At 42.8% G+C, this 144,179-nt stretch overlaps 2 protein-coding genes, 2 long non-coding RNA genes and 1 pseudogene across 9 annotated transcripts; 1 reads left to right on the top strand and 4 right to left on the bottom strand.

Moving 5' to 3' along the window:
- Positions 1-4,763: 4,763 nt before the first annotated feature.
- Positions 4,764-12,120, bottom strand: LOC149313424 (zinc finger CCCH domain-containing protein 11A-like; annotated as a pseudogene). Its single transcript, XR_016280956.1, has 4 exons — positions 11,593-12,120; positions 10,407-10,483; positions 6,065-6,128; positions 4,764-5,009 (listed from the first exon to the last, which is right to left on the bottom strand). The product of XR_016280956.1 is annotated as a zinc finger CCCH domain-containing protein 11A-like (transcript).
- A 2,071-nt stretch (positions 12,121-14,191) lies between these two features.
- Positions 14,192-17,392, bottom strand: LOC149313423 (uncharacterized). Its single transcript, XR_016281070.1, has 3 exons — positions 17,293-17,392; positions 16,132-16,194; positions 14,192-14,278 (listed from the first exon to the last, which is right to left on the bottom strand). It is a non-coding gene; the product is annotated as an uncharacterized LOC149313423 (long non-coding RNA).
- A 21,277-nt stretch (positions 17,393-38,669) lies between these two features.
- On the top strand, positions 38,670-45,528 carry LOC149313422 (uncharacterized). Its single transcript, XR_016280824.1, has 3 exons — positions 38,670-38,965; positions 44,834-44,986; positions 45,188-45,528. It is a non-coding gene; the product is annotated as an uncharacterized LOC149313422 (long non-coding RNA).
- SPATS1 (spermatogenesis associated serine rich 1) lies at positions 44,576-77,126 on the bottom strand. 3 transcript variants are annotated; one of them, XM_089519083.1, is made up of 8 exons: positions 77,046-77,126; positions 65,055-65,394; positions 59,544-59,679; positions 59,321-59,454; positions 57,380-57,541; positions 55,941-56,067; positions 50,098-50,160; positions 44,576-44,861 (listed from the first exon to the last, which is right to left on the bottom strand). In XM_089519083.1, the coding sequence occupies exons 2-8, from the start codon at positions 65,101-65,103 to the stop codon at positions 44,717-44,719; spliced, it is 816 nt and encodes a 271-aa protein (XP_089375209.1). In that variant the 5' UTR covers positions 65,104-65,394; positions 77,046-77,126; the 3' UTR covers positions 44,576-44,716. The 3 variants fall into 3 exon arrangements, with proteins under 3 accessions (XP_089375209.1, XP_089375210.1, XP_089375211.1); XM_089519084.1 differs by having other exon boundaries at positions 57,380-57,538; XM_089519085.1 differs by lacking the exon at positions 65,055-65,394 and having other exon boundaries at positions 77,046-77,118.
- LOC149313420 (protein eva-1 homolog A-like) lies at positions 75,729-142,212 on the bottom strand. 3 transcript variants are annotated; one of them, XM_089519088.1, is made up of 3 exons: positions 141,757-142,212; positions 88,066-88,234; positions 75,729-77,256 (listed from the first exon to the last, which is right to left on the bottom strand). In XM_089519088.1, the coding sequence occupies exons 2-3, from the start codon at positions 88,136-88,138 to the stop codon at positions 76,892-76,894; spliced, it is 438 nt and encodes a 145-aa protein (XP_089375214.1). In that variant the 5' UTR covers positions 88,139-88,234; positions 141,757-142,212; the 3' UTR covers positions 75,729-76,891. The 3 variants fall into 3 exon arrangements, with proteins under 3 accessions (XP_089375214.1, XP_089375213.1, XP_089375215.1); XM_089519087.1 differs by lacking the exons at positions 88,066-88,234; positions 141,757-142,212 and adding an exon at positions 81,228-82,445; XM_089519089.1 differs by lacking the exons at positions 88,066-88,234; positions 141,757-142,212 and adding an exon at positions 81,282-82,445.
- Between the last annotated feature and the right edge of the window lie 1,967 nt (positions 142,213-144,179).

The raw sequence follows: 144,179 nt of genomic DNA, 5'->3' as shown, positions 1-144,179 counted from the left end.
GTCTTTAACTCAAGACTTTAGCAAATTCAGCACAGGAAACTCTCTTCACATGTAACCAACAAACCCACTATTAGGGTGTAAAAATAGATGCATCCATCATGTGTTCCAGATGCTTTCCTATTGAAGTTCCAGTGGCTTGGCATCAGACAAGTGGAAAACAAAACAAAAGCCACAAGCCTTATTCTCATTCATCAAATCTCTAGCCCTCTGCCTGTCCTCCCGAAAGTTTACAGGTTCTGTATCTAGGGATACCTCCATGACACATGCATCAGAAAATATGGAGGTGTAAGAGAGACTGAATTATTTAACTCCTCATCCTTTTAAAAGTTCCTTTCCAGAAAAAATGCTGCACTTTAACCTTCTGAAATCGGTTTTCTTTGCTAATGTTAAAAGCAAAATACCCTAAATGCATCAGATCTTGTGCCTCTGATCTTAGAATCTAAGCAGGCCTGATTATTCAAGCAGCTGTTAGTCATGAGATGCTCTCAGGTATCTGGTCCTCCTACTGCTGCCGCTTGAGGTGGATGAGCTCTGCAGAGATCATGCAGTGGTTATGGTGTCCCAACAACCCATCCACCCACCCCAGACTTGTGAAGGGAGTGACAGAGAAAGAAGTACCCTTTAAAGGAAAAGGTTTTACTCTAGATAAGGAATCTTCATAGCAACAGGATGTCCCTTTATGTGAAGAACCATCTTGTCCTTCAGGCACAGATTAGAAGATACAAGTTACAGACAAATTAGATCATTTCAACCATGCCAGGAAAAGCCATAAAAGCCTTGATGTGACTAGTTAATACATTCTCCTATTCCTATACTCACAGGATCAGAAGGGATTTGTAGTCCTTGGTGTTCATGAGGTAGTCTGGACTCTTTGTCCATTCTTGAACAGCTTTTCAGGTGGCACAAGACTATCCATCTCCCAAGCTCCCAAGAAATTACCTGTTTAAAGAGTCTTTTGAGTCTACTTCAAGGTGCTTTCTCAGGCTTTTTATAACCTCTGCTGAGAAGCATCTCAAAGTTTCCCACTCCAGCCTAACTGGCCATCTCTTTGGGCAGGTGCTCTTTCACCACCTCATCAATGTGCAACTTTACCTCCTCATACATTTAACCTTTTGTTACCTAGGAAGAAGGTTATCTGCTGCTCCAATAATAGAGGAATTCATATTATCACAGGGGAACTGCCAAGGAAGACCAGGTGCAATCTGGCTGTATTTCAGAGGGAAGCAATGACAAATCACTTTTTGATTTCTCATCTAAGAGAACTGTGAAATTCATGGAGTCACCATAAGTTGACAAGTGACTTGAATATGCACATGCATATGTACCTAAGGACCTACAGACATTCAAAAGACAGTAACCTAGACAATGAGGATACTAAAATAGTAAAAGAATTCCCATATCTTGGATCAAACATCAATCAGCAAAGAGTCTGCAGTCAAGAAATTGGAAGAAGGCTGGGAATGTGAAGAGTAGCCATAACAGAACTAGAAAAAATCCTAAACTATAAAGATATACAACTGAGCACTAAAATTAGACTTGTACAATCCATTGTATTCTGTATTACCATGTACAGATGCAATAGTTGAAAAATGAAGAAAGCAGATGAGAAGAAAATCAATTCATTTGAGATGTGGTACTGGAGAAGAGTGCTGAGGATACTGTGGTGAGCCAAAAGGACAAAGAAATGGGTCCTTGAAAAGATGAAGCCTGAAATCCTGGAGGATAGGGAGTCTTGGAGATGTTTCATCCACAGGTTTGCCATGAGTCAGAATCAACTCGAACGTGGTTAACAACAATGCTGTGTGTCATTTTCATAACAATTGCCCACCCAAAAAATCCCTAAGTGCATCTTTTATTGGAAACTTTAAATTATGTAAAGGCTACTCTTTCATAGAAATCAGAGAAGAGGTTTCTTCAGTAGAACTCTACTTAAGCACAACAACAGAATTAAGATTCAGCTGTTTATTAAAGGGATGGGATAAAGAGGGTTGTTTTTTTTCCAGAAGACTAATGACAATAAAACAAACAGAGCAAAGAGTTTGACTTGTGAGTCTCAGGAGAATCTCTCAAAGGGAGGCTTTTTCAGCCTCCTCAAGACGCTTTTCAATAAATGAAGACAGGAAAGTTTTAAAAGGATAAGGCAATGGGTCTTCCTGCCAATAGCCCTATTCCTTAAAGGTGACTTAGCTACCGCTACAAAAAAAAACCTGCAAAATCAATCCTGCATCAATGTCCATTTTGCAGTGGGTGACAGAAATCAATTGAGGGCCAATTCATTGTGTATGAGTGATGAAGTGGCTTTGGGGAAAACCTGGAGTAACAAAGGTGCCTGGAGAGCAAGTGCTGTGATCACTCATCTTCCCTCCAATGAAGCAGATTATATTGGGTGGTGTTTCCCAGTGGTGGCAAGGGCAGGAGTGACTGCACCAAATGTTATGCTGTGCAGACAGAAAGCACCTCTATTATTCTTTCCTGGCAAGCTGAGACACTTCATTACCTACACAAGGACAGAAGAGTACAGAGAAGTCAAACTTGCAGCCCAGTACTATGAATAGTCAACTAGAGGGCCATTCAGACTACACTTTACCCCAGATCAGAAATTGATTCTTACACATGAAGTTCATATTCGCCCTGAATCTCCCACAAGCAAATCAGAGGCTTGCACAAGCGTTTTGTGGCAAATGCCCCTTAGCGGGGTCATTTGAACTCTGGGCAGCCATGATCTCTGAGGCAAGTGGTCATGTTCACACTACCCCATAAGCACATTTGCATTGTTGGCTTTTATGGGGGAAAAGGGAATAAGGGAAGGAAGGAGGGAGGGAAACGGGGAAGGGGAGGATAGAGGAGAAGGAGGGAGGGGGAGAGGGGAGAGGGGAAGGAAGGAGGGGAAGGAGGGAAGGGAAGAGGGGAAGGGAAAAGGGGAAGGGAAGAGGAGAAGGAAGGAGGGAAACGGGGAAGGGGAGGATAGAGGGGAAGGAGGGAGGGGGAGAGGGGAGAGGGGAAAGAAGGAGGGGAAGGAGGGAAGGGAAGAGGGGAAGGGAAGAGGGGAAGAGAAGAGGAGAAGGAAGGAGGGGAAGGGAAGGAAGGAAGGAGAAGAAGGGAGGAGAGAAGAGAAGGAGAAGAACAGAGAAAGGAAAGAAGGAAAGAAAGAAAGAGGGAAGGAAGGAAGGAAGGAAAGAAGGAAGGAAGGAAGGAAGGAAGGAAGGAAGAAAGGAAGATTGAAGAAAGAAAGAAAGAAAGAAAGAAAGAAGAAAGGAAAGAATGAACAAAAGGAAGGAGGGAGGGAGGGAAAAAAGAACAAAAGAAAGAGGGAATGAACAAAAGGAAGAAAGGGAGGGAGGAAGAGACAAAGGCAGGAAAGAAAGTAGGAGGGAAGGAAGGATGGATGGGAAGAAATAAAGAACGAAAGAAAGATGGAAGGAAGAGAGAGAGATCTGGGGCAGCAAAGGCTGTAGGGAGCCCAGGAAGATGGTATGCCGGCTCCTGTGCTCCATCACGGCCCTTCCAGCCCCAGACTTGCCTCTCTCTCTTGAGATCTGGGGCAGGAAAGGCCGTGGAGGAGCCCAGGAAGGTGGTATGCCGGGTCCTGGGCTCCCTCACGGCCCTTCCTACCCCAGATCTCCCTCCTGAGACAGAAATCTGGGGCAGGAAAGGCCCGTTTACCAGCCTCTGGCAGCCCCAAAAGAAACCCTCAGAGGCCGGCAAACTGCGGAGGACAGCACGCCGACTTCCGTGGCCCGTTTGCCGGCCTCTGGCGGCCACAAAACAAACCCTCAGAGGCCGGTAAACTGCAGAGGACTGCGTGCCGTCCTCCGTGGCCCTTTGCTGGACTCTGGCGGCCCCAAAAGGGACCTTCAGAGGCCGGCAAACTGCGGAGGATAGCGCACCGTCCTCTGCAGCGCATTTTCCGGCCTCAGGCGGCCCCAAAAAGGACCCTCAGAGGCTGGCAAACTGTGGAGGACAGCATGCCGTCGTTCGTGGCCCGTTTTCCGGCCTCTGGCGTCCCCCAAAAGGGAACCTCAGAGGCTGGCAAACTGCAGAGGACAACGCACCCATTTGCCAGCCTCAGAGGCGGGCAAACTATCTGGCAGCCCCAAAAGAAACCCTCAGAGGCTGGCAAACTGTGGAGGACAACGCGCCGTTATCCGCGTCCCACTGGGGGCTGAGAGACCCCCAAAGTCATGGGGCAGAGGGAAGGAGCTAATGGAGGGGACCCTCTGCTCCTGCCTGCCTGCCTGCCTGCCTGATGGCCTTGGAGGACGCCTGGCTGAGAGACCCCCAAAGTCATGGGGCAGAGGGAAGGAGCTAATGGAGGGGACCCTCTGCTCCTGCCTGCCTGCCTCATGGCCTTGGAGGAGGCCTGGCTGAACTGAGGGAAGAGGGAGGAGGAGCTGAGTGTGTGACAGGGAAGAGGGAGGAGGAGCTGAGGGTGTGACAGGGAAGAGGGAGGTGGAGCTGAGAGAGTGACAGGGAAGGGGGAGGAGGAGCTGAGGGTGTGACAGGGAAGAGGGAGGAGGAGCTGAGTGTGTGACAGGGAAGAGGAAGGAGGAGCTAAGGGTGTGACAGGGAAGAGGGAGGAGGAGCTGAGGGTGAGACAGGGAAGAGGGAGGAGGAGCTGAGGGTGTGACAGGGAAGGGGGAGGAGGAGCTGAGGGTGTTACAGGGAAGAGGGAGGAGGAGCTGAGGGTGTGACAGGGAAGAGGGAGGAGAGGCTGAGAGTGTGGCAGACAGAGGGAGCAGATGAAAGAAGCAAGCAGGGGCGGTACCTGTGAAAATCTAAAGAAAAATCAACTGTCAATCAATTCCGAAAGTTCACACAAGAGGTCATCGTCATCTTTTCCAGGGTCTAAATCAATCTCAGCTTCTAATTGGCCTTCTGAGATTTCCCAAACCAGCTTTTCCAATTCATCTTCAATCCCAGATCATGTTGAGCTTGGCCTGCATGTTTTCTCTGCTACATGAGAAGAAGTTGGGCTTGCTGTTTCTGCTGTAGAGAGTTGGAGTTCAGACCTTCATAAGGAAAAAAACAACAACATTACACATCTCAAACTAAGAAGCAGAAACCCTGTCTAGATACTTGGAGAAATCTGTACTCTAAGCATAATGGTGTCATGTTATGAGCTGTCTGTTTCAAAGCTTCTTCTCTAGCAGCAGGAGTTTTCAAAATGCCCTGCATCACCATTAAAAATGGCTCAGAAACCTCATGAAAAAAAAAATGAGCTAAACTGCTACAAAGAAACAGCTGTTTTGGGTAGTTTGCTCCCAGCTATCCCCCCAAATAGTCAATTTTTAAAAATGGGAAGTAACACAATACTTCTCCATCAGCTCAAACGCATCCAATGGAGGTTCACAGGGAGAACACTAGGCTCTTACCCCCAGGGCATTTGTATTTGCCCACCTTGTATTAAAGCAAAGATAAATATCTGTTGCTTTGGGGATCTTGCCAAAACAACAGATTAAGCTGTGAACTAAAGTACCACAACTTGTGACCAGAAATTCTGGGGTGATTTTGTACACATTAGTAGCTCATTGAAAAGATATTTTTATGCAGAAGTTTGACATATCTATGATCTTCAGCCAGAATAAAGCTTTTTATTTTCTAGCTTGGTAAGAATGTACTTTCTCTTTTATCTGGCTAACTGAACAGAAGCTATTTTGAAAATAAGAGGAAAACTGTTTGCCTTTGGTTTGCTCTTGTGAGCAGACTTGGGTCCCTTTTTGGGAGAGAAGCAGCATAATATTAGGTTTCTCTTTCCATTGGTCTAATTATGACAGAGCTTTATCACTACTTTGATATTATATCTTCTGAATCTGTCAGTATAGAATTGGAATTTTCAGTAATGTATGACGTTTCTCAATTTTACTGGAATTAGGTTGTAATTCAATCTGTTCCTGAGGGCTGTATATTATTTGAAGCTCTGCTCTGTAACTTGGAGGAATAAATATATTTCATATAAATTATGTATCACCTCAGATCACTAATAACAAGCAAGCGCTCCAATTCAATTTGCCCTGCTGTTGTAAGAGATAATCCCAGTGATGTACAATGTAAGCGAAGTCATTACCTGTTTAAACACTCTCTCTCAGGACCAGTGGCTATAGTTTCCTTTGGAAGGATTGGAGCACTTGCTGAGAAAAAAGAAATGGAAAAGTAAATGCTTCTTTAGATTATCACACAGGGACACTATAGGGAGGGGCTTGCTCCCCCATCCTTATCCCGACCATGACCAGACACTGATGAGAACTCCTTTACATCTGTGCTTGGAATGAGGCTCAGAGGCTTCACTGCTGCAACAGAGGGATGACTCTCTGATGCTTTATATTTCAGTGCCTGTTTTGCTGGAGACATAGGTTTCGCTCCAGATGGTTTCACATTCACCTTGAGTTTGGCTGGAATATGAAAGCAACCCACCACCAATCAGTGAATGCTGACTGACAATGTTTGTTCCTCACCCATCCACTCCCACTCAGAAAAAACAAAATACCCTTGAAAAAGCATTTCTCCTCTTGAGGAGTCTTTTTTCAAAAACAAAAGAAAAGAAAAAACCACAATGTTAAAAATACTTAGAAAGTATGAAAATATTCTTAAGTTTCATTAACAAATTTTCAGCATCATTTCCCAAAGATACATATTGTTAGTTCACACCTATTAGATCTGTCTACATGTAGAATGATCAGGCTACAGCGTGTAGAGATAAGGTCAGAAAAGCTAAAGCACAGAATGAACTCAGGCTTGCTAGAGAGGTTAAGAACAACAAAAAGGGCTTTTTTGGCTATGTCCACAGCAAAAGGAAGAAGAAGGAAACGGTAGGGCCACTGCGTGGAGAAGATGGCAAAATGCTAACAGAAGACAGAGAAAAGGCAGAATTACTCAACACTTTCTTTGCCTCAGTCTTCTCAGAAAAGGCAAAGGGTGCTCAACCTGAGGATAATGGAGCAGAGGACAGAATAGGGGAATTTCAGCACAAAATAAGGAAAGAGATAGTACAGGAATACCTGTTTAACCTAAATGAATTTAAGTCTCCAGGACCAGATGAGCTACATCCAAGGGTATTAAAAGAAGCTTGTTTTCTGCTGCTCCAGAGACTAGGACCCGGAGCAATGGATGCAAGCTGCAGGAAAAGAGATTCTCCCTCGGAGTGTAGTGGAGTCTCCCTCCTTGGAGGTCTTCAAACGGAGCCTGGATGGCCATCTGTTGGGGATGCTTTGATCTGGATTTCCTGCATGGCAGGGAGTTGGACTGGATGGTCCTTGCGGTCTCTTCCAACTCTATGATTCTATGATTCTATAAGAAGGGACCCTTTAACCAGTGCAACCAAGACCTTTCCTCACTACAGGGACAAGTCCCCTGTTGAGATCAGCTGTTTGGCAATATTTAAAATGGAAGCAAGTCAGATTCTGTGCTAGCACACTAAAAAGAGCCAAATTATGCAGCGAAGCAGAGCAGTTCTGTCCTGGGGATTTCTGACCCAGAGCTTTAATAGTAAATGTATGGTCCCTGAGAGACAGGTCAAAATAAAGCTGCTTCGAATCACTTAGGAGGTATGCTGTTTAAATGATGCATGCATCCTAAGAGCCCGGAAGCAATGCCAAAGCCATGCTCGTCATTAGGACTGGAGCATGGCTTTGATGTTGCTTCTGGACTCTTAGGACGCATGCATTATTTAAACAGCATACCTCCAAAGTGACCCAAAGCAGCTTTATTTTGGCCTGTCTGTAAGGGCCCGCATAACTCTTTTTTTTAACCAGCATTAAAATATTTAGGGCACAAGTGTGCCTATCTCAATGAGATAACAGATAAATCTTCCAAGATCTTCACTGACTCCAGAATTTGCTTACTAACATAGCTTTCATGGATTGGTGCATGTGGGGATCAGTTCCAATTAACAAAATAATTTGCATCTGCTAGGAATCTCTTTTGTTTTTGCTCTTTTCATCTTTGTGCCCAAAACATGTAGAAGGGAGAAGTGCACATCTAAAAATCAACAATTTATCCAAGGGGCTACTATGTACTAAAGCATACCCTGTGGACCCTTCTGAAGATTGCTTCAGCATAACAAGATATGAGTTGTTCTGAAGTCAGAACTTTATCAGGTTCATTTCTACCTCTTCTTATCAAAACATCAACCATACCAGCCTCTCCATTATGGGAGAAACCATCAAGACATAATTTACCTTTAACTCTTTGTTCCACAGGTTGGGATAAAACGCTTGACTCTAATCGCAAACTCTTTGCTGGTATTTCCTCGGATCCCATCAGTTTTCTCTTTCTAAGTGGACGGGTTTTCCCTGTTTTCACAGGAGATGCAGGATTTGCTGTCACGAGGGCTTTTGCTTCTCCCATTTCTTCCCGAGCAGATGCTGCTGTTTCAAGCATTGCTTCTCCTTTCTTATCTCTTATCTCTTCTAAGCTTTTCACATAGACATTTGAATATGAATTGCTCACACTGTCACTCAAAGGCTGGGTAGTACACAGAGAAGTAAGAGGATGAGAAAACAAGATATTTTCCAAGGAAAATCTAGATAAGCTCTCCAGAGCACAACACGTTTGCTTCTCATGCAAACCAGCTACAGGTTATTGGAATTTAAATGAGATACAGACTCTCATTTTTACTGTGAAAGTCTGCCAAGTATTGTGGAAGTCATTCAAGATAGGATTGATTTCCCGTAATCAGAGCCAATGATAATTCACTTCTTAGTGAAATCGTAAAGCCACATGAAATGACAATGTAGCTTCAACTGGGAATATGCAGCAGAGCAGAGAGGTAGGCAATCTGCAGTGGCAAAGTAACATGGAGCTCTGTATCTGAACTCATGCAGCCTCTAGGTTAATTTCAAAATCCCCCTTCAAATGATCTGTCCAGCTATTTATTAACAGAGATGTCCTTCCGTCTGTAGTTTTCTTGTGGATTTGGGGGGGGGGGGGGGAGAAAGAGGTAAAGAATGGAGAGAGTGGCTTGTCTGCACATGGCGTTAGCCCAATCTACTGCTGGCCTCAGTCCTGCCCACAGTCAATGAGTACTTCATGACAGACTACATCCAAAGCAATGCAACTGTTGCCATAAAAAGGCTGCCTAGACTTGCAGTAGAGACTCAGTAAGAGAAAACAGGCCTAACAAACATCAAGAGCACAAAAAAAATCCAACTTGAAGCATTAAACATGGAGGGAGATCCTTTATACTCTCAAATGGAAAAGCAAATTTTACTGCTCTACTTCGACTTTCTTGGTCCCAAAAATCTTTTTCTTGCCTGCCTCTCATATTCCTAGCAATCTCAAGGTCACTGGGGATGTGGCCTGATAACACTAGTTTGATAGTCAGCAGTTCTTCTCAGGTGATCTTCAAACCATACAAATGTAGCATTTAGAGTAACACTATAATTCCTCCCACCTTCTCCCTTTGATTGCTTTTAAAAAAACTTTGTCTGATGAAGAAATATAGACTTTGAAACATGCTACCAAGAGAAGTGGCTATGCCTCTTGGTTAGCCCAAAACAGCTATAATCAGAACTTCTTGTTCTTCTTGTTTTTGTGTGAGTTGAAGTCATTTCCAACTTTAGGCAATCCTAAGGCAAACCTATAATGGAGTTTTCTTGGCAAGACTTGTTCAGAGGTGGTTTGCCATTGTTTTCCAATGTCTGGGAGCATGTGACTTGCCCAGGTTCATCCAATAGGTTTTACAGCTCATCGGGGAATCAAACCCTGGTCTCCAGAATCACAAGCCAATGTTCAAACCACTATGACACACTGGCTCATAATGACAAAAAAGACTTTGAAAATTGTCTTACAATCAACATGCTTACCCTTGCATTTTATCTATGTTAATAAAACACTGTAAGAGCCAGTGTGGTATAGTGGTTTGGGTGCTGGAACTAGGACTCTGTGAGTCTAAGGTCTGAATCCCTATTCAGCCACAGAAGACCAGTGGGAAATCTTGGTCAAGTCACACTCTCTTAGCATTAGAGGAAGTCAATGACAAACCCCCTTTAAACTATCTTGCCAAGAAAACACAGTGAGTTCCTAAGTGACTTGAAAGCACACCACCACAAAAGAAATGTAGCTGTCTAAATAGTTAAATAGTCCAAACAGGCTGCATATAGTCACAGACTCCAATAATAAACAGGGCTTAAATGTCCCTAGTACAGACATGGAAATCATCCATCAAATGTATGTGGGGGACCCTAAAACTCCCCGCGTTCCTTACCACTCCTTATTCTGCTGACACAATTGCTAGGAAAGGGAGTTTCATGATTCCTACCCTACCCTTGGCCTGCTAGGATAGTGAATAGGACTTTATCTTTATTTTATCAGTGACTCCTGACAAAGATACTGAATGGCAATTTCTAAAGATGCTAGAAAATAACTGTAGACAATGGTCCCCTTTCTTACACAACACAAAGAACACTCACCTTTACAGTAGCATCTGCTGTGCAATCTCTAGAAGAAGATGCCAACTCCATGCGAGGTTCCTCTTCATTTCCAGGGGCTGTTAAAACACCACATTAATTATTCTAAAATGAAAATTGCCACTCCTGACATCTGATGTGCTATGTAGGTCTTTCTCACCTTCTGAGGATAGGTTATGTAAGAGGACAACCACCATATCTAGTAGTCGACTATCATGTTTGGAATGAATGAAATAATAATAATAATAATAATAATAATAATAATAATAATAATGCTACTTTATGGCAACAACATCCATAAAACATTGCAAAGTGAGGGGTATGGAAAGGATTACTGTCCGGAGCTGCAGTTCATCAACTCATCAACTCTGGAATGCCAGATTCTTTACCCAGTACTAAAGGAAAGTGAGTAATTTCTTCTGCTGCTCAAAAGAAATTGGTAACTCTAGCATAAATGCACCATATGGCACATTCATTTTCTTTCAGAACTAGTCTGTCCTCACCATATACACATCTGATAATATGTTTCCATTCCAGTTTATGTAACATGTCATATTGCTCATAGGTTGCAGCAACTAATGTTCAAGTGATACAAAAGGCTACAAACAAGCCATTCTTCCAGATTCCAAAACAAATGAAAAGAAAGATTTAGAGAGACACATTTAGTACTCTTGTCACAAGCAATTCTGAAAGAGCTTGAAGATCAAAACCTTCTGAATGTAAAGCCAAGAAAGATTATACTTGGGAAATGGATGATTTCAATTGCCAAGGTATCAGGGAATGAACGTTTGGTTTTCTGAACTGAGGAAAAGGAGCCAGTGAAAAAAACTGCTAAGTGAAAAGGCCTTCACGCAAAGAATGTGGTCACAGGAAAAGGATGAAGCAATAGGGTTACAAAGAAACAAAGGGTCAAATACTCTGTACTTCTCCTGTTACCTCTAGTTTGATACAAGGAGGTAAGAAAAGACATGTTTAACCTTCCATATTTTTGGTATTCCCAAGAAACAAAAAAAAAAAACCATTATCACTGCTGTAGTCTAGGAGCCAAAAACTTTCAGAGGACCTCATCTCTCCTCTTCTGCCAACAAGTCTCTTTCAATACGGTTTTGGATGAAATGAGTACAGTACATTCTAAATACAAGTTATTTAGAAACAAAATAAAATATTATGAACAGAGAATATGTAGTACCTGTTGGCTTTGTAATGCAGAACAATCTCCTCTCAGCTGGAGCTCTCTCAGCCTGCAACTGTGTCTTTACAGTGCTGTCCAAAGTTTGCTGCATTCGGAGAGCTTTCTCCTTCTTGATTTCCTCCAATGTTTTGATGCACACTTCCTCCAAGTCCTTGGCTTTGCCAAAAGGCTCCTCCAGTTTTCTTTTTGCAGGTGCAATAACAATAGAGCCTGCTTCTGGGATTCAGAGTCATGCTTTGACTTGGAAAGTCTCTCTTTTTGAGTTTTAATCCGCTCCTCTTCCATTTGCCTCTGCTTTTTCTCAGCAAGGACTTCAGAAAAAGTTTTGATCCTGATGGCAGGAGACGGTTTTGCCCCTGAACTGGAATCATTTGCAGTACAAGATACTGTAACTTTGAGTTTAGGCCAAATGTCTCCCTTTCTTTGGCTAGCTTTCTCCAAGCGGATTTCTTCAAGCGTTTTCACACGGAATTCTACTGCTTTCTTGGTAGCATTCTCTATATCATTAGAACAAAAAAAGAACATGTTAGAAATAATTACGTATGTTTAATTTCAGATGGAAGCTCCTGTTTACACATCTATATAAATATCCCTCCCCACCAAGGTGCATATCAAATCAAATCTGTTTTTGATTTTCCAACATCACTCAAATTGCTGTTTCCGCTTCTCAGGAATGCACTTCTCACACTCCATTGGATAGTAGGCTCCCATATACTGAAAAGACCCTCAGTCCGAAAGTGAAATATATATAATGTGTGTAAAAACAACAACAACCAGGTAATGGCTACTGAAAATAAGAGTACTCATCCCAGCAAGCACAGGAAGCAGCTATAAAATCAAGACAAGTAACAGAATAGTGGTAGGTTGTTCTTATGCTGCATTCGTTTACACACTAGATTTAATGTGGTTTATTCCTAGGCTGATGGGCTTAGGAGTATAGACATACAAATAAAATCAAGTGATACCTGTTTCTATGTTGTTCTGATCAGATGGTAATCCTAATCTCTCTTTAACAGATTTGGGGACTTGTACTGCAAAAAGGAAGAAAGAAAGAAAGAAAGAAGAAATAAAGAAAGCTGCACAACACTTTTTTATTTTGCTCTCATCACTTCAGTTGAAATCCATTTTGTTGGAAATCAAACGATAGATATAAACTATAGATACACGGTGTATCCACACCATACGCGGGCACACTACATGTGGTTTTCAGCTTACGCTGAAGCCACGCTGCAATACAATGAATGGCGTGTGTGCCCATGCCACTCGCTTTATGCTGGTGCAGAACGGATCCCCCGCATAAGGCAAGGGTCCACTGTACTAGTCTGCTTAGATTTACAGGCTATTAAATTGTTTGAGGGTAGAATTTGTGATTTTTTTTTCTGGCACAAAATGGCTGTGCATGTAGACAAGTAGACTGCATACATGGTTTTGGGCCCAAAAAAACCTGGCAATGTGATCTGCTTATTCTGATTACTCATTCTTAGTAAAAATGTAGGTCCTAATGTGTATTTGTCAGCACAAACTCTTATACTACAAGCCAGGCTGGAAAGATACTTGTCATGTTTCATGCAATATACCATATCCTGGTTTCTCCAAAATGCAATAGATGGTTTTTTAAAAGTGTTATTTATTTATTTCACTTTTATGCTGCCTTCCTCCAAAAATGGGACGCAAGGCAGTTCACAAGATAAAAATATTTTGAAAACTTTACATCAAGAATATAAAAACAGTTACATTAATCTAATTAAAACAGTATAAAATGAACATAAAAACAAAAATAAAACGCACACCTCATATAAAATTACCCTGTCATGATTATTATGTTAAGAAGCCCACCTAAAAAAATGTTTTTGCCTGCCAGGAAAAGGCAAGCATGGAAGGGCATTCCAGAGGTTGGGAGCAGCCACCAAGAAAGTTCTCTCTTATAACCTCACCATGCAAACCTATGATGGTGGTGGGACCGAAATAAAGCCTTCCCCTGAAGATCTTAGGACTCTAGCAGCTTCATATGGGGAGATGCAGTCTCTCAATTAGTCTGTATGCTGGTCAAGACCAGCACTTTGAATTGTGCCCAGAAATCAATCAGTAGCCCGCAAAGCTGTTTCAAAAAGAGTTATATGCTCGCTGTAACTGGCCCCAGCCAGCATTCTAGCTGCAGTGTTTTGAACCTGCTGAAGTTTCCAAATAGTTTCCAAAGGCAGCCCCACATGGAGTGCATACATGGAGTGCATTGCAGTAGTCCAAACAGGATGTAACCAAGACATGTGTCACCATAGCCACATCTGATGTTTCAAGGTGCATTAGTTTTAACTGTGCAAATGAACTCCTTGCCACTGCTAAAACATGGGCATCCAGGCTCAGAGTTGAATCCAGAAGCATACCCAAGCAGCAAGCCTGAATGAAATTTCAGGGGGAGTATAACCTCATCCAGCATAGGCAAAATCGCTATTCATTGATCTGCCTTACAACTGACCAGGAGCACCCCTGTCTTGTCTAAAAACAGCAGGAACATCACATTTCTGTAACTGAAACATTCTCAGAAAATTCTCTGTTGAAGTTAGTGGAATCCATTTCAGTAATTCAGCAAACATACCTCTCTTTGGTGATGTGTCTGCATTCTCCAGGATATCTATTTTCTTTCCAAGTCTTTCAGCCAGGCTATGTTTTAAGGGAAGACCACTCTCTTCAATTTATGATAAAAAGAAAAAAAAGACGATTTTAAGATTTTGCTTTGTTTGAAATTCCAGCTTTATATGTCTCCTACTTTTTTAGTATGCATATATTACACATAAACCTCTACTTCTGGTAGCAATTTTAGTACCTATTTGTTCATATTACTTTGGGGTTGTTCTCACTAGGTGAAACCCCGCGTTCTGAATCGAATCCAAGGAGTGGCGTTCCTATTAGGATCTGATTTAAACCTAGAACGGTTCTAGAGCAACCCGCAATTGTCCCCACTACAAATCGAATTGTAGAGCGGAATAAAATTTTGATTCGAGTTTTCCTCATTTAACGCGTGTTAAAAAAACACTAGGATCTGACCTACGTTTTTCCATTGATTCGATTTAGGAACCGGAGCATTTAAATAGGAACGACAGCCTTTGAAATTGCATTAGATGAATGGGAGGAGCGGAGTGCGATGGGGCTGTCCTTGGGGGAGTTGCCCTTTCTGTCCCCATCCGTCTGGCTGTCGCCATTTTTGCTTCCCTCACCCCTTTGTCCGCTGTGGTCTTTCAATAAGAGATAAGGATTATTTTTATTTTTTATTTTAATGGTTTACAGGCGCTTAATCTCTTCAGCGCTTTAAACACCTGAAGTCCCGGCTGCTCAAGGCTTCCCCCGGTGGATTGCAACCTCCCCTCTGTGTGGGGAGAGCCCATTTCTAACGGAGGAGAGGCAGGGAAGGTATGGCTCCTCGCGAGGAGACATCTGATCTCGCCCAGGCAGGGAAGGGCTCTAATCAATGGGGGGGGGGGGGAATAGAGCCTTTCTCTCTCCCTTTCTCAAATGGAATCTGCCTTCTCCTCCAACCCTGGAAAGAGAATCTTTGGGAAGAGTGCTCCCTCCCTGCTTTTCCAGCAGCCTCCTTCATTGATCTCTGGGCTCTCTGAAGGGATTCTCCCATAGTTCCTCTGGAAAGAGCTTCGCTTTGCCAGAAGCCTCTCCCATTGATCTCTGTGCTCTCTGAAGGGATTCTCCCTGGCTGTCTTGGGAGACAGGATGCTGCCCTCCAAAACCTATCCCATAGTTCCTCTGGAAAGAGCTTCGCTTTGCCAGAAGCCTCCCCCATTGATCTCTGTGCTCTCTGAAGGGATTCTCCCTGGCTGTCTTGGGAGACAGGATGCTGCCCTCCAAAACCTATCCCATAGTTCCTCTGGAAAGAGCTTCGCTTTTTGCCAGAAGCCTCTCCCATTGATCTCTGTGCTCTCTGAAGGGATTCTCCCTGGCTGTCAATGAAATGGAAACGATGCCAAAAGATAAATCGCTTCCAAATATTCCGGATTAACGTTACGTCATTCTGACGTACTATTGATTGACAGCTCCAAATAAGGTATGGAGGAGAAGAATCGCTTTATTTAAACAACAATTTCATGCCAAGTAGGAACGCTTGCAGGTAAAAACTTCGATTTAAATAACCAGATGGGAACGATGAACAAAGCGATTCGGATAGCGGGATAAGAACAGTGTTATTTTGAATCGATTTTATTAAAAACGTTGTATTTTAAATCGTTTCAAATCTTAAGTGGGAACAACCCCTTTGTAATCCTTAATAAGAGGTGTGTGGGGGGGAGGGGGAGAGAGAATACATGGCAGAGAATGCAGACACTAAGGTTATGGTAGTTAAAACCCATCTTGACACACATTCTGAGTTCTACTTGGTGCCACAATAATATATACTTTCACTTAATAATTTACCTGAATTCCAGAAAAAAAGGATAAATTGAACACATTATCAGAACTTTGCTCATAAATGTGCCTATAACAGAAGTAGAGTAAAATAACAAACATTCCAGAAGTATTTTTATACCCGCATACCTATGGAAGGCTTCCTTTTTCCCAGGCGTTCTGCAAGAGTCAATCGAATCTGAGGCTCTTCACCTAAGACAATGAAGTGCAAACAACATTAATGTTTGCTTTTTCAAACAGGAACAACACAAAGACAGTAACATTGGTAGTTTGAATAAAGGCAAGTAACTGATCAAAGTACTCTATAAATAATCTATAGTGGAAGATTACTGGATTACAAAATGCACTGTTTTCAGACAGAAGATACAAATTAAATTATGTATCCGACTAGACAGATTAGTGGATTACAAAAGCCTTTGAAATACAAAGAACACTTATCAAATAGAAAAGAATGCAAGCAGACTTATAGGATGCATATGGCTGGATTAGAAGGGCTAATATGGAAGGATGTGTGTTAAAGGAAACACAACTGTGTCTACATTATTAAATTTGGAAAAAATATCCATTTTGATCAAGGTGGGCTATTTGCAAGAATAGGTTGCAAATACTTTGTAGTTGAAATTAATACATCATTTTATACTATAAGACACTCCAAGCTTCTGTACAGTTAAATAGTAAATAAAATATCAACATTAAGCATGGAGTGCAATGAAAGACCATCAGAAGGTACAACACCTAGCTCAATAAATTGACACAACCTGACAGCTATTTTAAGTTGCTCAATAACCAACAAATGTATGAGAATGTAAAGTTCATTTTATTGAAGCAAACAAAGTTATGCCATCATAGTGGCCCTTTGCAAATATGTAGAATATATGCAGATGTGTGGAATACACATACCTTTCGATTTTCTTCTGCAATCAAAAAACTAATTTAATCTAATACATGATACATTTAGCACCTACAAGTTAATGGTAATGATATTTTATTGTATTTACTATTTGTACAATTTACAATTTTTAAAATCTGAGACAACGAATTTAATTGAATGCAATTCTGTCCTTTAAATGTCTTTGCATTGGCTTTACTGATGCTCCTAGTTTAGTGCCATTCATTTTTATTAAGCAGAGAGGTAATCTCACATTATACCTGCTAGAAAGCATATGTGCTGCCATATATACTTTGTTCTTGTTTTGGAAATAGCAGTGACAGACTATCACTACTACTAATGAGCAGTACAGAAGGACATCTGCAGAAGCATGAGAGCTAAACTAAAGTCAGGAAAATTACCTTGTTTTGTAGATGAAGTTACAGTTCTGAGCACAGTCTGTACATTTTCTCTCTCTCGGTCTGGATGGGTCTGGGTTTGAGCAGCAACTTCAGAAGGACAGTCTGAGAAAAGTAAAAGAAAGCTACATCAAGCTGTACTACTGCCACTATTTAGGAACTATTGAGCACTTCAAGGATGGTATATTTAAAATCAGAACAGGTTGTACTGAAAGAAGTGAAGATTACTTCAAATTAAGCATGTCTAATACTGCCTAACTTGAGAGTTCAAAGTATTTATATGTATCAATAAACCTTACAACAATCCCAAAAAATATGGAGTACTGCAAATATTCAACTTGCACCTCAGACATGAATTGCCCATAGGAAGTCATTATCCTATGGGCAATTCATGTCTGAGGTGCACATTGAATATGAGGCTTTGAAGGGGAGGGAAACAACAAGGATGTTACGGTGGGAGTCTACTACAGACCCCCAAGTCAGACTGAGGAATTGGATGATATCTTTCTAGAACAGATGACCACACAGTCAGAAAAGAGAGATGTAGTAGTGATGGGAGACTTCAACTACCCTGATATTTGCTGGAAGTCAAACTCAGCCAAATCCACAAGGTCTAGCAAATTCCTCACTTGCCTGGAAGACTATTTCATGATCCAAAAGGTGGAAGAGGCAACAAGGGGGTCAGCTATTTTGGATCTGATCCTAACCAACAAGGATGACTTGGTTAATGGGGTGCAAGTGGTGGGAGTGTTAGGTGGAAGTGACCATGTTCTCCTGGAGTTTGTTATACAATGGAAAGGAGAAGCCAGGCATAGTCAAACATGCATTCTAGACTTCAGGAGAGTGGATTTCAGTAAAGTTATAGAAGTATTGAGGGTGATCCCGTGGTCAGAAATACTAAAAGATAAGGGAGTTCGGGACGGATGGGAGTTTCTCAAAAGAGAGATACTGAAGGCACAATTTCAAACAGTTCCAGTGAGAAAGAAAAATGGGAGGTGTCTCAAGAAACCAGGATGGATGACTAAGGAACTTTCAACCGAGCTGAGTTTGAAGCGGAACATGTATAAGAAATGGAAAAAGGGGGAAATCACAAAAAAGGAATTCAAAGAAATAGCAGGCATGTGTAGGGGTAAAGTCAGAAAAGCTAAAGCGCAGAATGAACTCAGGTTTCTAGAGAGGTTAAGAACAACAAAAAGGGCTTTTTTGGATATGTCCGCAGCAAAAGGAACAAGAAGGAAATGGTAGGGCCACTGCGGGAAGAAGATGGCAAAATGCTAAGAGAAGATAGAGAAAAGGCAGAATTACTCAACACCTTCTTTGCCTCAGTCTTCTCAGAAAAGGCAAAGGGTGCTCAACAATGGCTCTTTTTCAGCCTGGAGAGAAGTGACCAGTGGAACACACTCCCTCAGAGTGTAGTGGATTCTCCTTCCTTGGAGGTCTTAAAGCAGAGGCTGGATAGCCATCTGTTGGGGATGCTTTGATTTGGACTTCCTGCATGGCAGGGGGTTGGACTGGATGGCCCGTGCGGTCTCTTCCAACTCTATGATTCTATGATTCTATGATTCTAATCTGTCATTATACCAGTACACCAGCGGTTCATTACTGTGACACTAATAATAGCCTTCTTATGAACAAAGCAACATACTCTCATAACTACCAAAAGAATCAGGCTTTTCAAACAAGGCCTCATTAAGTATCCTCCAAACTACTAGAGACACAGTAAGGAAAAATGTGAACTTACCAGCTTGCTGCATTGATTTTTCTTTCCTTTTCTTTGATTTGATCTCCTCAAGGGTTTTGATCCCAAAATTCAAACCACCATCTGAAAAATATAGAAATTGAACTGATAAATGTGAGATCAGAGGTCACAAACATTATGGTTCATTTCAAACATTATATGGGTGGGGGAAACCCAAGCATAAAGCTAATTATGAGATACTGACCTCTCTTCACTTTAGCAGTGCAACCCAGAATAAACTAGTTTGCTCCCACTTTCCACAAAAAAACCCAGTGAATGCAGGAATTAGTGAGTGCCGGGGAGGGGACGCCCAACCTCAGGCAACAGTGCACCACTGCAAGCTACCTCCCTGCCCTTCCTCACTCTCTTGGGTCTAACTCCTGGCAAAAGGCTTCTTGGAAGGGAGGAAGGAAGACAAAAGCATGGCAGCCCTGCCCACCACCCTCAACACCCTCACCTACCTTGGTTACCCCCTCCTCTGCCTCTTGACAGTTTCTTCTGCCGAGTCTGGCCTCCTTGCTTTCTGGCCAAAGGTGCCACCCCCTTCAGGAGACCAGCAGGAGGCAGAGGAGGCGATCACCAAGGCGTGAGTGGTGAGGGCAACAACGGTGGCGGGCAGAGCAGTCATTATCTTTCCTTCCACGGAGCCCTCTGCTGGGAGTGGGATTCAAAAGGTCACCGCCAGTAGAGAGCAAGGAGGAGCAGGGATGTAGCTTCCAGGGCACACTGTCGCCCAGACAGGAGAACAGACATCGGGCCTCCCTCTCTCTGGACTCACTACTGCCCTCCCATCAACCACTGGAAGTCCTACATTGGCCGCTCTCCATATAGCCAATCCACCCATCCCTTTGTCTCCAATGGCGGCACACCCTCATGCAGACAATGAGAAGAGCTGGCTCCAAGACCTGTGGCTGGGGCATTGGCTGAATTCAAGGTGCAGGGGAGGGGAGGGATAACCATTTAATGAGATGGAGCACAGCATTTTCAAATCACAAGCTCAATTATATTGGCCCCATACAAACAAGCCAAAATAAAGCTGCTTCGGGTCACTTTGGAGGCAGGCTGTTTAAATTATGCTTGCGTCCTAAGAGGCCGGAAGCTGTGCCAAAGCTGCGCTCCAGTCCTTGACTTGAGAGCTTCATTCTCCTCCCAAATGTCCCTGGAAAGGCGAACCAGTTTTCACTGAATCAGTGAAAAGGCTGAAAGGCTTAACCTTTTTTTGACTAGGACTCCAAAGAGTGACATCTGCACTGAACAGTAAGATTCTCTCAAATTCATATTCCCACTTTTTACCATACCTCTCTTATTCTTTGTTACCAAACAAACTGTACTTGGTATACTGACTCATTCATTTTCCTTTTTGCTTTGTCTCACAACATGCGGGGAATAATACGCCGATCATCTCATCCTGTCAAAACGACAGTGATAACCTTGCCAGAGCTCATAGTTTTGACTTCAAGTGGCCCAACAACCGTATGATTATCAGCTAACATTTGAGAAAAATGCAAGGTCCCTCTAGCAATGTAAACACATAACAGTTTAAGACAAGCATGGGAATCATGTGGCTCTTCAGATGATGTGGAACTAAGGATAAAAGATACAACCATAGCACTTTCATCTATGCTTCCAACTATTCTGAAGAACAGGAATAACAGCCATTGGCAATAATATCATGCCTACTGGGGTCCTAAATGATACACAAATATAACTTACATTTAATATAAAATTTAAAATGCTCAGACTTGTTCAATGTTCTCCAAATCTGAACTGAGCTAATGTTTAGAGATCAAGAGATTTATTTTACTGACATCCACAGAACAAGTTACAAGAAGAGCAGCTACAGAAATCTATGACAACGCCAGCCAAAGTGCAGGCTTCCTGCATTGATCTGTGGAAGAGTTTCTGTTAAACAAGGTTCCCAAAGAATTGTTCTTTGAAATGCCATGACTATTTCTATAGCTATATGTTTTATGGTAAGCTCCATTTCTTTCAGCAGCACTCTTCTTTCAGTGTAGGATGCCAGACAGTCTTAACGGGAAAAGCAATGGAGCTTAACATGTAAAGGTGGTAGTAAAGTTGAGGGGGCCGGGGCTAGAAAGGTTACATTCTGCAGCGTCAAAGCCAGAACTGAAACATCTTCTTGAAAAGGGAAATCTGCTCCTGCTCCATTCATGTCCATGATCACTTCTGCTCAGTGAAAAAGATGTGTGCATTGCAGGGTGCTATCCATGTAAGGAAACCAAAGCAAGTCCGTCACTTATCTATACACTACTTATTCAAAAACAGACGCTTCAGCTCAATAGGTATATTGGGAGTCAAGGTGGAAAAGGTTCCATAGAACTGTCAGATTGCTTTGCTACAGCCACCTCCATAAGATACACAGTTTGGAAATGTGTTTCAAGCTGCTAGTGTCTTCTCTGAGACTCATTTGGCCTTCTCCCTCTCCAGATGTTGTTGGGATGCCACTTCCAGCTGCCTTAGCCAACATGACCAATGGCAAGGAACGCTTGGAATTGTCTAACAACATCTGGAAAGCTGTGTGTGGTTGTCCTCCAATTTTAGGCACAATACACTTGAGGCAGGTAATACACCTGAGTGCCCTCAGCAAAAGAAGTGCTACTGAACTGTGTGGTTGGTCTTACTCTTCTTCAGCCCCTCTTTTCCATCACTCACTGCTCTGCCAGGCCATAGAATACCATTTCCCTAACAACACTTGCAGAGATCTCAAAATGATTCCCCTCAACTCATCACATTTGAGGGCATTTCAAATGATTTCCCCTCGGCTCTTCACTAACACACCGGGGTCAGTTGGGGAGAGGATGGCAAGCCCCTAAAGCGAACCACCAACTGAACGCCGCCGCTAAAGACTGCCTTTGGTATGGTCAAAAAGGGCCAGATGATGTTGAAAGGTCCTTTGAAGCCCTGGTTTCTGACTGGTTGCCTCCATCCTGGGACTCCAGGCCCAAAAGAGAAGCAGGATCACTCCTGCTCCTGTTGTCTTCTGGGCGCTAGAGAGTCCAAAGAATGGCTGGAGAGCATGGTCTCTTCAGAGGAAGCCAGAGGGGGACATGGCCTCCTTTGGCATCTCCCTCGCCCCCAAGGGAGCCCCCCCCAATCTGCTTCAATCTGTTCCATTGATCTTTTAGGGGAGGTAGGGAACAAGCGGGATTCTTGTTTATTGTAAGCTGCCTTGATCCTGATGGAGAGGCGGGGTAAAAATCAAGTTTATTCTTGGATGATTGTTATTGTTGTTATTATGATTGATCCTATTTCTTGGACGGTGGCAAGGCTCTCAGGAGTGGAGGAAAGAGGAAGAACTGTGAGAAAACTTGAGGAGGAGGAGGAGGAGGAGGGAAAGGAGGCTCTGGGAGCGAAGGGGAGTCAAAGGAGAGGGGTGACAGCTATGTGTTGTCTTCCAATTTTGTGTGTGTTGTTGTTGTTGTTGTTGTTGTTGTTGTTGTTGTTGTGTGCCTTCAAGCAGTCCTCAACTTATGGGGACCCTAAAGGGTTTTCTTGGCAAGATTGGTCCAGAGGACCCCATCCAGAAGAGCCAGGATCCCCATCGCCTTGCTGTCGCCTCCATCCCCTCCATCGAAGGTGACTACTGTTGTTGTGACTGTTCTTTGGGAACTTTCAATGTGGCGCAGGAGGGAGGGAGGGAGAAGGGATTGGATTCTGCCTTGTACTTCTTTGGTCCTTTTATTCTTGAATGCTATTTGATTATTCTTCTTGCTAGTTGTCCATTTGAAATGTTGTGTGTGGGGGGGGGGGGGATGGAGATCAGCCTTCAAATCTGAGTATGATAGCCCTGTTGAAAGACTTGAAGGGGATGTCAGACTGAGGAGGGAGATGCAAGCTCCAGGAGAAGAGGGAAAGAGACTCCTTCTTCTTCCTGGGAGTGGAGTGGAGCCTCCTTCTTCCCTGGAGCTGGCCCTCCGACCCTGGGGCTGCCTTGACTGGGAGTCCCTGCAGGGCAGAAGGGGGCCTCCCAGCCCAACTGCTCCAACGGAGGCTTTCTTCCAGAGAAGCGGGGAAGGGGCTGGCTTTGGGGGCCTCCGACCCGAACCCTCCAGCCCTCCTCACCCGCCAGAAGGGCTGCTTCGGACCGATCCCCAGAGAAGAAGAAGGAGGAGGAGGAGGAGGAGGAGGAGCTGCTCAACCAGCCCAACCACCGCCTCTCCTCCTCCGGACTGGAAGGCGGTTGACAAAGCCCCCAAGAGTCGCTCTCAGAACCTCGGCCGCTTTCAAAAGAACATCCGCAGGCTGTGTTCGGAAAGGAACTCTTCTTTCCCCAGAGTCCTGAGACTCTGGTCTCCTTTTTCCATGGGGCTCTGAAAGAAAGCCTTTCCCTTCGAAGCCTTCCTTTGGGGCTCCATTGAGCTCTTCTCCTGGAAGAGAGTCTGGCTTTCAGCAGTTGAGTTTAGCAAGCTCTGCCACTGAGGGTTAGGTTGGAGGACTGGAGTTTTTGGCAAGGACAAAGATCTCCCCAAATCAGAGGTGATTGTTTTTTAATCCTGAATCTTCTGACTTTGAGGGCCGGCATCCATCGTTTTGGGTGGGACTGTTTTGGGCTCTGTGGCCATGTTCAAGCAGAGTGTCTTTTGGACCTTTCGCCAACATCTGTGGCTCCAGTTTCTCCAGGTCCTTTTGGGGAGCTAGATTCTAGTTGCTGTCGAGGGGAAAGAAGTCATGCCTCCATGCTCTTGAAGAGTCTCTGAAAACCAATATAACCAAGGAGAAGAATTTGCTGTAGACAAAGACATTGTGTGGTTCAAAGGCCTGTTACAGACTGCCAAAATAAAGCTGCTTCGGGTCTCTTTGGAGGTATGCTGTTTAAATGAAGCATGCATCCTAAGAATCCAGAAGCTGCACCAAAGCTGCACTCCAGTGCTTAGGAATGGAGTGTGGCTTTGGTGCGACTTTCGGACTCTTAGGACCCATGCATCATTTAAATAGCATACCTCCAAAGAGACCCGAAGCAACTTTATTTGGGCAGTCTGTAACAGGCCTTAGAGTTTCAACTGTCCTTCTCTGGTGGATTGTTTCCCATTCCCCTGGGTCTCCTTAGAGTAGAGCTGTCTCTACAAGAAAAGCAGGAACACAGTCAAGATTGGTTTTCTCCAGACAGCCTTTCCAGCAATGGCACCATAAACTCCCTGCCCTTTGAAGCCAAAGCCTATGGCCCCCAAGTGGGTCTGCGGTTGGAAGTGGGGTTGTGGGAGAATGCCAAAGAAAAGGCAAAGCTGGCCACTGTCATTTTCTCTGGCATACACTTATTTGGACAACAATTGGAAGTGGTACTTATACCAAGGAAAAAACCAAGGTGTGATGAGAAGACATCAGAGTTTATCACATAGGAGAGAAGTGCCCAAATTCCATACACAAGTGGGTTTCCAACCTGGGAAAATCCCACAAGAGTGGGATTGTTTTCAGATGAAGTCACTGAAATGAAGCATTAATGTGAGATTAACCCATGCAAAAAGCAGCAAAATCGCCCCGCTTTTTAACTTCAGGATTTTCTTGGAGTTAAAAAGTGGCACAGTTTTGCTGCTTTCTTATGGGTTAATGTCGTGTTAATGCTCAACTCCAGTTACATGTCTGAAAGCAATCTCGCTCTTGCTGGATTTTCCCAGGATGTAAACTTCATTCATCCACAGGATTTGGGCACTTTGCATCCCGTGTGATAAACTTCCTAGTGTTAGACTGTCAAACTCCTCATGTTTCTTCATTTTAATACTGGAAGCATGATCAAAGAAGTATTATGCATTAGAGCATTCCTACCCCACTCCTCAGCCACAAAGGCTCTCAGAGAGGCTTACAGGTTGCTAAAAGATTTGATAATGTTAGAGATGTGAAGGGTTTTCTTGGATGATTTCTTTTTGAATGAGAAGCATTCTCTCTCCTTCCCTAACAACTAAACCATTTGCTGGTGAAAGGAAGAAGAGAATAAAAACCATTAACCTCAGGAGCTTCTGAACTTTAGACCAAATGTAGATCTGACAGGGAAAAAAAAACCCTGTCATGCAGTTTCCAAAGCAAAACAGTTTCAAGTGAACTTCTGTGCATGTTTTCCTTCCAAGAATGGCTTGCTCTAAGAATCAGAAATAAAAGACGCTGAGAAGAAAAGTTTGTTAGGATGTTGAATTCAGAGGTCTATAAGAACCAATGAGAAAATGAGGCAGGCAACTGCATTGAGTCTGGAGAACCACTTCCTGCCTTTAGGACCCTGGGGGGAATGTATGGCCTGTCAGAAGAGGACAGAACTTCATTGCTTTTCTTCTTTCATTTTTTTAAAAAGATGTACTTTTAATATTAAAGGACACACTTTATTTGATAAGTGCCACCAGATCTTTGTGAAATTTCCCTTTGCACTTTTGCCATGTCAATCAACACTGCATACATGCTTCAAGACTGTTTAGCTCCTTGGTTTAAGTTGTATTTTTCAATGGCTTATTTTATACCCAGTGCCTTCCGCCCCTTGACTGAAGTAGACTCTGCACAAATACAGCTAATAAAAACATGACTTGCAAATTATTGCCTTGGATTCCTTGCAAATTATGATTGCCTTGGGTTGTTTGTTCACCTACTCTACCTTGCCTCAGCCTGATCATGGCTTGGGATGATGGGAATTGGATTCAGTCACATTTGGAGGGCATCAGTTTAGGGAAGACTGAGCTTCATGAAGAGAATACTATTTCAGAAGTCACGACTGCATGACAAGTCATACACACTTCTGAATTTTGCTCTGCTGCACCACTACTGAAGCTGCAGTAATACCATTCTCTTTTTTATCTAGCCACCCTAGTAATGTTTCTTTCTCTACAGTTTTACTGATGCCTTTCTGACTGCTCTTTTTTCTTCCTCATATTCTAAATCATCGTTGTTGAATTTGGTGGAAAGCCATTCAGCTGTTCTGGGCTTACCTGGAGTCAGTGGTTCTGGTGTATTTTCATTGGTGTTGGAGAGCTGCTTTGGGGCCAGGTGAGCACTTGGATAATCATCCTCTGGTGATCCAGAAAATTTATCCCATTTGTCCCATTCGTTGTTAAAGTGGGGACAAACTGAGGCTTTATGGTTAATTTCATCTTAGTACTGAGGGTGTGATGAAGAGTCTCATTCTGATTTTATCTACTGACCCATTTGTAGATACATATAGCTTCTGTATTACTGCTTTGCTATAGAGTTTCATTAGCTGGCCCTAAGTAACCTAAATGCACCAAATCATTTCTGATCTTGGAAGCTATAGGGTCCGTCCTGGTTACTATTGATATGGGAGATTGCCAATGAATACCAGATGCTGCAGGCTATATTTCAGAGGAAGGAACTGGCAAAACTACCTCTGAGTAATATTTGATTAAGAGAACCCTCTGAAATTCATGGAGCCACCATAAATCGACAGGCAACTTGAAGGCACATACACACACAGAGAGAGATTCATTTTGAGACCATGGATGAGTCACTTTCCATTTTTGCTTTCATGTGGTCATAGGCGACTGGTCACAATTTACACACAGTTGCCTATGAAACATATGAATACATGAGGATGTAATATACTGAATCATGGTACTTCTCCATCATATCTAGTATTGTTGACTAATTGGCAGTGGCCCTCTCCAGATGTCAACCAGAGGTCTTTCCCAACCTTACTAACTTGATCACCTTTAATAGGAGATGTTGGTTCAGATCCTCCATCTGCTCCCTTTTCCCTTCTGCCCTAGCACAACCAACCTTTTCCATACCAGAGAGTGCTCCTACTGCCTATTAATTAATGCCCAGGGAGAGAAGTGTCTGGCTGTGATTCAGAAGCTGGGAGAAGACTTAAAACTCCATCCTCCCAGATATCTAATGAAACAAAGCAAAATAAAACAAAAAAACGTGTGTACACTGAGATCCAAAAGGAGGATCCTAGAGCTTCTCTCAGCTACAGAACCATAGCTGGGCACTGCCTGAATATCCAAGGACTCCCCCAGCCATTAATAACCCATGGGAAGATGTCTCGGTATAGACAGAGTCAGTTGCAGGTGAGAGGGAGGGAATCATTATGCAAAGAGTCATGGGATACCTCCTGGCATAATGACCTATAAAGCTTATACATAGATGTAACAGGAGGTTGCTCCTGCTATATATCACCAACAGGATTCCAGCAGCTATGTCAAAAAAGTAAACGAATATCATCTCCAAGGAAATAGACTTGCATCTAAGCTAATATAAATTTATTCGGTCTTTGACCAGTATAAAACAAAATCACAGCAAGCAACATAACTGTTAAGGGTTAAAATACAAACTTATGATAAACTATACTTAAAAATATCCAAACAAAACGTCTACACAGTAATAGGATGTCCATTTGTCAGTTGAGGGCGCAATTTACAAACAATATACAGTAACAGAATTTAGCCACCTTATGGGATACTGTAGAATCACAATTATCCAATAGGAGGTGTAAATAAAAAGAATCAGTGTTACCTGGAAATTTACTCAGTAATGGAATAATCAATTGATGTCGAATATCTCTATAAAATTGGCAATAAAGGAGAACATGCTCACTGGTTTCTACAGCACCCGAGCCACATGGGCAGAAACCAAATTCAAAAGGTGTTTTTTTTAATCTACATTTCAAAACGGCCGTAGACAACACATTAAAATGTGCCAAAGTTAAGGCCCTTCTAAATTTAGGGAGGATAACATGGAATAAGTATGAAAGTATGGAGCTGGGGAGGAGACCAGAATTTGAACACTGAACATAACATATTTTGAGAGGGAAGCGGAGTCCGTATGTCTTTCTACATCGAGAACTTTTTGTTTAATAATAGATTTAGCTCTATTGGCATCAAGCTTTAGAATTTCATTTTTGTTGAGCCCTAACTCATTCAATTTCTTAAGAAGAGATGTTTCCCAAGGAGATTTACAAGAATCCAAAAAAATTAAATTTGTCAAGCCTCCAGGGGTTTTATGCAATTTTAGCCAATAGGTAAGTATACTGAGCCACAGACTAGATTCTATTTTAATAGTCCCAGCCTCCCTTCTAAGGACAGCATTCGGGACACAATTGGCGACCTGGAAAATTCTCCTAAGGAACTTAGTTTGCACACGTTCAGTTACATTGATGTTACTATACGGCCTCAATTGGGCTCCATATAAGAGTTGAGGGCGAACCTTGGCATTAAACAGTTTGATTGCGGCCGGAATAAAGTGAGCACCTTTAGTGAAAAAATTTTTTTAAGAATAGCCGTTATGGTTCTTTGGGCATTACTAATAACAAGTTCTGAATGGGCTGTTCTCCTTCCAGAGGAATGAAATACAATCCCTAAATATTTAAAAGTCTTAACCTGCTCAATGCGTTGTCTATCCAGTCTCCATTGTCTCCATTTGGGACGGTGACCAAAAGTAAGAATCTTGGTCTTGGAGGAGTTAATTATTAATTTCTCCTCTTTACAGTACAGAGCAAGAGAAGTTAGGGCTCTTTTAAGTCCAATAGGAGATAACAAAAGAATAACAACATCATCTGCATAAAGCAGTGAGTTAATGTGCTTCTTAGCCAGCTTTGGAGGATGAAAAGAAAGATTATTCAAGGCATAAATAAGGGAGTTAATGTAATAATTAAATAGAGTGGGGGCCAGGACACATCCCTGTCTTACACCCATCTTGACAGGAATTGCCTTGGAAACATGTCCTTGGAGGCTGCAGCTAACCTTAATATTAGAATTCTCATGGATCTTAATAAGAAGCAAAAGAAGTTGTTTATCTATATTAGTGCACGATAGTTTCCCCCACAATCTAGATCTATTAACTGAATCGAAGGCGGACTTAAAGTCTATAAATGCCGCGTGTAACGGTTGACCATAATGGAAGTCTTTTTCAACAAGATATTGTAGTATCATTGCATGGTCAATAGTGGATCGGCCGGGCCTATTGCATCTAAGCTAGGGTAGTCAAAATCTGAGCATTATATCAAAAGTTAGTTCTATGCTGTCTCAGCCATCTAGATCAGGGGTAGGCAACCTTTTTGAGCCGGGGGCCGGGTTGCTGTCCCTCAGACAACTGGAGGGCCGAGGCCAAAAAATAAATAATTAAATAGTTTTTTAAAAAAAATAATAATAATTAAATAAATAAACTGGGACAAATGGAGAACAAAATTTTCAAATGGAGGACACTTTTTTAAAAAAAGATGGAGGACACCCAAAAAAATTGCTGATTTTTTAAAAAATGTTAATATAAATGCATGTTTTGGAGGCTTCTATAGACAATTGCTGTCCTTGCCTGCCGCTTGCCCCCCCTTGCCCGTCTCCTCCTGATAGGCCAAAGGCCCCACACCCTCACGCGAGAGGCCAAAGGCTCCGGCGGCAATTGGCGGCAGGACCGCGCTGGGACCAGTCCCAAGGCCTTGCCGGGCCGCATCCAGCCCGTGGGCCACAGGTTGCCTACCCCTGATCTAGATAGTGGTCCTCCCCTGAAAGGTGTCAAACCTCCTCTTTGTGTACCCTTTGTTTAACTTTAAACTTAGTCAATAGATAGCCATCAAGACCTTTGTTCATCAGGTAGCTATAGCCTGAGGATATGTTTCGCAGTATAAATAGGACCTAGATTTCTGTTTTCTTTGAGCTTGTTGAGCTGAAGTTCCAACCCTCAAAACCTTGCTTGTCCGAACTGCTGCTCCAGGCTTAAGTTCTCTGAGCCTTGGGCTCTGCTGAAATCACTTGAGCTAAGCCAATGCTCACTGTCTCTTTCGGGCCTCTAAGTTAGCTTTGCCCACTGGAACTCAGCTCCTAGCCACCACGGTCGTCGCTTGCTTTCCCGTTCCCCACGGCCGTGTACACCATCCACCATTCCTCACATCCATCTCTTGGAGAAGACTCCTAAGGTAATTATTTCAATGGTGCCTCTATCCTTTCTCCTTTACTCCCAAACTCTCCCCCTCCCTTGCTTTAGCATTGAATGTGTGTGTGCGTGTGTGATCCCTTTTGTTGTGTAACTTTAATAAATGTTTATATTTTAATTGCAACTCATTGGCATTGGAGTCTCTGTTTCTTGAGGTTGGACTAGATGACCTCTGGTATACACATAGGGACACGATCTGCTGCGTGCGTTGTTAGGACATGCCTCTCGTAAATTTGAGCTAATTAAATTCCCCTAATTCGATCCTTCCTAACAATAGCTGCCCTCCTCATTCTTAATTTTCTTCTGCTTTTTTGACTGTAGCCCCCACTGTGATCAATGTTTGATTCCAGGTATGAGAATTCTTTTACTATTTCTATTTCCTTGTTGTCAAAGTTGAATTTGTGTAAATTCTCTGTAGTCATTATTTTTGTTTTCTTTATGTTCAACAATAAGCCTGTCTTTGCACTTTCCTCCTTGATCTTCCTTAGATCCATGTCTGTGATGTTTTAAGCTAGTAGTACGTTGTCATCTGTGTTATCTTAGATTGTTGCTATTCCTTCCTCCAGTTTTCACTCCTCCTCCTGTGTTCAGTCCTGCTTTTTGTTCTGCGTACAATTGAACAGAAAAGGTGAGAGGATGCAGCCTTGTCTGACCCCCTTGCCGATTCAGAACCACTCTGTTTCTCCATGTTCTATCCTGACAGTAGCCTCTTGTCTTTTGTGATCTATGCAGTCAAAGGCCTTGCTATAGTCTATAAAGTGCATGCTAATTTTCTTTTGGAATTCCTTGTTGCGCTTCATTAGCCACTGTATGTTTCTAATGTAGTCCTTAATTTGTAATGTGGTACAGGATTCCTTTCCAGAATCCTGCATGTACCTCTGGGATTTCTCTCTCCATGTATGGTTGGAGTCTATGTTACGGAATTTTGAACATGATTTTGCTTGCTTGAGAAATTAGATCTATGGTCCTATAGTTGCTGCAGTCTTTTGTATCTCCTTTTTTGTGGATTGGGATGTATATTGATTGTTTGCAATCTGTTGGCCATTATTTTGTTTTCCATAGCTATAGGCTGGCATCTTCAGAGAATATAAGGAACAGATTTGCACTACTAAGCACAACAGTCCAGAAACCGGAAGAACTATGGTCAGAAGAAGAATGCAGACAGATGCTAACAGTAGTCAAAAAGAAAGCGAAGAAACCATGAATGACAGATAAAACACTACAAGCTGTAAAAAAAAGAAGAGAAGCAAAACAAAAAGGAGACAGGAACAAACTCAGAACCACAAATGCTACAGTTCAACGAATGGTGTGAAAAGGTAAAGACAAATACTATAATGATCAATGCAGAGAGATAGTGGACAACAACAAAAAAGGGAAGAACAAGAGATCTGTTCCACAAGACCAGAGAAATCAAAGGGAAATTCAAACCAAAGACCGGGATACTCTATGACAATAAAAACAACATAATTCAAGACCAGGAATGAATAAAAAGATGCTGGATGCAATGCTTAGAAGAACTATATAAAAGGGATGACAAGGACACATGGATCAAAGAGTCATATGAAGACGAACCCCAAATTGTAAAAAGAGAAATGGAAGCTTCAATTAGAGGAATGAGGAAAAATAAATCACCAGGAACAAACGATATACTAGTTGAATTGCTTCAACCCACACTAACAGAATCAACACCAGTGCTAACCAACATATGTCAACAGATATGGAAAATTACAAGATCAGACTCAACAAATGCAAATGAGAAAACTCCCAGGGTCAGGGGTTTCCAAGCAGACAATGAGCACTAATCAAGCAGACACTTATCCTCTTTTGCATACCCTCCCACCCTGAGGCCTGCCATTAGCAACAGAACAATACACTCCTGCCTTCCCAGAGTCACACAATATATACATACCCAACTCCTTTCCAGGCAAGCATTCTCTGAAGATGCCAGCCACAGATGTTGGCGAAACGTCAGGAATAGTCTATTCTAGAACATGGCCACATAGCCTGAAAAACCCACAAAAAAACTATGGATGCCGACCATGAAAGCCTTCGACTTCACATTATTCCTTATATTGTAAATAAATTCTGTTGAAATATTGTTCAGATCAAATATTGGTATGATGACCAACTTTGTTCTTTTTTAAAGTTTTACTCTTGTTCTTGGAATAAGTAATTAATGGTCTGTGCCACAGTCAGCACCTGGTCTAGTCTTGGCCACCAAAATGGAGCTTCTCCATCTTTTGTTTCTGATCATATAATCTATTAGGTTTTTGTGTTGTCCATCTGGTGATGTCCATGTGTATAGCCATATGTATAGCCGCTTCTTTGGCTGTATGAAAAAGGTGTTTGCAAATGAATAGATTATTGGCTTCACAGAATGCTATCAGACGCTCACCTGCTTCATTTCTTTTGCCTAATCCAAATCTGTATACTGTTTTTGATTCCTCTTTGCTTCCAACTTAGGCATTCCAGTCGTCTATGATTAGCTTAACATCCTGTGCTGGTATATTGTCAATTTCTTCCTGGACTCCTTCATAAAATCTCTCTATTTCTTCTTCTTTTCCATCTGTGGTTGATGATATATTTGAATTATGGTAATAGCCATAGGTTCTCCAAGAAGCTTTACTGAGATGATTCAGTCTAATTGTGCATTACATCCCTTTACTGGTTTTGCCATATCGCTCCTTAGTATGAGTGCCTAATTTTTTGTTAGAATTTTCTTTTGCCAAAAAATAGCCAATCACACCCTCACCTGGCCTCCAAAAGTCAGAATTTTACCCCATTTTTACTACTTGGCCTTGTTTTGCTGTACCAAGCACCAGAATTTATCATCTAAGTTGAGGATAATTAACTTTGGCAGTGTCTCTGACAGTTTTGTTGAAATGAATAGACACACTATAAGAGAGATCCCATTTAGTTACTGAAGGCAGCTATAAGAAGAATTGAAACGTACAGTAGCCTAAGGAGATAGGCTGTGTGATGCTAGAGCCTGTCATCTCTGTCTCACTCACTCACTCCTGTAGAAAAAAAAATAGTAGTAAAAGATTTACAAGTCCCTATATTGGGAGAAAGGTGGGATATAAGAAAAGAAAATAATAATAATAATAATAATAATAATAATAATAATAATAATATCTAATTGCTGGGACCCCAAAGTAGGCAAGTTTAAACATTAGGAGGAACTTCCTGGTAGTAAGAGCTGTTTGACAGTGGAACCCACTCCCTCAGAGAATGGTGGAGTCTCCTTCTTTGGAGGTCTTTAAATAGAGGATAGATGGCCATCTGTTGGGGATGCTTTCATTGTGAGTTCCTGCATGGCAGGGAATTGGACTGGGTGGCCCTTGAGGTCTCTTCCAACTCTATGATTCTCTGATTCCCTGTACTTCTAATTCAGACATTTAGTGATGGTAAACAGCCTAATCAAAACTTGCTAAGATAATGCGTGTAAATGTAATTCCAACTCTATATTCACACACAGACCTTTTTTTAAATCACCTTTGTCACAATCTGAAGGTCAGGATTGTACAATCACTATTCCATATACACAGTTTCAACCATCCACAGCTTTAAAATATTATATGTATGTATATAAAGCAAACTTTGATTTTGCCATTTCAATAAGGGACACTATTTTACTACGCTGTTGTACTTAATGGGTCTTGAGCATCCACGGATTTTGGTATCCACGGTTGGTCCCGGAACCAAACCCCAGCAGATGCAAAGGGCCTACTGTCTGTTGTAATAATAATAATAATAATAATAATAATAATAATAATGTTTATTTATATACCGCTTTTCCAAATTAGATCAAAGCGGTGTACAACAGGAAGTACAATACAAAGTAAAAACAAACAAACAAACAAACATAACAGGCCTCTCTCCCCCTCAAGATGGTGGTTGGAAGAGAGCTCTTAGTCTTTCAGGCCAGGCCTCTCTCTCCCCAAGATGGTGGTCGGAAGGAGGGCTTTTCTTCTTACAGGCAGGCAGTTGGAGCTAGCCTGCCTCTCTCCCCCCAAGATGGTGGCTGATGGGAGGGCTTCCTCTCACAAAACATTCAAATAAGAGAGTAGACACTTAAAAAGTGCCTTGGGGAGTGGGGCTCAGAGGAACCCCATCCTTTCCCCTGCACTTTGCAAGCATGGGTTAGTTATAACTGTTAGAGGTTTTGGCACTGGGCTTGCTTCTCCCTTAAGAAAATCCACTTGATGGGGAAACAGCTTCCTGCAGTCCTGAGTATCAAAGGAGGATGTGCCTATCTGCTATATCGGAATCTTTCTCTGTGGCTGAGGGCCAGAAGATATGCGTCTACAGGCCTCCCAGGAGGTTCCTGTGAAGAAGGCTATTTCTATAAAACAGGGGTCAGCAACCTACGGCCCGCGGGCCGGATCCGGCCCGCCAAGGCCTTGGGACTGGCCCCAGCCCGGTCCTGCCGCCGATTGCTGCCCCCGCCGTGGCTTCCGTGCTGCTCCAGGCGCCTGCGGGGCCTCGCTGCCCTCCTCCTCCTCCTCCACCGCGCATAGCCGTGCGGATGAGGTGGAGGAAGAGGAGGGCAGTGAGGCCTGGGGCGGAGGAAGTGAAGGTGGAGGTGGCGCCTCCTGCGCGCAGCCGCGCCACCCTCCCCGCCTCCCTGCAGCCTCCTCCCTCCGTCTCAGCCTCTGTGGAGGTCAAAGCCTGCACAGAGGCCGAGAAGGAGCGCGGGGCTGTCGGCAATTGCCACGATCGCCGGCAGCCTGTTCCCTCCTTATTTAATTATTTATTTTTTGGCTTCGGCCCACTAGTTGTCTGAGGGACAGCAACCCAGCCCCTTGCTCAAAAACGTTGCCTACCCCTGGTATAAAACATGGAGCTGATTTAGCTCATTGCCCCCAAGCCCTGGCAGCTCTGTGCCATTTCTGACCTGCCAATCTTTCTCTTTGAGAAGTCTAATTAGACTATGGAATTAATACAGAGTGCTCTGAGAAGGATCTGCCAAGAACAGAAATAAAGCACGGACATTATATTCCATGGTGCTGAAATAAGCCATACATATACATGACAATGAGAACTGAGGCAAAGTAAATAGAGATCTTTTTAACTGAGCTATCACATATAGTTTTGTAACTCGCAAAATGATCCATTAGATATTTCCGAAATATTTTTATCATCCCAGACATGAAAGAAAAGGTCAAGGCAATTTGGCACTCCACAGTTTGGTACATTTAGCACATTGATACCCTTGGGTTCTTTCAGAAGCAGATTACAACTGAGCAATGGCATCACTAGGGGTGCTATTACCCCAGGGTAGTAACTCATGCTGTCACCCTCAGGCTGCCTGGCACACACCCCAGCCAGGACAGTGGTCTCTCAGGAGTAGATCAAGATTCTGTGGAAGAAAAAGGCTGGTCTCCTTGCTACCGACGCCTATGTTTCTTGGGCCATTATGGTCTACCTGATGTATTCACAAGTCCCAGAGGAGGTCAAGGTACCATTTGGCAAAAGGAGAGGCCTCCAGGAGTTCACACACTGAAACCCCTCAGAGAGGAGGTTGTCTGGGACCAATTCGATGGGGAGATACACATAGGTGTGCTTATTCTTTTGCTCCCCCCCACCCCCAGTCTGAAGTGAAGGTAGATACAGGCGAAAGGCCCAATTGTATAGCAGACAGGCAATATAGCATTCTTGGGTGGAGTCCTGGGGCCCTTGGGGGAAAAGCTTGGGTGCTTGGGCTGTTCTGCAGCTCAGAGCCACCAGACCAATTGTCCATCATGAGAAGTCCATCAGACTTCTGAGAAAGAGAGGCTGGCCTCCTTGCTACCAAAGGGGAGGCAGACTTGGACACCCCAAGAGGTCATTCACGTCCAGGCCATTCCAGTCTACCCGCCTTGTTTGCAACTTCCAAATGGGTCCAGGCACCATTCAGCAATGGGAATGGCGTCCAAAAGTTAACCCTAGCATTCCAACTGCATCCCGAATGGTTTCCTTGCTGTGTCTGTGCAGGTGAACTGGATCCTTTCTTGGACCTTCCTTGGACCCAGTGTCCTCTCTGTGGAGAGTCACAGCAGTTCACTTCACACCAGAAGGTAGTCTCTTCCCAACAGCACACCAGGTGACACCCCCTGTGAGGGGTCATTTGGTGCAGGCCACCCTTCCCACACCCACCTAGTGATGCTCCTGCAGTTGAATATTTTAAAAAAAAACAATGACCACAGGTGATTTAAATAATTTAAAAGTGTATGATGAACACATTCAAATAGTTATATTTTCTAAACTTTGGTTTAATCTTTAATCAGAATGGAGACTGTAACCAGAAATCAGAAGAAAATTAAGACATGGAAGGGCAGTTATGAAGGAACAAAATAAGATCCTCAAGTATAAACATATATAATATAATATGAAAGTTAGGACCATCCATGTTATAGTCTTTAGTTTCTATATATGCTTGTGAAAGCTGGACAGTGAAGAAGACTGAAAGGAAGAAAAATCAAGGCAGGATACAGACCGCCCAAAAAGGGCAGTCTATCCGCACCTTGTTTTGCTGCGCGAGGGAGCTGTAGTGGACAAATCGCACGGCTCCCTCGTACAGCAAAAAGAACCCTTAAAATGCGGGTTCTTCTTGCGGCCCGTTTGTGATGCCGCAGTGTGCCAATGGCACACTTGCAGCATCACAATGACACCGGGACATGCGGACGCTAAGCGTACCATTTTGACACTCCCATCACGTGCTAGGAGTGAGGCCAGTATCGGTGGTGCGCCCTCAGCAAACCCCTAGCATGTGACGGGGCGCCGCAAAGGCCTGTCTGAAGAGGGCCCAAGTCACTTTAAATGGGGTGCTGGAAGAGAGTTCTATGGATACCATGGGCCTCAAAGAAGACAAATAAATGGATCTTAAAGCAAATCAAGACAGAGCTCTTACTAGAAGCCAAAATGATTAAGCTGAGGGTATTGCACTTTGGATATATCATGACATGACATGACTTATTTGGAAAAAAACCAACAATAATTCTGGGAAAGTGGAAGGCTGTAGGAAAGGAGAAAAAGTGCATTACAGATGGATTGAATCAGTAAAGGAAGGTACAGTATGCCAGGCCAGAGAGGGGCTACTCAAGATCAGGGCTCTTGGAAGTTTATAATTCGTAGGAACATCTAACCCACTCATCTGTCCCATTGTTAATGTAATAGACATTGTTAATGTAATAGACAGTAGCTTGTAATAGTATTATCTGGTAGTACTCAAATGTATCTTCTTTCATCACTCATAAACAAAATAGATTACTTAAGTATTTCCATCCCCTCTCCCATTTTCTAAGTAATTTCCCAATTTTTTGGGGGGGCGGCTTTACATTATTATTATTATTATTATTATTATTATTAACCTTTATATATAAAGCGCTGTAAATTTACACAGCACTGTACATACAATCTTTTAGTTAGACGGTTCCCTGCCCTCAGGCTTACAGTCTAAGAAGACACGACACAAAAGGAGAAGGGAGTGGTGGTGGGGAATGGGATCAGGTCCAGCAGTTTTCCTCCACCTCCAAGGCCTGGACCAAGGTAGATGGACTGGAGGAAGGGCTTGGCTTCTTAATGTATGGTTAAAAGGAGGCTTCCTGGGTCAGAGAGGGGCTAGCCTCTGGGAATGCTTCTGTAAACAATAGAAGTCAAGGGTGGGTTTAGGTGGAAAGACAAGAAGCTCAGTCTTAGACATGTTGAGCTTCAAGCGCCGAAGCCGCATCCACTGAGAGATGGCAGTCAGACAAGAAGAAACTTGCTGTTCAAGCCCCATCGAAAGGTCAGGGGTGGAGAGATACAGCTGAGTGTCGCTGGCGTACAGATGATAGGAGAAACCAAAAGAACTGAGGAGTTTACCTAGGGACAGTGTGTATAGAGAGAACAGAAGAGGACCCAAGACAGAGCCCTGGGGAACTCCAACAGATAGCGGAACAGAGGATGAAGTCTGACCACCTGTGACCACTGCAAAAGATCTGTCTGACAAGTAAGATTTAAACCAGTCAAGAGCAGAGTCAGAGAACCCAAGGTCAGAAAGTAAATCAACCAGGAGACAGTGATCAACAGTGTCAAAGGCTGCAGACAAATCAAGAAGAATGAGAATAAAGTAGAGGCCATTTGCCTTGGCCCGCAAGAGATCGTTTGAGATCTTGGTGAGGGTTGTCTCTGAAGAGTGCCATGGGCGGAAGCCAGACTGGAAAGGGTCCAGGATGGAGTTGGCTTATTATTCTCGCTGTATTAAGAAACTTAATACAGCGAGAATAAACGACCCGTTCTACAGGCCCGTAGCTACCGTGGGGCAAGTGGGGCAAGCGGGGCACTGCCCCGGGGCCCCCAGCCAAAAGGGGCCCCCACGCTGCCCTCCCTCGCCTCACAAATGACTCTCTCTCTCTTTCAGTCTTCCCTCGTTAGCCCGGCCTCCCTTTCCCAGCAACAGAGAAGTCAGGACTGGTGGCCATGTGGGGGAGGCGCAAGGCTGGCAAAAAGGAGCCGAGGAGGAGAGGGAGGGACGGGAGGAGTGGCGCTAATTTCTGAGGGCTGCCTCGGGCTTCATCCACACTGGAGAAATAACCTGGTTTGGCAGCGTTTAAACTCTTTTCTGGCTCAAGAATATGGAATTGTGGGAGGTGGAGTATGTGGTGGGGCCCAGAGCTCAAGGCTTGACTCTTTTCTGGCTCAAGGCTATTGAATTCTGGGAGTTGGAGATTGTTGTGGGGCCCATAGGTCAAGGCTTAACTCTTTTCTGGCCTCTATTTATGGGACACATCCAAATTTCAGACTTCTATCCAGAAGGAATTTCAAAACATCCTCATTTTTTGTAAGATGAGCAGATGTCCTCCTTTTCTAGGACGTGTCCTATGTTTGAACCTTCTGGCCAGGATGAATGTAAAAATGTCTTCCATTTTTGGTAGGATGACCACACGTCCTCCTTTATCCAGGAGGACACTGCCTACATTTCAGCCCTGCCCAGGAGCAATGTCAAAACGTCCTCCATTTTACCAGGGTGACCAGATGTCATCCTTTATCCAGGACACGTCCTACATTTCTGCCCAGGAGGAATTTCAAAACATCCAGGTTTGTTCAGAAGTGTGCCTTTGCCAGCCTTTCCTTGAAGCTGAGAGTGTGTGACTTACATGCCTAGTGGGTTTTCTTGCTTTGTTCAGAGAGTTTGCCTTTGGTGACTTGGGTGTGTGTGAGTGTGTGCCTTCAAGAGGTTTTCTTGGGAGGTTTGTTCAGAGAGGGTTTGACTTTGCCATTCTCTAAGGCTGAGAGAGTGTGACTTGCCCCAAGGTTTTCTTGGAAGATTTGTTCAGAGGGAATTTCCCTTCACCTTCCCTTAAGGCTGAGAGAGTGTGACAAGCCCAGTGGGTTTTTTATGCCCAAAGAAGAGGTCGAACCTTGGTTCTCCTCCTGCCGCACTTCCTCAGATGCATTTAGTCTCAGAGGAGCTCCAAAATCTCTTTGTCTTTGAATTCTATTATTATTATTATTGTTGTTGTTATTATTATTACAACTGAAAGAAAGAAGTTGGCAGCATGAGCTTTCCTAAAGTCTGCTTCCTCAGATGCATTTAGTCTCAGAGGTGCAACAAGATTTCTGTAATGTAAGCATTTATATCAATGTTTTTTTTTAATTAATAATGTTTTTGGCTTTTAGCTGGTTATGTCCTCCATTTTTCTTGAATGGCTTTCATTTTGGGGTAAATTTTGTCCTACATTCTTTCTACATTTTGTCCCGGTTTGGTGGTAGAGAATTATGACAACCCTACCCCAAAGGAGCCACAACAAATGGCTCCTTTGTCCACCGCAACAGAGGGCCCATAAGCACCCTGGAGCAGCACTATGACATCCCTCATGCGCCGCACCATTTGGACACGCTGCATAAGCCACATCATCAACATGCACCCCATGTAAACGGCGGTGTGCCAAGATGGTGCCCGTGGCTCGCTGTGGGACTCAGGACATTAAAAAATATAGGGGCCCCAAATGTACTTTCTGCCCCAGGGCCCCTAAAGGCCTATGGGCCTGCCGTTCTAGGACCTTAGAAAGAAAAGGAAGAAGAGAAATTGGACGATAGCTAGACAAAGAAGAGAGGTTGGGAGATGGTTTCTTCAGAATTGGGGAAACGAGAGCATGTTTGAAGTCAGAAGGGAAGGAACCCATAGAGAGAGAGAGAGATTAAAGATATAGAGGAGCGAGGGCAGAAGAGAAGGGGCTATAGAGATTAGGAGACGGGAGGGAATAGGATCGAGAGAGCAGGTAGTAGGTTTGGAAGAATTTAGCAGCGCAGAGAGTTCATCCAGAGAAACAGGGGGAAACCCAGAGAGTTTATTAGTAGAAGGTACCAGGAGGTTAGTGGTAGGGGACATCCCTGACCTTTTAAAAAACTTTTGAACAGTGCCCCACTACCAGACTATAGAGATTGTTGGGAGAGGGGTTTGCCTTGTGATAACCAGGATCTACTTGCTAATAATCTACCACTGCTATTTTGAAGCAACATAATCATAACACCTACTCCTTAAAAAGCCCAGAATGTGAATTCTGAAGTTGAAAAAAGAGATTGAGGATGCATCTGGTCTGCTGCAGAAATGTTTCACATACACCAGATGGCACAGCTACTTATAAAGAGAGCTGATGGCTTGGGGTGATGCTTGAGCAAATAGGCCAATTAAATTAATCTCTATTCAACTGCAGCAGTTGCTTTTTTTCTCTCCAAGGACTGTCATATGTACTTGGTGTTGCATTAATCCACTGAAGCAATCAATCCAGTTTTGTAAATGCATATATTACTGTCCTAATTGTATTTGTTATATTTCTCTTTCGGTTTTTATGAGATAATGTATAGGGGGGGAGCTCAGAGCCATATTGGTGACATATGCTAGAAAACACATCCCCAGCTGAAATAGTCACTTGGAGGGTTCTACAATAGAGATTCCATGCCATATACCCTAGGGTAAAATCAGTATGTTGCATTTTAATTAGTTACTACTTTGGGTCACCCTGCCTTACCTGGAAGCCTCCTTCCATTGGACAGGATACAAAAGACTGGTACTTACCATGAAACCTCCTTCTAATATGATGAAAAGGAGGCCTGCATTGCTGGGTCCAGTGTGCCTGCCCTCTCTGATGCAACGTAGGGGAGAAGGCCCATACCCATCAAAAATTTCACAGATGACAAATAGGACATGTGTGGCCATGCAACGCCAGTGTGTGGCCAAGATGGCAAAAGTTATTAACAAGGAACAACAAACAGGGATTGCAGCAGTTTGCTTGTGCATGAGCCAACAGGGAAGAACATGACTCTACCTCCTCATCTCCTGAAATCTTGGCCAAGTTAATTGAGTACAAACTATTTTTGCACTTTGAACTTAGTTTGCAGCAACTGAAGTGAACTCAGGCTGCAAGGAGAAAGTGGGAGAAGGAGAGAGAAACTGGGAGATTTTAAAAGCAGGTGAAATAGTGGGATAGAGGATTAAATAAGGCTGTCCCAGGAAAATTGAGAGAACTGGATGGTATGCAGGCTCTCATTCCAATCCACTACTGATTTTGAAAAGCAGATTTTTTTCTGTATCCAGAAGGAGCTGGGGGAAAGGACAGTTTAAGGAGTCAGAAAGGGTTTGCTTATGGAACCCCTGCCTAAACCTATAGGGTGGTCTAGGCTCTTCATCAAAGGCAAGTCTCTGGCCCTCCCTGGAGCCTGTAAAGTGGCCTCTCCAATTCCTTTTCCCTTTCCCAATCCCTATCTAGTGCCTGGGTTGGTATTTCTATCATACCCCCCACAATGGCATTATTATAATCTCCGTCTCCTTTTATTTTTATGCAAACATTTTCCACTGTGTATTGAGTTGTATTTGCAGATTCATGGATTTCCTGAAAAGTTACTTGCATATAAATCTCCTACTCCTCCTATTTGAATATTCTTTTTGAATCTGTTACCCATTGAGGCGGCCTGCACCCGCCCCTTTCCCCGCCTGATTGGGGCTTGGGTATCTGCAGTGGAAGCCCCAGAGGCCCCAATCCGCCACTTCCCCAGGCCTTGGGGAAGCAGCAAAACACCGCTTCCCCACGGCCTAGAACGGGGTGTCCTTGGGGCATCATGCCACAAGGACACCCCATCAGCTGTGGGGAAGGGGAGAAAGGGGCCACTCGGCCCCTTTAATAATAATAATAATTAATAATAATAATAATAATAATAATAATAATTTTTATTTATAGCCCACTTTTCCAGGGTAGATCAAAGTGGGTTACAACAAGGCAAAAGAAACATCGCTGGCGTGGATGTTTAAAGGCTGCACCAGCGATACATGTCACAAAAAGGAGCTCCGTTTTGGAGCTCCTTCCCACGACGCTGAAAGCGCCCTGCAGCATCACAGGGATGTCATGCCTGTGCCGCGTCATTTGGCTGCAGCACACCTGTGACATCATAATGGTGGCGCCCGTGTATACAGGGCACCGCCATTATCATCCTGCCGCAATGTGCTAGGGTTGTGGGGCGTGCCACCCTCAGGTAACTCTAGCACATATCCACACCAGCGCAAAGTGCTGGTCTGGAAAGCACCTTAGTCACTCCCTACATTCTTACCACTCATCTTATCACAGATTGCCAGATTTTCCCAACAGCAACACAAGACAGTCCTATGTAGGGCAACTCAGGACTGGCCAGCATACATGACACAGGCTTCCATAATATCTTGGAGAAAGTCTGATTTGGCATATCGCTTATTGTGCCCATGTTTTCAGTCCCAAGATTTGAACAGCCAAACTAAACAGGATGCCTGAAAACCCTAGGCTTTTCCCACAACATTTCAATAAATGTTTATGTGATCATTTTTTGCCTCCCAGTACAGTGGTCCCTTCTTATCCACTGGAGTTCTATCCTGGACGGACACACCCCACGGTTTTTAATGGCAACATTCATGGTGCAGCTGCCCTCCCATTACCAAGTGCACGGATGGCTATTAAAGTCAATGGGGCTTGCCAACAGGTGATAGGTTCTTGATTTCATTCATTGTGGAACTGTACAAAAATCAAAAATAAAAATACTAGGGCAAAATACATGTAACTATTTGTAAAATACTGAAGATTAATTTTGAAACGAATCCTGAAATCTCTCTATTAAATATGGTAAATAAAACATCAAGACAGGATGAAAAGAGATACTGGAAATTAATGTTAATGAGAATTCTACTAGCACAGAATAAAATAACTCCATCTTTAGATGACTGGCTATTCAACCTATTAGAAATTATTGAACTTCGTAAATTAACCAGTTTTTTTAAATGAAAAGTATATGAAAGAGGTAGAGAACCAATGGGCTCCAATTCTAACTTTTTGTAGAAATAGTTGGAAGGAATAACAGAGATGAAGGTGCAGATGGCAAATAAGGATAATCCCACTTTCTAAACTATACAAACAAACCACTGCTTGAATTACAAGAAAATTTTAAAAATCAGAAGGCAAAAAAGTCAATGGGGCTTGCCATCAGTGGATGCTTAAATCTCTGGATGACAAGCCCACGATTGGGGTGGACGTGCTGTATTAAAATTTCAGGTTCATCTTGATCATTTGCATATTCTACATGGGTTGTGCAGTCCTTCTTCTTCCTTCCTCTGTTTCCCCCTATTTACATATGATAGATACCTGCAACACCTTTCCAGGTTATTTTTGGGAGACATTGGAAAAAACATGAAAGTCTCCTTAAACAAGTATAAAGTGCATTTTTCTGAGCTCTGCATAGCAACAGAAAAAGACAATTCATTTCACTTTGGATCTTGAAGGCTGTGTGTGTGTCTCTATGTATGTTGTCTATTCCAACTATTCTAATATGCGAACCTATCATGTGTCAGTGAGGTTTTGCCCCAGGATGTAAAATGTCTCAGGTGTATGAAATGTGCTAAAGGGGAAATGCTGACGCAGAGGAAGCTGATGAAACTTCAGCATGGAGTTGTGTCATAACAGTTCAATACTGCACAGTCACTTTGGACACATGACAGGAAGATGAAGCACTAGCAGTGGGTTGGATCAGATTCCTAGCCTATGTTTGTGTATATAAGGAAGAATGCTCCAGTACACAACAGGTTAGGTGGATGTCAGTTGGTGGCGGAGCATTATGTCGGATGGTGTAAATATTGCTGTATTGTGCTTGTAAATATTTTGCTGCAACAAAGATTTAAAACAATTTTGGAAGAACCCCAGCAGTCATGAGTGAAACTCTGTTCAGAAGCAGAGGTTTTTGACTCCAGCTAATTCCAGGCTCAGCAGTGGTATTTGCTTTCCTGGCTGGCAGTCTTCTACATATGGACTCAGTTTTTCCCAGTGGCTAACATCATGGCGTTTTCTTAGCAAGATTTGTTCAGAGGAGGTGTGCCAGTGCCTTCCCCTGAAGCTGAGAGGATGTGATTTGCCCAAAGTCACCCAGTGGGTTTCATGCCAAGCTGGGAATTGAGCCCTGGTCTCCTGAGTCATAGTGTAGCACTCAAACCACTACACCACACTGACTCTCGTGAACTTTTAGAAAAATAGGTGTGACATCTCTTACAATGAACTTTTAGAAAAATAGGTGTGACATCTCTTACAACACTTTTTGAATAATGGTAACAATAACCAACCAGAAAAGTTAGTTAACTTCATTCCTGAAGTAATTTGAATTAATAGAATCCTTCCTTCCCAAAATCTTTATTGCAGATCACTTACTTGCAAGACAGTTGATAATCGGTTGACAGATCAGGCTCAGGGTGGGGTGAAGCAGTTCATAACAAAAAGAAATTACCTATGTTATGTTATTTACACCTTGTGAAATGCAGCATAAAGAATGCTTTTTCTAAACTTATTGATAAGTTAATCTTCTAGTTAGTCCAGTTGCAAATAAAGAATGCTGCAAAGTTGGAGCAGGAGACCAGTAATCCAGATTTTTCACTTCCATCTTCTCTCTTTCTAATTCTAGCTGCTTCTCCTTGAGACGGAAAGGAATACTGGCAAGAAAGAGGTAGAGGAGAAAAAACAGACAGAGTGACTGCCACAACCCAATGACCTTTTGGCTTCAAAAGCAAAATTTTCCCACATCAGTGGGACAGTGTGATCTGATGCACAGCCACAGGTAATGGAAACCCTGGTCTCCACAGTCAGTCCAATGCTCAAGCCACTACACCACGCTGGCCCTCACCCCCCAGAAACATGTGTTTTGTTTTGTTGCTAGTTCAGAGATGTGCAATCTTCAGCCTAATGACCTGCCCTCTCATTTTGTGTGACCAAAAGTTTCTCCTCCTGCTGCCCAACTGTTCCCTCTCTATCATTTCAGAGACTATCATAGAACAGAGGCAGGTCAACCATTCTCCTAGTAGTCCTGATAAAAATCGCCCTCCAGTTTTTAAAAGCAGCAGATGTGGGGAATGATTCCCATTGAAATTGCAGGACAGCCAAGTGTTATAACTCCCCTTCCGTACCCTGCTCAAACAATGGATAGATGACAGCTGAACTGCAGGGGATGTGAAACTTAAAAATAACTTTATCTGTAAAGCTTCTTTATGTGACCTGTAAGTGTATGCAAGTGTACGTGAAGGAGGTTGGAGAAGATTGCGCACAGTGGCTAATATTTATCTCATGTGAAATACTACTTTAAAACCAGGACTTTTCATTAAGTTGTGCACACATTGTATTAAAAAAAAAACCAAGTGTGTTATATACTGAAGTTAATTAAAAAGGCTTAACAAAGATTAGAATATAGTTGCATTTTTAAACCTCATTTTTTTGTGGATATACTTTCATTGTATGGTCTCATTCCCTTGATCTGAGGTGGCTTAGCCACCACAGGAGGGAGTTAAAGCTTCACAGTATTGCAGCCAACTTCGAAGAACAAGAGAAATTAAAATTAAGGACATAAAATCTCTGCTTTATGCCCTTAAATTTTTATTTATTTATTTTATGCTATATCATCCATGATGATCTCTGCCAATACACAGCAGCACATAAAGTAAAATGAAGTAATAAAATACACAATCAGAATATACAAATTAAAAATGTTGAAAGTATTTGGTAATACAGTCAGCCTTTCCCTTATGTGGGGGATCTGTTCTGGACCACCACCACCCCCCGTGCAAGGGAAAAAGTGTGTATGCTCGCGCCCCATGGAAAACAATATGTTGTATGCATACAGGGTAGTGCGCCTTGTGTGGCATGAGTGTGTGCGCGCTTCATTTAATTATACTGCTGCTTCAGCGTAAACTGAAAGCCGCAAAAGGGAAGCCCGTGTATGGCGCATGCTGCCTGTGCTGGCAACCAAAAGGACTTGAATGCCTTTGAAAGTCCAAGCTTTGGCTCCTACAGACAGATATGTGTGGTGTGTGTGTGTGTGTGTGTGTGTGCATGTGCTGTCAAGTTGCCTGTTGACTTATGGAAACCCCATGGATTTCATAGGGTTTTCTTAGGCAAGGAATGCTCAGTGGTGGTTTTGACAGTTCCTTCCTTTGAAATATAGCCTGCAGCAGCTAGTATTTATTGGAAGCCTCCCATCCAAGGACTAACCAGGGCTGATCCAGCTTAGCTTCCATGATTTCATGAAATCTGGTGTTTTTATGGTATTTCCCATAGTTCTGTGGGTTTTTTAAAATATCAGAACAACATTTTTGTTGACCTGGAATATTTTCTTGCACTTTCCAGCACCAGATGCAATGTTTTATTCCTACTCTCCCACTGGAGGCCTGGTAGGTGTCAATGTTCAGATCATTTCACTGCCAAGTCAAAATCTAGCTTTTTCATATAATCATAGACTCATAGAGTTGGAAGAGACCACAAGAGCCATCGGTCCAACACCCTGCCAATCAGGAAATCCAAATCAAAGCATCCCTGACAGATGGCCATCCAGCCTCTGTTTAAAGACCTCCAAGGAGGGAGAATCCACCACACTCCAAGGAAGTGTGTTCCACTGTCAAATAGTTCTTACTTTCAAGAAGTTCCTTCTAATGTTGAGGAGGTTCCTGGAGATTGCATCCACTGTTCCATGTTCTAGTCTCTGGAGCAGCAATAAACAAGCTTACTCCATCCTCAACGTGACACCCCTTCACATATTTAAATAGGGCTATTCATATCACCTTTTAACCGTCTCTTCTCAAGGCTAAATATACCCAGTTCCCTAAGTCATTCCTCATAAAGCATGGTTTCTAGACCCTTCACCATTTTGGTTGCCCTCCTTTGGACATGGTCCAATTTGTCAACATTATTTAGACATGAGTCAACAGTGTGATGCGGCAGCTAACAAGGCCAATGCGATTTTAGGCTGCATCAATAGAAGTAGAGTGTCCAGATTAAGGGAAGTAATAGTGCCACTCTATCCTGCTCTGATCAGGCCCCACCTGGAATATTGTGTCAATGTTCTGGTACCCAGAATTCAAAAAAGATGTGGAGAAACTGGAGTGTGTCCAAAGGAGGGCGACTAAAATTGTGAAGGGTCTGGAAACCATACCCTATGAGGAACTACTTAGGGACCTGGGGATGTTTAGCCTGGAAAAGAGAATGTTAAGAGGTGATATGATAGCCCTGTTTAAATACTTAAAGGGATGCCATATTGAGGAGGGAGCAAGCTTGTTTTCTGTTGCTCCAGAGAAAAGGACCCTGAACAATGAATACAATCTACAGGAAAAGAGATTCCAGCACAACATTAGGAAGAACTTCCTGACAGTAAGGGCTGTTCAACAGTGGAACAAACTCCCTCGGAATGCAGTGGAGTCTCCTTCCTTGGAAGTCTTCAAACAGAGGCTGGATGGTCATCTGTCGGGGTGCTATGACTGAGATTTCCTGCATGGCAGGGGATTGGACTGGATGACCCTTGTGGTCTCTTCCACCTCTATGATGCTATGAGTTCTCTGTGCTGTAATTCATTTTTTTTAGCTTTGGCCCAGATTTCTAATCTATTCAGATCTTCTTGAATTTTGATCCCCTCCGCTAGAGTATTAGCTACTTCTAATTTGGTGTCATCAACAAATTTGGTAAGCATGCCTTCTATTCCTTCATCCATGTCATTGATAAAGATGTTGAATAGCACTGGGTCACTTCTCTCCATGATGAAGAGGAGCCATTGCTGAACATCCTTTGGATTTGCCCAGTCAACCAATTACAATTCCATGTAACAGTTGCCTTGTCTAGCCCCCATTTTACCAGCTTGTTTCCAAAAATATCATGGGAAACATTGTCAAAGGCCTTACTGAAATCGAAATATACTATATATACAACATTCTCTTTGTCTACCAAGTTGGTAATTTTATCAAAAAAGAGATCAGAATTGTATGGCATGACTTGTTTCTCAGAAACCCATGTTGTCTTTTAGTGATTATGGCATTCCCTCCTAAATGTTCACAGACAATGCTGTTTAGTTATCTGCTCTAGAATTTTTCCTGGTATTGATGTCAGACGAAGTGGGTGATCATTGTTGGGAACTGCTTTTCTTCCATTTAGCCATTTAGGTATTTAGCAAAAGCCTTTCTGACATGGGAGACCCTACCAGTAGCACTCTTATCAGCAGCATAGTAACTTGCCACACAGAAGCATGTGGTTACACCACCATGGAAAGGTAGTTTCATTGGTGGGGCATTACACATATTCCCTGTAAATTCTGGGAGCTGCTAATTAAAGGTTTATATGCTTTTAAGGATTTTATACATTTTATACATAAAGAAAAAAGATTTATCTATTGATGAGTTTTCTATATTGATTTTTTCCCAAGCCACCAGTTCTTTTCTGATGTAGTATTTTAGCTCTGGGAAAGAATCTCCTACTATTCTTTTATATGGAGCTAAATTCCTCTCCATGGATGTTGTTTCTGTAGAAGAAACTCTGTGCAGCTGTCAATATTTTGGTACTGACAGAAACTAGCATTAGTTACTCACTTATGAATAACATTCTGTGCTATACAATAGGTGCCTGTATCACAAAACCTCCCAGCATCTGTACTTTCCGGTGATTTGGTTGTTGTTGTTTTGTGCTTTCAAGTTGTTCCAATTTATGATAACCCTAACTCCTATTGTGGGTTTTTCTGAGGCTGAGTGTGTATGACTTGCCCAAGGTCATCCAGCAGGTTTCCATAGCTAAGTAGAGATTCAAACCCTGGTCTCCATAGTCATAGTCCAGTGCTTAAGTCATAGTCATAGAATAATGCTCAAACTACTCCAGGCAACAAAAAAGACATATAAATGTCTCATACATGGGTAATCATTCCCCAAAGGGAAGTGAACATCTTGTATGGAGAAGCTTTTAGGACTATGAACACAACTTAGATTAAACATGGGCCGAGTGCTACATAATTAATTGATAATTAATAATCACAAAGTTGCCTCAGAATGCTAACACCTTGTTTTCCAGAGGTCTTGTGATCTCACCCCAATATAACTGTGATGGTGCTGAAGAATTCCTGGTTTTATTGGAACACTCTCACACAGCTTCACTTCAGAAGTCTCATTTTCCTAACAATTCATTGCTTTGAATTTAAGGTAATGTTACATAACTACTCCTAATAAGAAAAATTCACAGATAAATGAGAAATCCTAACAATTTTTTAGTGGTGATTCTTTTAAATGCAGCCTCTCTCACAGTAACAGAACCAGTTTGTCCTTTCGTGACCACTCATACACCTATTGCCATTTGAGCATTCATGTAAGGTACCTGGATATACAATGAACTTTGCTTTCACAACAACTTAAAAATGTAGAGCAGCCAGAACATGGTAACTTTATAATACAGCTGGATAGTAGACCAGAAAGTTGATAAGACATTTCCATGTAATTTATGCCAGCCTGAACAAAACTACCATGCTGAAAACAGTCAGCTTCTTATGGTTCTTTTTTTTTTCTTTTCTTTTCACCATGTTTGTTTATAACAGATGCATATGAATACCAATTCTTTAGTGTGATCTCACACTATTTCCAAGTCAGACACTCAAAGCAATCTATTGCGAGATTAAATGCAAAAGATTAATCTAAAGCCTCTTGGGTGTACTAATGCAATAGTGGTAGAATTCAAAGATATACCTGTGTTAGTTTGGATCAGTATGCAAAGGGATGTTGTAGCACCTTTGAGACCAACTTTCTTTCTCTCAGTTAGTCTCAAAGGTGCTATAAGATACTAATGAAATAAGTACATTCTGGAAACAAATAACAACAGGATAAAACAGCAAATCAAATATAGATATGGATATGGATATATAAAATATTACATACATACCAAGAAACTGCTGGTAAGCGTTGGAGAGGTATAAATGTATCTGGTTTCTTTGTATACATATCACTGTTAAGAGGAAAGCAAAAAGCTAAATAACCATCTTGATCATCAAAGTTTATTTTCTATTGGGATTATGCTGTTTCCATATGCATGTTTTCAACTCCCAGTTTGTAGTGAAAATTGTATTTGTACTAAGGTTCTTTTAGTAATAAAATCCACATTTCTTGTTCCATCCTGTGTAGGTTTTTAGTGGTTGGATAACCACCCTGTAGAGATGTTTTAGCTATGCATTTCCTGCATGGCAAGGGTGTGGATTAGATGACCCTTGGGTCCCTTCCAACACTATGATTTTCAGGAGCCTACAGGTCATTGTATCTAATACTTTGGTTGAATTCTACCTCAGAATCTTGAAATTGATCAGAGTATGTCTGGCTTTCCAGTCCTAGAATGTGTGGACGTTTTGGGATGGTGACAACTACAGATTGTCCTGGGTGGCAGTAAGTTGCCCGAAGCCACAGATGTGGTGGATAGATGTGGGAACCCTGGCATTGTACCAGCCTTTATAACTGTGACATGACCATTTTCCAGGTGGTAATTTTCTGGGATTGACATATGAGCAGCACCTGATATGCCAATTGTCTGTTACACTCTTGCATGTGCTGGAGAAAAAAATTGCAATACATCTGTTTCCCAGCCAAAACATGGTTAAATATGGGGTGGTTTAAGCAAAATGCTATCCCTCACATAGATGTTATAAACTGCCTAGTCCCACATGGTCTGCTTCTAAGTAAAGGCAACCCTTTTCTCTTGGGACAACATTCAGAGGTGAGAAAGTGATGACCCAAACAGAAACAACTGCCCAACACAGTGTTGGCACACCAGCTCTAGATTTTTCTCCCCAGGAAGATTCACCTGACATTATGTGATATCTCTGTGACACAAAGTGAAGAGTTATTATTTTTTGCTTATTTGCATTCTTTTCTTAAGAGTTCTTAATGTAACCAAGCAATCATATTTTAACAATGCCTCAATAAATGGACTAAGCGCCATATTAAAGGGGATGGCTTTATTTACAGTGTTGGAGACAAAATGGACAATGTTTTATATGAGAACTAATTGAGCAATTATATCAGAAACAGACAAGAGAAAACAAGAAAGTGATATGGCAATGGTAAACATACCAGACATATGATGGTGCTGGGGGTTTTATGTTTTAGGGCTGTGCTCTGCTTGAGTATGTACATAGTTTAAGGGGCCAGGGCTAACGCAGAGATGATGTGAATCCCTGATTTGATTGAGGATGGCATTAGATCTGTCTAGTGGCTCCCTCTGGATCCCGGTGAACAGGAGCTTAGAGGAAAACAATGGCATTTTGTAGGGTGATTTGTAGAGAGGTTTGAAGGGAAGGACCAGACTGCTATAACACTGCATCTGTAGGGCAAAGAAACATGAATGGTGAAGAAGTTGCTGCAGGGACCTGCAATACCTGTGCTATCTTTGTTTTTCTGCCTGAGGATGTGAGGTGCTATATCACGTGCAAGCGGACTGTCCAGTTGGAAAGACAATCAGCCTGCACTTGATAAAATGTGGCAGCCTGAAGCTCATAAAACTGCTTTTGCCATGTATTATCTGGAAGAGATCTCCTCAGATGAGGAAAAGGAAAAGGACAGCCAAGATAACAAGCTCCAGTTGGAGTCAGAGGAGGCTGGTAGTGCTCTCATGGCACTGGCAGAATCAGAGCCTGGACCATTCCATGCAGCTCCTGAAGATTATGAGGAAGACACAGAGGCACTTCATCCTGTATAGTGTTGCAGTTTTAAACACCAGTTGCAAATGGACAGGAAATGCTCTGATCCACTTTAAAAGGAAAGTGCTGAGCTAATTGAAAACCTCCTTGGAGGCTTTCAAGAGGGCAATTAAGATGGATCTCTTCCGGCAAGCCTACCCACCCAATCTCTTGTAAGGACTTCACCCCACTCTTCTATTTAGGATGATTGTATTGTTTTTAAACTGTTTTTAACGATGAATATTATATGTTTTATTGTTGTATACTGTTGTTGTTGCTCAACTGTAATCCCGCTTCGATCCACCTGGGAGAGGCGGGAAAATACAAATAAAAATTTTATTATTATTATTGTTATTATTATTATTATTTAATTAGGCCAGTGGTGTTGTTTTACAGTTGTCTAGAAATTAGTTTAGCAAAGGCTTAACCATTGAGGCAGACAAATTTTTATTTATTCTCTGCCCTTGTTATATTTTTATTGTTATACTTTTTTACGTTCTTTTTTTATTAATAGATATTTTAATCTCTAATTTTAATTGTATTATGTTTAATTCTGTTTTAAGGGGAGAATCTGAGATATAATATTGAATGTGGATATTTTAATGTGCTGTGAGCCGGTTTGATTGTCTCGTCACAGAAAAGCGGGATAAAAATAAAAGTATTATTATTATTATTATTATTTATTACAACAAGCTTCAACACTGCCTTTGTAATCTTATTTGATGTCACTGATTTTGTGGCTCTCTGAACTTCAGCATGTACTTTGAATTACTCTTTCCGGGAACTCTCTAGTTGGCTTTGGACCTTGCTCAAGGTTGCTTTTCATATTGGGACCTCAGGCCACTTGAACTATGCTTCTGCTTCTACTGATGATACATTGTGTATGATTGGGGTCTGACCCACTTTTTTCACTCTCTATTTCTGTGGACAATTGCCAGCTTTACACAGGATACGTTTTCTGAACAGAAAACAGATAATTTATTTGCACAAAAAAGTGTTTTTCTCCACAGAGTAATTCCAGAACAACACTTTGGAATGTCAAATCCCAGGGAAAAAATGTGCACAATTTTCAATGTTCTATTATTTTTCCTGACAACTATCATGAAATGCTCTTTTTTAATGTTAGAATAAATAATTGTGAATATTCTTTTCTTTGCTAATGAGAAATCATCAAAGGGAAATGAGTTGAGAGCAGTTTCTTAAAGATGGATATTGAAGGCACTTTTGCAACAATGTCCAAACAAAGCCAATATGGACATACAAAGAACTTTCAGATGAGCTAAGATTTCAAAGAGACCTGTATAAGGAATGGAAGAACAAGGGAAACACCAGAAGGGAATACAAATAAAAAGTAAGCATTGGAGAGGGAAAGTCAGAAAGGCTCATAATGATCTCAGGCTTGCTAGAGAAGTGGTGGGTTAGGGACTATGTTCAGAACAAAAGGAAAATCAAGGAAATGGGGGCTATTGTGTGAAGAAATGATGAGATGTTAACACAGGACAGAGGGAAAACTTAACTGTTCAGAGCATCCATTGCCTCAGACTCCTCCTGAATGAAAAACAGTACAAAACTGGACAAATATAAGATGGGTAATGCCAGGCTTGATGACATCTGAAAAGTATCTTAACAGAGCACAAACTGAATGTGACTGTGCTATAGCAGCAATTCTAGGTTTCCTCAATAGGTGTAAGTCTCCAGGTTGAGGGAAGTTATAATCCCACTGTATTTGAGCACATCTTACCTGGAATACTGTGTCTACTTCTGGGCATCAGGTTCAAGAATAATATTGAAAAGCTGGGATGTGTTAAATGGAGGGCAACAATATGGTAAAAGGTCTGGACATCAAGTCCTATGAAGAACAGCTTAGGGAGTTGGATATGTTTAACCTGATGAAAGAGAAGATTAAGGGGTTGATATGACACCCATAGTTAAATACCTGAAAGGATCTCATATACAAAAGATGGAATGAGCAGCTGCTTCAGAGACTAGAGAATGAATCAATGGATTTAAACTGCAATAAGAGAATCAAGCTAAACAGTAGGAAGAACTTATTGACCGTAAGAGCTGTTTGAGAATGGCATACATTGCCTCCAAGGGTGATGGACTCTTCATCTTTGAAGGTCTTCAAGCAGAGATTGGATGCCCATCTCCCACAAATGATTAGCTGTGTATTTTTGCATGGCAGCACGTTGAACCAGATGGTGTTTGTGGTTCCTTCTAACTCTATGATGCTACAGTATGTGTGAAAAGACTGTAGATTATGATACAGGAGGCAAATGTCCTTCCCCCCCCCCACACACACACACACCCCGTTGTTAAATTGTCTCATTTGCGTGATCGGGGGGAAGATTATCACACCCCTACATGCCTATCCCATTTTTCTCCTGTTGGTAAACAGTAATGGACAGGTCTTTGGGTATTAACAGAATACCCAATGATGCATCCATTACTGTTTATCGATGGGAGAAGAATGAGATAAGCGTGCAGGTGTGTGATAATCTTTCTCCCGATTGTGCAAATGAGACAATTTAACGAAGAGAGGAGGATGCTTGTCTCCTCCGTGTGATAATCCCCTGTGTGAATTATCCTGCACTTTAAGTCACACACACACACACAAACCATTGTACTGGAAACAAGTCAGTGGCACGTCCTGGACTATTTCTCTCATAGGGAAATAGTGAATAGAAAGCTTCTGTACCTTTATCGTTAGTTGTAGTAGAAAAAAGTGCAGGCTATAATTCAAGGTTAAGAAAGGCACCACCTGCTAAAATTCTTCTGGTCACTGTTAAAAGTGTTCTGAAGCCCTGACTTCCTTTGATCGGGTGAATCTCAAAAACATTAATTTTAGGAAACTTTATATGTGTTTTTTGTGGATTTTATGGGCTATGTGGCCATGTTCTAGAAGAGTTTCTTCCTGACGTTTCATCAGCATCTGTGGCTGGCAAAACATCAGGAAGAAACTCTTCTAGAACATGGCTACATAGCTAAAAAAAACCACAAAAAACTATGGATGCCAGCAATGAAAGTCTTCGACTTTATATGTGCTGTAACTCAAAAAACTGTCAGTTCTTCAGCTGAAGTCTAACAAGGTATGGGACTCCAATCACTCTCGACTAATAGTTCCCTGGGACATAATCAGCATGGATAGCTTTCACTTTTTACCCACCTTTCTCTCTTCCCAAAGATTCTTCTACTCTGCATACTTATCTTCCTTGCTGCTCTGGCCACAGTGCTTAGTGTTAAAAGCAGTGAGATCTTTCTCCCTTTCAGCACCTGGAGTGTGGCTACAACTACGGGTCAGCTATGAGTCAGGTCCCTGAAGTACTGGGAGATGTAGTCCCCCCTTATGGTTTCTCCATATAGCCCAACACCTATGGTTTTCATAAAGCTGATGAGTTTGTGTTAGCCAAAAAAAAGAGCAATATAATTTGAAGAAAGTTCAAGCATAAGGCTATTTCTATGAAGCTATCTGACGTAGGCGATCTGAAAGGCTACATTCTTGCATAGAAGCCTGCCTGAGATTAAGGTCTTTAAGAGAGACCCTTCTTTCAGTCCTGTCATGACCAGAGGCATATTTGGTGGGAGATGCAAGAGAATGCCTTCTTGGTGGCCACTCACAGGCTTTAGATGGGGTTCTCTGCTAAGAGTAGTTAGATTGGTTGTCTTCCAGTTGTCCTTCTGGTGGCTGGCAAATACTTTTCTACCCCTTCAGAAGATCTTTGGCTTACAAACTAATCTCTTGTTGAAGGCAGCAACTGCTTGGATAGTGGTTCTGTCTTTCTGATTGTGTCTTTGTTTCTTTTTTAAAATGTTAATTTTAATGTTAGGTTTTTGTTTTTGTTAATTATGTATTTTTTTATTGTGAAGTTGAAGGCTTTCTGGACGGCATCCATAGTATTTGTGGGTTTTTCGGGCTATGTGGCCATCTTCTAGAACATAGCCACATAGCCCGAAAAACCCACAAAAAACTATTTTTTTATTGTTAGTCATCTTCATAACCTTCTTTTAGTAGAAAGGCAGAATATAAATTTAAGAAATAAAGGGGAAAAAGAAAACTTACCTCCCAAAATTCACTGGAGATCTTATTGCTCCTGTTTTATGAAAGTTTGTACTTTGCTCTGGACAAGCATAGGGATGGTCACCTGATGTCACAAATGGTATGCCATTTCTGGAGGCAATTACATCCACTATGATTTCCACAAAAAAAAAAGGTATATTTAAATAAGGAATCTGTATTTAGAAAACCATCATTCTCCAAATGGGGATGCAGGTCCATACATGCCAGAACATTAATTCAAATATAGGCATGTTGACATAAACCAGAAATTGCTTACTTAAAGTTTAAATAGTATATTTTCCTTCAGTTAGTTTTGATAACTGTGCAGAGCTACTTGCTGAAAGACTCAAAGGCCATGGAAAGAAAGTTTTCCATAGGTTTCCTCCTTCTCATAGCAGTCTCTTCATCTAATTTATACTGGTGGGGGGGCTGCTGAGGCCTCAGTCTTCTGGCAAGGCTTGTGGAAGGAATAGGAGAAAAAACAGGAGTATTCCTTTTGTGAACATCCAAACTGGATTATTTCTGCAGTGTGTTTTGGACCAATGATGCTAATCATGCAAAAAGAAGAACAAGAAGAAGAAGAAGGAAAGAAAGAAAGAAAGAAAGAAAGAAAGAGCCTAATTTTCACCTTATTTTTGATTCAAATGCTTAAAATTAACTATGGCTCCATCCACACTGCAAAAATAATTCAGTTTAACGCTACCTGAACTGTGATGGCTCAATGCTATAGAATTCTGGGATTTGTGAGACATTTAGCTTACTTTGTCAGATAGCTCTGTTGCCACAACAAACTACAGTCCCCAGAATTCCATAGCATTGAGCATTGGCAGTTAAAGTGGTGTCAAACTGGATTATTTCTGCAGCGGATACTGCCTACATTAGTCTTGCATGACTAAAAAAATAAGTAATGGACAACACCCACAGGAATAATAAGCAATAAATATTAAATAAAAACCTGAAAAACTAAAGTAGTCCTCCCTGTTCTTTTCAAAGAGCTGGTTATTGAGCTAAAAGAAAATATTAATTATCTATACATCTGAAAATATTGTAATTTATATAACTCAAATGTATAGGTTCAATGTAAAAAAGCTAATGTTTGTTTGTTTGTTTGTGTTATATCCTGCTTTTTCCCCAGCATAGGAATCAAGGTAGGTCATAACCCTTTAAAAACACAGTACAGCTAAAAAAAACTATAAATACAAAAGTTAAAACACGATTAAACTAAATTTAGATTTTTAAAGCACAAATACATGTTAAATGCAATTTTAGAACACATTTAAAACAGAAGGCCCTCTCCCATATTTTCAACCAAGCTCTCTTAAGTTTCAGTTATTGGTAGTATGAAATTTCAGCTAAAGTATGTTGGTCCCAACAAGATTTGGAATGCCATCAATGCAGTTACGATGTTAAGGTTAAATATAAAACCATTTAGGGAGTTTTACCTAATTTCTTCCTTCCTAGACGCATCTCCACAGTCATTTCAGATGAGGTAGTTTTGTTTCTGAGGTGGATACCATCAAAGATACACTTCTTTCCATTATGATATGTACGATTACCAGACGTTGGGTAAAAAGTCCATTCCATGGCTGAGTTCTTATTTACTGCTAAAGAAAAAGTCAAAGTGAGGAGGAGGAGGAAATAAACTGTGAGCATGCTGAATTTAGCATATACAGTTGTGGACAGTAGATCAGTATGTACGTGTTCTACAGCACACTGTGTGTGTGTGTGTGTGTGTGTGTGTGTGTGTGTTGTGTGTACATGCCCTCACGTTGCTGTTGACTTATGGTGACCCCATTTCATAGGCTTTTCTTAGGCAAGAAATCCTCAGAGGTGGTTTTGACAGTTCCTTCTGAAATACGGTGGACCCTTGTTATATGCTGGAGTTTGGTTCCCAAATCCCCTGTGGATAACAAAACCTGTGGATGTTCAAGTCCCATTAAATATAATGACATAGCAAAATTGTGTCCCTTATAAAAAAAATGAAAAATCAAGGTTTCATATTTGAAATTTATACTTTTTTGAACATTTTCAAACCGTGGATGCTTGAATCCGTGTATAAAAAAAACTGTCTATAAGAAGGGCCAACAGTATAACTTACAACACCTGATATTCATTGGCAGTCTCCCATCCAAGTACTACCAGGGCTGACTTGGAGTATCTTCAAAGATCAGATGAGATCTGTTGCCTTTAGGGTATTTAGGCCCTTGCAGCACAATACATGGACATGGACACATAGGAATCTGACATGGGGAGGAAGCATTATACAGTAATAAAGCACCAACTTTGCGCACCTCCTTCTATAAGGCATCTGAGCCACTCTTTTGAGCCAACTGCTTGCTTAACTAGATGAACATCAAGGGATATGTATCAGCCTTATACCAGTGTTTATTTGCATCATTGGCTTTGAAGAACTCAGAAAGTACTGTATTTTCTGGCGTATAAGACTACTTTTTAACCCAGGAAAATCTTCTCAAAAGTCGGGGGTCGTCTTATACGCTGGGTGTCGTCTTATAGGGCAGGTGCTGAACCTTCTGAGCCGGAATGGAGACTCTGTGGTCACCGCATATATTGAGGGGAGCTCAAAAACGGCCGCAGCCGCATCCCCACCATATTGAATGATCGTATGAAAGCAGCTACCGCTCTGATAGTCTTGGAGACAGGGAGGGCTGGGCAAGCAGGGAGAGCTGACCAATCCAAGCAGGCTTTGTGTACAACAAGGTTTCCTGCTAAGTACCTGCATGTCATTTGAATTAAAATTACCATATTGAAATCAAATCTGATGTTTTTTTAATTTTTATTTGGTGTGCACTGGAAGAGGGGTAGTCTTATACGGTGAGTATATCCCAAACTCTATATTTTAACTGGAAAAGTTGGGGGTCGTCTTATATGCCCAGTCGTCTTATACGCCGGACAATACGGGTAAGCATCCCAGCAACCATCTGAGGCAATTAGGTTACAGATGGCCACTTGGTTAAACTACCTGAATCAACTATTAGAATTGCCATCACTATTATTCTGAAGGAGGAATGCATCGTGGCTTCTGTTTCCACTTAATAATGAAGATTTTAATAGGGAAAAAAAACAGCTCTGAAATCCAGAAACAGAAGAATCCCATTGCAAGGCTGTCTCACAAGCACTGGCAGTAAAGGTTCTCCCTTTTGATAATAAAATCTTCACATTAGCAACAGAAATTTCTTACATGTCATCTGTAATACTTGACAAAATTAATTTCTTTTCCACAGAAGTATTTAAAAGCTTGGACTTAAATTCGCTGTTAGTGCATATGATGTGGAGTAACAGGTGTGTATAATAAAGCAATGTTTATGCAATGCTGCAAATAAACTGTCAGTATTACTTCTGAATACTTATGCAATTTTACTCACATGGAGCAGAATTCTGACGGCTACCTTTGACTAACTGACCAGTTTCTTCTATCACATTAGTTTCAGGGGAGAGAGTGCTAGAATGGTGAGGATTTTCTGATGAATAGGAACTTGATACCAGTGAAGGATTGTGCCTGACAAAAACAAAAAAGATACAAGACATTATCTACTTATTAACTTTCTGAATGAACTAATTGTGACTATTTATGGATATGGCACATACTCTGAAGGACTGAACTCTCTGGTGGGCTTACTCGGTGTGTCTAGATTTTCTTGACTACCATTGTTAACCTGGAAGGAATCTAATGTTGAGTCTTGTTCCTGAAGTCCATTAGATTTTGTTTTGTTGTCATTTAGCTCTGGAAGACAAAGAGTAATCCATGATCATTAACTACATCTGAAGGGAGCTGAAGGTGCCAAACAAAATGAACAAAATTCATAATAAAATGAATTTTTAAAACACTTCCAGCATGGTTGCCTCCTGATATGTTCTCCTGGCTGCAACACACTTTTATGACTATTTAAATGACCATACCCTTCACTCTTACTTGTTTGCTCAGTTACCACAGGTTCAACTCATAGAATCATAGATTTGGAAGAGACCACAAGGGTCATCCAGTCCAACCCCCTGGCATACAGGAACTCTCAATCAAAGCATCCCTGACAAATGGCCATCCAGCCTCTGGTTAAAAGCCTCCAAAGAAGGAGATTCCACCACACTCTGAGGAACTGTCAAACAGCCCTTACTGTCAGGATGTTCTTCCTAATGTTGAGGTGGAATCTGTTTTCCTGGAGCTTTCATCCATTGTTCTGAGTCCTATTCTCTGGAGCATCAGAAAACAAGCTTGCTCCATTCTCAATATGATACCCCTTCAGATATTTCAACAGGGCTATCATATCACCTCTCAATCATCTCTTCTCCAGGCTAAACATACCCAGCTCCCTAAGGTGTTCCTCATAAGGCATGGTTTCCAGACCTTTTACTATTTTAGTCACCCTTCTTTGGACACGCTCTAGCTTCTCAACATCCTTTTTTCAATCGTGATGCCCAGAACTGGACACTATATTCCAGGTGAGGTCTGATCAAAGCAGAACAAAGTGGCATTTTTGCCTCCCTCAATTTAGACACTATACTTCTATTGATGCAGCCTAGAATCGCATTGGCCTTTTTAGCTACCACATCACACTATTGTCTCATGTTCAACTTGTGGTCTACTAGGACTCCTAGATCCCTTTCACATGTGTCCCCCATCCTATATCTATGCATTTCATTTCTCTGCCCTTACAGTTCTCCATGTTGAAATTCATTTTGTTAGCTTTGGCCCAGCATTCTAATCTATTAAGATCATTTTGAATTTTGATCCTGTCCTCTGGAGTATTAGCTATTCCTCCCAGTTTGGTGTTATCTGCAAATTTGATAAGTATGCCCCCAATTCTGTCATCCAAGTCATTGATAAAGATGTTGAACAGCACTGGGCCCAGGACAGAGCCCTGTGGGACCCCACTGGTCACTTCTCTCCAGGATGAAAAGGAACTATTGTTGAGCACCCTTTGGGTTCAGCCAGTCAACCAATTACAAATCCATGTAACAGTTACTTTGTCTAGCCCACATTTTACAAGCTTGTTTGCAAGAATGTCATGGGGAACTTTGTCAAAGGCCTTACTGAAATCAAGATATACTATATCCACAACATTCCCTTCATCTACCAAATTCGTAATTTTATCAAAAGAAGAGATTAGATTTGTCTGGCATGATTTGTTTCTCTGAAACCCATGTTGACTTTTTGTGATTATGGAATTTTCTTCTACATGTTCACAGACTCTTATGATCTGCTCCAGAATCTTTCCTGGTATTGATGTCAGACTAACTGGATGATAATTGTTGGGATCCTTTTTTCCCCTTTTTGAAGATGGGGACAATGTTTGCCCTCCTCCAGTCTTCTGGGACTTCTCCTGTTCTCCAGGAGTTATCAAAGATTACTGCCAATGGCTCTGAGATTACATTTGCTAGTTCTTTTAATACTCTTGGATGTAGCCCACCTGGACCTGGAGACTTAAATTTATTTAGATTAACCAGGTATTCCTGCACTACCTCTTTACTTATTCCGTGCTGCATTTCCCCATTGTGTCCTCTGCTCCATTTTCCTCAGACTGAGCACCCTTTTCCTTTTCTGAGAAGACTGAGGCAAAGAAGGTGTCTTTTTTGTCCTGTGTTAGCATTTTGCTACATTTCCACATATTATTATTATTAAACTTTATTTATAAAGTGCTGTAGTTGCCCTACCATTTCCTTCTTCTTCTTTTTCCTGCGAACATACCCCAAAAAGCCCTTTTTGTTATTCTTAACCTCTCTAACAAGCCTGAGCTCATTCTGCACTTTAGCTTTTCTGACTTTACCCCTACATGTGCTCACTATTTGTTTGAATTTCTCTTTGGTGATTTCCCCATTTTTCCATTTCTTATACATGTTCCATTTAAAACTTAGCTCAGTTGAACGTTCTTTAGTCATCCATCCTGGTTCCTTGAGACATCTCCCACTTTTCCTCCTCATTGGAACAGTTTGAAATTATGCCTTCAGTATCTCCCTTTTCAGAAATTCCCATCCATCCTAAATTCCCTTCTTGTTTAATATTCCTGACCATGGGATAACCCTAAGCTTGCTGAAATCAGCTCTCCTAAAGTCTAGAATGCATGTCTCTCCTTGGCTTCTCTTCTCCACTGTATGACAAACTCCAGGAGAACATGCTTGCTCCCACCTAAGGATCCCAACCTATTAACCAGGTCATCACTGTTGGTTAGGAGCAGATCTAAAATAGCTGACCTGCCTGTTGCCTCTTCCACCTTCTGGACAATGAAACTGTCTTCCAGGCAAGTGAGGAATTTACTAGACCTTGAGGATTTGGCCAAGTTTGACTTCCAGCAAATGTCAGGATAGTTGAAGTCACCCATCACTACTGCATCTCTCCATTCTATGTGTGTGATCATCTGTTCTAGAAAGGGGCTCTGTAGTAAATTGTTGTTTCCCTCTCATTTAATTTTTATCTCGATGCTCTCCACCTGGCTTCCAGGATTTAAATCCTGGATCTCTTCACAGGTGTAAACATCCTTGACATAAAATGCTATTCCTCCTCCTTTCTCATTTGGCCTGTTTCTCTTTAAAAGGCTATATCCCTCTATTCCTACATTCTATTCATGAGACTCATCCCACCTGGTTTCAGTGTTGGTCATTATATCATATTTGCTTTGTTGTGCTAGGCTTCCTAGGGGATTATCACACAGAGGCTTACCCCCTGTGAAAGGTCGTTAAATCATCTTTAAAGCACGAGAGTGTAATCGCTGGTCATGCTTTCCCCCCATGATTAAACTGTCATGGAAGCATCCCATCATTAAAGCATTCACAGAGCAGCCATTTCTCTGCTTAATGGAAGTTCCTGTTATGCAGAGAAATGGCTGCTCCACGAATGCCTCCATGATGATTTAATCATGGGGGGCAAATGCAACCGGTGATCACACCCTCACGCTTTACAGATTATTTAGCAAGTTTTCGGAGATGGCAAGCTACCGTGTGATAATCCCCCTGTACTTTTTACTTAATGGAAAAGGTAAATAAATTAATTTAAAATGATCAAAAATTGTGTTTTTGGAGACGCAGTAATGAAATTCATGGACTGTAATGACAACCAAACATGTCAATCTTTATAAATGCCAGTTTATTTTTAAAGTAATTACTGAATTACTAATGGAACAAACTGAATTATTGCCTTCCTAATGTTACAAACAATGAATTATACCCCTCACCCACCACTTTCTAACAAGCAGCAGTAATGATTTTTTTAAAAAAATCCTAATGTCTGAAGCTCTGGTACTACCAACATCATGGTACCCAAACTATTTTTGGTAGTACAGTGGCCCACCATATTCACTGGGGTTAGGGGAACAGGATTCCTGTGAAACTGGAAAAAGCACAAATAATAAAACACTGTTTTTTAACCTCTAGAAATCTCTAGATCCTCCAGCACAGGTCTGTGACCAACATCTGTTGGAAGACAGAATTGCACTGGAAGATCTACAAATACCTAGAGAAGTATTTTTTCGAGGAACCTCTATGTCCTCCAGTGCGATATCTGGTGAACGTTGACCATGGAGTCAAGCTGGCGGATCTAGATATTCCTAGAGAAAACATATTAATCAAATCGGTGAATAATCAAATCCATAAAAGTCAAAGCCACAAGTGTAGAGGGCTGACTATACTACCAAAAAACGGAAAACTGTGTTACACAAGTTTTATATACAGCACTGCACTCTGTTTAAGGGCCAAAAATATGTAAAGGAAGGGGGGGATGTTGATCCTAAAACAAAATCCAAAATGTAGATTGCAGTGATACCTATATTAGACCAACTAAAAGGCCTTTGATGCCCACTGTCTTCTTCACCTGGCAAATATGATTTTAAAAAAGGATGCCAGTGAAGAAAAGTGACATTGTGATGGTCTGCTTCTAACTTATAGAGGTATAGAGTGTAGAGAAACAGAAATGTTAGGCAACACCCCATAGGATGGGAACAAAAGGACAGGAATACCTCAATTTTAAAACCCTCTGAGAAAGAATTTCCTTTTTAAAAAGTCCTCTTAAACCCAGCCAGGCTTGTTCCCTTTTTTCATCATCTTCTCATTAGCTGGATTTTTAGCAGCATTAGCATTAGGATGATGGGGAAGAAGAGTTGGAACAACAGAGACTTTGGGTGTTGGTTTCAAGTGGTGTGTCTGCAGTAAACAATGCAATTAAGAATGATATGGGGGAAATGTAATTCTAATTTAGCAATTCTGTGGTAGACATTTGTGCCTGCCTAGCACAGGACAAGTAAAGAGCAGCTGCCCTGAGAATCCTTTAGTGAGTGTACATGAACTGCAAAACAGAGATAAAAGGGGAAAGTAGATAGTTTGCCTTATCAGATATCCCAAGCATGTTAAAAAGATAGATCTATATGTTTGTCATCAACATGGAAACTGTAAATAAGTTGAGGGGTGAAAGAAAAAAGTCCTCTCTGGATGCATTTTGAAAGAAAGCTTTCAAAGGGTTTTCAGGAGGTTTGCAATGCTATGCAAGATTGCCAGACCTGGTTGTTTCATTACACATGTGCATATGGATAGTTTTGGATAGAAAATTTGCTCAAAGACATTGAACTGCTATTCTTTTGTATGGAATAGGAACTGACCCCTATTTTTTTCCATGTTATTTCTGCCTCTGGTACAAAATTTTCTGTTAAAGAAATAATGCCTAGAAACATATCTACTTCATTCACTGAAGTAAACCTGTAGAAGAAAGGCAATACATTTTTTCTTCTCTATTGGCAGCCACAGAGTCCTTCCTTTTGAGCATGACTACACAGAATGCTGCTATGCAAGGACTTAGGTCCCTTTGTAGTAGGTAGACTGCAGGTAGTTGCTTAGGAAGTCCTGTACCATCAGACCTGGGGCTAAATTTCTAACAAGCATGTTAACAGGAACCAAATTGGATGGAACAAACCCCTAAGACAATCATGTCCCAGTGTTAGGATTATATAAAGTTCACTTTATACAGTTTAGGATCCCCTTGTTCAGGAGCTTAGCATTTAGTTTAGTATCCTTTCATTACCATAGGTTAAAACAATCTAATTTAACATTTAACCATTTAAAATTAAGCCACCATGTACAGATTAATGGAGAGCAATGATAGCATTCCTTCATCCATCTTACCATTTGCACTGTTCTCAGACAACTCTGCACTTCCTTCTGCTTTCATCATGCTGTATGGTTGCCTACCATTCAAAAAGTCCACTTCCACTCCAAGAGGATGGCATTACCACTCGTCCTTTGGTCAGTATACTAATTTTACTGTACATCATTACAAAATGGAGTCTGTCCTAACTCAGCCATCATCTGGATCCGCTGTTCTGTTGTCCTTTGGGTGCCAAGGAAACAAGGAATAGCAAACAAGGAGGAGGGATTCTGATAAGTCTGTGTGGTCCCTACATAAATTCCTAAGGAAAGTTCCTGTTCTTCAGTGAACAAATATATTTACGATATTGCTTCAATCCTGCAAAATAGAAATACATCCAGTAAGCAGATGCAGTGTTCATGAAAAGGATCCGATAAAACTAGAAAATTCCGTCTAATAATTCTATGGTTCTATGATTCTAATAACTGAATAGGTACTTTAGTTCCTAAAGTCCTCAAATGAAATTACAGTACACAGTATCTTATTTAATCTATGGATTGTAAAAAAGATGGAAAGGGAATGGGGAGGGTCATTTTTTCCTCTGCCTGCTCACGAGCCACACTTGCTCATCCAAGTCCCAAAATACAATTTTTCAGTTGTATATGAGGTGCTTTGAGGGTAAGTGAAGTCACATCCACACATTTTGGGGTGTTTTGGTGAAACTCAGCTGAAAATGATGCACCACAAAAATTAAAAATGAGAGCCAAGAACCTGGCAGGAGGTTTTGTAGGCTACAAAAGTGGGGCTTGAGGGGCATTTGTGGCCCTTTGACCTCCCTTCACCCACCAGCCACCCATTCCTCTCTTATGATGTATCTCCCTGTCAACATGTACCTTCCCCTTCCTGGAACGTTATCAGACAAGGGAAATTGGAAGTATAATCCAATGGCAATCCAAACACAATCATGGGGTTTAACATTATTGCATGATAGACTACCACACGCAATTTCGGGCAATGGCAAGCTATTTTCGGGCAATGAGAAGTCAGTTCAAATGCAATTCGAATTCATGTAAATTCGCTGAACTAGTGAATTCACATGAATGCATTCTGGCCCTACTTTCTTTTCATTCGAAATTAAGAGAAATTCCTCCTGTGTAATAAACTCCCTGGTCATTCACTTTGCAGGCTTTCCCCTCCTCTTTCGGCCTTTGTTCTTGTTGCATTTATGTTGCCTACTTTGCCCCAAGAAGCATGAAGACTGAGTGCTGCTCCCTTTATAATAGCTGAAAAAATGAAATTCAAGTAACTTCCTTCGTCTCTGCTTGTGTCTTTGTACACATACCTGAGATTGTGAATAAACTACTTTAAATATTTTTCTAAGAGAAAGCTCTGTTTTACTTTGTTTTACAGGTATGTATTATGAGCAGACAGGGAGGTGACTGCCTACTGTTCCTGTTCCATTTTCCAATATAGTCCGCTAAAGAAATAAAAACTAGCCCTCTCAAATCCCCATGCTTTATTCATATACAACAATGGATACCTGAGGAGGACTTCTCTTGCCCTCTGTGTTCAGTACATTTACTTGCAGGCCTCCTGTGCCTTTAATAACTGTATCTCAAGGATAAATAGGTAAATGGTAAAGATATTCCCCGTTGATAAGGGTGTCAAGTCATGTCCGACCGTAGGGTTCAGTGCTCATCTCTGTTACTAAGCCAAAGAGCCTGCGTTGTCAGAGACTGTTCTGTGGGTCATGTGGCCAGCATGACTACACAGGACACTATTTACCCTCCTATTGAAGTGGTACCTATTTATCTACTTGCATTGCCATGCTTTTGAACTGCTAGGCTGGAAGAAAGTGAGACTAGTGATGGGAGCTCATCATGTGGCACCTGGGCCTCGAACTGTCAATCTGCTGATTTTGCAATCAACAGAGTCAGTGTCTTAACAACTTGAGTTACCAGGTCCCATCCAAGGATAAATAATATGTATGTTATAAGATGGCATGGATTTTATGTATCTTAATTCAGATGTACTTCCCATTATATCTGAGTAATGACAAATGTATATCGGACCAGATTCTGACATAACTGCCCTACAATATTTTGTGCAAGGTAAGGTACACTCAGAGTTGGAAAGATTATTATGTTTGGAAGGACTATTATGTTCCTTTCCTCCCGCATCCCACTTGTCCAACAGAACACTGGAATCTTATATGACCTGTGTGTGCTACCAAGCACCATAACTATGTTACTACATAGTGAATTCTGGGGTGAACGTTTGCTCAAAGACATTGACCCCCAAAACCCATTTACTGGTGAGCAGCCACTGGGATCAACATGGGGCCATTCAGTTGTCAGTCGAGAAGCAGCTACCTGACATTCCCATACCCTCCTGTGAGCGATTTCTGGTATGACAGGTGGAAGAAGGATGCTTGTTGCAAATCCCCCTCACACCAGAGATCAATCATGCAACAGGTGGACATGGAAACAGGCAGTTGCTTCCTCATTGAATGAAGGAACCCCTGTTGACTGCAACATCTGCTTATCAGTACATGGAATTTAGGAGACTTTCATGGTGCCTATATAGCCATAACCTAGGAGCTGCGTAGGTCTCGTGAATACATAGGGGTTGAGAGTACATAACTGCAGGCTACATATTTGCAACTGCCTAACAGGATTCCAGCCAATACCTGTAAAAATGGCGATAATGGAGTGTGTTGTGGAGTGGTGTTGGCCATGAATACTTTGATGATGTTGGTGGACCCATCACTGTGTCCTTGTATGGTTTTTTTTTTTTTTTACATTTATCTTCATTTCATCTTCATCCCCATGTCCAAAATAATAACAAAACAAAGTTTGTACATTGCAGGGTTTTTATAACAGTAACTGTATCAGTACTGGTACTGTGATCCATGTGCCGTATTTAAAAGGATGAATGCACATCAGAGCACTTCTCTCTTTCCCATTTTCCACTCCACAACTACATCAAACGTTGCAACTGAGGTACTGTACCTTGCTTTTAAGATTATGAAACTGAATTACTTCTTTTTAATGTAGTTACAGACTGCCGTAGGCGAATAAAACAAATGTCAGCCACAAGACAGCCAATTATTTAAGTCAGCAATTTTGTTTACTTGCTTGCTTTTATTGTTCTAATGGCCAAAACAAACAAAAATGTGTTATGAGGTTTCAATGAAGTCAGTAAATCAACAAGGTTTAGAGATGGCTTAAACAAAACAAAACAAAAGAAAGAAAGAAAGAAAGAAAGAAAGAAAGAAAGAAAGCCCTCCACTTTATAGAGTAAAGAAGTACATTTGAGTAAATGTGATACTTTCGCAATCACGTCCAGTGCTAAAATCATGCTAGATCTATTACAGTTCAACCAATTGAAAAATTATCATAAGAAATCCTGCTTCTCTACATGAAACTACCGCGAGAAGTTCTCTGGAGGTTTGGGATTGTGCCACAGATATGCTGATGACACCCAGTTCAATTTTTTCTTTCCTCCAAACACCAAGGAAGCTCCTTCTGTTCTAAACCTGTGTCTGGCAATCGGTGATGGATCTGATAAGGGCAAACAAATTGAAATTTAATCCAAACAAGATAGAGATATTTCTGGTCCGCTGAAAGACAGATCTGGGAATAGGGATTAAGCCTGTATTAAATGGAGTTAAACTCCCCCTAAAAATGCAGGTTTTCAGTTTGGATGTACACCTGGATTCAGCCTTGACCCTAAGGCCTGGGTTTCTGCACTGGCCAGCAGTGCTTATGCATACTTAAGGCTAGGATGCCAGCTGTATCTGTTCCTGAAGATGCTTGATCTGACCACAGTGAAACATGCATTTGGTTATATCCCATTTAGATTACACTCTACATGGGGCTACTTTTCAAGAGTGTTCAAAAACTTCATTTGGTGAAGAGTGGTAGCCAGAGTGTACAGGGATCACAAAACTTTCTTGTTACAACCATTCCACTGTATTTCCTGGCAGAATTCAAATTACTGTTCATGATCTATGAAGCCCTGTATGGCTCAGCTCCAGGGTATCTGGCAGTTGATATCTCCCTGTAAGAGCATACCTGGAACTTGAAATCTTTTTTCCAGTCCAACCATCCTTGCAGATGCATCTTATGGGAACAATGGAGAAGACTTCCTGGGTGACCGCTGCTAGGCTCTGGAACTCCCTCGCTAAGGAAGCTGGAATGGCGGCCTCCTTGCTATCCTTCTGTTTGCACACAAAGACTTTTTTATTCCAACAAGATCTTAGTGTTTAAGGTTTTTGAGAAATGTCCTTGTACGAGGATACTGCATTGTTTTAAACTATATTTTATTTAACCGCTTTTTATATTTTTAAGTTATGTTTAAAATTGTTTTAATATTGTTAATAATTTAGTTGTGTTTTAACGTTGTCTTTTTGTATGCTCTTAATAATAATATACACTTGTTCCTCCCGATTTGCGGACTTGGGAGTCTGTGGTCTTGGTTCTTCACAGATGGCAAGAGAGGAGGGATAAAATGGCACATGTGCCTGAGCCACACATGCAGCACCACACACAGGAGCGGAAAAACCATTATAACCAATGGCAACTTGAATATTTGCATTTTTCTGGATTTGCAGGGGGGTCCAGAATGGATCCCCCATGAATTGGGGGGGGGGGCCTGTAATTATCTTGATTTGTAAACTACCTTGAGTTCTGATTTAGGAGAAAGATAGAGTATAAATAAAGTTAACAATTACAACAATAATCCCATCTCTATGAATATCATTTACAGCACATGTACTTAGAAAGAGAATTATCTGTTTCAGACATAACATCTCTACAATTACTGTTTGCTTCTTTGCAAAAGTGTATTTTGACTTCATGTCACCTGTCAAAGGTTCATTAGTGTTTATTACTATTTATTTCAGTGTAGCTGAAGGTACAGGTCTGTTGGTCTGCAGCCTGAGAGGCCTTGCTTCAGACAAGAGCAGGGGGATAGTCACTAGCATTGTTACAAATGTGTCAGTTCCTATTTCACAGTATTTAGGAGTGGGGGCATGATGTGTTTTCATGTTGCATCCCTTCCTCTCAGTTACATCTTATGTACTTAAAAATAACAAGAGTCCACATGTTTCATTCAGAGCACATTGCCCCGAGCCCATTGGGTGTGGTTGTCATTGTATGCCATGAAGTTATTTCCAACTTATAGGAACCCTAAGGCAAAATTATCATGGATTTTCTTGGCAAGACTTGTTCAGAGAGGTTTTGTGTTTGCCTTCTTCAGAGGCTGAGAGTGTGTGACATGCCAAAGTTCACCCAGTGGATTTCCATGGCTGAGCAGGGATTCAAACCCTAGTGTCCTGAGTCATAGTGCAATGCTCAAATTACATCACCACATTGGTTCTTGTCTTTTGAATCTTCTTCTTTAAGTAAAACCCACAGTGATGCTAAATGCTCTAATCCTGCCTTTTTTAGCCCATTTGTTGGTGTGGAGTAGGGTGTTGAGCCTCTCCAGAATTTTGGAGATGGAGCTTTGCATTCTTTATTAGTCAGTCGTCTAGATAAATTCTTCTTTTGAAGCAGTGTTTTCCACTATCTCCTGCACAGTCTTTCTGTAGCACTCACAAGGCTCTCATCCAACTAGTGAAATGTTTCTATTTTCCCCCTTTTTTTTTCCTTCTATAAAATGCTTTGTGCTTTACTCTCTGCACCCGTTTGCTCTCTGTTCTGGCATACTGGAAAAAATTGCTCCCTTTTTCCTTGTCAACTTACTGCTTGTTAAGTCAAAGTTAGGATGAGTCATTCTGGTTCACTCTGCACTAAATGAAGAAGAAGACTGAGTTTCATGAGTGGGTGGTGATCTTTTTTAAGTGGGAAAAAAATCAATATAGATGCTGAAATGGATTTCCATCTTTCTTTTTTGTGACCTGCCAACTTCTGAAGGCGAGAAGAAGGAAGAGGAGTGGGAAAACAAGAGAGGAAATGGAATACAGTAGGCTGTCCACATTCACTGGGGTTAGGGGCGCAATGTTCTTGTGAAAGTGGAAAAACTGCAATTTAAAAAAAACACTATTTTTCTACCTGAGAGAACACTTTTCTAGTGTTTTCTATTTTTCTGCAGTCCTTCAGTGCAACTCTGTGTGGTCAACATGTGCCAGAGGTTGATCACAGAATTGCGCTGGAGGACCTACAAATGCCTAGAGGATTGTTCTCTCTAGGAATCACTAGGTGCTCCAGTGTGATTTCTGCAGACGTTGCACACAGAGTCAAGCTGGAGGACCTAGCGATTCCTAGAGAGAACATATTAATCAAATCCGTGAATAATCAAATCTGTAAAAGTCAAAATTACAACTGTGGAGGGCTGAGTGTATTATATGTACAGTTAGCCAACTGTATCCACAGATTCTGGATCCACAGATTCGACCATCCACCACTTGAATTTTTTTTTTCAAATTCCAAGAAGCAAAACTTTATTTTGCCATTTTATATTAAGGACACAATTTTTATTTTGCCGTTGGATATAATCGGACTTGAGTATCCATGAAATTTGGTATTCATGGGGGATCCTGGAACCTAAGGGCCTACTGTACTCGGTGTTGTGAAAGTGAAATAAGCCACTTCTAACTTGGCTGCACCCAACTCAGGATTTAAATCTGCTGGAGAAAATGCTTTAAGGTTCATCTTTAGGTATAGATCTCAAATTTGCTAAGTGGGTGCAACTATCAAGTTTGGACAGTTGTTTATCTTACAGGCACTTTCAAGGGTAAATGATGTGTTACTTGACATAAAACTAACCACAATTGGGTTTTAAAGAAGGCACCAGGGAAGTGTGAGTACATCCTCTAAAAAACAACAGATGGCTTTATATATAATATGAGAAAAAGTCAGAAAGCAGGGCCAAGGATCAGATTTGAACAGCTACTGCTGTGATTTGGCAGGCTGTGTATTAATAGTACCGTTGTGTACCATGAAGCACATAACTACAATGTGATAGACTTTTACAATGTAATTACAATGTAATAGACTGAAGATTACCAAAGCAAGGGACAGTTTACATGTTTAGTTAGAAGTATGGATTGGGAAGGAGGGAGGAACCTCACTCCTTTAGGTAATCAACTAATTGCAAGGAAGATCTCATTCTACATATCTGTTCTTATCCAGTATCATTTCTTCCTCTACCAGCAGATGTATAAAATTAATTTTGTGCACCAGAACAATGGAGATGTAGCATGAATAATATCCAACCATTCCTGTGTGTATCTAACTCTATATAGGGATGTCTACATATTTCCTCATTATTTATAGAGAAGTTCTTTCTTTGTATTATAGCAGATCTTACCCACCCTTCAGTTCAGTCTACCTCACACTTCAAAGAGAAGCACATGTGAAATTAATGTTTCTAATGTTTTATCCAGGGCAGTGAGTGTTGCTGAAGTAATAAATAGATTCAGTCACTTTACCAGGCTCTTGAGTTGACACAGTGGTTTGATTACTGGACTGCAACTCTGGAGACCAGGGTTCGATTCCCAGCTCGGCCATGAAACCCACTAAGTCATCTTGGGCACATCATAGGCTCTCAGCTTTAGGGGAAGGCAATGGCAAACCTCCTCTAAACAAATCTTGCTAAGAAAACCCTATGATAGGTTCACCTTAGGGTCTTCATAAGTCGGAAACTACTTGAAGTAGTTGAACAATAACAGTGGCCATCTAGCTGGAGGCAAAAGCTAACTGTGCTCTATTTCTTTTGTGACTTGTCCAGAATGCTCCCTGTTGGGACTTAAGATTCAGGGAAGTGTGTCATTTTAGTCAGCCTTTTTAGAATTTTAAAAATAACTTTTTTGTCTATCTTTTTAAAAGTCTCTCTCTTTAGAACCTTCCCCTTTCTTCAGTTCTCAATTTTCCATCCCATCTCCTGTGCGCCAATTTATGCTTTTATAAAAGAAGTGTCTTTAAAAACAAATGAAAACCACACCAAACGTAACCCTTTCTGAATTATCTTTCACATCTTTCTCTAAAGTAGCATCTCCCTCCCTCCTCTTCCTCCCAGCCAAACCCAAGAAGCTTGGGATTATGTATCAATATGATACAATGCTTAAATTATTATACTCCTTAATTAGTAAAATATTCTGACAAGGCTGCAAATTTTGTGAATGGCCTTCAGGATCGCATACACAAGCCCACAAAGATTTCCCAAATTTGTTGGGTCAGTTATATCTGCAGACAACTAAGCATTCAATTGGCTAATCCTGCACATTTTGACTCCCTGGCATGTTGAAGGAGTGGCGCAGTGGTTTAATGCCTGTACTGCAGCCATTTACTCGAAACCACAAGGTTGTGAGTTCAAGACCAGCAAAAGGGCCCAAGCTCGACTCAGGCTTGCATCCTTCCGAGGAGGGAGCTAAAATGAGTACCCAGACTGTTGGGGGCAAATTAGCTTACTTGCTAATTAGCTTACTTGCTGTTCATCGCTATGATCTTTGGAATAGCGGTATATAAATAAAACAAATTATTAATTATTATTATTATTATTGAAGTAAAATCCTTTCACATAAATAATCAGAAGTTAAGTCTCACAGAATTCAGTGGGAGATACTTCCAAGTAACTATGCATCTTGTTCCAGCCTGTGTTACATAATTGTGTGCGACAAAAACAAAAGTCAGGGCTACTTTGTTTGTTAGGTTTTTCCTAACTAGAAAGGAAAGGAGACAGAGGGACTGTTTACATGCACAGGCATACTTCAGTTAACAAAGGCTTGGACAAAGCAGCCTCTTTGCCGCCGCCCCCCCATTGCCTCATCCTCTGTCTAGCTTGAAGATTTTTAGCAGAATTGGCATGGGGAGCACACGAAGCATGGTAAAAGAAACAGAAACAGATTTTTAGTGTCAGGTTGCAGCAGCATGTCTGCACTAAACAATGCAATGAAGATTAGGGTGAGAAAAAGCAGAATTCTGCTCTAGCCAACCCTGCTGTATCCATGTGTGCCTGCCTGCAACAGGAAAGGTAAAGCACCAGCTCTCTCCAGAATCCCTAACTCAGAGGAGAAAAAATAAGCCTGTCTTACTAGCTCACCCCAATATGTTGTGTGTGGATTTAAAAAAAAAAAGCACAGATCTATAAGTTTGGCCACCAAAATGAAAATCATAAGAAAAGTGGAGGCTGATGAAAGAAGGTCTCTAGAAGGTTCAAAATGGTTTGTTTACTTTTTCAAGGCTTATTTGACTTGGCTGTTTCATTTCACATATACCTATTGTTAGTTTTGGATTTTAAAAAAATTCTGAAACATGTTGAACTGCTCTTCTTTTTTGTGGTGTAGGAACCTAGCCCTATTCGTTCTGTTATTTCCACCTCTGGTACCAAAGTTTCTGTTAAAGAAATAATATCCAAGAACACATCTTCCTCATTAACTGAGGGATGTCTCTACTATTTTGGAAGTATACACACTAAAAACAAAACATTTGGTTCCATGTTTCATCATTTTTCAGACAGAATAAAGAGGTATATGTGTCCTACCCATAATGAAAAGCAAACACTGAGCCCAAAACTATTTATATGTTTCTACTCTAAAAGCACAAAAAATACAGTGACCAGTCTACAAAAATATTTTGTTTGTTTTAAAGGGAACTACAGTAATGTTAATTTACAGAAATCATTAGTTTAAGCTTAGGAAATGACAAAGCATCTAACTGAAGGCTGGCGGGGAGGGCTGCGCAATCCAGTATGAAGCGAGTCTTGGATTTTGTGAAATCCCCTTTGGGCTTGAATCTGGGCCTTTTAAGGGTTAATTTTCATCTTGCAGTTTCAGGAAGGGGGAAAAGATGCCTCATTAACTCACAGGAATTTTTGTCAGAATATTAATGCCAAGGGAGAGAGAAGAGAGGCAGTAAACAGTTGTATCACCTTGATATTTCAAGAAGCAGTGAACAAAGGGGGAAGGGTGCACAACCTGGCTTCTAGAAGCAATGACTTGGACCAATTGCATATATATTGTATATTCTTAAAGCTGAAGGAGTCTGATCCAAATCTAGTGAATTCTGGCAGGGCTGATCTTCGAGCTGCTTGGATCATTAATAAAACTGACATGCTGAAACAGTAATTCATCATTAACAGGATTAATCAGCTGGGCAATTTTGTAGCAATTGTGGAGAATGGTTAGGAAGATCATTTGTGTTTACTGCAAGAAAGCATCTACCCAAAACTGAGGTTCAGGATTAAAAAAAAACAGGAGGAGAGGAGAGTTTAACATTTAACATTTCTTTATCCTTGCATGCCATTTTGACCTTTCCTGGGCTGTGTCCAGGCAGACAGCCTCTAGTCTAGCACTACCAGTGGAAAGGCACATGCAACTATATTCTCTCTTTCTCTGCTGACCAGAAGGTTGTTGTTTTTATGGCAAGAAAAAGGATGGAAAAGAGGCTGAGAAATCACAGGAGTATGACCCGTGGAAGACAATGGTATCTAGACACAGACATACACACACTCCCAGTAACATTTTATGTTTGAGTCATGCTGACTGTAGAATTAAAGCCTTGTCTGGGGCCATTTCTCTCTCTCTTAAGAATACATGTATAAAATGTAATGCACCACAGCTTCTTTAAAAACTGTAATTTACTATTAATAAGGCACATCACTGTGCAGAATTTTTAAAACTGTGTGTGTAAGCGCAAGCACACACACACACACACACACACACTCAAAACCTCCTTGAGGTTGTTAGTAGTTTATTCATCATTGACATAACTCCCATAATAACACAAGGGTCCTTTTGGAGGAAGGCTTAAGTGAAAAGCAAGCACAAAAGAGAGGAATCCATGAATTTATACTGGGGAAAGAATTTTTATCCCTGACTTGTCAAGAAAAAAAAATGCTGCCACTGAAGCACTTTTAAACAGTCTGCTTTAAATAACACAATATAATACTGAATAGATGATTTCATAGTGTGGGAAATACCCAGTTCTGAAGCAGCTTTTCTTTTTCTTATCCTGTCTTCTTTGTTGTTTTTTCTTTCCTTTTTTTCATAACTAGGTCAATTCCATGCCTTTCCATAGTCATAAGACGGTTACTCATCAAGCTTTTTTGCTTCAGCTCTTTTTTCATCAAAATTGTTTTTTTACTAATCTCTAGTAGATGCCTTACTGAAACTTAGGTGAGTAAAATTGATTCTTCTCAGATGGGGAAGGTATCCATGCCATAGCTTCCAAAGTATTAAGTAAATCTTTGATTGTTTATGTTCTCTTACACTCCTCAACAAACAGCAAAGGTAAGACAGGAGAAACCTCTAAGGAAAATACTCCTTGGTCATTAACTTTTGGAAGGGTAGTAATTATCAGGACGGAGGTGATTGTTGGAATGTTTAATACATGATATAAAGAATACTGAAAATGTCCTTATTCTTCACAACAATACAACACTATCTCAAAAAAATAAGTAATCCCCCATGATTTATCACATTTTGGGACTTTTTTGCAAAAAAACCCTTGCTTGCACAAAACACATTGAGTTTTGCACAAAATATTTTTTGTAGAAAAAAATGATTTCATTAAGAAAACAATGTATTTTGTGCAATATAAGCTGTATGTTTCATAAACAAATTTTTAAACAAGAAGTCCTGAAATGGAAAAAGGATGGAAAAATGCATAAACTTCCTGTAATCCCTTGTACAATTTAGGAAGAATACTTGTTTGTTTTTGTTTTTTGCATAAGAGCATGCAATAAACAAATATTCCCATCTCGACTTGACATTGACAGTGTCAATATGCCTTCAGTAAGTGCTTTGCAAAAGAAAGGAATGGATTACAGAACAGTTTTTTTTTCTGTTGGCCCACCCCACCACCCACGATTCCCAGCAGGCCTAGCAGAGCCCATGGCTGCAGTGCCAGATGGCAGTATAAGCTAGCCATTAGTAATAGCGGTTTAGGCTTCTGGTCCCTGGAATATCCGGCTGCCCATTCATCCATATTTCCCGGATGATGCGTTCCCTTTCTTCCAGTCTCTGAGCTCTCTCTAGCTCCTCTGCTGAGGTAAAAATGTTCATGTTCAAAGTCCTTTCAAACCTGCGGTGCCTTCGTGCAGACAGGTCAGATGTGGTGTCTGAGTCATTGTCGCTACCACTGCTGTCACTGTCAACGTCCCGTGACGGCTTTTTTGTAGATGATTTTTTGCAATCAGTTCGACAGGAGATTCTGAGCACTAAAGCCACCAAGGTCAACAGGAGTCCAATACAAATGCCAGTTACAAAATACAGAGCTGCTCGCTCAGGATTTTCTGAAAAAATGGAAGAGAAATCATTTGAGAGGGGAGGGGAATAAAATAATACATTTGTGTGGTCTAGGTAAATAAGCTCAGAGTATCTGATTTAATAACAGCTTTGCAAATTGGGAGTCAACATAAGCAGAAGCTGACCCGATGGCAACAACAAACATTTAATTTTAAACTTCAGGATGGAAGGGGGAGAAAACCTTGTAATAATATTAAGAGAATAGATATCTAGGAGACATTTATTTGTAGTGAAAACAATTTAGTGGCACCTTATTAAAGAGTCATACCTTTTATTTGAGATAAACCTCCCTGGACTGCAGTCCACTTCATTAAAAATATGTGGAGATATTCTAAGTTAGAATATTCAAAAAAAAGTATAAATTCCAAGTATCAAACCTTGCTTTTCCCATTTTATATAAGGGACACCATTTTGCCATGCCATTGTATTTAATGGGACTTGAGCATCCACGGATTTTGTTATTCATGGAGGTTCCTGGAACCAAACCCCAGCAGATAATAAGGGCGCTCTGTATATAAATTCTAGGGAGTGAGAGGAGAGGGGAAAGGAACTGAAATAGAAAGGGACAAACATTGATTCCTATCTTACGATAATAATGGTAGTTAGGATGTGTTACACTGGGTAAAGTTAGGTTAATTTAATATCCTAGCATTGACAAGCAGGTTAACACATCAGTTCCATTAGTGCAGAAAAGGCAGGATATACATCAAAATAGGAGGAGAAGGATGGAGAACATTTCAATTGATTTAATTTATTCATTTCAATTGATGATCATTCATTTCTTTATCTCCTGCCTCTCAGACTTTGGACTTAAAATGACTTACAAAAATTAAAACAGATAAAGATAAAAGTTCACATCACTAGAAATATATAAAAGTAAAAATATAATTAAAACTATTCATAGTATGTAAAATCAATTTTGGGGGGAAAAATCTGTTGAAAAGCCACAAATATGGACAATGTTAAAAGCTCTGTCTCCGGTAACAGTCAGTTGCCAAAGTCCCAACAAAGCAAAACAGTCCTGAGATATCTAAGGGCATCATGGAGGAGACCTATAGATGAACCTATAGAAGAATTCTTGTGCGTGAGCCCAATGGAACAGAAGTACAGAAAGTGCAAGCAGTGATAACAGTGGAACATGAACAGTGGCTATTAAACAAAACTTGAGTATAATGCAAAATTCCTGCATAGATGAACTAATTAAGACATATAATGAAATTAAAAGTCTATGTCCCTATTCAGGTCACAGGAAATGAGATCAACCTCTTGATGAATTCTTGATCAGTAGTTTCCTACAGGAATATGTCTCTGAAGTTATCTTGCTAAAATGGCAAAGTGGGTAAATGGAAAAGTTGCAGTAATTAAGGGCAAACCTCACACTTAAGGGCATATAAGCAGCAATTAGGACCAAAGCTAACAAAACTCCAACAGCCACTTTAATAGTAGAGAAAATGTTTTCAGAGAGTAAAATTTGGAGTGAATTTGGCTAGCCTAGAAGAAGAGACTCCTCCCTCCATAACTGTCATCTTCCAGCCTATGAGGGAGTTGACCATGGCAGACCCAGCTACATCAGCGCTAGCCTGGAAGAAGAGACTCCTCCCTCCATAACTGCCATCCTCCTGCCTATGAGGGAGTTGACCAGCCAGGCCCAGCTCCACCAGCTCCATCAGGGCTAGCCTGAAGAAGCAGAGCCCTCCCTCCAGTCCATCTGCCTTGGTCCAGGCCTCAGAGGAAGAGAAGAATGCTGGACTTGATCCCCTCCCCCCCTTACCATTCCCTTCTCCTTTTGTGTTGTGTCTTTTTAGATTGTAAGCCTGAGGGCTTGGAACCATCTATTATCCCCTCTGTTGTAAGCCACCCGGATTCCCAGTGATTGGGCGGCATATACATAAATCCTATTATTATTATTATTATTATTATTAATATTAATATTATTATTATTATGAAGGTGTACTTAACCCTTTTCATGCCCTTGTCTTTCTACTGCAACTCTCTAACAAAAGAGACAATCAATTGTTTTTAAACTGTGCATGAATGTAACGTTTCATTCCACTCTGTGCCCTCCTCACACATCCCCATAATGACATACAGAATTATCAGTGTTACAGAGGATGTTTTTTACATTTTCTTATGCGCTTAGGAAATATGGAGCAGTATCCTGTTAGTGACATACAGATATGTAGAATCGTAGAGTTGGAAGAGACCCCAAAGGCCATCCAGTCCAACCCCCTACCATGCAGGTACTCACAATCAAAGCACTCTCAAGAGATGGCCATTCAGCCTCTGTTTAAAGATCTCCAAAGAGGGAGACTCCACCACTTTCCGAGGGAGTGTGTTCCACTGTCAAACGGCTCTTACCATCAGGACATTCTTCCTAACATTTAGGGGCAACCCTTTTCCCTGTAGTTTGAATCAATTGCTCCAGGTCCTGTTCTCTGAAGCTGCAGAAAACAAACTTGCTCCATCTTTAATATGACACCCCTTCAAATATTTCAGCAGGGCTATCATATCACCCCTTAACCTTCTCTTCCTTAGATTAAACATATCCACCTCCTTAAGTCTCTCCTTGTAGGTTGTGGTCTCAAGACCTTTCATGATTTTAGTTGGCCTCCTTTGGACACTCCAGCTTCTCAACATACTAGTTGACCTGTGATGCCCAGAACTAGACACAGTATTCCAAGTGAGGCCTAACCAAAGCAGAACAGAGTGGCACTATTACTTTCCTTGATCTAAACACTATACTTAGAATCACAGGGGCCATTCAGACCACCTTTTACCCCAGATTAGAACCCAGATTAACCACGAGAAGTTCATATTGGCCCCGATCCTCCCACAAGCGAAAACGAGGCTTTCACACCCATTCAGGGGCAAATGCCCCTTGGCGCGGGTCTTTTGAAAGAGGAGTAAAAGCTGTATCTTTTGAGAAAAAATGGGTCCGGCAAATATGAACGTGTCCCTGATCATGATCGGGTCAAGTTCAGGGGAGGGATTTAGATCAGAGGGAGGGCGGAGGTCAAAACATGCCTCCCCTTTATCAGGGCAGAGGAGGAGGAAGGAGGAGACGGGGGAAAGAAGGAGGCCATGAAAGGCAGAATCGGAAGGAGGAGGAGGAGGAGGAGGAAGGAGCCGGGGAAAAGAAGGGGGCCATGAAGAGCAGAATTGTGAAGGAGGAGGAAGAAGGAGCAGGGCGAAGGGTCAAGTTCAGGGGAGTAATTAGGTCACAGGGAGGGCAGGGAACGGAACATGCCTTTGCTCTCTCAGACAGCTTTCTCTCTTTTTTTTTTCTTTTTCTTTCTTTTTTTCTTTTTTTTTTTGGTATTTTTATTTTGACAGACTATGCGAATACTTTTTCTACAGGCAGATACATATATAGATAGAATGTGTCTGCTTGTGCTACATTTACCTTTCATTAGCTAGCTCCTAGAATGGCACCTCACTTTGCAAGAGGCTTTATTTCTAAATTACTTTTTATATGCAAATGCTACAATGCGAATGTTACAAATGTTTCTCTTTCAATTTGGCAAATTGATACAGAATGCTTTTGCTACTGTATGTGTCTGTAAGGAATTCTGGGGTGGCTGAGGGAAAGCAAAGGATGCAGAGATGGAATTCCGAGGTGAGAAATTAATAATTGTTGTTGTTGTTGTTGTTGGATGTGTATGAGGCATTCTGGGGTCGCAAGGACGGAGGATGCAGAGATGGCATTAGATTGCATTTTGGGGTTGAAAACGGAGGCAGAGGAAGATCCATAATCTATAGTGACGCAAATACACACAACACACACACACCTGGAGGTTTTTAAATTTGACAAAATATGCGCACACAGCTGCCAGTTTTTTTTTAAAAAAGGAGGGGGGAGCACCCATCCAATTGCCCAATTGAGGTAGGAAACATCACCTGTGATGAAAGCGGAACTGAATTTGATTGACAGCAAAGGAGCCTTCTTTTAAACCGGTACCTGCAAATGTGAACTCTCCGCAAAGAGCTGCAATGGCATTCAGGGTTAAATTACCCCGATTAAGCACTTGCTTCCCGAGCGATTCGGAGGGGGGGGGGAACCCGGATCTGCCCAGTTCCATCCAGGGTAAACAGGCCAGTGGGAATGGGGCCAAAGAATTATAGAATTATATTGATGAAGACTCAAACTGAATTGACTTTCTTAGCTGCAGCATCACATTGTTGATTCAGATTCAGCCTGTATTCCACTAAGACTTCTAGATCCCTTTCACATGTACTGCCATCAAGCCGCCTTGGGTCCCTCTGCGGAGAAAGGTGGGATATAAATAAAATAAAATAAAATAAATAAGAAAGAAAAACCCATGCTGACTGTTACTAATCACAGCATTCCTTTCGAAGTGCTTACACTTGTATGTTTAATTGTCTGCTCTAGAATCCTCCCTGGTATTGATGTCAGGCTGACTGGGCAGTACAGTCATCCCTCCAGATTTGCTGACTTCCCATTTGTGGTCTTTGAATTTCTGCATACAGGAAAACGCGAGAACACACAGCCATTATTTTCAATGGGGGCTTCCCATGAATCAGGAGGGACAACTGTAATTATTTGGGCCCTCTTTTTTTCCTGTTTTTTTATGATGGAGACAACTTTTGTCCTCCTTTCATCTGCTGGGATCTCTCCTACTCCCCAGAAATTCTCAAAGATGATTGATAGCAGTTCTGAGATTACTTTTGGCAGTTCTGTTAATACCCTTGGATGTAGTTCATCTGGTCCTGGCTTGAATTCATTTAGATTAACCAGATATTCCTGTACTACCGCTTTACTTATTCTGTGCTGCATTTCCCCTACTCCATCATCTGGTCTTCCCCAGGTTGAGCACTGTTCTCCATTTCAGAGAAGATAGAGGCAAAGAAGGTATTGCGTAGTTCTGCCCTTTCTCTATCCCCTTTTAGCATTTTGCCATCTTCTCCATACAGTGACCCTAGCATTTCCTTGTTACTCCTTTTGCTATGGACATTACCAAAAAAAGCCCTTTTTAATGTTTTTAACCTTTCTAACAAGCCCTAGCTTTTTCTGTGCTGTAGGTTTTCTGACTTTTTCCCTAGCAACTGCAATAGCATGGACATTTCTATGCTGCTTATCAGTGCACTTAAGCACTCCCTTTACAAAGTGTAAGCTAATGGCCCCCAACAAGCTGGGTACTCATTTTAGCGACCTCGGAAGGACTCTCGCTGAGGGATAATCCTTTAAGGAGAAAGTCTTCACCACCTTCAGGAATTAATAATCACCATGGAATCCTTGTCCACTTTCCTTTTTCAAATGTCCCTCTAGTGTGCACCAGTGAGTCTGACTTCTAATATCTTCCTATACTGCTTCTGTTAAAGTTGCATCTGGCTCCTTAGCATTATTGATCTTAACAGGGGACATAGCCTGCAGTGGTTCTATCCAATGAGAGGTAGGTAGCACTCCAGCAGAGACTATGATGCTGCCAGTAACTCTTTCTACTCCAGTCTAGATCTCCCCGCATGATCTAGCATTGTTTGCTATTCTGCCATTTCATCTGAGGTCCAAGTAAGAAGTACTCAGGATTGTATAAGGGGACTGTTACTGTATAATGATGATGGAAACCATGCTTCTTATTCCTGCTCCAAATGTAAATGCCATGCTTCTAGGGATTCCTCCTGGACGGGAGGCTGAAATGTAGGACCTGTCCTGGGAAAGGAGGAGGATGTAACTGAGGGAGTTGGGATTTCTGCCAGACCAAGTGGCTAAATGCCATGTTGTCATCTTTCTGCTCTATGCAACCATATCCTGCAGAGTGTTAACATCCTTCACAGAAATCAATTGGAAGCCCCTTTTCAAGACCATGAAGCAATAATAAAAGGATTTTCAGTGGATATCTCATCCTCACCAAATTAAAGGAACTTCTTTTTTTGACTGCACAAGTTTAGAATTGCAGTTTATGGCACCTGAGAAATTACATCGTTTCTTTAAAAATACCCAGTGTACATGAGAATGGAACAGATGCAAATAGGTTCAAGGTTGGTAGATGGAGTACAACAGCTGCCGCCTTGTTTTTAATGATTTCCATATGAATATACTTATTATTATTATTATTTATACTTCCAGTATAAACATGATTTCTGTGGAATTGTCACTACTGATAAGGAATGGGACGGTTCAGATTCACAGCCCCATTCAGCCATGAAGCTTCCTGCATGACATTAGAATATTAGGGCCCGAACAGACAGGCCAAAATAAATCTGCTTTGGGTCACTTTGGAGGTATGCGATTTAAATGATGCATATGTCCTAATAGGCAGGAATCCACACCAAAGCTACATTCCAGTCCTAAGGCCTGGGCACAGCTTTGGTGCAGCTTCTGGCCTCTTAAGATGTATGTTTCATTTAAACATACCTCCAAAGTGACCTGAAGCAGCTTTATTTTGGCCTGTCAGTCAGCCAAATCCACCCCCCTGATTTGATGTGAAGATAAAATGGGATAAGGGAATAAAGATGTTTCTAAAATTACATATACTGTATAACTTGCTGTTTTAAGTTTTGTAAATCTCTAATGGCATTCCAAACCACCAATATGACAAAAATGTGTATTATAAGATGTCCCGTTTCTAATGTATTATAATACCAGTTTTGAAAATGTAGAGACTATGCCCCAAGGCAGGAGTTCCAATGATTATTTTTTTAAGCAGTAACAGTAACAGACCTTTTCAAAGTTGTATGTATTCACAGGTGATAGATATTGCTTATATAAATGCATATATTAATATACCTTATAGGCAGGTGTTCATATTTTTTAAAGTCTCCACAATATTATATGCCACATTATGTAAATGCTGGACATGTCTTGAAAGTGATTATGAAAGATTCTTATGCAAATGTTCTTAAATGCTATATAGTTCTGGTTGGGAGTAATATTAACTATGGCCACAGTAAAGGCTACTTAAAAACTGGTTATGACTACCTTCCTGAAATGTTGCCATGATGATAGGATGAAATACAAATGATCCAGCTCAAGTAAAAGTACTTCAGTTTCAAGTTACAGAAGATATATCATAAAATAATGTTACCATGTAAATGACAATGTTTTCAAAGTGTTCTTCTCATCTCTGGAGACAGGTGGAGAGGGTGGAACAGAGCAATGCAAATAGAATGACAAACCCAGTGAAAACAAGCTGAAATTCATAAGCAATCTTCAAATAAACCATTTCATTTGACTTCCATCTGTTGACAAATATTAACTTCAGATCCTTCTTCACAGACCCAAACAAAATAAAATATATCGGATTTGAATGTATAAACAAACTACAATCACCTTCCACATTCGTGGGGGTTAGGGGCCAAGGAAAGTGGAATCATGAATGTTACCCCCCCACACACACACACACACCTGAATGATAAAGACTCCTCTCCCACCAAGAGCACCACCAATAACTGTCTTTGAAATCTTGAAATATAAACTCCTCCACATTTCCAATGTGCTTCCACTTTCAATCTGATGTTAGCAACCATGGCTGCAAAGGATCCACGTTCTCTCCTCCCCCTCCCTCCTGGCCAGACAAAGGCAACACCGTATTTTCCCCACTTTGACAAACTTTGCATTCTCCTTATCTCCAAAGTCTTTCCCCTCTAATGTCGGCAGCCATCACCACAAAGGTAAGGTACACTGTTGCTTTTGTCTGGCTGGGAGAGAGGGGGAGGAGGGGGGGAGAGAAGTTGGATCCTCCCAGGGGTGGCTGCAAACATTGGATTCAAAGGGAAGATCTTTGGAAATGAGAAGTTTGGCAAAGCAGGGGGATGTAAAATGTTGGTTTTGGCTGGCTAGGAGGAAGGGTGAGGAGGAGGGGGATGAAGAGGTAGATCTTGTTAAGCAACAGCTACAAAGTCGCAAATAGTCACAACCGCAAATCTGAAACACACGAATGTGGAGGACCGACTTAACTGAACAAATTCTGGGTTAGTGCTATCTCCAAACTGGGACATAGGCTGACAATGGTTCAGTTTCAAAAGAATACCCATTCTTAAAAATAGATGGTAAGCCATTTTGTATGAATACCAATGCTTAGCATTCATACATTTTAGAATTCTGAAAGCTCTTTGTATACATTATCCTATATAGTCTTAAATGGAAAAATGTCAGGCAGTGACAGTAAAGCTCAGGATGGGAATTAGGTGGCCCTCTAGATATTATTACACTAGCAGCCTAGCACAGTCAATGATGAGGAATGCTTGGAGGTGCAGTCCAACAACCTTTGGAGAGCTGCATGGTGCTCACCTATTTTGTGCAGATGTATGCAGAAGCTGAGGGGGCTGAGAAAAAGAAGCCTGCCTGAAGTCAGTAAGGGGCAAAACAGACCACCCAAAAAGTGTGGATCGGGGCCACCCTGGAACCATTTGTGCTGGAGCAACAGCAACCACTTGCACATGGCCTCAATCCAGCCCGTTGCAATGGTTTTGAACTGGCCTATGAAAAGGAGTGTTCCAGGGTGGCCCCGATCCACACATTTTTTTAAAGCAACCATTTAATGTACCCAAAACTTGCATGAGCAGAATGCAAATAAGAGTATTTTGCATAATTAGGATATTCAAATTAAATGTCCAGATTTGAGGAAGAAGAATATGGCAACCCTAATTTGGAGGGATGCATGATTCCCACACTTCTTGTAGGGGATTAGATTGTAACAGTGAAGAGCTCCTGTGAGGGCCTTTTGACTGCTGAGAGCAGCTCTGCTGGTTGGGGAGCAACACCTGTGGCAAAGGAAAGCTCCACTGCACCTACACACATAGGAAGCAGCCAGAACTGGCAGCAGCAGTAGCCAAAACAAAAACAAAAACCACTCAGATTGGTTTGACCTGGATTTGAATCTTCCTGGTATAAATCTGCTTTAACCCCTGAAGGAGGGCACAATGCAGTCCAACATAGAAGGAAACAGATGAACAGAATATCATGATCCACTCAGGAAGGAACTCCCTCCCGCCTCCCAACCTCCCATGCTGTGTACCATGGTCTTGTGTGGTGACTCTTGATGAAGTGGAGGATCCAAACCACTGTTCCAACTTAGCATTGCCCCCCCTTGGAAATCAGTTCATCATCATCATCATCATCATCATCATCATCATCAAGCTGAAATGCCAAAAGGGAAACGAACTAAATATGGTCACTGCCAAAGCATGAATAAGTAATGAATGAGTAAGGAGGCCGAAGACCAGTGTAAACATACAACCACCTAGCTGAACTTTTTAAACAGTTGTCCACCAGTAATATGAGTGGCAATTCTTATTAAGATGTGAACTGAGTGCACCACCACATCAGGATTCTTTTTTAAAGTTAACATTTTATGCTTTTCCAGAAGAATAATCTTCATTTGAGTAACTTTTTAAACTGTTCAAAGAAATTAGCACTTCTTTCTTCTCTCTCTCTCTCTTTCTCTGTGTGTGTGTGTCTTCAAGTTGCCTGATGACTTATGGTGACCCCATGAATTTCAGAGGGCTTTCTTAAATAAGGAATACTGAAAAGGTGGTTTTGCCAGTTCCTTCCTCTGTAATAGAGCCCACAGCACCTGGTATTCATTGGTGGTCTGCCATCCAAGTACTAACCAGGACTGACCCTGCTTAGCTCCTAAAATCAGACTAGGATATTTAGCCCTAATAAAAACTTTCTGCAGAGAGCCTAAATTAAAAAACAAAGACGTCAAAGGAATAAACTTTTCTTTTGAAAGGTTTTCTTTTGTTTTGTTTTGTCTTTTCTTGCCAGAAGACACCTGGAGTGAAATGCAAGGCATAACAGAGATGCAGAAGAACAGTGGAACAGAACTGGTGGATTCAGTCATCCTTCATACATTCCAGTCATAATAATTTTAATCAGAGGTATTAGAACTGTAATTTTCACACTGAGAAGATGCTTTCAAAGTAAGCACATGTGAATGAGAACCAGAAGTCTCCATGCAACATAGCTAACATAAGTGCAGATTAAAAGGTGTGACCTGAGGATGTGTTTATTCAGTACAGTATAAATATGACATTTCACCACAACATCTTCAGCTGCTTAATTTGAATACTTCAGCTACATAAATCCAAAACATCTAACAGCATAAATACACACAGACATAATTAATTCTCCAAATTACAGGACAGAGAGTGTGCCTTGTCAGTGAGGAAACCTTTGATCTTAAGAGTAAAAGAGGAGCATTATGTTTATGGGACTCTGAACTCCTGATGATGAAAGCAATCCAGTTTTAATACTGTATAGTAAAACCTTAAATCATGTGAAGACATTTCTAATACTAGTAGTCTAATGGGCACATAATCAGCCAAGGATGGGACATATTGGGAAGTCTCACTTAAAATCTCACCTTAGTGTGATCTTTAAGTAAATCATCATCACTTAGCTGCAATCTGCCATCTGAAATACAGAGTTAAGAGCACTTGTTTGCCTTACAGATGGTCTTGTTAGGCCATGTGGTTGGAATGGTCAATGAAAATTCTGCACAATTACTATCTTTTATTAATACAATATATTTCTTGTCCTAGCCTAGATTTTGGTGAGCTACAGAAAAAATACCATACCATAGAGCTTTCCTTTCTTGATTTTGATTTCAGCCTTGTATTGGATTTGTACCTGGTGTCTTGCCAGTTCTTACACAGAAAAGAAACATTAAAAAATCACAACAATAAATAAGTATGGTCTTTTCTCCTTTACTGGTCTCCTTAGTTTTCTTCTAAAAAAGAACACTTAAAAAATCATTACAAGAAAGATGGAAAGGGATGTTACCTTCAGATACACAGAAAACAGCCTGGGTAAAACATCCAATAGAGAAGTTCACCTGTAATAAATGAATATGCTGCTAGGATACTGCTGAGCAATGCCATCTCTGTACTGGCACTCCCAGGTTCCATTGTCCTGTTGAAGACTCTCCAAGGGCCTCATCCACAGGAAGAAGCAAGGCTGGATGTTGAACAGTTAACAAGGAGCAGACTTCCTTTTCTTCTTCCCTGTTTTGGAACACAAACAAACAACAGATGAAGCACCTGGGATCCTAAGGCCCAGTGTTCAAAAACAGCCTTCCTTCTGCACTTGGAAATCTGCAGCTGGGAACCAAAACCTTCTCCGTGAAATGTTTTGGCATGAAGTTTGCTTTTTGACTTTAGCTGACTGCTCAAAAAAACACTTCAGGCAACTACTGTGCTTGCTTGCAAGCTGAGTCTGTCTTTCCTGAGTTTCCTTCACTTTTAAGTCACCAGTTTGACACACCCAGATGATTTATGGCAACTATATAATCAGAGGCCATTTTTCTTCCCTGCCCATTTTCAAATCAAAGGTACCTTTATAAGGGTTGTATCCCAGCAAACTTGTAATAACTCAGTGCAGCCCCCCAAAAATCAGCAGCCAGCCCATATGCAATACTATGATTTCTGCTGAACACCTGGCAAACAATCCCCCTTTCCCTCCAGTCTTTATTAAACAGAGGTAGGATCTGTAATTCCTTTTATGACCCTAAGTGGAGTCAGTATTCTTAAAGCTTCCCCCTTAGCAAAGAAGAGGTTTGCAGTGAATGTGAGTTAATGATTGGATTTTATTTGGTGAAGTCTTGTAGGTGTGGAGGCAGTTAATTTCTTGTGCCTGAAAGAGACCCTTTCAGACTTTATCGGTGATTTCAGAATGTATTCCCAAAAAGGAGGGGGGGTACAACATAGATTCACACACACACACACACACACACACACACACACACACCAATTTAAACACATTGTTCAAACACACAAACACTGGACACATTAAAATCATCCAACATAAAGTTAAAAATTTAAATATACCATTTAATTTCCTAGCTTAAAATTGACTAAGTAGACCAACTCAGCTATGAATCCCACTGGTGACTTGGACACATCATATGCTCTGAAGCCTAAGGGGAAGGTAATGACAAACCTCTCAACAAATCTTGCCAAGAAAACCCTATGCTAGGTTTACCTGAGGGTCTTCATGAGTCAGAAATGACTTGAAGACACACAACAACAACAACAACAACAACAACAACAACAACAACAGGTCTGCTGGAAGAGATAGGTCTTTAATGCTGTTTTAAATTCAGACAATACATTTAGTTGTTGAATTTCTCCCAGAAGGCCATTCTACAGTCTAGTAGTGACTGATGAAAATGTTCTCTGGGTGACAATTGTCAGTTTAGTTCTGGCTGGTTGAAATAAATGTCCCCCAGAAGACCTGAGTGTACAGGGCAATTATATGGGAGGAAGTGATCCTACAGGTAACCGGGACCCAAATCATGTAGGCCTTTAAAGGTAATAACCAATACTTTGTACTTTGCCCAAAGGTTATGTGCATAACCTCTAAATGATTCAGTCTTGAAAGAACACATCCCTAGGATCATGGACAGATTGGGAAGGTATCTATAAAAGAGAAGGTGAATGTATATGGATTTTACTAAATGGAGGGTGCCTCCCAGGTCTTCCCTAGACATTATTTCATGGGAGAAATGAATGCAGATGGGTAAGGGGTGGAACTGCTGCCACCTCTGACTTACTTGGGCTTGTTTGGATATCTGTACAAATCACTACATCAAAGGTTTGGGGTATCCGAAATACTGTGTGAAACTGAACATAATTCTTACTTCACTGAGTTTTTCCCACCAAGCATATAAAGCATTTTACAACTCTTACAAAGAGGTAAGCTCTAGTACAACAGCTTTCTTGACTATAAAGGATACCCGAATTCCATATGCAACAGCTTTTCTGCTCACAAACTGCAGCTTAGCTCCATGCAGAGTTTTTAGCAAAACTGGAGACAACAGTAGAAGAAGCTTATGGCTGGATGAACATCCTTTAATGCAACACTAAAGATTTTGATTAATTATTTTGGAAAGAAAAGGTCTGCAGGATTTATTGGGGGCAACATCTATCCTACAGGCCAAAGGGTCCCCGTTGCAGCTATACTCTTGAGAATTTTAGTGACTTGCTAGACGAGCTTTATTGTCTCAAATATGACTGCCAATAGACAGCATACAAAAGATGTATCTGTTTTGCTCTTCTGAGATATATGCAAGTCTGCATCATTTGTGTGCACCTTCTAGCTATCCTACCAAGTTCCAAGCAGGCAGCAAATCCAGGAAGCCTGAGTCCCCCCCACCAGGCCACCATAATTGATTAGCAGGTTTTATTTGACAGAGTGGCAAACAGTTCTTGTAGCCTTGCTCATCTGCTTCCTATGTTAAAATCAAATACTCATCCTATATTTGCACTTAATTCATTACTATGGAAGGCAGCTGGCAGTTGTTGCAGGAATTTATTTAATCATTTAATTATTTATTTTCCTGCCACTCACCATATGGGTCCCAAGGGAGCTTACAATATAAGATTACAATGACTGTGGTTTTATACTTGTACTCCTCTGTGCCACTCCCTTTCTCCTTTGAATTGAACAACTGAGTATTTGTATCCAGTGAGTGCACACACATGTCTGAGGGGAACCTTTCACATTCCTGGTATTATCTCCCATTATGAAAATTACTAAATATCTGGCTATAGTGATAAAAGTCTCAAAATACTGTAGGAGAGAGATGACAGATCACAATGGATGGTGTTCTACTTGCACCTAAATTCTTTTAAATGTTTCTCACTCATAAGCAACTAAATAAATTTAAAAAACACAGAAACCTATATTAATTCAAAACAATACCTGGCATCTCGTAACGTACCAGCAGAGACCTGCCTGTACATGTGAGTGGCATTTTATATGTACCTCAAATCAGTATTACCTTGAATAAAGAATGATGTTGCAGACGTCTGGGGAAAGGAGGGGCAGTATGAAACATGTTTGATCTTGGAGGGTGGTGCAGGGAAAAGTGTGTCACTTTGAATACCTCAAGGCTGGTTCTAACCGTCCTTCGAGAACAAAGAATTGTGGATGGGGTTCTAACCATATTCACAACTGAGGTTGATGCAGAAGGAACTTTGTAGCTCAGTTATTATAGACCTGTGCAAGTGACTCTAAAATTAAAGTGAATGATTTTTCACTCTTGTCCTTTTTAAATGCTTTCTCCCTTTGTCTTACAAACAGAATATCTGGCATTGAGAATCTTCTTGTGAACTTAATCTCCTGGCCAATACTACTTCTGTTTTGTTTTGATTATGTTTCCATTTATAATCTGACCAGACACGAGAAAATTCTCATGAAGAATTTAATTGCAAAATTAGTCAAAGGCAGGTGTCCTTTAACTGCAACCATTTGAACCTGTCCAGAGCATTCTGGAGACCTTGGCAGTTTAGAGTACATCAACATGCAGTTGTTGTGATCAAGAGATGAACATACATATTCTTTTTTTAAAAAAAAGTTATTATAACAATACATTCTAATAGGCAGGTGGGAGACATAAAAGCACACAGTCAATACACAATGGCAGTGGTTCAAAAAACTCTGCTTATATGCAGGCAAATTATGCAAATCAGACAAAAGAAAGAAAAGACGACCACTCTTCCAGAATTTTCATGAGACATAAGGGAGAATGAGTGTTTGGTCATAAATAAAATAAATGTTTTCCACACAGCAGTGATGGCATCTCTTTACACTTGCCTTTTGCTGCCCTTGGTTTATGTGTCCGTGTCTCCAATGCTACTGTTGACCAGACCCTGTCAAGTCCACTGTGCATGCTAGAGCCCCCTAATATTTCACGCTGCCTGGCAATTTTGATGCATACAGCATGAGTAAGAGGGGAATAAAATCTTTGTGCAACACATTTCCATTATTACTAGAAATCGTAAAGAGTAGCAACAGTTCACTGCAGCATTTTACTGGCTGATTGAGATGAACACATTACAAAGCTGTTTCCAGGAGCGGGCTATCTCCTGGACAGGTGTTACGAGCTTGGCCCCATCTTCAGTAGGGGTGGGTGGATGTGTGTGTGCCTTCAAGTCTCCTGTCAATGTATACATTTTAAGGGATCCCAAAATTCTATCAGCTACCACCACCCATTATGTTCTGCACATGTCTCACTGACTTACCGGCAAATTACAGAAGGGTTTAACTTGCTCTTTTTTCCACTCCTTACTCTGCAGAGACTTTTTTTTCCCCACCCATGGTTGATGAGATTTCTAGATACACACATGTGCACATACTGAGCAAAGACGTGTGGAGAGATAGAAGAAATGGGGTCTTTTAAGAAAACTTTTATTCTAAGCATGCAATCTTATACTAGCAAAATGGTAGAGAGCCAGCGTGGCATTGTGGATTGGGTGTTGGACTCAGTGGCATCATTGGGGAGGGGGGTTGCGGTGGGTGTGGACCACACAAAGTGACACCCTGAAAGGGGGGGGGGGGGTAACACCACTTCTCCTCAAACACATACCTTTTGGCAGAAACATTCTGTGGCATTCATCTTCTTCCTTTTAAAATGCTTTAAGAAATGGCGGGAGTGGGGTGGAGCTCAGTGGGAGGAGAAAGGAGAGGCCTCAGAATTTTTTTAAATTAAAATTTCAAATTTCAAATTTTCAAAAATGTAAATGTGGGGGGTTGACTGCAGTTAGGGCTGCTCTCTGAGCAAACGTGGCCCCAGTCACCCTGTCATAAGCTTCCTCTATCACCTGATAATACAACTTGGAGACCTGACTTGCATTATTGTTGATGGGTGTAATAAGCCACTCTTGCAGAACAGCTTTTCAGCAAAATCTCAAACCTGCATGTCAATCCTTTGTAAATCAGGTCTTCTATCTGCTTTTTTCCTATCCAATATACTGAATTGAATAGTAACCAGAATGGAATTGGGATGATCAACTAATCAGCATAGTACTGAAAGAACAATTTAGCACATGGATGCCAGGTTCACATTAGAGTTTCCACTAGATAATGATCATAGAATCATACGTCTTTTCCTGTAACATGAATCCACTGTTCCATGTCCCAGTCTCTAGAGCAGCAGAAAACAAGCTTGCTCCTTCTTCCATATGATATCCTTTCAAATGATTATTATTATGTTTATTATTATTATTTGATTTGATTTATATTCCATTTCCTCCCCTGTATGAGACTCAAAGTAAGGACCATCTGCTATGTCTATACTGCCTTATTAGTAGAAGGAATGGCTATCTGCTGGTGTTTCTGCGTGTAACTCCATCCTATCATTGAGAGAGGAGTTGGCATCCTTAGTCAGTTCTATTAGTTGTTTCAGTTGAAATGAAATATCTATCTGCTGAAAAGAAGTCATGGTTGTGTGTTTAGTAGAATTAATTCTTTCCTCAATCTTGAACAACAGGGCTGTCCGCTAGAGGCCAAGGCAGCTGATGTGGAGAAACCGAGAGGATTATTGGAACAGACTTTCAAAGATAACAGCCTCTCATCCCCAGGGTGACAGCTCCTTCCTTGCTATGGAGAACAGAGGGGACATCATTCTGAGAAAGAGGGAACTGATCCCTTAGAAGGAATTCATTCATTGGAGTTATAAATTAGAGACAGAGAGAACTGGTGTTTTGAGTGTGTGTGCTGCATAGTGAATTGCCTACCTAATTACACAAAGCCTCAGACTAGGGGTAGGCAACCTTTTTGAGCCGGGGGCCGGGTTGCTGTCCCTCAGACAACTGGGGGGCCGAAGCCAAAAAAAAAATAATTAAATAATTTTTAAAATTATATAAATAAATAAACCGGGACAAATGTAGGACAAAATTTTCAAGTGGAGGACACTTTTTTAAAAAAGATGGAAGACACGTGAAAAAATTGCTAATTTTTTAAAAAATGTTAATATAAATGCATGTTTCTGAGGCTTCTATAGACAATTGCCCCCCCTTGCCCTCGCTTGCCCCCCTTGCCCGCCACTTGCCCCCGCTTGCTCCCCCTTGCCCGCTGCTTGCCCGCCTCCTCCTGATAGGCCAAAGACCCCGTACCCTCGCGCAAGAGACCAAAGGCCCCGGCGGCAATCGGCGGCAGGACCAGGCTGGGGCCAGTCCCAAGGCCTTGCCGGGCCGCATCCGGCCCATGGGCCGTAGGCTGCCTACCCCTGGTTTAAAAATTTAAGAAATACATAAAATACAGAGTGCTTTGTTGTACGTTCTTTTGGTTTTTTTAGTGTGTGTGTGTGTGAGAGAGAGAGAGAGAGAGAGAGAGATTGGGAAATTTTGAGGCATCTTTTTCATTTAAGGTTTATAGCTGCATCATATTGCTCTGACAAATGAAAGTCTGAAGTCAATTTTCCCAACTCTTTCTGGCAACATGTTTTTTAAAATAACATCCCTTCTGGGGTGGCCCTTGTAGTCTCTTCCAATTCTATGATTCTATGCTTCTATTCAATGATTCTATCCTATAGTCGTGGTGGTGAACCTATGGCACTTGTGCCCTCTCTGGCACGTGAAGCCAGTTCTGAGGGCACGCGGAAAGATGGGAAGGCAGGGGGAAGAATAGGAACAGGCATGCGCCTTGTCCTCCTCTTTCCCCATTCTCCCGTGTGGTTAGCTACCTCTCCAGAGACAACTAAAGGCCGGGGAAGAGTAGAAACAGGCGCGTGCCACAGGCTGTTTTAGTTTGTTCTCCAGATTTGACAAAAATATTACCAGCTGCTTGAATATCACTTGTATTCCACCTTTTGGCATTTAATGCTACTGCTCAAGTACTAAAAAAATTGCCATTCAAAAAATAAAATTGGAAACATGTTTTTCTTCTTTGATCTTTACGTAACATTACTTTTTGTCATGTGAGAATAAAACTATATTCTTTTTGCATCTAAGAATAGTTTTAACATACATGTTGAAGTTTTAATAGAAAACCATCTGTTACAATGCCTAATACTGCCATCTAGTATTTTTAATATTCCCTGCACTTCAGGAATAAATCCATTACTCTTTAAGTTGTTTAGGAAATCTTTGCAATCAGAGGCCCCATTCACACTATGGAATTAACATGGTATGAAACCAGATTATTTCCACAACGTTCACACTGGCCCCAAATGCACCCAGTGCCGTTTGTGGGGGGACTGCCAGAAAACCCACTTAACCTGGTATATTTGATACCAGGTTTTTCCCCATGTCTTTTTTTCAGAGCCGCAATGATCTGCATCTTTGGTAGTGTGAGTACACTACCAAATCAATTCAGAGAGCACTCCATGGTTCCCAGAAATGGAGGCACCTCCATTTTAAATCACACTGATGGGAACAGGGTTTTAACAGGGTTAAAATGGTATGGAGAGTTTCGGGAATGGAAAACATAGCGAGAACACCGATCCAGTATTGTATCACCGTGGAGATCTGGATCTCCTCAGGACAAAAAATTAATTGTGAATGCCCCCAGAGTAGGGCAGAAAGGAATTATATAAACAAATGAAGGAAATAACATCATTCAAACTAGAACAGTTTTATTTAAGTAAAGTCAATATTTAACTCAATGCATGTGTAAGTTTTACACATTAAAAAGTTTGGGAATAGAAGGAGGAGGAAGCGGAGAAGATAAGACCCTCCAAGTCTCACACCTCCCTTGAGAAACTCTTGCGCACCCCCAAGGGTCCCACCCACTGTTTCAGAGCCACTGATATAAACTAAATTTGCAGGCAGTCTATATGTGGCTGTAGATATACAATGGTAGTAAAGGAAGAAAGATGGATAAGAATCCTTGAGGATAGGTCTGGAGATTTAGAGAAAATACCAAGCTTCAGTCATCCAATGAGGCTGGAGTTCCATGGGGTAAAATGGGTGGGCAAGCTGCCCGCCTGACTCCCTGACTGAAGATTTAAGAGTACTTCTCCTATACAGGATAATCTATTAGGCCAGTCTTGTTTCGAGGAAGGCAAGAAGTGCCACTTTTGTTGAAGTGCCTTCAAGTCAACTTCAACCCATGGCAACCCTATGTATGAGAGTTCTCCAAGTCACCCTGCCCTCAACTGCCTTGCTCAGCTCATGCAGACTCATAGCCATGGCTTCTCTGATAGAGTCTATTCATCTTGAATGTGATTTCCTTTTTCTCAAGCATTATAGTCTTTTTCTAATGAGTTCTTTCTGCTCATGATATGGCCAAAATATGACCTCAGTTTAGTTATATTTGATTCCAGGGATAGTTCAGCCCTGATCTGCTCTAGGACCCCATCCATTGGTCTTTTTAGCTGTCCATGGTATTCTCAGAGGTCTTCTCCAGCACTACAAATGAATTGATTTTTTTCCCCCTATCAGCTTTCTTTATTGCCCAGCTTTCACAACTATACATAGAAATGAGAAATACGATGGTATGGACAATCTTAACTTTGGTATTTAATTATATATCTTTACACTTCTGGATCTTGTCTAGTTCCTTCATAGCTGCCTTCCAAGTCCTAGTCTCCTTTTGATTTCTTCATTGCAGTCTCTACTCTGATTGATGACTGAGCCCAAGTATGAAAAATCCTGAACTATTTCAATCTCTTCATCATCTATTTTAAAATCATGTAATTGTTTGTGGTCCTAATTTTTGTTTTCTTGATATTCAGCTGTAAACCGGTCTTTGCAATTCTGCTTTGACCTTAAATAATCTTTCCATATCCGTGATATTTTCTGCTAGTATTATTGTGCCATCTGCATATCTTTGATTGTTGATGTTCCTTTCTTCCTCCAATTTTCACACCTCCCTCCTCTGAGTCCAATCCTGCTTTTCATATGATATTCAGGATATACAAGTTAAATAAACAGGATGATAGAATGCAGCCTTGCCCGACTCCCTTTCCAATTGGAAATGATCCCATTTCTATGTATTCTGTCCTAACAGCAGCTTTCTGGGTATAGGCTATGCATCAGGACTATCAAATGTAGTGGCACACCCATTTCTTTAAGAGTGATCCATACTTTTTCATGATCTATACAAGCAAATATTTTGCTATAGTCTATAAAGCAAAGGCTGAACTTCTTTTGAAACTCTTTTGTTCTTTCCATTATACAGCATATATTTCTTATGTGATCCCAAGTGCCTCTTCCTTTCCTAAACACTGCTTAGACAACTGACAGTTCTTGCTCTATATATGGTTTTGTTGAGTCTTTGTAGAATTTTAAGTATAATCTTGCTTGTGTGAGAAACCAATGCAATGGTTCTGTAGTTCCTGCAGTTTCTTAGGGACTGGAATATATACAGAGCTTTTCCAGTCTGTGAGCCATTGTTTTGTTTCCCAAATTTGTTGACATATTCTAGTTAAAACTATAGCAGTGATAGCAGCTTCATTTATATACAGTTTGCTCTCACTTTACCCGAGGGATCCGTTCCGGACACACACACACACACACACACACACACACACACGTGTAAAGCAAAAAGCATGTATGCTCAAGCCCCATTGGATAGATTTGCTTTTAATGGTGAGCAGCTTCAGCATATGCTGAAAGCCACCTATATTGAGCCTGCATATGGCTTACTGTACCACTTCATACTGAACTAAGCAGTCTCTAAGCGGTTTACCACTGTAAGCTAATTGACCCCAACAAGCTGGGTACTCATTTTAGTGACTTCGGAAGAATGCAAGCCTTGAGCCCTGGCTGGTTATGAACTTAGAACCCTATGGTTTTGAGTGACTGGCTGCAGTACAGGCATTTAACCACTGCGCCACCAGGGCTCCTACTAGAGTATACTCTACAGTCAGCCCTCACTATACGCAGATTTGCCATGCACGGATATGAGCATCACCGCTGCTGCTGCAGGAAACACCAGGTGCTGGTGTTGGAGGCCAAGAGGCCTCCAGGCCACCACCCGGCCCTTCTGAGGCAGTGGTGGCAGTGGCAGCGAGGAGGATGAGGCTTCTGCACCACTGCCGCCGCCACCGGGAAAGGGCCGGGTGGCGGCCTGGAGGCCTCTTGGCCTCCACCACCACCACCCGGCCTTTTCCACGGTAGTGGCGGAGGCTGAGGTGGCAAGGAGGCCTGTAGGCCAAGCCTTGTTCTCCTCGCCGCCACCACTGCGGGAAAGACTAGGTGGTGTGTTGGAGGCCAAGAGGCTTCCAGGATGCACTCAGCCCTTTCACGGAGGCAGTGGTGGAGAGGAGGACGAAGCTTGGCCTCATCCTCCTTGTCACCGCCGCCGCTGCACAAGGGCTGGGTGGCGGCCTGGAAGCCTCTTGGCTTCCAACAGCACCACCCGGCTTTTCCCTTGGTGGAGGCCAAGGCGGCAAGGAGGCTGGGTGGCAGTGCTGGAAGCCTTGAAGGCCTCTGGCGCTGCTGTTCTGCCTCCTCACCGTCACGAAAGGGCCAGGTGGCGAAGCAGCAGCACCAGCCCAGAGGCCTTCAAGGCCTCCAGCATGGCCGCCTCGGCCTCATCGCCACCAGCACCATCGCAGGAAAGGCTGGGTGGTGGTGTTGGAGGCCAAGAGGCCTCCAGGCCACAACCTGCTCCTTCTGCAGCGGCGGCAGCGGTGAGGAGGACAAGGTCAAGCTTCATTCTCCTCGCCGCCACTGCCACCACAGCAAAAGGGCCAGGTGCAGCTGGAGGCATCTTGGTCTCCAACAGCACAATCTGGCCTTTTTGCAGCGGCAGAGGTGGTGGCAACGAGAACAAGGCTTGGCCTCCTGGCCTCGCTGCCACCACAGTAAAGGCTAGGTGGTAGTGTTGGAGGCCAAGAGGCCTCCAGGCCGCCCAACCCTTCCGCGGTGGCGGCTGCAATTGTGTGGAAGCCACGGCTGCAAGCAGGTTTGGAGGCCAAGCCTCTTCTTCCTCACCACCACCGCCACAGAAGGGCTGGGTGGTGGCCTGGAGGCCTCTTGGCCTCCAATACCAAAATCTGGCTTTTCCCGCGGTGACAGCAGCGGTGAGGAGGAGGCAGCGACGAGAAGATAAGCAGGGAGGGAGGGAGGGAGAAGAGAGAGACTTTTGTCCCTAATGGCGGCGTGCGTGCATGCACGCCACCATTGGGGAGAATGGGACTTGAGCATATGTAGATATTGGTATACACGGGAGGGTCCAGAATGGATCCCCCCCTTATACCAAGGGCCAATTGTATCTGTGTTGCTCTGAGCCGCTCTATGGGTATGCCATCAGTTCCTGAAAAGTGCCATGTGCACTGAAATCTCAAATGCCCATGGAAAATACCTGTAGTGAGAAAACATACTATGGCTTATCTTCACATACCATTATTTCTCAAGGCATTTTAGCTTTCAATTTACATGGTGTGTCATGTGTGTCATGGCTTCTCTTTAGACTAAACTTTTATTTTTCAAAAGATCTACTGCTTTCCTTCTATGTTTGATACTGGACAATGAAGGAAAGCAGTCACTGACTACAGCAGCTTGTGACATATCACTCATTATGAAGAAGACATGTCATGGCAATGAGGCGATAGTGTCAGTTCAGAGAAGATGATCTTTATTGGTCCCCCTGCCTAAGTAGTCCTATCTCCTCCTTCCTAATGATGCTGCTGTTCATGTGGTTGCCTCTCCCTATAGGCCTAGACAGACAGCACTACCTCCTGAAAAAACAGAGAAGGCAGTTTAGAAAGCTTCCTGTGCCTTTGTTTTTTGTGGGTTTTTTGGACTATGTGGCCATGTTCTGGAAGAGTTTATTCCTGACGTTTCGCTAGCATATGTGCCTGACATCTTCAGAAGATGCTGGCATGGAAGAGAGTAGGGTATATATACTGGTTGAGAGGAAGTGATTTATATGTTAATTTGTGTGTTGGTCTGTTGTTGAATGGCAAGGCTTCGGGTGATCCATTGTCTGATGGGGAAAAACCCTGTTTTCATTTGCACTTGCTGGGTCTTGATTTTGATGTTTTTTTAGGACTGGTTGCCAAACTTTGCTTACTTTCAGAGTTTCTTTTTTCCTGTTTAAGTTGTCTAGGTGTTTGTGGATTTCAGTGGCTTCCCCGTGCATTCTGATTTGATAGTTGTTGGCATGGCCCAGAATTTCAGTGTTTTCAAATAGCATTTTATGCCCAGGGTGGTTTATAATGTGTTCTGCTACTGCTGATTTTTCTGGCTGACAGTCTAGTGGCCCCATACAGACAGGCCAAAATAAAGCTGCTTCGAGTCACTTTGGAGGTATGCTGTTTCAATTATGCATACATACTAAGAGTCTTGAAGCTGTGCCAAAGCTGTCTTAGGACTGGATTGTTGCTTTGGTGCAGCTTCCGGACTCTAAGTATGCATGCATAATTGAAACAGCATACCTCCAAAGTGACCCGAAGCAGCTTTACAGTTGGCCCTTGGTATATGCGGGGATCCGTTCTGGACCCCCCCACACGTATACCAAAATCCATGTATGCTCAAGTCCCATTGTCCTCAATGGCGGTGCACGTGCACCCGCGCGGCCATTGGGGACAACTTCCCTCCCCGCCTCCCCAACTCTTTCTCTCCCTTCCTCCCTCCTTACCTTTTCTTCACCGGTGCCACGGAACTCCCTCGTCACTGCTGCCGCCGCCACAGCCATAGCCGGGGGAAAGGCCGGATGGGGGTTTTGGAGGCCATGAAGCCTCCAGCCTGCCACCCGGCCCTTGCACTGGCAGTGGCGGCAGCAGCGGAGGACCAGCGCCAGAGGCCTCCTTGGCCTGCTCTCTGCCGCTGCCACCGGCACCTCTGCACAGGGGCCAGGTGACAGGTTGGAGGACAAGAGGCTTCCAACACCCTTACCCGGCCCTTCTGCGGCAGCGGTGGTGGCGAGGAGGCCGAGGAGGCCTCTGGCGCTGGTCCTCCGACGCCTCGGCCGCCTTGCCACCATTACAGCCAGGGGAAAGGCCGGGTGCTACTGCTGGAGGCCTCCAGGAACAGCACCCGGCCTTCCCCCTGGCAATGGCGGTGGAGAGGAGGCCGAGGCAGCAGAGGCCTCCTTGGCCTCCTCGCCACTGCTACAACCAGAAGAAAGTCCAGGTGCTGCTCCTGGAAGCCTCCAGGAGCAGCACCCGGCCTTTCCCCCGGCAATGGCAGTGGAGAGAAGGTGGAGAACAAGCGCCTGAGACCTCCTCCGCCTCCTCTCCGCCGCCGCCGCCAGCACTTCTGTGCAAGGGCCGGGTGGTGGGCTGGAGGCCTCTTGGCCTCCAGTCCGCCAATTGGCACCTGCACCAAGCTGCAGGCGGTGGCAGCGGAGAGGAGGCCTCTGGCACTGCTCCTCAGCCTCCTCTCCGCTGCCACCGCCGCAGCGGAAAGGCTGGGTGGCGGCCTGGAGGCCTCTAGGCCTCCAGGAGCAGCACCCAGCCTTTCTGCAGAGGTGGCACCGGCAGAGAGGAGGCCGAGGCCTCAGGCGCTCGTCCTCCGCCTCCTCTCCGCCGCCACTGCCAGTGCCGGGGGAAAGGCGCTGCTCCTGGAGGCCTCTTGACTTCCGGGGGCAGCACCCGGCCTTTCCCCTGGCTGTAGCGGCGGCGAGGAGGCTGAGGAGGCCTCTGGCGCTGGTCCTCCGCCATCTCAGCCTCCTCTCCGCCGCCATTGCCGGCGGGAAGGCCAGGTGCTGCTCCTGGAGGCCTCCAGGAGCAGCACCTGGCCTTTCCCCTGGCTGTAGTGGTGGCGAGGAGGCCGAGGCGGCGGAGGACCAGCGCCAGAGGCCTCCTCAGCCTCCTCACCGCCACCGCTGCTGCAGAAGGGCCAGGTGAGGGTGTTGGAGGCCTCTTGGCCTCCAACCCGTCACCCGGACCCTGTGCGGAGGTGCCAGTGGCAGCGGCAGAGAGGAGGCCAAGGAGGGCCGGGTGGCAGGCTGGAGGCTTCTTGGCCCCCAAAACCCCCACCCAGCCTTTCCCCCGGCTATGGGTGTGGTGGCGGTGGCGGCAGCAGCGACAAGGGAGTTCCGCGGCACCGGTGAAGAAAAGGTAAGTAGGGAGGGAGGGAGGGAAAGAGTTAGGGAGGAGGAGTGGGGAGGGAAGTAGTCCCCAATGGCGGCCCACGTGCACGCGCGCCGTCATTGGGGACAACTTCCAGATTTACCATGTGCATATGCTCAAATCCGCGCATTGCAAATCCGCATATAAGGCGGGCCAACTGTATTTTGGCCTGTCTGTATGAGGCCTAGTGTCTCTCATATTCCTTGATTCGTGTTTGAACACCATGTTGGGTGGTCCCTATGTAGACTTGTCCATAGCTGCACAGTATGCAGTAAACCCCTGCGGCCCTGAGAGGGTCTCTCCTGTCCATCGCTTAGTGCAGCATTTGCTGGATTTTCTTGGTTGGTTTGTAGATCATTTGGAGGTTGTGTTTCCTCGCCAGTTTCCCTAATCTGTCTGTGACTCCTTGATGTATGGTAAAAATACCCTTCCTCTGGGTGGTTGTTTGTCTTCATTCCTATGGTTTTTCTGGGTTTGGCAGCCCTTCTCATGCCTGAGCTGGAGTAACCATTAGCCTGTAGCGACCAGCCTAGGTGCTTCAATTCATCTTCCAGGAAGTGGTGTTCACAGATCCTTTTTTCCCTTCCTGCTCCTTTTCTTTGTTCCTCTCACTGCTCACTCAGAATAAGCAGAAGCAAGGAGAATGAGAAACATGTGAAGCAGTCTTCAGCTGCAGCATGTATTAAATAATACAGGTGCAGCTTTGCTTTGTGGAGAAAGGTGGGATATAAATCCTGGAAATAAATAAATAAAATAAAATAATACCAAACATTAGAGGCTATACTGTAGGGAGGTTTGTAGATATCCCTCTAATTAGAGTTGGCAGGATTCAGGGCATCTTCTGAACATCTCCTGTGTTCTGATTTCTCCTGGCACGCAGTGCTGGAGGAGGAAAAAGCTTGTATTTTTGCAAGTGAAGTGGTGTTACAATGTGAGTGCACATCTTTTCCCCATTCTGAACTGGTACCCCAGCTCATTGGCTCAGTACAAAGGAGTTTGTATGTATGTTCCAAGGCAACCAGCTGAATAGCCACTGCTCAGGCATTCCTCCCTTTTCACCTGGTCACCTGAGCAGCCAGCTAGCCAACCTTCCTTATGCTGTATCAAGTCTGGGCTGCTGTGCCACTGCTGTATTCAGACATGAGAGGCTGAGGCAGAGGAGAAAATGGTGGAGAAGTGTGTGTGGGTGAGGTAGACAAAAGTGGCTGGCTGGCTGCTGCACAAACAGTATAAAGCGATAGGGTTGTTGGCCAAAAGGAAATGTGACAGTAGGCCAAAAACGTTTGGGGATCATTGGGCTACAAGATCCCTTTGCATATTTATGGCTATCCCTTATCAAGCATGCCAATAAACACCAGTGGCTGGCTGGCCACTGCACAAACAGTAGACCTAATGTCAAGAAATAGATGTTTGGGGCACTAGGGATGTTGACCAAGAGGGAAGGGGTCAGTAGTCCAAAAAAGGTTTGGGGATCACTAACACAACAATATAAAGAAATATAAGCCAAAATTGTAATGCCAGTACCTCAGTCAAGTTCTCAACCAAATTAAAACCTTCTTCTAGATAGAATAAAATAGATTTAGACAGTGAGGTACTTCCTCTCCTGTTCTCAAGAATCTGCTTTGAACCTTTTTCTCAACCTTTGAAAGTAATCAATTATCCATATGAGAAATCCATAAAGAAGCTGGGAAAGAATTTCACTTCAGAAACCTTGTGCAGCAGCTGGCATATAAAGATGGCACGCAGGAGTGATGTGAGAGGACAACCGTGAAGCATTTCTCTCTTTAACCAACCTTCTCATAAGGTTCCATTAATAAATAATTTGGCTTTTCTTTTCTATAATGCAAAGTACCTCATGCACTGAATTTCTTTCTCATTGCATCCCTCCCCAGATGATATTGAAAGGTTTTCTCTCAGCCAGGTATTTTTTCAATCAGTTTGGGTCTCTGATATGCAGGGCCGGCTCTAGATATTTGGCCACCCTAGGCGAGAAATATCCCCCCCCCCCCCCATAGCCCCTCAAAATGTAGGGAAAATGTAGGATATGATGTACGACAAAATATAGGACAAATTGTAGGATGTTCAAAAAATGGAGAACACAACCAGCTAAAAGCCAAAAAACAATAATAAAAAATAATATAAATTCATGTTTCTCAGTCATGCTCAAAATGGAGAACATTTTGACATTCTTCCTGGAAAGGAGGTTGGGATATAGCTTTGTGTGTTTTGTGTGTTGGACTAGGAGGAACTTCCTGACAGTAAGGGCAGTTCGACAGTGGAACACACTCCCTCGGAGTGTGGTGGAATCTCCTTCTTTGGAGGTCTTTAAGCAGAGGCTAGATGGCCATCTGTTGGGTATGCTTTGATTGAGATTTCCTGCATGGCAGTATGGGGTTGGACTGGATGGCCCTTGTGGTCTCTTCCAACTCTACAATGCTATGATTCTATGACTCTATGACTCTGGAGACCAGGATTCGCTGAAAATCTGATTCTCTCCAACAGAGAAGGCTAACTATCTTACAACACTATCTGCATCACTTTAATTCAGGCTGCTATCACACTGGAGAATCAATGTTGTTTAACACCACTTTAACTCCTCAATGCTAGAGTTATGGAATTTGTAGTTTGCAGTTGCACCAGAGCTCTCCAACAAAGAAGGCTAAATATCTCACAACAACATTAGCTGCATTTAATTCTGGCTGCTATCACACTGGAGAATCAATGTTGTTTTACACCACTTTAACCCCTCAGTGCTATAGAGTTATGGAACTTGTAGTTTGCAGTTGCACAAGTTTATTTATTTAATTAGTTAGTTGCACTAAATATCACACCTTTTCTGCTTCTTCTTACCAGGGTGGAAAGCATGCCTCAGGGCACACAGGTGCTGCTGTCAGGTCAGAGGAGGAGGAATAGAGAAGGGAGCTTTGCCTTTTCCCCCTTCACTTTCAAAGCAAGCGCCCCTCGCTCTCCCCTGGCCCCGGCTCCTTTTTGCTCTTTGCAAAGAGCAAAAAGGAGCAAAGCCAGGAGAGAGCGAGAGGTGCTTGTCTGTGCTCACGCGCACAGCCCCAGACAAGCGCCCCTCACTCTCTCCTGGCCTGGCTCCTTTTTGCTCCTTGCAAAGCCAGGAGGAGCACAAGTGTTTCCCTGGCCAGGCCCATAGCTAGGCCTTTAGGAGTCCTGGGGCAGAAAGTACATTTGGGACCACTATATTTTATAATGTCCCGAGTCCTACCATGAGCCACGGGTGCTTTCTTGGCACACCACCGTTTACACGGGGCACGTGTCAATGACGTGGCTCATGTGCCATGTCCAAATGGTGCGGTGCACAGGGAACGTCACAGCACTTGTCACACTCTCGCAGCCTTAAGGGAAGGTGAAGGCAAATTCTCTCTGAACAAGTCTTCCAAGAAAACCATTGGGCAAGTCACACTCCTGGCAAAGGCAAACTCTCTGAACAAACCAGGATGTTTTGAAATTCCTCCTGGGCAGAAATGTAGGATGTGCCCTGGATAAAGGATGACGTCTGGTCACCCTGGTAAAATGGAGGACGTTTTGACATTGCTCCTGGGCAGGGCTGAAATGTAGACCATATCCTGGATAAAGGAGGACGTGTGGTCATCCTACCAAAAATGGAAGACATTTTGACATGTCCGATAAAAGGCCAGAAAATTGACAAGCCTTGATATCTGGGCCCCACAACATACTCCAACTCTCAGAATCCCATAGCCTTGAACCAGAAAAAGAATCAAGCCTTGATATCTGGGCCCCACAACATACTCCAGCTCCCAGAATCCCATAGCCTTGAGCCAGAAACGAGTTAAAGCGCTGCCAAACCGTGTTATTTCTTCAGTGTGGATGCAGCCTGATGCAGCCTCTTGTCCCTCCCTCCCTCTCCTCCAGGGCTCCTTTTTGCCGGCCTGGCGCCTCCCCCTCAGGCCCCACAAAAAGTTTAGGGGCGGCATTTGCACTCCTCCTGGCTTTGTCTGGGGTTGTGCGCAAGCGCTCCACCAAGCACCCTTTCCTCTCCTCCTGGCCCTGGCTCCTTTTTGCAAAGCCAGGAGGAGCGCAAATGCCGCCCCTAAACCTTTTGCGCCCCAGGCAACAGCCTATGTGCCAGCCAGGCAGAGGACGCTGAGCCATCTCCTGATAAGCAGCCTGCTCTTCCCCATTTCCACCAGGGCCAGAAGGCAGCTGAAGCAAGGCAGCTTGGCCAAGAGTGACCATCATCCAGCTGCTCCCTGCAGTCTGAAGACACTGAACTCCCTCTCCCAGCACCACCAGGCTAACAGGGGTGGCCTTGGCAGCCTAACACCGCACCACAGGAGAGACTGAGGGGGATATGCTGGTGGGAGCGGCACTACAAAAGCCAGATTGCCGGCCTCCCCTTAGCCTGCCCGAACTACACCTGCGTGCCTGCGCAGCCTCTGGAGCCCAATGCCAGCGCCTAACACCACGCTGCGGGAGAGACTGAGGGGGATGTGCCGGTGGGAGCAGCACTACAAAAGCTGGCTTGCCAGCCTACCCTTAGTGCCCGAACTGCACCTGTGTGCCTGCGCAGCTTCCGGAGCCCAACGCAACCAACAAACACCACGGAAGACTTTAGGAGAGGGGCACCGATGGGAGTGATGCTTTAAACCAGCCTACTGGCTCCTCTGATATCCCATGCAAGCACCAGAATACCACCTGGATCGCTGTGGCTTTTTTGGGGGAGGGTTGTTTTGTGTTGTGGAGGATAGGAGGGGTGGAAGGGTGGTTTAGTGATCGAATCAGAATCTGTATGTCTCTCTGTCTAAACTTTTAATCTTGTTTGATCTCAAATTTGGAAGATCCTTTAAACTATAAATATGATTGTGGAAGAACGAGATTCTGGCTATGGAGTGCCTATTAGAGCACTGTGGGTGAGGAGGAAATATAAGGGAAGACGAGAACAATGCTTGAAATCTATCCTGTCTTCCATGCACCCTGTAACCCCAAAAAAACCGAGGGTCATCCCAACTATACAACAGACCCTCAACCTGCTCCTCTGTAATGCCAGGTCAGTAAGGAACAAGTCACGTATCATCTATGACTTGCTGGAGGAGGAGAACACCAACCTGGCTTGTATTATAGAAACCTGGCTGGGTGAGGATAATAGCGTGACATGGGGCAATGTCCTCCCAGCTGGGTATACCGTTCAGGAGCAAGTTAGGGAAAGTGGGTGAGGAGGAGGTGTAGCCTTAGTCCATAAAAGCACAATCATCTTGACCAGGAGACCTGTCCAGAAAACAAATCACATCGAGTGCATTTACCTGACCTTGTAAGCTAGGGACACTCTGGGGATTCTGTTGGTCTACCGTCCACCCCGTGGCCTAACAGACTCCCTGGCCGAGCTGACACAGCTGGTCTCGGAGCTGGTGTTGGAGACTCCCAGGCTTCTCGTTCTGGGGGACCTCAACATCCCCTTCAAGGCCGGCTTATCAGATCTGACAGGTGCAGCTCGGGAGTTCATGGACTCCATGACCACCATGGGCCTGTACCAATTAGTATCAAGTCCAACACATTGTGCTAGTAATACACTCGATGCGGTCTTTAGTACGGACAAGGAACATCCGTGGACGGACCATTTCCTGGTCAAGGTGGGACTGAGGGTTACTACCCATATCCTATTAGAATGGTCTGCCCTCAAAGGCTGATGGAACCCAAAAGGTTTCAAGAGGCCCTATAGGGTTATATGGTTGGGAATGACGGCGATTCAAAGCCTTGGTTGATACCTGGAATAACGACCTTACCAGGGCTATAGACACTATCGCTCCTGAGCGTCCTTTCCTGAGCTTCTAATAAGAAACCATGGTACACCCAAGACCTTCGGAAAATGAAGTGAGCCGCGCAACGACTAGAGTGCTACTGGTGGAAACATCACCACTTATCTGACAAGGCACACCATAGGATCCTTCTTAAATCCTATGGAGTGGCAATCAATGCAGCAAAGAAGTCATTCTATGCTGCTCGTATTGCATCAGAAGAGTCCCGTCCAGCAGAGCTGTTCAGGGTGGTTAAAGAGCTAACTCAGCGCCCTCCCACCCTGAACCCACTTTTGGAACCAACTAAAGCCTGCTGTGACTTATTCAATAACTTTTTTGCTGATAAAATCTCTCAGATAAGGGCTGATCTTGATGCCCATATTACAACAGAAACTATAAGAGAGGCATCCAGTGACTCCGTGGACTATGTTACACTGGATCACTTTGAGTTTGTAAATACCGATGAAGCGGACAAGCTTCTTGGATGTGTAAGGAGGACAATGTGCCCTCTCGATCCTTGCCCATCCTGGTTGACTGCCCAGGGAGGGGATGCAGTAACAGCGCTGCTCCAATCTATAATCAACACATCCCTCAGGGAGGGGATATTCCCATCTGAGCTTAAATAAGCAGTGGTTAAACCACTTTTGAAAAAACCCTCCCTAGACCCCCTGATAAGAAACAACTATAGACCGGTCTCCCTACTACCATTCTTAGGCAAGTTGATCGAGAGGGTGGTGGCCCTCCAGGCTGTCTTGGATGAAGCCGATTATCTAGACCCATTTCAAACCTGCTTCGGGGTGGGATATGGAGTTGAGACTGCCATGGTCGCCTTGGTCGATGATCTCCGTCTGGGCATGGACAGGGGAAGTGTGACCCTGCTTGTACTTTTGTAGATCTCAGCGGCCTTCGATACCATTGACCACGATATTCTTCTGGAATGCCTGAGGGAGTTGGGTATCGGGGGCACTGCACTTCAGTGGCTCTGTTTCTACCTCTCGGGCAGATTCCAGATAGTGATGCTGGGAGACAGCTGCTCTCGTAAAAGAGCTGACATCTGGTATCCCCCAGGGCGCTAATCTGTGTCCCATGCTGTTTAACATTTACATGAAGCCACTGGGCGAGATCATCCAGAGACATGGGGTGAGGTGTTATCAGTACGCTGATGACACCCAAATTTATTTCTCTATGTCTCCGACTGCTGCAGTGACTAAGTATGGCATCTCTCCTCTAAATGCCTGTCTTGAGTCAGTAATGGGCTGGATGAGGGAAAGCAAACTCAAAGTGAATCCAGAGAAAACGGAGGTGCTTGCGATAGGTACCCCTGGTCCAGGGATGGAGATTTGTCAACTAGTCCTGAATGGGGTCACACTTCCCCTAAAGGACGAAGTTCACAGTTTGGGAGTGCTCCTGGACTCGTCTCTTCAGCTGTCATCTCAGGTGGAGGCGGTGGCCAGGAGTGCATGGTACCAACTTCGGTTGATACGCCAACTACCTGGCCAAGAGGGACCTTGAAACAGTGGTACATGCACTGGTAACCTTTCGTCTAGACTACCGCAATGCGCTCTACATACCAAGTTCGGAAGCTTCAATTGAAGATTGGTCACAGGTACATCTAGATCTGACCATATTACTCCAATTTTAAAATCATTACACTGGCTGCCGATCAGCTTCCAGGCCAAACACAAAGTGTTGGTTATCAACTTTAAAGCCCTATATGGCTTGGGCCCAAGTTACTCAAGGGTACTCCTCTCCCTACACAATCCGCCCCGCACTCTCAGAACATCTGGGAAGAATTTATTAGAATATACAAAGACCAGACTAATTACAACTTCCCGTAAAGCATTCACAGCCGCGGCCCCCACACTCTAGAACAACTTAGCAGAAGAGATCTGTCTCATCACCACCTTAGAAGCCTTTAAGAAGGCACTTAAGACGGATCTCTTCCGGCAGGCCTATCCACCTGATCTTTTATAGTGCATCTTACAGCACAGGGGTAGGCAACCCCCGGCCCGCAGGCCGCATCCGGCCCGCCGAGGCGGCAGGACTGGCCCCAGCCCGGTCCTGCTGCTGATTGCCGCAGGCGGTACCGCGGTGGCGCCGCCGCCACCGAGGAGGGTGGGCCGCAGACAGTGCGCCGCTGCCGCCTACCTGCAGCTTCCTGTAGCCCTGCGCGCGCCTGCAGGGCTGCGCGCAGGGCTAAATAGGAGGAGTTTCTCCTCCTGGGGCTGGCTGGCCACTGGCTGCTGGCAGGGAGCGGGCTATTGCAGCTCCAGCCTGCCCCCATTGGCCAGCCAGCCTCAAGAGGAGGAGCTCCTCCTCTAGCAGGGAAGGAAGGAGGCAGGGGTCCTCCTCCTCCTTCCCTCCATTACCGCGGCTGCCAGACAGCCGCGGGCAGGGAAGGAAGGGGGCGGGGGTCCTCCTCCTCCTTCCCTCTCTTCCCGCAGCTGCCAGACAGCCGCGGCGAGGGAAGGAAGGGGGCGGAGGTCCTCCTCCTCCTTCCCTCCCTTCCCTCGGCTGCCAGACAGCCGTGGGGAGGGAAGGAAGGGGGCGGGGGGCCTCCTCCTCCTTCCCTCCCTTCCCGTGGCTACGAGACAGCCGCAGGGAGGGAAGGAAGGGGGCTCCTTCCCTCCCTTACCACGGCTGCCAGGCAGCCGCAGGCAGGGAAGGAAAGGAAGGAAGGGGGCAGGGGAAGAGGAGGAGGAAGAGGAGGAGGAGGGAGGAAGGAAGGAAGGAGCAATAGGAGGAGGGGGGAAGGAAGGAAGGAAGGAAGGAAGGAAGGAAGGAGGAGGAGGAAGAGGAGGAGGAGGGAGGAAGGAAGGAAGAGGAAGAGGAGGAGGATGGAGGAAGGAAGGAGGAGGAAGAGGGGGAGGAGGGAGGAAGGAGGAAGAAGGAGGAAGAGGAGGAGGAAGGAGGAGGAGGAGGAGGGAGGAAGGAAGGAGCAGGAGGAGGAGGAAGAAGAAGAAGAACAGGAGGAGGAGGACGACGACTTCCGCGGGCTCCTTCTCGGCCCATGCTGCCCCAGGCCTCCCTCCGAAGAGAGAGGCCTGGGGCTGCAAGGGCCGTGGAGAAGCCCAGGAGGCGGCCTGCCCAAGCCCTTCCCTTCGGCCGAAAGGGCCCCTTGGAGCCCTTTCACCCGAAGGAAAGAGCCGAAGGGAAGGGCCTGGGATGGGTGCCCAAGCCCTTCCCTTCGGCCTCCCTCCTCTTCGGCCGAAAGGGCCCCTTGGAGCCCATTCGGCCGAAGGAAGGGACCAAGGAGGAGAGGGTGGGCACACACCTCCTCCTCCCCGAGGGGCTTCGGCAGACCTGAGGTGTCTTTCGGAGGACACCTCAGGCCTGGCAAAGCCCCGAGGAAAGGAGCAGGGGCCGCCGGCACACACCTCCTCCTCCCCGAGGGGCTTCGGCAGACCTGAGGTGTCCTTCAGAGGACACCTCAGGCCTGGCAAAGCCCCGAGGAAAGGAGCAGGGGCCGCGCGCCTGTTGCTCCTGCCCCTCACGGGCCCTTACTGATCCCCAGCTGTCTCTGAGAGGCAGCTGGAGGCCAAGGAAGGGCAGGAGGAGCAGGCGCACACCTGTCACCCCCTCTCCCAAGCCCCCCCCCCCGCTTCTAGCTGTCTCTCAGACAGCTGGAGGTCGGGAAAGGGAGCAGAGAAAGCCCTGCCCCCAGAGGGTGGAAGCTCCGCCCTCAGCATGCGGCTCCACCCCCGGAGGGTGGAAGCTCCACCCCCGGCATGCAGCCCCGCCCCCGGAGGCTGGAAGCTCTCCCTGGCTTCGGACCCCCAGTTGTCTGAGGGACAGCAAGCCGACCTCCGGCTCAAAAAGGTTGCCTACCCCTGTTATAGCATTTTTTACACCTGATTTAACAGTATAGAAATTGACAACGATTTGGCTTCATTGATGATTGTATTGCATCTTGGCGTGTTTTAATTGATTATTTTATGTAGTATGGGTTGTGCAATTGTATCGTTTGATTTTATCGCTTGTAATCCCACCCCGATCCACAGGGAGATGAGGAAAATATAAATAAATTTTATTATTGTTGTTGTTGATATTATTATTATTATTATTATTATTATTATTATTAGGGAGAGCAGGCCCTGCTGATATGCTGTTTATTGATTGGTTGGTTTATTGAAGTGTGTTCATCACAAGCTAAAAGAAATATAGCAGCAATATTATAAAAGCTATTACAGCGCGCCTGTGCCATACAAGGTCACACCATACGCAGCTTTCAGCTTATGCTGAAGCCACACAACGGAAGCTGCAATGGCGTATGTGCCCATGGCGCATGCGCTGCACCATGTCACGTGCACGAGTCCCATCATTTTCAATGGGGCTCAAGCATATGGGCTATTTCCTTTATGTGCGGAGGTCCGGAACGGATCCCCACTTAAGTGAAGGGACGACTGTATTATATAAATATAACAAGTTTGGAAGAAATAGAGTAAGAGGCACTTTGTGATTTATTTTTAAAGTTTTAACCTGAATCCACATTCATTCTTGCCCTCATGCTGGGTTTAGCCAGACATCAGCTATGTGTCTGCAACATATAGATGAACTAGCACTCCAACCATGTTGTTTTTTGTCTTTTGTATTTACTATACTGTTTAAATAACTGCACACCAGTATGAGATCTATGTAATCTATAAATATTTATAAATAAATAAGGCATATTTGAGAATATACCTCTCACCCACGCTGACTTTACAGCAAAAGGAATGTCAGCTGGCGGGCTGCTCTGTTGCTGCTCCCAGGGTGACCGAGTTCAAAGGGAACAGCAACCAAGCAACTGACTGACCAGTGACTAAGAAGCCTCTTGCCCATGCCAGCCTTGCAGCAACAACCAGCACAAGTGAGAGGCTGACCAGGTGCAAAGGGAAAAACTTCTCCCTGGCAAGGAAGGACTCTCAATTCTTCTTCACCAAGGTGGAGGAGGCACAGCTGGCTTCCCACTTTTTCCACTTCATTGGGGGTCAAGGTTGTTTTTGGGGTCGAACAGATCTAAGAGGCTTTGTCGATTGCCAGATTCAGGCGAGGGTGTTCGAAGAGCCAAATCTCTTCCAAGGGTGTGATGCGGTAGAAATTGTCAAGTTGTTTCATTGAGGGCTGGGCCATCGACAGGGAGGGCCAAGAACTTTTGACAATCCTAGACATCAAGGGTAGAATGCAATGGAGGTCGGGGTTGGGAGTTTGTCCCAAACCCTCTCATCAATAGGATCCAGAGCTTGAGAGTCTGAATGTAGGACCTCAACATTCAGGGCCTTGCCCATCCGGATCATCTGCTCCGAGAAGGAAAAGATGTCATCTGAAGGAGAGAGCATGTCGAGAGAGGAGAGTGCCTGAGAAGGCTGGATAGGGATGTATTCCAAGACGGAGTGGTCTGCGGATCCAGCAGGGGTAGTCCTGGTACGAACCGAAAGAGCCTGGGTGGTTACCGGCAATGGTAATGCAGGGCGAACTTGCAGGGAGACGGCAGAGGTCATCTGAATGGATCAGACTGGTTCCACTCGGGAGGCCGAAGAAGGCCGGGACTGGAGTGGGATGGATGAGGTGACAGACCTTGGAGGAGGCAGGAGAGGTTTAACCGGTTGGAAGGTTGAAACGAAGTGGTCCCCACTGACTTCAGAAGGATCCAAAGGCAAGAAATAGGATCCTGTGGCTTCATCAAACACAACATCCCGTCTAGGGGGCTCGGCAAAGACAGAGGAGCCATCATCGTCCTGTTCGTCATCGAAGCAAACGACTTCCAATGTTTGTGGGAGTCGGTCCGGAATCACCACTTGGATGAAAGGAGAAGCCTCATCTTCGCCTTCCGAGAGTTGGTAGGGTTCGGCCAACTGGAGGAAAGAGCTCAGTTGGGCCCGAGAGTCAGGAAGAGTAGGCCATTGAGTTTCAGGCTCTGGTTGGGCGCACGGTACCAAGCCCAGTTCAGTATGAGCGGGCTGGGCGGGCATGTCTGTATGGGACCAACGGTCAGAGTCAGAGTTCGGTCCGAGCCGTGCCTTTTTGTCTGAGTGCTGGGATGCGTCCTTGGACTTGTCCCGAGATTTATGTTTCCTTTTCTCCGGTCTGGAGTCCGAGGACTTTTTCACCTTAGGGGAGCTTCCAGAGAGAGTTTGCCCTCAACAGCAGTAGCCTTGGCAGAGACCCTCAGAGGAAACAAAGGGGTAGTGCCCTCAGCTGCAATAGCCTTGGCAGGGACCCCTGGAGCCACAGATGGGAGCTTGCCCTTAGCAGCCAAAGCCTTGGCAGAGGCTCTGGAGGTAGAAGGAGGCTTCAGGATTTGTGCGTAGAGCATGGAGCTGAGCCGCATCTCTCTGTTCTTCCTGGCCTGTGGGGTAAAGGCCATGCAGTGAGGACAGGAGGCAGGGACGTGACCTTCTCCGAGGCAAAGGAGGCACAAACAGTGTCCATCTTGAGCCAAGATGTTAATCCCACATTCAGTGCACTTTTTAAAAGAAGAAACTTGCACAGACATGCTTGAAAAAGGGCCGGAGGACAAAAGAATTGTCAGAAGTCCGAGTTGTAATCAGAGTTCAAACCAAGTCCAAATCACAATCCAAAGAGTAGTCAGAGACAAGCAAAGTCAGCAACGCAGTAAATGAAAGCGAAAACTAAGGAAGAAGTGATTCCTGAGCGAGGTTCCTAAGCTGCTCACACGGAGGACAAAAGGAACTGAGAAAGGGTGGGAAGATCTCCTGCCAATATAGAAGGTGCGCAGAGCTACTGACAAAAAGTCTTCCCTAGCGATTCCAGTAAGATCCGGAAATGCTGCGCAGGCGCAGAATAACCCATCTGTGTGCTTCGCAGAGACCACAAAGAAGAAGAATCAGTTTCGAGGTCAGTGCCAATTATTTTGCAAGTACGGATTCAGCCCAAATTCATTAGTTTTTCCTATAAATGGAAATAGCATGTTACTTTAAGGGTTGAAAAACATCACCTCATCTTTTGGTCCTTGCCCAGCATCAATGGTTAGCATGGCCAGAGGTCTGCTCCTGGGAGCCCATGCATGATAACAGTTAACTGAGAACACTACATGTGGAAGAAAGGTACCAGCAGTTGCCACTGCCTTTCACTCTCCTACACTCCCCTCTTTCCCTGAAGATACTGCTGTTCCTGCTTTCCAAAGATAGGAGTGACTGCAATCCCATTGAATGTTTCAATCCATTCTGGTGGCCAGCTCAGTGCCCAGTTGCCTTGCTACTGACCTCAATTCAAGCAGCTTCTTAAAAAATACAGGTTTAAGGAAGGGGGCTTCCAGGCCAGCCTTCATGTGATCTTAAGCAATAAGGACTGCACTCCCCATCTACTGGAACAACTGTTCCTAAACTATTAGCCATTGGCTTCATCCTAGAAGAAACGAAGTCCACTGGCTAAAATTAGCAATTGTAAAAGCATATGAGGAAAACAATGTTTCATCTCCCGAAATTCTTCTGCATTTAAATCCTTCAGGGCAGAGAAGCAATTCTGTGCAGTTAGTGACAAGCTGATTCTTTCCGTGTGCTTGGAACAATTCTTCCAGCACATCTAGTGATGCAGCCATGCATACATAACTGTGGCTGGCACTGGCAAACAATTCCAGAGCAGGAAGAAGACAAAGAAAGAAATACTTTGTGACAGATCCAACTGGAACACTGAGGTTTCTTGAAGAGTTAAAAGATACATATTCAGGTAGAGCAGGGTAAGGTATACACTGAGGTTTCCTATATTTAGTCCGTTTTTGCTTGTCGTTTTGGGGTGTTTTTGTTTTGTTTTGTTTTGTTTTTTGGTAGAATGGGATCACTGATTTGACAATAATTGAGAATGGCTGTGCAGGAAGATGTTTGACCTGAAAAACAATCCACAGTCCTGGAGCTGCCGCCTCAAACATCAAAAACCCTTCAGGGGAGATTCTCTTTGATTAGCCATTCAAAGAGGGCAAAATTTTGTTTATGCTGGCTAGACAGGGGGCTCTTCTCCCCCAGCCAGCCAGCATAAACAGAGGGCAAGGATACGGAAAGGATGGTACTAACATCTTGCCTCCTCCGTGAGCCAGTGGACTGTATTCACATTGTCCAGCAAGGCTGAGGCTTAGCCCCCAACCACCCATCCACCATGCTGGCCTGCATGAATATGTTTGGCTGCCTCTCATGAGGGGGTTTCCTGTGTCTACTGGAGAATTTTTTATTATTATTTTCTTTCGTCTTACAAGAGATTGGCCTTGGCTTTTGTACAGAAAACCATTGGCTAAGCAAGCCCATGGAGGTGGAAGAGGGCAATGCAACTGATCGGTGACGGATACACACTCTGTATGTATGCACGCGCGTACGCACACACACATATCACATATCAGGGTCACCCACTAAGACCCACAGGGGGCACTGCCATGCAGTCAGGCACATCCCATCTCATCCCTCCGCTTCAATATGACTGACCATGGACTTACACTGGCTCACACTGCCCCTGGTGTCAACCCTCTCACTGGCTGTGGCCTCACACATATACATCTGTATATGCAAACACATATGACAAAAGAACACACAGTGTGGCCTCAAAGCACTTCACATCAGACATTTAAAATTGGAGCACAGGGAGGGCATCTTGTGGAACAGGTGCAGACCGCTTGTATAGGACACACAAAGACTCTCCCCAACCACAAGCCATATGTACAGGCAGACAGCAAAACAAACCTTCCATGGAAGAGGTACATTCCAAATGGTTCCCACCAGTGACTGGGGGAGCAGTGGATACAAAGCAGGTATGCTTTCATAAACAGAAAGGTCTTTAGTTTGGACTTAAAATTAGCTAGGGAAGTAATAGTCTGTAGGGGTTTGGGGAGGCAGTTCCAGGAATAAGTTGCTGCAAGAGAGAAAGGGCAAATCCGATCCAGGGGCAAAGAAACTCTTGGCCAGGTCAGGAGCCCCGAGCCCATGGGTTGCAGAACTCGAACAAGAGCTGACAAGTAAGGGGGGGGGGGTGAAACTGTGCAGAGCTTTGAAGGTTAAAAGAAGAAGCCTGTAGTGAATCCTGAAAGGAATGGGGAGCTATTGGAGAGATGTCAACAGTATAGTCAAAACGCCAGGCCAAAAAGATAATTCTAGCAGCAGAGTGTTGGATGGAAACCAAAAGACCAAGGTGGGACAAAGGAAGCCCAGTCAAAAGAAGGTTGTATTAGTCAAGGTGTGAGATAACTAGGTCGTGAACCAGAGTCTTAGCAGTAGAAACTGAAAGAAAAAGTCTAATTTTAGCAATATTATAAATTAAAAATTGGCAAGATTTGACTGTAACGTGGATCTGTGGGATAAATGACAATGAAGAATCAAAAATAAAACCAAGGCTACATGCTTCCTTCACAGGATAGGTGAGAATATTATTGGCCATGATTGAAAATGTATATTGTGAAGGAGGTTTTGGTAGAAAAATGAGTAATTCCATTTTAGCGTTTGAGGCACTGAGGAAGCATCCATGTTGATTTAGCTGAAAGACATGATGTAATATGTTGTTCAGTGTCCAGAAAGAGTTCTGAAGTGGAATAGTATAATTGGGTATCATCGGCATAGAGATGATATTGAAAACCATAGGAACTGATAAGATTACCTAAAAACAGAGTGTTTAAAGAGAATAACAACAGGCCCAGAATGGAACCTTGGAGGACTACAACCAGCAACGAAACAGATGTAGAAACCTGACCTCCAGCTACCACAGCAAATGACCAATTTATCACTGAAGGTAATTGTAATAGTTGTGACATAAACAACCAGCAAAATTAAAATTATGCCTTTAAATTACAATATCATCCACACAGCCTAAATGTATTTGCATATGAATAGTTTTCTCTGCTTAAAGTGAAAATTTGGTAAATGTTATTTTTTAAAATATTTTAAATTAAAAATTAAAAAAAATTAAAAATCAAATTTGAAATTTTTATTTCTTTTTCTAAAAATCTGGGGCCTCTCCTTTCTCCTCTCACTGAGCCTCATACTACTCACACCATCTCTTCAGCATTTTAATGAAACACAGGTGAATGCCACGACCTGTTTCTGACAAAAGGCAGGTGTTTGGGGAGCAATGGTGCCACCCCCTCTGAGGGTGTCACCTGGTGTGATCGGCATCCCCCGTAACCCCCTAGTGACACTACTGCCACACAGCACCATCCAGTCATTCTGCCAGAGCCCAAGGGCCACACCACAAAGCCATGTCTTTCATCAACCTTGGCTGTCACACAGCATCTAGTGAAAAGCATGTCTTAAAACACTCCACAGCATCTGCAATGGCAGGGATCTGACAGCAAAGCTCCACACTGATCTCACAAACCACCAGAGTGGGCTGGAGGGGGCTACGCTAAGTACATGTAAAAATGCATGCTGGAAACAAAAGTGGGAAGTGTGATCCACACCAAATGCCACTAGGAACAGAAAGACCTACCAGAATAGCCAGGTCAGAAAGCCAGCCCCAGGAATCAAATGGATCACAGAGAGAGCCTCGATATCAATGAACACAGCTAAAGGGTATGCTCCATCCCCACCATAAGGCTATATGCCCTCACTCCTGTCCATACACTGAAGGCACATTGATGTTTCCTTTATTTTGCAAATCCACAAAGGTAAACACGTAGGAGGAAACACACACACACACACACTGTTGTTTTTTTCTGTGTGTGACTTCAAGTCACATTCTGATATGATGACTACATTAATTTCATAGGATTTTCAGGGGCAAGGAATACTCAAAGGTGGTTTGCCACTGCCATTTCCTTCTTCTGAAATATAACCTATAGCACCTGATATTCAAGAGCCAGCATGGTGTAATGTTTTGAGCATTGGACTACTACTTCAAGATCAAAGTTCGATTCCCTGCTCAGCTATGGAAGCCCACTAGGTGACCTTGGGTGAGTCACACACTCTCAGCCCCAGAAAACCCTGTATAAAGACACCGAACTGTGTACTGCTCCACAGTGCCCAGGAGTGAGGGCCCACATGAGTTTGGTCCATTCCAGAGGACAATCTGAACATATCATTCTGCTATATCATAATCCTCTCCTCCTCGTCACCCATCAATCTCTGTACTACAGTGTCAGTGAAAATTAGATGCCCCAAGCTTGTATTTAAACCTGACATGATTTCAAGTAGCTAACACTCCTTAAGAACTTCCAGGCACCAGAAAACACTGAGCACACAGTGAGGCAATCTCCGTAACCGTTGGAAGAGAACAGGCAATAGCAAAACTGATAAGCAAGAAAAAGCAATGCAAAATGCAACAAGACAGGATGAAGTGGACAACAGCTCTGAAGCCTGGGTTTTGCAGTGAGGGAAAATCCAAAGATCTAGACCTCTTTTCCCAAGCTGGTGCCCAACAGAGGCCATAATCTGCTATGTCCATCAGCCTCACCTACCACACCAGGAGACAGGGGACCATGGGGTTTGAAGTGAAGCCATAGCTGAGGTCTGTTCTAAGCGGGATAGCCTGCCTTAATGTGCTCCCTGCAGCCAGGGGTGTGCAGGCCTCACCTCAAGCTACTATTCAAAAGCTCTGGACGTTATCAGACAAGGGAAATTGGATGTATGAATCCAATGGCAATCCGAACGCAATCATGGGGTTTAATGTTATTGCATGATAGACTACCACACATAATTTGGGGCAATGGGAAGTCAGTTCAAACACAATTCAAATTCACGTAAATTTGCTGAATTAGCGAATTCACATGAATGCATTCTGGCCCCACTTTCTTTTCATTTGAAATTAAGAGGAATTCCTCCCATGTGATAAACTCCTCTCTTTTATAATATGTTTCTCTTTTATAATATGCAGTTTGGTCCAAGGATCACACTAAGTAATGTTACCCAGGACTCTGTGGTCATTGTGGTGAAAATCATTATGTTCTCTGGAGTCAGAAGATAAAAGGGAAGGAGAACCTGTTGTAGCCCCCCCCCCCCAAATCCAGAACTATTCAACATTTTTATAAATCACTTAGATGATAGAATAGAGGGCATGCTTATCAAATTTACAGATGACACCAAATTAGGAGTAACTAATCTCTCAGAGGACAGGGTCAAAATTCAAAATGACCTAAAAAGATTAGAAAGCTGGGCCAAAACTAACAAAATGAATTTCAACAGGGAGAAATGTAAGATACTATACGTGGACAGAAAAAATGAAATGCGCAGATACAGGCTGGGTGACACTTGACTTGGCAACAGATTGCGAGAAAGGGATCTAGGAGTCTTAGTGTACCACAAGCTGGACATGTATCAACATTGTGATGCAGTAGCTAAAAGAGCCAATGTGATTCTAGGCTGCATCAATAGAAATATAGTGTCTAGATTGAAGGAAGCAAAAATGCCAACTCTGTTCTGCTTTGGTCAGGCGTCACCTGGATTACTGTTGTCGTTCTGGACACCATAATTTGACAAGCTAGAGCATGTCCAGAGGAGGGCGACCAAAATGGTGAAGGGTTTGGAAACCTTGCCCTATGAGGAGCGACTTAGGGAACTTAGGGAACTGGGTATGCTTAACCTGGAGAATAGAAGGTTAAGGGATGATATGATCACCATGTTTAAAAATTTGAAGGGATGTCTAATTGAAGATGGAGAATGCTTATTTACTGCGCTCCAGATACTAGGGTCCAAAACACAATGCAGAATAATTCAGTTTCAGACCACTTTAACTGCCCTGGCTCAATGCTAGGGAATTTTGAGAACTGTAGTTTTGTGACACATTTAGCCTTCTGTCAGAGATCTCTGGTGCCATAGTAATCTACAATTTCCAGGATTACCTAGCACCGAGTAAGGGCAGTTAAAGCAGTCTCAAACTGGATTATTTCTGCAGTGTGTTTCAGACCTCTGACATGGAGCAATGGATTCAAGGAAAAGAAATTCCAATTAAAAATCAGGGAGAACTTCCTAACTGTAAGAGCTGTTCATCATTCGAACACACTCCCTCGGAGAATGGTGGAGTCTCATTCTTTTTCAGGGGGTTGGACTGGATGGCCCTTCCCTCACCCCCACCGTGCAATCAATACTTTGGTCATGAACAAATGTAGAGCCAGCATTGCCAGCAGCTGACTCTTACAGGGTTAAAATCCATCTAGAAGCCTCCCTACATAAACACACACAGAGACTGTATTCTGACTCTGGGTGAAGCTGAGTGCACTCGAGACAGACCAGAAGAGGTGACACAGGGATTGAGAACAAACACTGGATGAATGGACCACAGAAAAGTTAAACCAGATGGAAAATGAATGCCATCTAAGTGTGGGAACTCTATTGCGGGACTTAGCACCACACAAGAGGAACGGGATGGCCCTTCCTAACTGCAGAGTCTGGAAATATTCATGTGAATGACAATATTAATGTTCACATTAAACTGTAACCGTAACAATTAACACCAACATTACATGTTAAATCAAAATGTTAAATCAAAATTAATGTTAAAATTCTCTTGACATGGGACCCAAGGTGGTTTGCAAAAAGGATGAAACAAGATAGAGCTAAATCCTGATGACAGAAAAGTTAAACCGCAATTACATAAGCTCTCATATTAAAACACCAAGTAAACACAAGACTAAAAACAAGACTACTTAAATCCTCAATGAGTTCAATATAAAAGCTCACTATTATGAACTGTGATATCTGTATGACCTTCACCATAGGACTACATGAAGGGGAGATCTTTTCTCATATTTGAAAAGAGGTTGAATGTATACCATTCTAACTGGCCATTCCACAATTATCAATCCTTCCTCTTGGTGTTCAGCACTGTTTCAATGGCTTGTGTGCCAAGAAAACACTGATGCTATTTATATATTTACTGAATTTATAGCCAGCCCATGATGCAAGTTCTCAAAAACTAATGTAATGTCCAAATACAAAATGAAAGGATACAACCTATGAAAACTCAAACATAATTAAAAGCAGTGCCTGGAAAACTTACTTCTTTGAATTAAAACTAGTAGAAGCATCAGTAGCCATGCTGGCTTGGGGATTCTGGGTGTTACAGTCCAAAATGTATCCCCTCCTCCTGGGTTAAACTAAAACAAAAATTTTAAACTGATTGAGCAGTGTCATTTGAGTAGCAGCCCATCCTGTTTTTTTGTTGATATAAATCTGAATTTCATTAATAATCCAATTCCAAAAATTTCCATATTTTCCCCTCTCTCCTCCTCCTTCTCTTTTTTTCATCTGCAGCCACTAATAGGTGTATTCTTTCCAGTGTGAAACTACATTAACTAGAAGAAGGGTGAGATAGCAGAGAGAGACAGAAGGTCTGTCCAGGTGTTATAGCCTAAACACATAGAGAGAATGAGATAGATCCAAAAAGAGTCGGTTATTTTAAAATGCAACTGGAGACAAATGAAAATGAAGCTGCCCACACAACTAAACATGTAAGTGGTGGCCATCTTTTTAACTGCCATAGTGCAAGCTTGTGGCCCTCCAGTCATTTTTCATCAACAACTCCCAGAAGCCCTGTGCAATATAGTGAATGATAAATGATTATGGGAGTGTTACAATCCAAAAACAGCTGGAGGTCCATAGTTATCCACCTCTTTCATAGGGAATTAAACATAAAGTCATAAATGTGTTAGGTCTAGTAATGTATAAACAAGAGACACATCCTACAGTTACTTCATCTGATAGGGAGGGAAGCAGAGAAGACAAAATCTGTGCACAATAAGGATGAGTGAGAAAGGCCATCTTGTCAATAAAAAAATGCCTTGCCTGAAGATGTTTCCTGAATCCATTCGACAAATTTTAAAAAAATAAAAAAATCCAGCTCAGTGGGGGCTTTTTGCTTTGTTTTGTTGTGTTTTAGTTTCAGTGCCTTTCATTCCCTAACCCCAGCTCAATAACATTCATAATACGGTCTTAACAGGTTGAATCCTGCCTTGGTTGTTAATAATGCCAGATATTATCACACTTGGCGGGAAGGGGTCCTACAACAAGCCTTGCTTCTTAATTTACTCCTCCTATGGTATGAGGAGCACCCAACAGACATATACACAACTGACACATCCAACTTGCATTTTCAGTTTTATTGTCTTTCAAAAACACAAACAGAGCACTAGTAACACTGGAGTTGACACACCTGTGATTTTGTTCTTCTTATATGTGCTGCTTGAATTAGGTACTGCATCTTTGAAAGGCAGAGCTGGTATCTCTCCCTTATCAGTCATACAGTCTTGCTTTCTTTCCACTCTCTCATGCATCATGGGCTGTGAAGTGGGGGACAACTCAGTTGTTAAGAAAGGAGGCCAAACAGAAGACCCTTATCAGCCAGCCCTACTTGGCCTTACAAATGAGAGATGAGCACTGGCATGTTATTTAAAAGCAGAATATGATTTCCCTTTCCCTGATAACATTTCTATGGTAATCTTGTGATTTTAGAGTGATCTGTCAGTAAGTGTCTAGTGCACCAACAGGCCACCGTGCAAGAGAGATTTGTGGTAACTTGGAGGTAATAGTGGTGATGAGTGATCTGTAAGTGCCCTCAAGAAACTGGAATCATGAACTCTTAATCACAGGGGTAATTCCCAGGGGTTTCAGTGCCATCATTGCAGCTACCATATTTCCATTTTCTGTTACAGAGCCATTAGGAGTTGGACCAAGAAACCATGCTAGGTGGACGTAGCAGTGATGCCTATGGCTGAGGCATAGAATGTTTAAGTATTTATCGGAAAGGAATTGAAAAATAAGGCTCAGTCCACTTCATGGGAATTTTAAAAAAGCAAAACTCTTCCTGAGGATTAAAAAAAAGATTCCTGAACAAAGCAGGAATTTTGCACAAAAAAGGAAGGAAATGGGACATATTTCTCTTGTTCACTCTCCAAGAAGCCCTCCATGCACAATTAAATGCTCAGACTTCCCAGCCCCACACCAGAGCCTAGTATAATATAGCCCAAAACTATCTATGTGTACAGTGCAGAAAAAGGGAAAAGTATCCTTTCTCTCTTCCCTATTCTTCATCATCTTCCTCCTCCTTTTCAAATTTCTTAAAGAGGCCTCCTCAACAACACTACAAAGTTGTCATTTGAGTCTGGTTGAAGCCTCAGACAAGAGCATTGGTCATCTTACAATGAGGGCATACACTACAACATTTTGCTGCAGATCCCATTTGCCTTCTTTATACCAATGACACCAGCTTTAGTTTTGACATGTTTGCCACATTCTGTAAAGAGAAAAGATTAAAACTGACAGATCATTTTTTCTTAGACAAAATATTGTGGTTGCTTTTAATTGTGGAATCCTTTTTTAAACCACTTTTAATGCCATCTTAGCTACATAATCAGTTTCACATCTCAGTGCTTCAATTCCCCAGCCCACCTCCATGCTCTACTCATGCCCCAGAAAGCAAAGCAGAGCTGACTAGCTGTAAAAATCTATTCTCACAACAAAAGTCATGCTTCCCCACAAAACCTGAGTTGTCTGGTAAAATTTCTTTATGCTTCATTTCCCTCCTTCAGGGAGAGCTGTCGAGATCCGAGTCAACCAGGCAGAAATGAAATGATCGTAGGCATGGATAACCAAGGGGGCATGTGGGAGAGTGCCCTCAACCCTCCTCCAAAACCCAAAACTAACCATCTAAGCACTGAAGCACACTGCAACACAGGCTGTCAATGGAGTCATAATCACAGCATTTCCACTCTGCTGTAGAATTTGCACATTTGCTTATCTTATTTTCCACAGATATAGTGAAGAAAAAATGCCACCATGCTAGCAGCAGCCCAGGACAGTTACTGTTACCATCCTCCATTCATGGTTAAGAAACTAGAGTAGTTCTCTCCCATCCCCAACCCCCATGATCCCATCTGGACTGTGTGAGCAAAGCTGAGAACCAGCAGATGCACTTGCTTCTTAGATCAGCAACAGAAAACAGACTGTTTTCTGAGGGAAGCATGTACACTTGTTCTGGCTGCTAGTTATAGCAGAAAGACAGAAAGAAAGATAGATACAACATATACTTCTGCTGAGGTGGCAAAATAGCTTGGCTCAACCTCCAAACTTCCTTCAACACAATGGCCCTTTGCTCTTTTTCTCCTGCCAGGCTGTGTGTTTTCAGTGAAAGTTGTAATAGGTTCAATGTATGTTTGCTTGTGTCAAAATGGATACAACAATATGAAATAATTGTTATTAATTCTGATGTTAAAATTGTTATTAATTCTGACATAAAAATGGCAGAATAGCATGGGGAGACACTGAAGAAGAGCTTCCTTACAGTCCCTTATTTGAATAAGATTTTGCATTGACACACAAGAGCACATGCCCTCTTCATGAAATTTTGCCCTGCAAAATCAGCTTCTCTTGACCTGAAAAAAGTGAAAAATAATGAGATGATAAAAGATGGGTGAGGAGGGAGAGTGGGTTTAACAGGCAGAAATGTTCTGCTTTGCTAAGTGTGAAAATGGGGAAGCATTAGTAAATATAAACAAAAACTTTTAAAATGGGTGAAATTCTTCCAGATGAGGTTCTCTCTTACAGTTTCTCTTTTCTTGTTACTTACATTTAATAATTATTTCTCACAGAGGGAAACTCATTGGGGTTTGGTTCTATGCAGGTATGCAGGTATAGGATTGTATTACTGGGGCAACTAGATACCCAAGAAATTGAAGAAGTTTCTTTCCTCAGCCATCTCATTGCAGGTTTTTTTGTTGTTGTTTTTAAGTTAAATTCTCACAGACTTCTTTGGAACAAAAGGGAAGGGAAGAGTGGCACATTATTTGTATTGCATCTTTCAATAATGGAATGGAATGGAAAATGGAATTTAAATTGCCAACATAATGGGCTACTTAACCAGTGTAAGATACATGTATTTAGGAGCCATTTAAATCACTGGAACAAGTTAAGACGTATGTCACAGAAGTCAGTGGGAAAATATGTGGCTAATTAGGTCAGCGTCTATTTTATGTGTCTGAACCTCATTTAGTACTCAAAACAAAGTTGTGATTTTGGCATTTCTGGCTTATGTATTCAAGACATGTGCTCGTCCACTGATTTTTGTAGACCACACATCTTACCTGAGAGTGGGGAAACAGAAAGGATGCAAATGCTGAGAGGTACATATGCTCAGAATGTTCTGCATATGCTTAGAGGTCCTCAAAACACTTCTAATTCATTGATTGATCTTTGTACCTATGCACTTAATTGCTAAACATGCAGTGAATCAGTGTTCCCTTGCTGAAAAATCCTAATTTTTTATAGATCTTAATAAACAGCATTTTAAGAGTGATTGATATGTGCATACTAATAGAAGGAGAAAGAATAGCAAGACGACTGAAAAACTTAACTGGACAGGTTTCAAGATGAGATCCCATACTTTGGGACAGACCTTCCCAACCTGCCAGTTACTAGGCATATTGACTCCCAGCATTCTTGTGCAACAATCATATTAAGGGCCTAGCCCATCTGGAAAAAAAATTAAGTTGGTAGAAGGCAACTTTAAATTGACAAAAGGAGTACTTATGAGGGAGCCAACAACCAAACAGGCTCCTAGGGTCAAAAAAGGCAGCTTCTATGTAATTTTCTGTAAATGCAATGGTGGACCTATAAACTATTATCTTAAACAGTGAATTAACTAATCATAACTTCACCATATAAACTATTTCAGTTATCAGTGCTGATGGTAATGAATTAATTACCCAACTTCTAACATGTAATGTTGTTAAATTAATTTTCATAATCTAACATTCCAAGCTCTGGGGGAAAGACATTTCTTACCATTCTAACTGCAAATATAGCAGAAGGATCAGTGTACATGTGTACAGTACAATAACTGGACAGTTATCCTGTCAATAGTTTATTAAATCCATTATCACTTTTTGAAGGACATAATTACAGTTCCAAGCAGTGTGGCTATATCAGTCTCTTTCCTCTATCAAAAAAGATGTTGGCTTGCCTCATGGTCATGTACTGATGTGTTTTTGACAGGTGTGTATGTGTGTGTATGTGTGTATAGATGCATCTAAACGCACCTGAGGAAGTAGAGTGAAGCCTATGAAAGCTCATGCTGCCAATTTCTTTCTTTCAGTTAGTCTCAAAGGTGCTACAATATCTCTCTACTATACATATACATACATACATACATACATACATACATACATACATACATACTGCATGAATTGAGATTTGTTTCTAAAATAAATCTTACAAACCAGGTTAACAATTCAAAGAACTGTAACTATTCCTTAGCTGTTACATAAAAGTAAGAAAAAAATACTTAAAAGTCGAAATAAAATAAATTGACTTTTGAGAATGTTCATTATAATGATAGAGGTCATTGTGCAAACAACACATTAATGTAGGTATAGACTAAAGAGAACATGAGTTAACAAAGAGCCTGCGTGCCTCAGGGAAGCCTTTATGTTAATAGATTCTGTCTAAACAAAGCAGTCAAACCAGTGTAATATACTCTGATGGGCATGACTGAATTTGCAAAATGAGTTTAGTAGTCTCTAATTCACTGTAATACGGAGCATAAAAATCCACATCTTCAGAGGGCTCTAAGCTCTTCAAGCTTGCTTTTCTTTGTGTCTCTGACTTCTTTCCCTTAGGTCTGGCTAAGGGCAAGACACTACAGGAATGTGTTGGGGGGGGGGGGTCCCTTAATCTTTACTCTTACAGAGAAAAACAAACAAAATAGATCTTAAATAGAAAGACACAAATTTAGCAGAGAGAAGGGAAGACGGAGAATGAGAAACCGGATCAAGGTTATTCTATCATTGTTGACTGGTGAGATACCGTACATGCTAAATCATGTCATCCCCACCCCTCTGGGCGCCTGGGTGTTTGTGACTACAGTGTCGAATGTGGTGTAGTGAAAGACATTGCGGAGTTGAAGGCTATGGAAGGAAAACTATGGTGAGAACCCATTCCTCCTTAAAACCACATACAACAATTACAGTAAGATTCAGAAGGGAAAGGTGCAGATTCCATTGATCCAGTGATGCCTGAAAATATAATCCAAAATTGAGTCAATCAAATCTCCCTATCACCAGTAGAACTGGGGAAAAATGTTTCTGAGGAGAATTATGAGGAAAACAATATAATGCTCTCTCTAAAGGAGCCAATGTTTGCCTACTCTTTCCCACAGTGCCAAGTGTCCAAACACATAAGAACTGCTGCAGCTCAAACAGTGCCATTCTGACAGAAAGATAAATATTTCAGGGACTTATCTAAGTACAGTCGGCCCTTCTAAAACATGGATCTTTTATACACAAACTCAAGCATTCACGGTTTGAATATGTTTTTTAAAAAGTGTAAATTTCAAATATCAAACCTTGATTTTCCATTTTTTTTTTTAATAAGGGACGCCATTTTGCTATGTCATTATATTTAATGGGACTTGAGCACCCATGGATTTTGTTATCCATGGGGGATCTTGGAACCAAACCCCAGCATATATCAAGGGTCCACTGTACAACAATATAATAGGATCCCAAAATTCACTGTTAATCATGAATGCCAAAAAACAAGATATTGTTGGATGGAACTCCCATCACCTTTTCTCAATAGTGGTGCTGTAAGTCGCCACAATATTGTAAGGCTTAAAGACCTAAAATTTGACATAGTGTTCTAGAAGACTTAAAATGGGGAGACTCCAACAGTTAAGTATCTAAATGCAATATTATTAAATGCATTACTTTCCTTCCTTCCTTCCTTTATTTATTTATATCCCACCTTTCTCCAGGTAAACGGCTTTCTATAGCAATATCATAACTTTGTTTTCAGTCACAGGTAGGAATCTGATCATCTGTCCATCTCATGCCAGTCAAATTTCTTTAGTTCCAACTGGTATTCTCTCATATTGTTTCATTTTCTTATAAAGTTTTAAGATTTTTCCCTCCTGCAGGAAAATTGTGTGTTCCACATGTTTCAATCTATGTGCATCTCAATATACATTAACTGAAGTGTCTTTGTGGGCTTTTTCAAATACCCAGATTTTGATTTGCTCTTTTAAAATATATGTATGATTTTGTGCATACACACACATATACATACATACATACATACAATCATATTAAGAGCTTAGTCCATGGGGGGGGGGGGGAATTAAGTTGGTAGAAGGCAACTTTAAATCGACAAAAAGAGCACTTATGAAGGAGCCAACAACCAAACAGCCCCCTAGGGTCAAAAAAGGCAGCTTCTATGTAATTCTCTGTTAATGCTATGGTGAACCTATAAACTATTATCTTAAATGGTTTCATCATAACGTCACCATTTAAACAATTTCATTTATCAGTGCTAATAGTAATGAATTAACCAACTTTTAACATAACTCTATTGAATTAATGTTCATATCTAACATTCCAAGCTCTATATATTTCTTTTCAAAATATATTAAAAGCCTCAACACTCTACTCTGACTGAAATGAGAAACACACATGATCTGTGCTCTCCCTTTTCATATTTCCTGCGAGAAATGGGAAAGGGTGCATTCCCCACAGTGTGATATGTGTAAACTGTAAATTGAGTCCACATGTCTCATGCTAGAGGGAGTACAGCAGAGACAGGGCTCGAAAAGGGGCAGGGGTGACAACATCCCACTCCATGGCACACCTTTTGACTCTCCCCAAAATACTGAATGAATCTGCACAATGGTCTGAGCGTTGCACTACTAGGACATTGGAAGATCAAGGTGTGAATCCCCTCTCAGCCATGGAAACTAACTGGGTGACCTTGAACAAGTTATACTCTCTCTGCCTCAAAGGAAGGCAAATGCAACCTTTGCCCCAAACACATTCTGTCAAGAAAACCCTGTAATAGGGTCACCATGAATCAGAAATTACTAGAAGGCACCCAACAACCTTTTTTTCTTTAAAATCATCCTGTTTTGTGCTAAATCAATGTAGCTATTCACCTTACTTCTAGAAAGGTTCTCTTTTCTGGCCTCTCATTTTTCATGCCCTCTTTCCAGTCAGTATCAGTTATTCAAAGTGGGAGTGGCTGAGGTGTGAATAACCCTTTGTGGCCACCCTGTGAGTGTGCCTATTGCCTACCCCTCCCTACTCAAACCAGAAAGAAGGAGCAGCACTGTATGTGAAGGATGTGTTCACCTGTGAGAAGATCCCTGACTTAGAGCACAGAAGACAAGTTGAGAGCCTTTGAGCAAACATTAAAGAGGAAAGAAACTACAGTTGGCCTTCCTTATCCATGGATTCTTTATGCACAGATTCAAGCAGCCACATTTTGAAAACATGCAAAAAATATATATTCATTCTAAAAAGCAGACCTTGATTTTGCCATTTTAGGTAAGGGACTCAATTTTACTACACCATTGTATTTAATGGGACTTGAGCATCTACAGATTTTGTATCCACAGGTGGTCCTAGGGCCAAAGTCCAGCTGATACAGAAGGCCTACTGTACAGTGATCTCATTGTAGGGCTCTAATATGGGCCCCCAGTCACACTGAAGATTTGAATGATGCTTTCCTAACAGAAATGACCAAAAGTCACAAGATGGGGTAAGAGGATAGGAGATAGAGTAGCAAAATGCAGGGCCTCCAAGAGGAGGGGAACAAGGCAGTTCCTTGTTCTAGAGTTTTCCTTCCTAAAATAGTCCTCTCATGACGCTACTCTGAAGACCAAGGAGATGGAAAAAGGCAAGAGAAGAGGGTAGATAGGAGCTCCTAAGGTAGAAAGAGTCAGGCTTCTATATCCAGTGATTATTTTTATCCACAGATTCAACCATCCACGGTTTGAAAATATTCAAAAAATATAAATTACTAAAAGCAAACTTTGGCGCATTACAAACCACCCAGAAGGGGCATCTGCCACTGCCGCCATTTGCAAAATGGCGCTTCTCTTTGCGGCGCGGATATGACACTGCGAGGCACCAATGGCAGTGTCATATCCGCGCAGCGTCATAAGTGCCGTGCGACGTGCGGAAGCAGCGCGTCCGCTATGTAAAGATGACGGCCCCTGTGTGGAATGGGCACCGCCATTTTGTACGGACTCGGTCCATATTAGGGTTAGGGGCATCCGGAAGGGACGCCCCTTTCTAACCCTAATACGGACCCAGTCCATACTTTATGCCCGTCTGTAACAGGCCTTTGATTTTGCCATTTTATACATGGGACACCATTTTACAATGACTTTGTATTTAATGGGCCTTGAGCATCCACAGATTTTGGTATCTATGGGGGTCCTGGAATCAAATCCCAGTGGATACCAAGGGCCCACTGTGATGGGAAATGGATCCAAGGAATTATAAAGAAAAAATAAGTCTTGTTTAGATAGATTAATTCCACATTTTTATCTTGGGGATATGGCATGGGCATTTGAATAGTTTACTTACACATGTCCCACTAAGTTACACATGCATAAGACAGGAATACCATTTAACTCTGGAGTATAAACTCTGTCAGGGAAACAAAACAGCAGCAACAAGGATGAGAATATAGAAAGGATTTAATTTGAGAAGTACAAGAATGATTTTAAGGCAGGAGAATGGCACATCTTCCACACCATACTGGAACTATTTTGATATTTTCTTTCTTTTTTTACATCAAATAATTATCTTTAAATTTTTTCAAAGGATAACTGTATTACTTTTTTGCAACAAACACAACTATCTACTCAAGAATATTTACCACTAAAACAAAAATTTGGCATGAGTTTTTGCAGACCAAAGACTACTTTATCTGATGCATGCCTCAAGTTGGCAGATACCTTATTTTCCAGCGTATAAGACGACTTTTTGACCCTTGAAAATTGGGTCAAAAGTTGGAGGCTGTCTTATACGCCGGGTGCACACACTCGGCCGCCAACTTCTCAGGCCTCCGGAGGCCTGGGAAGCCTGCAGCCCCGCGCCGGCTTCTGAGGGGCCTTCGGAAGCCCCTGAGAAGCTGGTGTGCGCGCTCTCGGGGCTGCCGGCCTCTCAGGAGGAGGGGTAGCCTTATACGCTGTGTATAGGCTAAAGCCTATATTTTCTTTTAAAAGTTAGGGGTCGTCTTATACGCCCGGTCGTCTTATACACCAGAAAATACGGTATTTCTGCATATGTCTCAAGAGGGAGGAATGGAATTAGTGAGGTGAGAGGGAAGGCAAATTAAAAAGTACAAACAGATCACAACCTTACCTGGTATTACCAAACAATTAATGGGTAGAAGCACAGAAGTCCAAGAATAGCATAGTCCTAGATTATCATGTTTATTTTGGATAAAGATCAGACAGGTGAAAAATAGTTAAAGTAGACTGTTTTCTACTAATAACAAAATATTTCCTGCATGGCAGGGGGTTGAACTGAATGGTCCTTGCGGTCTCTTCCAACTCTATGATTTTATGATTGTATGATTTACTCTGTATTTCTGCAGGAAATCAGACCATGCTTTTCCCCCTTTAATTACTGCTATTTGCCCCTAATTCCACTGCATTTTGCCCTGTGAATCAGATGTCTGTCACTCGCAGGGGCTTCCCTTTTATGGATCTTAGCTTTTTGCCATCAGTGAAAAATTGATGGGGTGGGGAGGCATAAGAAAAAGTGCCCTGATGAGAACACCAAAGTGTCTGCGCATGGCAAAATCATAATATTGTTCTTATTTTTGCTGTAGTACCGTAGGAATGTATGTGCCCATTTTACAGTTTTCCTCTCTCTATTAATTTCCACTGCAATACTCTAGAGGCAGGTTTATTGAGACAATGATGGCCTATAATCACATGGTTAATTTCATGACTAAATAGGGACTGAACTTGAGTCTCCCTGTTCCAGGTCCAGCACTTTAATATTTTATTCAATATTGCTTCTCAGATATGTCTATTAAAAATAGTTAGAAATTTGAAACATATTGTGAGGAAAAATCTACCACATTTGTAAAATTGAATGCAAGACAGACTGGTTTGCATAATTATATTTACTTGCATAATATGCTAATTAGGTTCTCAGATTTGAGGAAGTGGAATATGGCAACCCTAAATAAGACAGGGTATCCAGAAAGGCCTCTCTCCAATCTACCAAATAATGATAATTTGGCTCTCCAACACTTGCTCATGAGCCAAGTTTGACTTCTAAGAAGTGTTTTACAGTAAGTCTACCTCTTGCCATTCAGTTCAGAAGTTGTGATCCCATAGCCATGAAGAGAGGAGAGGAAGTAAACACTTTATTCTTCCAGTTTCTTCCTCAGTCGATATGAAGATAGTCTTGAGAGACTGGTCCTTCTGCTGTTCTTTCTGATACCATGGTGGGCTGCTTACTGGTACTGCTTAGCAGGAAGAACAACCACACCACACAATCTACAGTAAGTCTTCTTTCTAGCAATTGAAGCTGCAGGTATGGGAGTCCTAACCTGATAGAGATGTTTATCACACTATACTCTTAAAGTGCTACTATTCCACTTTGACTCCTCTAGCTGCCTCCTGTTGTATTCTGGGATTTGCAGTTTTAAGGAGGGGTATTTAGAATTCTCAGGCAGAGAAGTTCTGCCTCCTTAAAACTGCCAATCCCAGAATGCAACAGGAGGTAGCTAGAGGAGTCAAAGTGGAATAGTAGCACTTTAAGAGTATAGTGTGATAAACATCTTAGTCTTGCAGCAGGGCTCACCAAAGGTTACCAGTTATCACTGAGCAGTGATTGCATGTGAAGAAAAAAGAGTTGCCTGAGCTGTGGAAAAGTTCCATTTTATTCTCACTGTGGCATCCCTGGTGGAAAGGTTACACATTTCCCAAAACAGTGTACAAAGAGGCACCTCACTACCGGTCATCTGAGCTGAAGAGAGCCAGACTTTATCCCTATCATGGCACATGGAGAATGTATAACAGGACTACAACCAGAGTTGAGAAAGTTACTTTTTAAGGGAGGGGGATGCAATTAATTAATTATTTGTTGCATTGCTCATTTACTTTTCTATTACAATGAGTCCTTGGTCATATGCTCGGGTTTGGTTCTAGGATCCTCCTGTGGAAATTAAAATCTGTGGATGCTCAAGTCCCATTAAATACAATGGCATATAAAAATACTGTCCCTTATATAAAATAACAAAATCAAGGTTTGCTTTTTGGAATTTATATTTTTTTAAAAATATTTTTAAGCCGCAGATCCACTGATAAGGAACCCGTGGATATGCAGAGTCGACTGTACTTCCATTTACATTTTTTAGAGCAGGGGTAGGCAACCGTTTTGAGCCGGGGGCCGGGTTGCTGTCCCTCAGACAACTGGGGGGCCGAAGTAAAAAAATAAATAATTAAATAATTTTTTTAAAAAATTAAATAAATAAATAAACCGGGACAAATGTAGGACAACATTTTCAAATGGTGGACACTTTTTTAAAAAAAGTGGAGGACACGCAAAAAAAAAATGCTGATTTTTTTTAAAAATGTTAATATAAATGCATGTTTCTGAGGCATCTATAGACAATTGCCCCCCTTGCCCCTGCGCGCGATAGGCCAAAGGCCCCGGCGGCAATCGGCGGCAGGACCGGACTGGGGCCGCATCCGGCCCACGGGCCGCAGGTTGCCTACCCCTGTTTTAGAGAAAGGAAAAAGCTTAGGATTGATAAGTGAATGGCATAAACTTTGAACAATGTTTACCAAAATACCTCCGAAGATGTCCTCTGAAACCACCATTTGAAAGTACTCTCGTCCCTCCACGTTTGCTGGGGTTAGGGACACAGGATCCCCTTGAATGTGGAAAAATTGCAAATAACAAAAACACTATGTTTTTATCTGGGAGAACACCTCTGTAGGAATCTTTAGATCCTCCAGTTCAACTCCATGGTCAACATCTGCCAGACATTGACTACAGAATTGTGCTGGAGGAGCTACAAAGGCCTTGTGGAGGGTTCTCTCTAGGAATCTCTAGGTCCTTCAGCGCAACTTTTGGTTAATGTTGACCACGGAGTTGCGCTGGAGGATCTAGATATTCCTAGAGCGATCATATTAATAAAATCCATGATTAATAAAATCCGCAAAAGTGAAAGCCGTAAATGTGGAGAGACGAGTGTAATTAGAAAATGCTACTAATTCCACCAGTAAAGAAACTCTACTCTTCTTCACTTTTGATATGCAACTTCCTTCTGCCCTCTTTACACAAAAGGTAATTGGTTGTAACACAAAGCTTCCAAGCTGTGGCTGGTATAAAGAGGGATCCCTCTGTGGCTCAGGAGAGAAGTGAGATTCTGTTCCTCCTTATTTCTCCTCTGGTTTCGCTGAGCAGGCAGGCTTGAATCTTGGTAGACTACAATGGAAATGAGACACTCACACATATGCACACAGATTATCTGCAAAGTGTGTTCATGTATGTGTGTGTGAAGCTGGGTATGTATGAACAAAATGGCATGCGTGCCCATGGAAATCAATGGGACCCCAATATCAGCATTTTTTCCGATTCACATGGGGGGGGGGCAGAACGGATCCCCCATGAATTGGAAGGGACAACTCTATATGGAAAAGGTAGGTAGCTCTCTCTGTGTGTGTAGTAGAAATATACCGTATTTTCCGGTGTATAAGACGACCGGGCATATAAGACAACCCCCAACTTTTATTATAAAAAAAATAGAGTTTAGGATATACTCACCATATAAGGTTACCCCTATTCTTTGGAAGCTGGCAGCCAGCTATGCATGCACGCACCGGCTCCCCAGGCCTCTAGAGAAGCCGGCGCCCCCAGAGCACGCGCACTGGCTTCTAAGGGGCCTCGGACGCGCTCGGCTGCCAGCTTCCCAGGCCTCCGGAGGCCTGAGAAGACGGCGACCCAGAGAGCGTGCGCGCCAGCTTCCAAGGGGCCTCTGAAGGCCCCTTAGAAGCCAGCGCGGAGCTGCCGGCTCACCAGGCCTCCAGAGGCCTGAGAAGCTGGTGGCCCCAGAGTGCGCGCACCGCCTTCTAAGGGGCCTCGGAGGCCTCTTAGAAGCCAGCGCAGGGCTGCCGGCTCCCCAGGCCTCCGGAGGCCTGAGAAGCCGGCAGCCGAGCGCGCACACCTGGCATACAAGACGCCCCCCGACTTTTGACCCAATTTTAGAGGGTCAAAAAGTCGTCTTGTACGCCGGAAAATGTGGTATGTACGAGAGAAAGGGGGAATAGGAAGGGTATGATAACGTTGGGAGAAAGGGATTTTACCAACAGGGGCTTTGCTATTTGGGACGGTTGTCCCACTCAATGCTGACATGTGTTCCTTTTTCTGCCCCACCTCCCAGTCCCAGTCCATGCTGGCTACCACTGAGTCCATGAGTTTCACACTTCAAACAGAGACATTGAGGCATGAATTATATTTTCAATGAGGGGAAACCCACATATAGTATAGGTATGTACCTTTCTTGGTCACAAATCTTACCCACAAGTATTAGGTACTGCAATGATTCACATTAAACCATTATAAATATTCACAATGTTTCATGGAAAAGTTCCTTTTAAATATAGCCTATTATTTTTTCACAGGCCATATTTAAATTGTATTTTGGAAGTGGGAATGGTTACAGGCATTAATAACCCTGTGTGATAGCCCTGTGGGGCTGGATGGCCATCTGTCATGGTGCTTTGATTGTGAATTCCTGCAAAGAAAGGGATTGGACTGGATGACCCTTGTGGTCTCTTCCAACTCTATGTTTTTATGATTCTGTGATTCTATGGTATAACTTTTAGCAGCCCAAAAAGATGACTTAATAAAGAGGAGCAGATGGCATAAACACCCACAGAAGCCTTCCTGCCCCGTGGCTGACCAAGACCAAACTCTACTGCATGGAGTGCAGCCAGCTCTAGTTCACCCCTGCTCCATTTGTCCGAGCCAAGCCAGCAGCCTCCAGGAGCACAACAGATGGGGAGACGCATACGGGTCCAGTGTGCAGCGAGAGAGACTGCCAGAGGGTGTTTCCTTCTTGAGCTTCCCAGAGATTGTGCCCAGCAAAATGGTACCTCTGCACATCTGCTGTACTGCCTCCCCATCCCAGCATCAAGGGACTGGTTCACCCCACAGGAATGGGTGACAGAATTTTCTCCTTGCAGAAAGGGAAAAGTGAGGGAGGGGAGATGGAGAGAGAACAAGCAAGGGGATGACACCAGGAAGAACCAGGAGGCACTGCTGCTGCTATGTGTCTGTCAGAAAATATGGGAATGAGGGTAGGCAGCAAAACTTTGCTAATGTGGCCAGAATGTCAGCAGCATGGGAGAAGAACAAAAGGAGCAAAGTATTGTGAAACACAAGCCCAAAGCAAACATCTGCAATTGAAATTTAAATTGTTGCTTTTGATCTGCAAAGGAAAAGGTGTTAGTGGCAGTGCAAGAACACAGGAGTGGTCACCAATGATTTCATACGTTTGTATGCACTGTACAAATAGTTAATTTTAATGTGAGAACAGTATACCATCAGGCACAGTTAGGTTGCGTTCCCACTGGCCTAAAACGTGGATTAGGATACGAATTAAGGGGGCATCGTTCCCATTTAACCCCGGATCTGATCTGCATTGCCCGGGAATCGTTCCCATTCGGATTATATGCCTATAAACCGGTTTATTAAAAAGTAGGTTTTAACATGGATTATTTTTGCTCCCGGGGTCCAATTCACGGTATCCAAATGGGAACGACAAGGGTGTCTGTGTTCGGGAACCTGGAGATGGGAGGAGCAGCACTCAAGGGGCTGGCCTGGGGGTGTCACCCTCTTTATTCTCTTTCTGCATCGCCAGCGCCATTTTCTTCCATTTGCATAGCCTTTACCCCGGTGGACTGCAACCTCCCCTATGCTCCTCATTCATAGACCGATGTGTGAGGAGAGCCATTGAACACCATTTTAACTATTCTTTTTTCTTTTCTTCTTCTTTTGCTTCTGCCTGAGCGCCTGTGCAGCAGATGAGCTTTGCAGTACATGCCTGCTTGATCAGCCCCCAGACAGCCCAGGAAGCAATGGGGGAGGTAAAGGGATTTGGGGGAATGGAGGCTCCTTCTCTCTTTCCCAGAGGAACTATGGGAAGACACAGGAGAGCCTGGACGGCCAGGGATCTGAGGGGGGGATCAAGCCTTCTCTTCTCTCTTTCCCAGAGGAACTATGGGAAGACCCAGGAGAGACTGGACGCCCAGGGATCTGAGGGGGGGGGGTCAAGCCTTCTCTACTCTCTTCCCCAAAGAGTCTCTCCCCACTGAAGCCCACTGCCTTCTCTTCCTTGATCCAATTTGCCAAGCCTGAGCTTTGGATGCAGAGTCTCTACCCACTGAACCCCACTGCCTTCTCCTCCTTGATCCAGTTTTTCAGCCCTGGGCTTTGGCTGCAGAGTCTCTACCCACTGAACCCCACTGCCTTCTCTTCCTTGATCCGATTTGGCAATCACACACGCACACACACGATAGATAGATAGATAGATAGATAGATAGATAGATGATAGATAGATGATAGATATACACACACATATTTTATATATGAATACTCACACACACACTTATGCATATATATATAAACACATACAAACATATAGGTATACACACACATACATATTTTTGTGTGTGTGTGAACGCACATATATATATATATATACACATATGAATGTATATTTGTGTGTGTGTGTGTGTGTGTGTGTGTATTTCTAAAGTAAATTATAAAGTAACAAAACTTTTTTTAATTTATGAAAAAAATTTCATCTGTAGTTCAAAACCCACTGTAGAAATAATACAGTTTGAGACCCCTTAACCTTCCCTGGCTCAGTACTAAGGAATTATGGGAACTGTTGTGTTTGTGAGACATTTATCCTCCTCTGCCAGAGAGTGCTGGTGCCATAATAAACTACCATTCCCAGGATTCCCTAGCACTGAGTTATGGCAGTTAATATGGGGAGACACAGAAGAGCAAGGGGTTTAGGATGAATAGAGGCTCCTTCTAGTCTGGGAAGACACAACAGAAGAGCTCGGATGCAGCCGATTTTCATTGGCTGCCCCTCCGCCCCAAAAAAACCCAAGACTTGTGACGTCTGAAGCCTACGTGCTTGATTGACAGCTTGCGGACACAAATGGGAACAGGGAGCAAATTAATCCGCTTTAAAATAAAGCAATTTAAAATAAATGGGAATGAAAACAGGGTCTAAATGAATTGGGGTAATTTGCCCCTTTTCATAATGGAAACGATGGAAAAAATTCGAATTATTCCCGGAACATAATCCGAATCAGAATCGCGCCAATATAATCCATTTTATCTGCCAAGTGGGAATGCCCCCTTACTGTAACTTTCACCCTGATTGAATTGCCCTTGTGTAATATCTGAAGCTGCTCTGAGTTAGGCACATGACAGATGAAATTCCACAAGATCTCACCAGAGAAAATCAACAAATAAATGAACTAAATATATGCTATCAGGTTACCAGTGGGGGCTGCTAAACCTCCCCCCTTACCTTGATGGCACACGCCAAGCCTGTAGGACTGTGGGGCAAGGGACTAAAATACACTACATGTTACCAGAGAAATTGGTTACATTTTTCATTATATTTACGAACTCACCAACAACAAATAGGATACAGATACTCAATCACATAATAGTCACATTCATTGCTATTTCAAAAAAAGTTAATGTTGAACTCTAATTTGGGTCTATGTTCTGTGATATGAAAAAAGATCTGAGGATTTTTAGATCCCTCTGAACTCTCTTGGTTTTATAGTTTCTGTACATGGCGCCAATTCACACATTAATGTACAGAGAAAGAAAGAAAGAAAAGCATGTAGCCCAAACCAAATCTCTCCTTTATCAGTATTGTTAAGTCCCATATGGGCTTCATTGCTCTCAATTATATTGAGTCCGGTGATTTTTAGGGATCAGTTGCAGTGCCTAGACTTGTAAACAGTGATTAAAGTTACTGCTCCAATGCTCCCCTTCCACCATTATCATCATAGTTACAATTTACTAATGTTAATTCTGCTGCCTTCTGGTATAAAACATACATATGTAGCCTAAGAAATTACAAACAAAAACAAGATAGTTATTCATACAACTCATGAAAGAATGGCATATCAGCATGCCCAGTATCCCCCATCCCAGCAACAAAACCCATGAAAGTTGAAAAGGTTTTAAGTATTTTAAAATATTTTTTAAACTCAAAACATTATAAAATGCTGCTTCTAAAATACTGCCTCAGAAAAAAAATGGTTACTCCCGTATCTCATAGCTGAGTAAAGGGTGAGGGTTGTTAAATAAATGAAAAATTCCAGGACATTGTTGTTGTAGTTTTGCAATCCTGTGGAATTTAAAGTTAAGTCATTGTACCAAAAAGGCATGTCAGCAAAGCATTTTTCAAAACAACCTCCTTCCTTAAGTACTGTACTTACAGTTCTTAGGGGAAACAGTTTTTTTTAAAAAAAGCATGACAGTACAAAAATCCAGTGTAGGCACATATCTACTCTGAATCAAAATGGACTGGATTACTCCAGGAGCAGGTATGGGCAGGAATTTTTGAGAGCATGCTAAATCTGCCACTTTACACCTAGTAGCTCCTTGCAAAGAGACCCAAAGAGCGTCCCTTGCCCACTTGTATGGTATGGAGGAACTTTAGATGTGTACATCATTGTGCATAGGGAGACCTTCCCCACACTGGCTGAAAATGTGGGTGTCAAGGTAGTGCTTCTTCTCTAGAGGATGCTAGCTGGGGGCCATAGGGGTGGTGGGGGTGGTTGGTCCACATGGCCCCACAATTTCCCCATATCATCTTGCAGTATGTGTTGGGAAGGTCACAAACCTCCCTTAAGAGTGCTCCAAAACACACTGCAGATATAATCCAGTTTGAGACTGCTTTAACTGCCCTGGCTCGATGCTAGGGAATCATGAGAACTGTCATTTCGTCAGACATTTAGCCTTCTCTGTTATAGAGCTCTGGGGCCACACCAAACTACAATTCCCAGGATTCCCTAGCACTGAGCCAGGGCAGTTCAAGTGCTCTATGAAACTGGATTGTTCCTGCAGTGTGTTTTGGATCAAGGTGAGCCACTCACGCTTCTAGTTCCCCAGCTTTGCCATATCACCCCTGAGCCAGTTCTAGGAATGTCTGTCATCTGCGTTATGTAACAGGAAGAAACTTGACATCATGGAAAAGATTCTGTTTCTCTCCAATAAGTTTTTGGAGACATGACACCTTCAGCAGAGAGACTCCTCCTGCAATGAAAAAATCGGTAATCGCAGACAAAATCAAGTGGACTACAACTTCAGGAAGCCCATAGAGTCTTCTTCCTCAGGCCAGCATGAAAGCTATTCTCATATGACACTATTAAGTAGGGGAACCTCAAAAAGAACACTTTGCTACCCAAGGAGGGAAAATGTTCAACAAAGGTGAATCTAAGCAAACCACCTCCTGAGGGGGACAAAGGCAGAGAGTAAATGCACATTCGCATGCAGAAATAATCTGGTTTGAGACTACTTTAACTGCCCTGACTCAGTGCTATGGAACTGTGGGGAAGGGAGTTTGTGGTAGCATCATGGTGGGAGCTTTGCTCTTAGGGGGTCCCCTCAGAGCTTTGCTCCGCTGCCCCAACATACTCATGTATAAGTCTAGAAATTTCAGTCAAAAAAATTCACCCAAAAAACCTAAGTCGACTTATCAACGGGTCAATGTAAGTAATGTACTCTTATAAAAGAAAGGAAGCATCCCTCGGTGAAAGCCAAGAGTGTCATCAATCTTTGAAGCTCTGATCCCTTTCCATGCTCTCATCCATCAAGTGTTTACGGTGAGCACAAACAGTTTTTCCATTTGAAATTTTGTATGTTCTTTGTTTTGTCCTTTAGATCCTTTGTTATATGCCCCTATGTTTTATCCCGACTTATCCACAGATCATATCAAAATCCATAATTTGGACCCCAAAACCTGCCCTCGACGTAGACATGAGATCAACTTACGGTACCTTTCCTAGAATTCCACAGCTATTGAGTCAGGGCAATTAAACTGAGGCAGAACCAGATTATTTCGGCCGTGCGGACGGCATTCCTTCCCAACTCTGGCAATCCCTGTTCTCACGTTACCTGGCTCGGGTATACTTTCGCAAAAAGGAGGTGTTAAAAGGGGTCTGGAAGGGGAAGGAGCTGACAGAACCCCACCCCAGATGAAGGGGAAAGCCCTACAAGACCCCATCCCCTTGAAGCTTTAGCTCTTACCTTCCAGTTCTCCAGAGAGAAAGAGCCTTTCGGCTGGCTAGCATCCTTCAGGAGAGAAGCAGCTCTGGCATGCTCCGGCCAGAGAGAAGCAGCTCATCTCTGTCTCTGTTTTTGCAATTGCCTCCAAGCTGTGGCTGGGGACACACTCTCCAAGAAGACCCCTACACCTGTTTTCTCCAAGGCTCTCTCAGTCTCCTCTCAACAGCAGCCTCTCCAGAGCAAGAGGGAAGGATTTTAAAACACTCACACACACACAAACATACACAGAGGGAAACAGTAGCTCAAGGCTCAACTACTGTTCAGACTAGCCTGTTAAAGTGAGTCACTGAACTCTTTACACAGGGAAGCACACACACACCCCGGCATGCTGGGAAAGGGCTGTTGTTTTTAAAACATGGTGGGAGCTGGAGTGGAAGGAAAGGCAGACCTCTCTCCTTTCCTTCATCTCCTGCTTCCTTTGGATTGGTTTTCCCCCTCCTTCTTCGCCAAAATATTCACAGGGGAGGTGCCAGGGCAGGAAGGACTCTAGCCTCTCTTATTACTCACTGGCAGACTTCTAGAAAGAAAGAAAGAAAAGCTGTATCCACACTGCAGAAATAATTCGTCTTGACACCACTTTAACTGCCATGGCTTAATGCTATGGAGGTCTGGGAATGGGACTTTGTTGTGGTCCTAGAGCTTTGCTCTCCTCTCAGGGGGTTTCCTCTCAGAGCCATAGCAAACTACTATTATTTTAAAGTATGTTCAAACACTTTTATCTTTTTAACCATCTTTTATTCTTTTACATGCAATCTGTTTTGTAATGAAAATTTTATATTTATTTGTTTGTTTTTGCATGTTTTTTATGGTATTTATACTCTGCTCTTCAGCCCTGAAGGCTCTCAGAGCGGCTTACAGATAGTTATTCAGACGGTTCTCTAGCCTCAGGCTTACAATCTAAAAAAATGTAAGATTTGTCTGTGTTTTTCTTTGTACTATTTTTAATCTTATAAGCCGTTCTGAGTCCCAGTTTTGGGGGAAAGGGCAGGATATAATAATAATAATAATAATAATAATAATAATAATAATAATAATAATAAATCAAATATCATTCCCAGAATTCCACAGCACTAAGTAATACTGCAGTAATAATCCAGTTTGACACCACTTGAACTGCCCTGGTTCAATGCTATGAAATTCTGGGAATGGTAATTTGTTGTGATCCCAGAGCTCATTTGTGTTGGTTCGTAGGGAGGGTGCCATGGGTGCCATGGGGGGATTCTTCTCTTGCATGCATGGATCCATGGGTGCTATGGGGGGAATCTTCCTTGGCATGGATGGATTTGTGGGTGCCAGGGAAGAATCCCTCCATGGCACCCATGGATTCATGGATACCAGGGAAGAATCCCCCAATGGTGCCCATGGCCCCCACACGAACCCACGCAAATGCAACAGTGCGCAGAAGCTGTCAAAGTTTTTTTTTTTTAAAAAAAAACATGCTGCATCATGCCCACCCAAGGACTCCGCCCCCCCCCCCCCCCGCCTTGCTATTTGGCGCTCACAGGAAAACCTTTAGGGATCATTTTTTTTCTTCTATTCCCAGACATCTGAAATGTTACTCCACTGTGCTCTAAATTCTGTCCAACTTCTGAAATAGGCCCCGTGTATTATTGAAGAGAGAGAGCATTGGACCAGGACTCTGTAGACCATGGTTCAAGTCCTGGCTGGGACATGTAAACCCACTGGGTGACCTTGAGCAAATCACACACTCTCAGCCTCAGGGGATGGAAATGGCAAACCCCCTCTGAAGAAATTTGCCAAGAAAATCTCATGATAGGTTCACCTTAGGGTCTCCATAAGTTGGAAACAACTTGAAGGCACACAACAACAAAATATTGAAGATGGGTATTTACCACATTTTCTCTCATCTTTAAGATTTATGCCTTTGGGATTACTATGAGCTGTTATGGGTTCAAGCATGTCAATTCTTATCTCTCTCTTTCTGTTTCTTGGGCAGATGTCTTCAACTTTCCAATCTCCTGTAGACTTCTGAGAAAGCTGAGTCCTCATGATTCAAGAGCAAATGCATTTCTGCATCCCAAGAAAGCCCTTCAACTATGCAGACAGACCAACTCAAGCTTCCCAGTGGTAGGCCAAGCAGACAGTTACTAGACTGCCAAGTTTGGTATGAAAAGGAACAAGTGGGGACCCATCAGAAAATGCTCCAGTGTATCTCCGTCCCTTATTATAAGTGCCACCCAATTCCCTCTTCTTCCACTTAACCCTTCCCACTGCAACTGCCCCCCTCCTATTCTTCTATTCAGGCAGTGAAGCTTGGAAACCAGTGGTTATAAGATTAGGACTGGAAACAGAAAGCACACAACAGATAGTGAAAACTAAAAACAAATATTTAAGCAATAGAATACCTTTACCTCCCCTGCTCC

This window comes from Sceloporus occidentalis, unplaced genomic scaffold (genome assembly GCF_023333645.1).
Source record: "Sceloporus occidentalis isolate IW3139 unplaced genomic scaffold, rSceOcc1.0.p SCAF_4, whole genome shotgun sequence".
NCBI lineage: Eukaryota > Metazoa > Chordata > Lepidosauria > Squamata > Phrynosomatidae > Sceloporus > Sceloporus occidentalis.
The sequence above is the reverse complement of the archived record's forward strand: the minus strand, read 5'-3'. Positions and strand labels throughout refer to the sequence as shown.

Excerpts from the sequence above, each read along its gene's own strand:
- SPATS1 (XM_089519083.1), bottom strand. The coding sequence starts at position 65,103 with ATGATGAAAGCAGAAGGAAGTGCAGAGTTGTCTGAGAACAGTGCAAAT. Across the intron at positions 57,542-59,320 it reads CCGTCAGAATTCTGCTCCAT|CAGTAAATAAGAACTCAGCC; the intron begins GTGAGTAAAATT and ends CTTTTTCTTTAG. Across the intron at positions 44,862-50,097 it reads CGCTTACCAGCAGTTTCTTG|TATTCCTTTCCGTCTCAAGG; the intron begins GTATGTATGTAA and ends CTTTCTTGCCAG.
- LOC149313420 (XM_089519087.1), bottom strand. The coding sequence starts at position 81,348 with ATGGAACTGGGCAGATCCGGGTTCCCCCCCCCCTCCGAATCGCTCGGG. Across the intron at positions 77,257-81,227 it reads CGGAGAGTTCACATTTGCAG|AAAATCCTGAGCGAGCAGCT; the intron begins GTACCGGTTTAA and ends CCATTTTTTCAG.